The sequence below is a fragment of the Lolium perenne genome, chromosome 7 (assembly GCF_019359855.2).
Source record: "Lolium perenne isolate Kyuss_39 chromosome 7, Kyuss_2.0, whole genome shotgun sequence".
Taxonomy (NCBI): Eukaryota; Viridiplantae; Streptophyta; class Magnoliopsida; order Poales; family Poaceae; genus Lolium; species Lolium perenne.
Window position 1 is genome coordinate 290358256 of NC_067250.2, and position 144179 is coordinate 290502434.

At 44.0% G+C, this 144179-nt stretch overlaps 2 protein-coding genes across 3 annotated transcripts; both read right to left on the minus strand.

Moving 5' to 3' along the window:
• Positions 1–26097: 26097 nt before the first annotated feature.
• Positions 26098–87459, minus strand: LOC139833971 (uncharacterized). The gene is made up of 3 exons (XM_071824351.1): positions 87153–87459; positions 26724–26987; positions 26098–26645 (listed from the first exon to the last, which is right to left on the minus strand). The coding sequence occupies exons 1-3, from the start codon at positions 87457–87459 to the stop codon at positions 26200–26202; spliced, it is 1017 nt and encodes a 338-aa protein (XP_071680452.1). The 3' UTR covers positions 26098–26199.
• Positions 87460–96194: 8735 nt separating this feature from the next.
• LOC127312309 (synaptotagmin-3) lies at positions 96195–105713 on the minus strand. 2 transcript variants are annotated; one of them, XM_051342844.2, is made up of 12 exons: positions 105294–105713; positions 101148–101246; positions 101005–101055; positions 100768–100891; positions 100061–100179; positions 99866–99967; positions 99675–99749; positions 99443–99519; positions 98335–98584; positions 97806–98159; positions 96657–96788; positions 96195–96548 (listed from the first exon to the last, which is right to left on the minus strand). In XM_051342844.2, the coding sequence occupies exons 1-12, from the start codon at positions 105399–105401 to the stop codon at positions 96420–96422; spliced, it is 1620 nt and encodes a 539-aa protein (XP_051198804.1). In that variant the 5' UTR covers positions 105402–105713; the 3' UTR covers positions 96195–96419. The 2 variants fall into 2 exon arrangements, with proteins under 2 accessions (XP_051198804.1, XP_051198806.1); XM_051342846.2 differs by lacking the exon at positions 105294–105713 and adding an exon at positions 101674–102129.
• Positions 105714–144179: the final 38466 nt, after the last annotated feature.

Consider the following 144179-nt stretch of genomic DNA (forward strand, 5'->3'; position numbering starts at 1 on the left):
ACCTCTTCGAACCCAAAATGAAGATAGCTATTCCAATTATAGTTCTTAATTAAAACTTCTTCACTAAAGCCACATTGAAATTTAAGATGTTTAGTATCCTGTTGAGAGCAACAGTTTATATCATGGCATTTAAGCAAGATTTTAGCAATTGTATTCAGTTTTTCTATCACAGCACTCATAACTTTTCCTGTTCTTGATTCTCTATAATTATTATATAATTCAATAAGCTCCAAATAGGTTGTAGGTTCTCCCATAGCAACAGTTTTTAATTTTTCAGTTTTTCAAAATTTTATGGATTTTCGGGTATATAGGGAAAATAAAACAAAACAAAAAGAAACTAGACAAAAGTAAACTAAGCAAAACAAAATAAAATAAAACAGAGAGAGATGTAGAGTGTACTCCCCAGGTGAACTTATGAGTAGAGCTATGCCTCCCCGGCAACGGCGCCAGAAAATAGTCTTGATGACCCACAAGTATAGGGGATCGCAACAGTCTTCGAGGGAAGTAAAACCCAAATTTATTGATTCGACACAAGGGGAGGTAAAGAATACTTATAAGCCTTAACAACTGAGTTGTCAATTCAACTGCACCTGGAAAAGCACTAGTAACAGGGGTGATGTGAAAGCAGCAGTAATATGGGAGCAATAGTAACAAAGAATACAAAGCATCGCAATAGTAATATGAGAGCAACGGCACCAGAAAATAGTTGATACTACTTCCAATGTCATGTAGAACGAGTATATGATGATGAGAGATGGACCGGGGTTCCCAGCTATCTACACTAGTGGTAACTCTCCAATAACAAGTGTTGGGTGAACAAATTACAGTTGGGCAATTGATAGGATTGAAATAGCATTAAGACAGAACATCAAGATTATTAATCATGTAGGCATGTTTCCCATATATAGTCATACGTGCTCGCAATGAGAAACTTGTACAACATCTTTTGTCCTACCAGCCTGGCAGCCAGGGCCTCTAGGGAATCTACTGGAAATTAAGGCACTCCTTTTAATAGAGCACCGGAGCAAAGCATTAACACTCCGTGAAAACATGTGATCCTCATATCTAAGCCTTCCCCTCCAGTTGTCCCAATTTCTGTCACTTTGGGGCCTTTGGTTCCGGACATAGACATGTGCATACAACTTATAGATACAATCTAAACAATAAGTATAGAGCTTAAATCTAAGATCATGCCACTCGGGTCCTAGTGACAAGCATTAAACACAACAAGATTGCAGCAACAATAACTTCACAAACTTTATAGATAGACTAATCATAATGTAACAATCCATCGGATCCCAACAAACACAACACCGATTACATCAGATGAATCTCAATCATGTAAGTCAGCTCATGAGATCATTGTATTGAAGTACATGGGGGAGAGAATACCAACTAGCTACAGCTAGAACCCGTAGTCCATGGGGGAACTACTCACGGAGCATGATGGAGGCGGTGGCGTCGATGGAGATGGCTTCCGGGGGCACTTCCCCGCCCCGGCAGGGTGCCGGAACAGAGACTTCTGTCCCCCGAATTGGAGTTTCGCGATGGTGGCGGCGCCCCTGGAGTCTTTTTGGAGTTTCGTCAATCGGTCTCGAGGTTTTAGGTCACCAGGGCTTAAATAGGCGAAGAGTCGGAGTCGGAGGGTGCCTGGGCCCCCCTCACAGTAGGCCGGCGCGGCCAGGCCTGGGGCCGCGCCGCCATGTTGTGTGGTGGCCCCCTGGCCCCTCTCCGACTCTCCTTCGGTGTTCTGGATGCTTCCGGGAAAAATAGGGTTCTGGGCGTTGATTTCGTCGAATTCCGAGAATATTGCCCGAACAGCCTTTCTGGAACCAAAAACAACAGAAAACAGCAACTGGCCCTTCGGCATCTTGTTAATAGGTTAGTTCCAGAAAATGCATAAAAACATTATAAAGTGCAAGCAAAACATGTAAGTATTGTCATAAAACAAGCATGGAACATCAGAAATTATAGGTACGTTGGAGACGTATCAAGCATCTTTGTGGTGTTCTTGCCATTGCATTTGGTGAATCGGTTTGAGTTCTCCACAGTGATTCGTGGTGGTGAAAGCAAGAAGATTGTTACTCTTGGGTTCTTGGAACCCTAGACGGATTCTAGGCCTTTGTGGCGATTTTTTGGGAGCCTCTAATTAAGTTGTGGAAGTGTGCCCCAACCTTTGTGTAAGGCCCGGTTTCCGCCTCGAAGGAAATCCCTTAGTGGAACCGTGACCTAGGCCTTTGTGGCGAGGGTCACCGGAGATTTAGGTGAGGCGCCTTCGTGGCGTTCGGTGTGTGGTGTGAGTACCACATCTTGGGGTGGGGCCTTTGTGGCGTTGGTGTGCATCGAGCAATGATGCGTGTAGTTGACACGTCCGTTGGGAACCCCAAGAGGAAGGTGTGATGCGCACAGTAGCAAGTTTCCCTCAGTAAGAAACCAAGGTTTAATCGGACCAGTAGGAGTCAAGAAGCACGTTGAAGGTTGATGGTGGCGGAATGTAATGCGGCGCAATACCAGGGATTCCGGCGCCAACGTGGAACCTGCACAACACAACCAAAGTACTTTGCCCCAACGTAACAGTGAGGTTGTCAATCTCACCGGCTTGCTGTGAACAAAGGATTAACTGTATTGTGTGGAAGATGATTGTTTGCGAAGAACAGTAAAGAACAAGTATTGCAGTAGATTGTATTTCAGATGTAAAGAATAGACCGGGGACCACAGTTCACTAGAAGTGTCTCTCCCATAAGATAAATAGCATGTTGGGTGAACAAATTACAGTTGGACAATTGACAGATAAAGAAGGCATAACAATGCACATACAAATATCATGATGAGTACTATGAGATTTAATCAGGGCATTACGACAAAGTACATAGACCGCTATCCAGCATGCATCTATGCCTAAAAAGTCCACTTTCAGGTTATCATCCGAACCCCTTCCGGTATTAAGTTGCAAGCAACAGAAAATTGCATTAAGTATGGTGCGTAATGTAATCAATAACTACATCCTCGGACATAGCATCAATATTTTATCCCTAGTGGCAACAGCACATCCACAACCTTAGAACTTTCTGTCACTGTCCCAGATTTAATGGAGGCATGAACCCACTATCGAGCATAAATACTCCCTCTTGGAGTCACAAGTATCAACTTGGCCAGAGCCTCTACTAGCAACGGAGAGCATGCAAGAACATAAACAACATATATGATAGATTGATAATCAACTTGACATAGTATTCAATATTCATCGGATCCCAACAAACACAACATGTAGGATTACAAAGAAACGATCTTGATCATGATAGGTAGCTCACAAGATCGAGCATGATAGCACAATTAGGAGAAGACGACCATTGATACGTCTCCGACGTATCGATAATTTCTTATGTTCCATGCCACATTATTGATGTTATCTACATGTTTTATGCACACTTTATGTCATATTCGTGCATTTTCTGGAACTAACCTATTAACAAGATGCCGAAGTGCCAGTTGCTGTTTTTGGTTTCAGAAATCCTAGTAACGAAATATTCTCGGAATTGGATGAAATCAACGCCCAGGGTCCTATTTTTCCACGAAGCTTCCAGAAGTCCGAAGACGAAACAAAGTGGGGCCACAGGGTGCCCAAACCCTAGGGCGGCGCGGCCCCCCCCTGGCCGCGCCGGCCTATGGTGTGGGGCCCCTGTGCCCCCTCCTGACTTGCCCTTCCGCCTACTTAAAGCCTCCGTGACGAAACCCCCGCACGAGAGCCACGATACGGAAAACCCATCGAGACGCCGCCACCGCCGATCCCATCTCGGGGGATCCAGGAGATCGCCTCCGGCACCCTGCCGGAGAGGGGATTCATCTCCCGGAGGACTCTACACCGCCATGGTCGCCTCCGGTGTGATGTGTGAGTAGTCTACCCCTGGACTATGGGTCCATAGCAGTAGCTAGATGGTTGTCTTCTCCCCATTGTGATATCATTGTCGGATCTTGTGAGCTGCCTAACATGATCAAGATCATCTATCTGTAATTCTATATGTTGCGTTTGTTGGGATCCGATGAATAGAGAATACTTGTTATGTTGATTATCAAAGTTATGTCTATGTGTTGTTTATGATCTTGCATGCTCTCCGTTATTAGTAGATGCTCTGGCCAAGTTGATGCTAGTAACTCCAAGAGGGAGTATTTATGCTCGATAGTGGGTTCATGTCTCCGTGAATCTGGAGGGGTGACAAGAACCTCTAAGGTTATGGATGTGCTGTTGCCACTAGGGATAAAACATTAGTGCTATGTTCAAGGATGTAGTCACTAGTTACATTACGCGCAATACTTAATGCAATTGTCTGTTGTTAGCAACTTAATACTGGAGGGGGTTCGGATGATAACCTGAAGGTGGACTTTAGGCATAGATGCAGTTGGATGGCGGTCTATGTACTTTGTCGTAATGCCCAATTAAATCTCACTATACTCATCATAATATGTATGTGCATGGTCATGCTCTCTTTATTTGTCAATTGCCCAACTGTAATTTGTTCACCCAACATGCTGTTCGTCTTATGGGAGAGACACCTCTAGTGAACTGTGGACCCCGGTCCAATTCTCTTTACTGAAATACAATCTACTGCAATCTTTGTTCTGTTTTCTGCAAACAATCATCTTCCACACAATACGGTTAATCCTTTGTTACAGCAAGCCGGTGAGATTGACAACCTCACTGTTTCGTTGGGGCAAAGTACTTTGGTTGTGTTGTGCAGGTTCCACGTTGGCGCCGGAATCCCTGGTGTTGCGCCGCACTACATCCCGCCGCCATCAACCTTCAACGTGCTTCTTGGCTCCTCCTGGTTCGATAAACCTTGGATTCTTTCTGAGGGAAAACTTGCTGCTGTGCGCATCATACCTTCCTCTTGGGGTTCCCAACGAACGTGTGAGTTACACGCCATCAAGCTCTTTTTCTGGCGCCGTTGCCGGGGAGAACAAGACACGCTGCAAGGGGAGTCTCCACTTCTCAATCTCTTTACTTTGTTTTTGTCTTGCTTAGTTTTATTTACTACTTTGTTTGCTGCACTAAATCAAAATACAAAAAAATTAGTTGCTAGCTTTACTTTATTTACTGCCTTGTTCTCTATATCAAAAACACAAAAAAATTAGTTACTTGCATTTACTTTATCTAGTTTGCTTTAGTTACTACTGCTGAAATGAGTAATCCTGAAGTTGAAGTTCGTTCATTTAAGCAACAAGGGGGAGAATGTTTAAAAGATGCTTGGTATAGAATCAGTGATGCCCATAATAGGTGCACTAAGAAACACTCCACCACTATCCTACTCAGGAATTTTTATGTTGGTATCTCTAGCTGGAATAGATATGTTCTTGATTGTCTCGCGGGAGGTAACTTCCTAGGCGCTCCCGCTTTAGAAGCTAGTTGTATTATTGAGAGTTTATTTGGAACACCACCTGTTAATGAAACTAAAATTGAAACCTCTCTTGAGGATGTTATGAAAAAATTGGAAACCATAGAGCAAAACCTTCCAATTATTGATACTACTTTGAAAGCATTACTTGATAGCACTGATAAACTTGATAAATCTCTAGGTGGAATTAATGAGAGAATCACCATCTTAGAATCTTGTGCTATTTATGATAATCAAACCCAAAGGATTAGTGAACTAGAAGAGGCTATGGGAACATTGGGTTCAACCTTTTCATCTATTAAGTTTAGAGAAAAAGCTTATGTGGGTAAGGAGCAAAAGTTTATGTATGTCTCTAAAGTGCCTAAACCAAAGAAATATTATTATAGGCCTAAAATTGACAAAGCCCTTAGTACCACCATAGATGGGGGAGTTTGTGATAACGATGCTTCGTCTCTTGATAATACTTGATACACACTTTCTGCGCCTAGCTGAAAGGCGTTAAAAAAAGCGCTTATGGGAGACAACCCATGTTTTTACCTACAGTACTTTGTTTTTATTTTGTATCTTGGAAGTTGTTTACTACTGTAGCAACCTCTCCTTATCTTAGTTTTGTGTTTTGTTGTGCCAAGTTAAGCCGTTGATAGAAAAGTAAGTACTAGATTTGGATTACTGCGCAGTTCCAGATTTCTTTGCTGTCACGAATCTGGGTCTACCTCCCTGTAGGTAACTCAGAAAATTAAGCCAATTTACGTGCATGATCCACAGATATGTACGCAACTTTCATTCAATTTGAGCATTTTCATTTGAGCAAGTCTGGTGCCATTTTAAAATTCGTCAATACGAACTGTTCTGTTTTGACAGATTCTGCCTTTTATTTCGCATTGCCTCTTTTGCTATGTTGGATGAATTTCTTTGATCCACTAATGTCCAGTAGCTTTATGCAATGTCCAGAAGTGTTAAGAATGATTGTGTCACCTCTGAATATGTTAATTTTTATTGTGCACTAACCCTCTAATAAGTTGTTTCGAGTTTGATGTGGAGGAAGTTTTCAAGGATCAAGAGAGGAGTATGATGCAACATGATCAAGGAGAGTGAAAGCTCTAAGCTTGGGGATGCCCCGGTGGTTCACCCCTGCATATATTAAGAAGACTCAAGCGTCTAAGCTTGGGGATGCCCAAGGCATCCCCTTCTTCATCGACAACATTATCAGGTTCCTCCCCTGAAACTATATTTTTATTCCATCACATCTTATGTGCTTTTTCTTGGAGCGTCGGTTTGTTTTTGTTTTTGTTTTTGTTTGAATAAAATGGATCCTAGCATTCACTTTATGGGAGAGAGACACGCTCCGCTGTAGCATATGGACAAGTATGTCCTTGGTTTCTACTCATAGTATTCATGGCGAAGTTTCTCCTTCGTTAAATTGTTATATGGTTGGAATTGGAAAATGATACATGTAGTAATTGCTATTAATGTCTTGGGTAATGTGATACTTGGCAATTGTTGTGCTCATGATTAAGCTCTTGCATCATATGCTTTGCACCCATTAATGAAGAAATACATAGAGCATGCTAAAATTTGGTTTGCATATTTGGTTTCTCTAAGGTCTAGATAATTTCTAGTATTGAGTTTGAACAACAAGGAAGACGGTGTAGAGTCTTATAAATGTTTTCAATATGTCTTTTATGTGAGTTTTGCTGCACCGGTTCATCCTTGTGTTTGTTTCAAATAAGCCTTGCTAGCCTAAACCTTGTATCGAGAGGGAATACTTCTCATGCATCCAAAATACTTGAGCCAACCACTATGCCATTTGTGTCCACCATACCTACCTACTACATGGTATTTTCCGCCATTCCAAAGTAAATTGCTTGAGTGCTACCTTTAAAATTCCATCATTCACCTTTACAATATATAGCTCATGGGACAAATAGCTTAAAAACTATTGTGGTATTGAATATGTAATTATGCACTTTATCTCTTATTAAGTTGCTTGTTGAGCGATAACCATGTTCACTGGGGACGCCATCAACTATTCATTGTTGAATTTCATGTGAGTTGCTATGCATGTCCATCTTGTCTGAAGTAAGAGAGATCTACCACCTTATGGTTAAGCATGCATATTGTTAGAGAAGAACATTGGGCCGCTAACTAAAGCCATGATCCGTGGTGGAAGTTTCAGTTTTGGACAAATATCCTCAATCTCAAATGAGAAAATTATTAATTGTTGTTACATGCTTATGCATAAAAGAGGAGTCCATTATCTGTTGTCTATGTTGTCCCGGTATGGATGTCTAAGTTGAAGAATAATCAATAGCGAGAAATCCAATGCGAGCTTTCTCCTTAGACCTTTGTACAGGCGGCATAGAGGTACCCCTTTGTGACACTTGGTCAAAACATGTGCATTGTGATGATCCGGTAGTCCAAGCTAATTAGGACAAGGTGCGGGCACTATTAGTACACTATGCATGAGGCTTGCAACTTGTAAGATATAATTTACATGATACATATGCTTTATTACTACCGTTGACAAAATTGTTTCATGTTTTCAAAATCAAAGCTCTAGCACAAATATAGCAATCGATGCTTTTCCTCTATGGAGGACCATTCTTTTACTTTCAATGTTGAGTCAGTTCACCTATTTCTCTCCACCTCAAGAAGCAAACACTTGTGTGAACTGTGCATTGATTCCTACATACTCGCTTATTGCACTTATTATATTACTCTATGTTGACAATATCCATGAGATATACATGTTACAAGTTGAAAGCAACCGCTGAAACTTAATCTTCTTTTGTGTTGCTTCAATGCTTTTACTATGAATTATTGCTTTATGAGTTAATTCTTATGCAAGACTTATTGATGCTTGTCTTGAAGTGCTATTCATGAAAAGTCTTTGCTATATGATTCACTTGTTTACTCATGTCATATACATTGTTTTGATCGCTGCATTCACTACATATGCTTTACAAATAGTATGATCAAGATTATGATGGCATGTCACTCCGTAAATTATCTCGTGTTATCGTTTTACCTGCTCGGGACTAGCAGAACTAAGCTTGGGGATGCGGATACGTCTCCGACGTATCGATAATTTCTTATGTTCCATGCCACATTCTTGATGTTATCTACATGTTTTATGCACACTTTATGTCATATTCGTGCATTTTTTACGGAACTAACCTATTAACAAGATGCCGAAGTGCCGATTCTTTGTTTCTGCTGTTTTTGGTTTCAGAAATCCTAGTAACGAAATATTCTCGGAATTGGACGAAATCAACGCCCAGGGTCCTATTTTTCCACGAAGCTTCCAGAAGTCCGAAGACGAAACGAAGTGGGGCCACAGGGTGCCCAAACCCTAGGGCGGCGCGGCCCCCCCTGGCCGCGCCGGCCTATGGTGTGGGGCCCCTGTGCCCCCTCCTGACTTGCCCTTCCGCCTACTTAAAGCCTCCGTGACGAAACCCCCAGTACCGAGAGCCACGATACGAAAAACCTTACTGAGACGCCGCCACCGCCGATCCCATCTCGGGGGATCCAGGAGATCGCCTCCGGCACCCTGCCGGAGAGGGGATTCATCTCCCGGAGGACTCTACACCGCCATGGTCGCCTTCGGTGTGATGTGTGAGTAGTCTACCCCTGGACTATGGGTCCATAGCAGTAGCTAGATGGTTGTCTTCTCCCCATTGTGCTATCATTGTCGGATCTTGTGAGTTGCCTAACATGATCAAGATCATCTATCTGTAATTCTATATGTTGCGTTTGTTGGGATCCGATGAATAGAGAATACTTGTTATGTTGATTATCAAAGTTATGTCTATGTGTTGTTTATGATCTTGCATGCTCTCCGTTATTAGTAGATGCTCTGGCCAAGTTGATGCTAGTAACTCCAAGAGGGAGTATTTATGCTCGATAGTGGGTTCATGTCTCCGTGAATCTGGAGGGGTGACAAGAACCTCTAAGGTTATGGATGTGCTGTTGCCACTAGGGATAAAACATTAGTGCTATGTTCAAGGATGTAGTCACTAGTTACATTACGCGCAATACTTAATGCAATTGTCTGTTGTTAGCAACTTAATACTGGAGGGGGTTCGGATGATAACCTGAAGGTGGACTTTTTAGGCAAAGATGCAGTTGGATGGCGGTCTATGTACTTTGTCGTAATGCCCAATTAAATCTCACTATACTCATCATAATATGTATGTGCATGGTCATGCTCTCTTTATTTGTCAATTGCCCAACTGTAATTTGTTCACCCAACATGCTGTTTGTCTTATGGGAGAGACACCTCTAGTGAACTGTGGACCCCGGTCCAATTCTCTTTACTGAAATACAATCTATCGCAATCGTTTCTACTGTTTTCTGCAAACAATCATCTTCCACACAATACGGTTAATCCTTTGTTACAGCAAGCCGGTGAGATTGACAACCTCACTGTTTCGTTGGGGCAAAGTACTTTGGTTGTGTTGTGCAGGTTACACGTTGGCGCCGGAATCCCTGGTGTTGCGCCGCACTACATCCCGCCGCCATCAACCTTCAACGTGCTTCTTGGCTCCTCCTGGTTCGATAAACCTTGGTTTCTTTCTGAGGGAAAACTTGCTGCTGTGCGCATCATACCTTCCTCTTGGGGTTCCCAACGAACGTGTGAGTTACACGCCATCAACCATCTAGCTACTGCTATGGACCCATGGTCCAGGGGTGAACTACTCACACATCAATCCGGAGGCGATCATGGCGATGAAGAGACCTCCGGGAGATGATTCCCCTCTCCGGCAGGGTGCCGGAGGCGATCTCCTGAATCCCCCGAGATGGGATTGGCGGCGGCGGCGGCGTCTCTGTAAGGTTTTCCGTATCGTGGCTCTCGGTACTGGGGGTTTCGCGACGGAGGCTTTAAGTAGGCGGAAGGGCAGGTCAGGGGGCCACACGAGGGCCCCACACGCTAGGGCCGCGCGGCCAGGGGCCAGGCCGCGCCGCCCTGTTGTGTGGCCACCTTGTGGCCCCACTTCGTTTCCTCTTCGGTCTTCTGGAAGCTTCGTGCAAAAATAGGACCCTGGGCGTTGATTTCGTCCAATTCCGAGAATATTTCCTTACTAGGATTTCTGAAACCAAAAACAGCAGAAAACAACAACTGGCTCTTCAGCATCTCGTCAATAGGTTAGTGCCGGAAAATGCATAATAACGACATATAATGTGTATAAAACATGTGAGTATCATCATAAAAGTAGCATGGAACATAAGAAATTATAGATACGTTTGGGACGTATCAAGCATCCCCAAGCTTAGTTCCTACTCGCCCTCGAGTAGGTAAACGATAACAAAGATAATTTCTGAAGTGACATGCTATCATAATCTTGATCATACTATTGTAAAGCACATGAGATGAATGCAGCGATTCGAAGCAATGATGAAGATAATGAGTAAACAAATGAATCATATAGCAAAGACTTTTCATGAATAGTACTTTCAAGACAAGCATCAATAAGTCTTGCATAACAGTTAACTCATAAGCAATAAGTTCTTAGTAAAGGCATTGAAACAACACAAAGGAAGATATAAGTTTTAGCGGTTGCTTTCAACTTCAACATGTATATCTCATGGATAATTGTCAACACAAAGTAATATAACAAGTGCAATAGGTAAACATGTAAGAATCAATGCACACAGTTGATACAAGTGTTTGCTTCTAAGATAGAAAGAATAGGTAGACTGACTCAACAATAAAGTAAAAGATAGGCCCTTCGCAGAGGGAAGCATTGATTACTATTTTTGTGCTATAGCTTTTATTTTGAAAACAAGAAACAATTTTGTCAACGGTAGTAATAAAGCATATGAGTTATGTATAAGACATCTTATAAGTTGCAAGCCTCATGCATAGTATACTAATAGTGCTCGCACCTTGTCCTAATTAGCTTGGGTTAACACGGATTATCATTGCATAACATATGTTTCAACCAAGTGTCACAAAGGGGTACCTCTATGCCGCCTGTACAAGGGTCTGAGGAGAAGGTTCGCATTGGATTTCTCGCTTTTGATCATTCTCAACTTAGACACCCATACCGGGACAACATAGACAACAGATAATGGACTCCTCTTTTAATGCTTAAGCATTCAACAACAGATAATATTCTCATAAGAGATTGAGGTTTTATGTCCAAACTGAAACTTCCACCATGATTCATGGCTTTAGTTAGCGGCCCAATGTTCTTCTCTAACAATATGCATACTCAAACCATTTGATTGTGAAAACCGCCCTTACTTCAGACAAGACGAACATGCATAGAAACTCACATGATATTCAACAAAGGTAAAAAGTTGATGGCGTCCCCAGAAAACATGGTTACCGCTCAACAAGAAACTTACTAAGAAATAAGACACATAAGTACATATTCTTCACCACAATAGTTTTTAAGGCTATTTTGTCCCATGAGCTATATATTGCAAAGGTAAAGAATAGAAATTTTAAAGGTAGCACTCAAGTAATGTACTTTGGAATGGCGGAGAAATACCATGTGGTAGGTAGGTATGGTGGACACAAATGGCATAGTGGTTGGCTCAAGGATTTTGGATGCATAAGAAGTATTCCCTCTCGATACAAGGTTTAGGCTAGCAAAGTTATTTGAAGCAAACTCAAGTATAAAATGGTGCAGCAAGACTCACATATAAACATATTGTAAGCATTATAAGACTTTACATCATCTCCTTGTTGCTCAAACACCTCAACCAAAAAATATCTAGACTTAGAGAGACCAATCATGCAAACCAAATTTTAACAAGCTCTATGTAGTTATTCATTAATGGGTACAAGGTACATGATGCAAGAGCTTAAACAAGATCTATATGAGCACAACAATTGCCAAGTATCACATTATTCAAGACATTATACCATTTACCACATGCGGCATTTTCCGTTTCCAACCATATATCGATGAATGAGGTAGTTCAACTTTCGCAATGAACATTAAAGATAAAGCTAAGAACATATGTGTTCATACGAAACAGCGGAGCGTATTATTTCCAATATAAAGGATTGTGGGATCCGACTTTATTCAAACAAAACAAAAACTAAAGCAAACAGACGCTCCAAGCAAAGCACATAAGATGTGACTGAATAAAAATATAGTTTCATTAGAGGAACCTGATAATGTTGTCGATGAAGAAGGGGATGCCTTGGGCATCCCCAAGCTTAGACGCTTGGGTCTTCTTAAAATATGCAGGGATGAACCACGGGGGCATCCCCAAGCTTTGACTTTTCACTCTTCTTAATTATATTGTATCATCCTCCTCTCTTGACCCTTGAAAACTTCCTCCACACCAAACTCGAAACAACTCATTAGAGGGTTAGTGCACAATAAAAAAATTACATGTTAAGAGGTGACATAATCATTCTTAACACTTCTGGAAATTGCACAAAGCTACTGGACATTAATGGAACAAAGAAATTCATCCAACATAGCAAAAGAGGCAATGCGAAATAAAAGGCAGAATCTGTCAAAACAGAACAGTTCGTAAAGACGAATTTTAAAGTGGCACAAGACTTGCTCAGATGAAAATGCCCAAATTTAATGAAAATTGCGTACATATCTGAGGATCACTCACGTAAATTGGAATAATTTTCTGAGTTACCTACAGAGAATTAGGCCCAGATTCGTGACAGCAAAGAAATCTGTTTCTGCGCAGTAATCCAAATCTAGTATGAACCTTACTATCAACGACTTTACTTGGCACAACAATGCAATAAAATAAAGATAAGGAGAGGTTGCTACAGTATTAAACAACTTCCAAGACTCAAATATAAAATAAAGTACTGTAGTAAAAACATGGGTTGTCTCCCATAAGCGCTTTTCTTTAACGCCTTTCAGCTAGGCGCAGAAAGTGTGAATCAAGTATTATCAAGAGATGAAGCATCAACATAGGTGTTGGGAGTTTTCTCAACTATGCATTTTATCTTATCTATGTGAGTTTCAGAGGCTCCCTTTTCATTATTCTTAGGCTTGCTATCCTCGTCAAACAAATTTTCAGGAACTAGCCAACCATAGTTATTTTCTAGAGCGTCATTCATTCCCAGGAGCTTACAAGGTATTGTTGTCTTAATCTCCCCACCATCATTACTATTATTAGTGTACCTTACTCTCTCCATATCCATTTTTTCAAGGATACTAACAAAATTGGTATAAGAGCCAAGCATATTGTATTTGATAAAGACCTTTCTAGCCTCTCTTGCTACACCACCAAATTCTTTAAGAAGGGTTTCTAAAACAAAATCTTTCTTTTCTCCTTCTTCCATATCACCAAGTGTGAGAAACATGTGTTGGATTATAGGATTAAGATTAACAAATTTAGTTTCCAACATGTGAACTAAAGAAGCAGCAGCAATTTCATAAGTAGGAGCAAGTTCTACCAAGTGTCTATCTTTAAAATCTTCAGTGGTACTAACATGAGTGAAAAAATCTTCTATATTATCTCTCCCAATTATAGACCCTCGGCCTACCGGTATGTCTTTTAGAGTGTACTTAGGAGGAAACATGATGAAATAAACAAAAAGTAAATAAAGTAAATGCAAGTAACTAATTTTTTTGTGTGTTTTTGATATGGAGAACAAGACAGTAAATAAAGTAAAGCTAGCAACTAATTTTTTTGTGTTTTGTTTTAGTGCAGCAAACAAAGTAGTAAATAAAATAAAGCAAGACAAAAACAAAGTAAAGAGATTGGAAGTGGAGACTCCCCTTGCACCGTGTCTTGATCTCCCCGGCAACGGCGCCAGAAATTTGCTTGATGCGTGTAGTTGACACGTCCGTTGGGAACCCCAAGAGGAAGGTGTGATGCGCACAGTAGCAAGTTTCCCTCAGTAAGAAACCAAGGTTTAATCGGACCAGTAGGAGTCAAGAAGCACGTTGAAGGTTGATGGTGGCGGAATGTAATGCGGCGCAACACCAGGGATTCCGGCGCCAACGTGGAACCTGCACAACACAACCAAAGTACTTTGCCCCAACGTAATAGTGAGGTTGTCAATCTCACCGGCTTGCTATGAACAAAGGATTAACCGTATTGTGTGGAAGATGATTGTTTGCGAAGAACAGTAACGAACAAGTATTGCAGTAGATTGTATTTCAGATGTAAAGAATAGACCGGGGTCCACAGTTCACTAGAGGTGTCTCTCCCATAAGATAAATAGCATGTTGGGTGAACAAATTACAGTTGGGCAATTGACAAATAAAGAAGGCATAACAATGCACATACAAATATCATGATGAGTACTATGAGATTTAATCAGGGCATTACGACAAAGTACATAGACCGCTATCCAGCATGCATCTATGCCTAGAAAGTCCACTTTCAGGTTATCATCTGAACCCCTTCCGGTATTAAGTTGCAAGCAACAGACAAGCATTAAGTATGGTGCGTAATGTAATCAATAACTACATCCTCGGACATAGCATCAATGTTTTATCCCTAGTGGCAACAGCACATCCACAACCTTAGAACTTTCTGTCACTGTCCCAGATTTAATGGAGGCATGAACCCACTATCGAGCATAAATACTCCCTCTTGGAGTCACAAGTATCAACTTGGCCAGAGCCTCTACTAGCAACGGAGAGCATGCAAGAACATAAACAACATATATGATAGATTGATAATCAACTTGACATAGTATTCAATATTCATCGGATCCCAACAAACACAACATGTAGGATTACAAAGAAACGATCTTGATCATGATAAGCAGCTCACAAGATCGAGCATGATAGCACAATTAGGAGAAGACGACCATCTAGCTACTGCTATGGACCCATGGTCCAGGGGTGAACTACTCACACATCAATCCGGAGGCGATCATGGCGATGAAGAGACCTCCGGGAGATGATTCCCCTCTCCGACAGGGTGCTGGAGGCGATCTCCTGAATCCCCCGAGATGGGATTGGCGGCGGCGGCGTCTCTGTAAGGTTTTCCGTATCGTGGCTCTCGGTACTGGGGGTTTCGCGACGGAGGCTTTAAGTAGGCGGAAGGGCAGGTCAGGGGGCCACACGAGGGCCCCACACGCTAGGGCCGCGCGGCCAGGGGCCAGGCCGCGCCGCCCTGTTGTGTGGCCACCTCGTGGCCCCACTTCGTTTCCTCTTCGGTCTTCTGGAAGCTTCGTGCAAAAATAGGACCCTGGGCGTTGATTTCGTCCAATTCCGAGAATATTTCCTTACTAGGATTTCTGAAACCAAAAACAGCAGAAAACATCAACTGGCTCTTCGGCATCTCGTCAATAGGTTAGTGCCGGAAAATGCATAATAACGACATATAATGTGTATAAAACATGTGAGTATCATCATAAAAGTAACATGGAACATAAGAAATTATAGATACGTTTGGGACGTATCAAGCAACCACACCTCAAGGTGAGCTTCTTGTGGCGTTCGGGAGCACTAAGCCACCGCACCTCTCCACCGGAGATTAGCACTCGCAAGAGTGTGAACTTTGGGATAAATCATCGTCTCCCGCGTGCCTCAGTTATCTCTATACCCGAGCTCTTTACTTATGCACTTTACCTTGTGATAGCCATCGTACTTGAAGTTATATATATCTTGCTATCACATACTTGCTTGTATTGCTTAGCATAAGTTGTTGGTGCACATAGGTGAACCATTGCTTAGAATAAGTTGTTGGTGCACATAGGTGAACCATAGTATATAGGCTTTGGGCTTGACAAAGTAAACACTAGTTTTATCCCGCATTTGTTAAGCCCATCTCGTAAAAGTTTTAAACCGCCTATTCACCCCCCCTCTAGGCGACATCCGTGTCCTTTCAATAGTGCACCGAACACGGGATGTCACTTCCCGCCATGTACACTACCGAACTTCCGATGGTAGTTCCCTCCTATGTCCGTCAGGCAAATATTACATGGTCGACACCATGCAACATCACAAGAGATAACTAACATAAAATCATAGTGCAAAGATATAAATCATCTTAATTCATATAATAATACTACTAGGGTTTCTCCATCTGCCCCAAGAACGGGATGAACTACTCACACATGGAGACAATCAAGAACATCATCATAAACTTGCGTATGGAAAAGGGATAACGGTATGAATCCAAGTATGAACCCACAATGATAATGGAGATTACAATCTAATGGGATGGAGAGAATGGAGATGGTGATTTGTTGTGGATGATGATGAAGGTGATGATGCCTTGTCCTCCTATGATCTGGGTAGCAGCATAGATGAGGTCCCTTCTTGATCGCTCTTCAGATCTCTTCCGGGGCGGTGTTTTGGTGTTTCTGGTCGCGTATGAACTCCGATCCATCCGTCTACGGGAGGTGAAAGTATTTGACGAGGCCCTGCTCGTACCGATGCCTGTTAAAGTCCCTGGAAGCTGTCCCCGCGTTGTCCTTTTGCCAAGGCGCATTATTAAGTGCAAAAGTGATTTCTATCACGCCAGAATACCAGAAAATGACAGTTTTCATTGATATTTCATTATTGACTTATTATTTAAGATCATGCGTAGACTAGCGTAAAAGGACGTAGCAACGCGGTGAAATACAAAATCCCTACCACTACTTAATGAAATAATGGTAAAAAACATGCTAAAAATGCACTCATCAAGCCGGCTGACATACTGTGATTCGCAGATCACATATAGTTTACATATATCAGATGCACATAAGCCATACCATTCCCAACACCCTGGTATCCATACATAGAATCACATTCTATCCGGTGGTGTGAACCTCTCAACAACATCTAAGGCGCTACGACTGGGTGCGGACATCGCCCGATGATTTTGAAAACCGCAGATCTAATCTGCAATATCCGTTCATAGATTACTCCATCGCATGAAACATTTTCATTGATTTGCAACCTCGGCTCTGATTTGACCAATCTCATTCATCATTCGAACCAGAACATCCACATACCCCAATTACGATTGATCCAATCAAACCGCACTAAACCGATCCATCTCATAGATCTACCACCGATTCTTAGCACACAAATCCAATCTGCAGCTACACACATATCACATATGCGAGATCCATGGCCTAAAACCAGAAGCTAGAGCTTTGATACCATTGTTGGGTCACGTAGCATAAAACAAAACCTTTTTCCTACGCGGTACACCCAGAATCTATCTGAGGAAGAAGGCCACGAAGATTACCACTAGACACGCAAGTTCGAAACGATGAAGCTCGTAGGGGCAGTGTAGTCCTCATTCCATTCCAAGTCAATCCCACAAATAGCTCTCAGATCCGCGAACTCCTTCGCCTTGAAGCATCACACGTGCAACACCTTTGCTGGTATCCACACGTCTGAGGACGAACACCGATGGTGGACTGCTAGATTCAGTACGGCGGCTGGAATGAGTGGGGCTAGGTGACATAGGCATCCCAAATGGGCCTACCGAATATAGTACCCGGGGTTTACTGAAGGCCCACTACCCGAAGAATAAGAAGATTCGAGAGCCCAAGATGTATTTGAGGAAAAGATAGAGTTGTAATAGGAAGTGTTATTTGTAATCTGGCGGGATGAGTTAGAAACCATCCCGGACTCTGTAAACTTGTATAGTACGAATCCCTCGGCTCCACCTCCTATATAAAGGGGGAGTCGAGGGACGAAGAATCAATCGAATCATTGTCTGCAAACCCTAGTTTTCATAATCGTCGAGTACTTTTCGGCTGAAACCTTCGAGATCTACTTACCCTCTACTTCCAACTAAACCCTAGCCTACAATCCATAGGCATTGACAAGTTGATACCTTGTCAATTGGCGCCGTCTGTGGGAACTAGAGGCGTAAGGAGCTGATCTCGATGGCACGCTCAAGATCTTCGACATCGTCAACCGCAAGCAACACAATGGATCGAGGTAAACAGATCGCTGCTGGTCTTGTCGATTTTGTTCCTCACCCACCCTCCCGTTTGGATGCATATGCATATCTGGCGGAGCCCATGGAGATGACGTTCGGAAGGTTTCACTTTCACGTCGAGAAGGAAGGATCGTATCGTATCGAGATTCCAATTTCGTCGGGATCGTCGGTGGTCGATTCCGATTTTTCAAACTATGCATCGTCAACCGAGTCAGGAGAAGAAGAAACCTCGGCGACACGCTACGTCAGCACCAGAGCAAGAGAGAAACTCGCCAAGATCTTCAACGACATGTCGTTTGAGTCATCTGCGGACTCATATATAAGCGATGGCTCAAGCGATGTCGACAGTTACGACTTCATCGACAAATCTCTCACAGTGGGCAAGGTCTTCATCAATCTCAACGATGATGTCACCAAACCCAACGTAGATCTGAGTACAAAGTATCATCAGATTTACGCCATTGAAGATCAAGAGGAGACATCTGAGGCTTTCGACAGTCTGGGAAATCCATACGTCGATCCCTCCAATCTGCGACAAGGCCTGGGAAACAAATACGTCGGGCCAGAGCCGCGAGATAGAGTTCAACTTTCACAAGCAGCGTGGGACAGAGCCGCGAGAGCTATGAACAGCACAGAACCAATGGCTACCACAGCCACACCAGAGGAATTGCAAGCATATCAATATAGGCTCGCACGAGCTGCCAGGGAATTGGAAAAACAGACAGCTGAGTTGAACAGGAGAAAGGAGGTAGCTTCTGCATCCAGCAGGAGAAGGGCAGATCTAAGTCGACAATCTAGAACTACGGGTGATAGCCACAGGGAGGCGCAGAACAGAGCAAGATCAAGGTTGCAACACATACCCGAAGCAGAAAGAGAGCACTTGGTCCAAAACCTCGACATGTCTTTTATGTCGATAGATACAGGAGGAAACATCATCCCTAAGACACCAGAGGCTGGGTATATGGCGACACATGCTTTTATCCTTGCATCTAAACCACCTCCAGGTGATCCAAGGGAAACACTGTACAATATGGCGGTAGCAGGAGTTGGAGCTATGGGGACAGTGTTTGTATCAACGCCTCCCGAAGGAGCGGCAAGGCAAAATAGTCCACGACCTGCAGCAGCAACAGCGGCAGCACCTGAAGGGCCAAGTGGAGCAAGAGACACAGCAGCACAAGCAAGAGTCGACAGAGCGCGGCAGAGCAGAAGGAATCATCGGCAATCTCCGGAGCTGACCGACGAGGATATGTGTGGCTTGCCATGCTTTACAAGGAGAGTCCGGAAAACTCGAGTCCCCTCAGGATTCAAGTTACCCGATAATTTCAAGAAGTTCGACGGCCTTCAAGATCCAGAGGATTGGCTAATCGACTATCTGGAGACGGTAAAGCTCACAGGAGGAACCAGAGCAACAGCCATGCAAAGCATCCAGGTACATTTGAGTGGAGCCGCACGATCTTGGATAAAGAAACTCGCTCCAGGATCCATCGACAGCTGGGAAAGTTTCGAGGATGTGTTCGTCAAGAACTTCAGATCCACGTGCAAAAAACCCGCGTCGTTAGAGGAGTTGAGAGCGTGTCGACAAAAGCCAGATGAGCCAATGAGAAAGTACATCCAGAGGTGGAATATCATCAAAAACTCGGCAGAAAATATATCTGACGAGAGAGCAATAGATGCGTTTGTCGCAGAGTCGAGGCGTGGAGATTTTGTCGAGGACTTGGGAAGGACCAATCCAAAGACAAGATCCGCGTTAATGGAGATAGCAAATAAATGGGCAGATGGAGAAGACGCTGTCCATAACAAACGGCACAGTCGCGCAGGAGGACCGTGGTCGAAACTATCAACCGAGGCGAAGATTTCCTGACGTACTCGTAACTACGACGCTCCAGGACAAATTTCGGCAGGTTTTCGGACAAACACAGGAGGAAGCAACAGAGATGATTACCAGAGAAGCAATGAACAGCGAGGTGATAACAGGGATGATTCACGCAACAGGCAAAATAGTGGGCCTAGGTTCCCAAGACCTTTCGTGTCCCCTGAAGAGATGATGAATGGACCGTGCCAGATGCATTTTTTCCTCGACAGCAACGGTAAAAGACAGTCAGGGCACTTGCAGAAAGACTGTCGAAATTTTCAAGCAATGTTGCGGTATGCAGAGAATGCTAATGCGCGGGCAGCACAGAGAAATCCTAGAGAACCCAGAAGCGAGATTCACTTACCGCCTCCTCCAAATGGCGATTACAGTAAGACAATCGGCATCAGCTGAGAATAGCGGCGGCACCTGCACCACCACCTTATGTTGATCCTAACTCCAATGGAGCAGTGTCGATGATTCAGAAGGGAAGGCCGTCCAATAGAGCTCAGAAAGTAATCTCACGACAGGTGTTTATGGCAGAAAAAATGCCTCCACCAACAGTTGAGTACCTTAATTGGTCAGGACAAGATATCGGCTTCACAATAGCAGATCATCCGCAGCAAGTTCCTCGACCAGGGCGATCAGCACTTATTCTCGCCAAAGAAGCTATCGCGGGATTTGATGTCTCTCGAGTGTTCATAGACGGCGGCAGCAGCTTAAACCTTATGTATGCGGATACATTGAGGAAGATGAACATATCCTTAGCAAACTTGAAACCAATACACAAGGTTCCACGGCATCACACCAGAGAAACCAAGTTATCCATTGGGAAAGATCAATCTCGACGTTCGCTTTGGGACCCGAGAAAATTATAGAATCGAGAGGCTCGAGTTTGAAGTCGTGGATTTTCCGTCGCAATATCACGCTCTGTTGGGACGACCAGCATATGCTAGATTTATGGCGGTACCACACTATACATACCTGTTGTGGAGGATGCCTGGACCAAAGGGACCAATCACAGTCAAAGGAAGCTTTGCCTTAGCCGATAAGTGCGACAAGGATTTCCACCGGTTGTCGTAAACTTTCGGGATGCAAGCTGAGTACTTGGCGTCAAAAAGCATGACCGACTACGACGTCTTGCCCAGACGTTGGAAGGCCAAACAAAGAATCAACTTTCGCATCGAGAAAAATTCAAAAGAGGTGCAGATTCACCCGACAGACCCAAAAAGACGACATCTAACGAAAACGACATGGATATCGCATAGGAAAGCGCGCTCGTCGAGTTCCTCCGTGAGCACTGGAAAATCTTCGCATGGTGTCCAGCTGACATGCCAGGAGTACCCAGGGAACTTGCCGAGCACCACCTAAACTTGGATCCACTAGCGAGACCAATCAAACAACCTTTGCGGCGTTTTTCGGAACCAAACCGCAAAGCCATGCTGTCGAGAAATCAATCGACTACAAGAAGCTGGATTTATCAAAGAGATATTCACGTAAGCCACATGGGTAGCAAATCCCGTGCTGGTGCCGAAGAAAAACACTAAGGTCCTTCGCATGTGCGTCGACTTTACGTGTCTCAATAAACATTGTCCAAAGGATCACTTTCCTCCCAAGGATCGATCAAATTATCGACTCCACGGCTGGATGTGAACGTCTTTCCTTCCTGGATGCATACTCTGGTTACAACCAGATCAGATTGAAAGAAGAAGATGAAGTAAAGACTGCGTTTATTACACCTTACGGCGTGTTTTGCTACGTAACAATGCCCTTTGGTCTAAAAAATGCGGAGCAACATATCGCAGGATGATGCGAAGTGTTTGGCGACACAGATTGGGAAGAACGTGCAAGTATACATTGATGATGTCGTCATAACATCAAAAAAGGGGGCAACGCTGATCGAGGATCTCAAGGAAACCTTCGACAACCTTGATAAGTTCTCGCCTCAAACTGAACCCGACGAAGTGTTCTTTCGGCGTCCCAGCAGGAGAACTTCGGGGTTCCTAGTCTCAAAGCAAGAGGGATTGAAGCAAATCCCGATAAAATACAAGCTATCGTAACAATGAGGAAGCCAACAAAGTTGAAAGAAATACAACAGCTAATCAAGCGAGTTGCTGCTTTGAGCAGATTCGTCGCGAGGTTGGGAGAAAAAGCGCTGCCGTTCTACGCTTTGATAAAACAAGGAGATAAATTCCAGTGGAACGAAGAAGCCGACAGAGCTTTCGAGGATTTGAAGCGTACAATCTCGACACCACCAATCTTGGTGGCGCCAAAAGAAAGGGAACCTCTCCTGCGGTATATCGCAGCCACGCCCCAAGTGGTGAGCACGGGGCTAGGTGTCGAAAGGGAAGAAGAAGGAAAGCTCCACGGCGTGCAGAGGCCGGTATACTTCGTTAGCGAAGTTTTATCGCCTCAAAACAAAGGTATCCGCAGTACCAAAAGATAGCATATGGAGTGTTCACGACAAAGACGAAAATTGCGCCACTATTTTTCGGCACATCCGATCATAGTGGTCAATGAAGCTCCTTTGTCAAATATATTGAACAACCCAGAAGCTACGGGTCGTGTCTCCCTTTGGGGAATAGAACTTTCCCCTCGGGACATCACGTATGAAAAAAGAAAAGCAATAAAGTCGCAAGTTCTGCCGGACTTCATCGCAGAGTGGATGGAATTGCAAAACACAGGACCCCCAGACTTATCGAGAACCTGGACCATGAACTTTGATGGGTCCAAGAGACTAGAAGGGGCTGGCGCAGGAGTAGTACTCATATCACCTGAAGGCGACAAGTTGAAGTACATCCTTCGGATGACGTTCCCTAACGCATCTAACAATGAAGCAGAATATGAGGCTCTCATACACGGGATGAAGATGGCGAAAGCCTGTGGTGCAACTCGACTAAAAATCTTTGGCGACTCACAGTTGGTGGCACAGCAAGTTATGAACCAATGTGACGCAGTCAATGATAGCATGATGGCATACAAGGAGGTGTACAACGAGCTCGAGAAGTTGTTCGATGGATGCGAAGTAAATCATATTAGTAGATTGAGCAACGACGAAGCCGACGTTCTTGCAAACATCGGGTCGCAATGCCTTGCAGTTCCGCCAGGTGTATTTTGGGAAGAGATAACAGAGAGATCCACTAAGTCGACAAAATCAAAAAAGATGGAGAAGAAACCCTCGGGGGCTACCAAGGAAAAGCAAGAGGACGAAGAAGAAGATCAGGACCTGGTCATGGTGATACAGATACCGTGGATGCAGCCGTACATATCATACATCCTAAGGAAAGAAATACCCGACGATCCAGTTGAGGCAAGGCGAGTAATTCGACGCTCCAAAGCTTTCACGGTGGTCAAGGGAGAATTGTATAAGCGAAGTATTTCAGGCGTCTTGCAAAGGTGCGTCACACCCGAAGAAGGAAGAATAATTCTGAAGGATGTACACGAAGGAATATGTGGCCACCACGCAAGTAGTCGAGCTATCGCAGCCAAGGTTTTTCGGGCAGGATTCTACTGGTTGACAGCAATCGAGGACGCCAAGGACATAGTAAGAACTTGCGACGCGTGTCAAAGGTTTGCCGCAAAACCTCACTCTCCAGCAGCAGAGCTAGCACCAATACCATTGTCATGGCCCTTTGCTCAATGGGGACTTGATATGGTGGGTAAGTTACACAAATCCTGGCCAGGAGGAAAGGAGTACATGCTAGTAGTCACGATAAGTTTACAAAGTGGATAGAAGCAAAGCCGATAAATTCACCGTATGGAGCATCCGCAGATAAAATTCGTAAAGGCCTCGTCTTCAGATTTGGAGTGCCCCACAAAGATCGTCACGTACAACGGCAGTAACTTCACATCCCATGAATTCAAAGATTATTGCGAAGAGGTGGGTATCAAGCTGAACTTTGCGTCAGTTGCACATCCTCAAACCAATGGGCAAGTCGAGAAAGCCAATGGCATCATCTGCAATGGCATCAAGAAACGCTTGTTAGGACCACTGGAAAAAGCTCGACATACCTGGCCAGAAGAACTACCAAGCGTGTTGTGGAGCATCCGAACAACACCAAACACAAAGAACGCAGAAACTCCGTTTTTCCTGGTTCACGGAGCAGAGGCAGTACTACCAATCGAGATAGAGCACAACTCTCCACGTGTCGCTGAATATGATGAAGAAACGTCGAGAAGAGCGCTAGAAGATGACGTTGACGCACTTGATGAAGCTCGAGATGAAGTATTATCTCGGGTAACCAAATATCAACAGGACTTGAAGAATTAGCACAGTCGACGTTTGCGGCCAAGATCTTTTCAGGTGGGAGACCTAGTTCTTCGGCTCACGCAAAAAAGTCATGAAAAACTCGAGTCACCATGGCTTGGCCCTTACATTGTTACGGAAGTAATCGGAGGAGGAGCATACAGGATAAAGGACAAGAAGACAGGGGTGGAGGAGCCAAACCCCTGGAACGTGGCGCAACTTAGGCGGTTCTACGCCTAGAGTCGAAATATAGTCCTTGTAAAACTTCAATGTACTGAAACGCCCGCGAGTTTTCAGACGCACTCTTTTCCTTTTTCGGGGCACCGAGTGGGGCCGGAGAAGGTTTTTAATGAGGCGGGCTCGCGGTGCTGCAATATAATAAAGATAGTGACAATATAACTTTTCTTCTTTATCGACATGATCAAAGTCTTTGCTCCGACGAATTTCAATATAGTTCATCGACAAATGTAAAAGCCTTGCCTTGGTATTCAAATACCTCGTGAGTCAATAAAAATACAAAATAGTACTCAATAAAAAGCTCGGGGGCTCATATTCGCCATAAATATATAAATGCCTTGGTTCAAAACCTCGCAAATATACAAATACAGTAAAGAGTCACCGAAACACTCGGGGGCTAGACAAACAGAAAAATATAATGATTGATTTACAATATAGTCATGGATTACAAAGAAGAAATATCTACAAGAAGAAAATAACTAGTTTTGATTCAATATGTCATCAAGAGTAACTCTGTTTTCTTCAGGAGCAGCACCAAGAAAATCGGCATAATGGCCATCGGCAAAAAAGTCGGCGTCCATTCGAAGAAGGTCCTCAATCATTTCTTCGGCTATAGGCGTAACCTTCGTGTTAATCCTGTCAACACCAACTCTCCGACGTTTTACCTTTTGGTGAACCTTCGCGACAACTTGGGTAAGGTCAAGATTCGAGTGGCGGATCCGGGAGCATGATAAGAGCAAATGCCGCGCCAGCTACTAGTTGAGCTTTGACAAAATCATGGATACTACGAGCATCCTTGAACCTTTCCATCAATTCAGGAAGAGTTTTTGGTTGGACGTTCCGAGGAAACATGGAGTTGTAAACCATGGACAAGGTCTTGGTACAGAAGTCAAGGAAGTCGCGAGTTTGAGAGGTGCGATCTTGAAATCTGACAATTTGGCGGGTCCTCTCTGGGGTAGCCCAAAACAAAGAACCATGGTCCAGGGAAAGATTAACAAGGAGGTTTGTCCTAGCATTTACCCTCTCTTCCTCGGCAGCAGCATCAGTAAAGGCACCTATCAAAACAAAGAAGTGGAAACCTTTAAGAGACAATAGCATGAAGATGAAAGATATCAGAGGATGAAACAGCATACCCGACATATCTCGCACCGGCTTCATTCATTAATTCGAGCATGAAATTTTCTCGAGTAGTCGCCTTTTCAGCCTCGGAAGCAGCAATTTCCTTAGCAGCCACGGCCTCGCGAGCTTGCTGGAGAGCAACTTTTTCGGCTTCAGATAACTTACGAGATTGCTCCATCATCACAAGTGTTTGCTTCTTCGCATACTGAAGTTGTTGTCGAAGTTCGTCCAGTTCTTGCGACAAGGTATCGTCGACAGGTGCAGTATCAGCAAAAGCTCTCCTCGCGCGAGAAGAAGAAGGCGAAACATTGGAAGGAGCGGAAGTTGGAGTATAGTTATCAAATATCAACTGAAATTTAAACAGGACAACATCAAACGACAAGCAAAGATAGAGTTTTTCATTAATCTCTCGGAATAATTACAAGGGCATTACAGTGGAGCTAAGGAAATACGTGTCGCCAAATGATTACTTTGGCGACAAGAGCAAAAGAAACAGAAAGAAAAACAGAGGCATGCAACTAGACCTCCGGCCTTGACGAGCTAGGAGTCGACGCTGGCTTAATCCCGAGATAGGCCAAGATCTTCTTCGTGTTGGGCTTGGCTGCCTTGATCAGCGACTTCCACCTTGATTGCTCTATTTGCTCGGTGTCGCCAACTTTCATCCAGTCAATAGTCTGTCGACTTTCAGCAACCAAAGCGACAGTGTTTTCAACGGCAACCTTCATATTCTCTTGGCGCATCTTCAGTCCAAGGTCTTCCGGCGTATTGAACATCTTGGCAAGGTTGAGAAAAGTCGCGGGCTCCTCTTTCTTCGGGAAGAAGTAGGGGAACAACGCCGACAATACTGCGTTAGCATTCGACACACCTTCACGAATCTCGGACCCATGAAGCTCCAGATAGGAAAGCGCGTCAAGGAGCGGGTCATCGACAGGATTCGTCAGATCAAACTCCTGGTTTGTTTGGACTGTCAAGGAAACAAAGCATTAGTGAAAAGACAAGAAACAACGATTCTCATAAAGATAGAAGGGATCAGCAACATTACCGAAAGTGCGGCGACTCTGAGTTTTCAGGCGCTTGAGGATTCCTTCTTCACGAGAAGCTTGCGCAGCTTTGTGCTCATCTAAGGCAACTGTAGCATCTTCAAGTTTTTTCTGCAGTTCCTCGACACCAGCAGCTTTCGCCTTGGCTTCATCAGCTTCGGCCTTGGCTTTGCTAGCAGCGAGTTCGGCTTTCTTGCGAGCCGCCTCACTTTGCTCAAGTTTTCGAGCAAGTGCGTCGGCGCGTTCGTTGGCCTCTGCAAGTTTCTCTGTCGAGATATGGAAAAAAGAGAGAAGAAAGATCAAAAATCGCGACAAGCAACAGGAGTAAAAAATCAAGGAAAAACAGCAAGTGTAAAAGTCGTTACCTTCGGCTCTATTAGCATATTCACGGTACCCAATAAATTGGGAACCAATGCGGAGAAGATCTTTGATCATAGGCTGTTCAAGGTGAACACAGCAAGAGAAACATCGGCATGAAAAAGAGAAAAGGTGTGAAAAAACAAAATAAGGAAAATATAGATGTCGACAAGCTTACATCATCTAAGAGCGAACTGCCCAACTGAGGGGCAGGTTCAACAATCTTTTCAACCCTTGTCCTTTTTGGTGAAGGAGCAAGGGGGCTTGATGGTGGAGTAGTGGTGACGACGTTTTGTTGAGGAGGCGAGGTTTCTTCTCCCTCAACTAGCGTGTCTGAGGCAAGTACAGTACGTGACGTGCTTGTCCGAGGAGCCACGTCAGTAATTGGTACTTCTTCCTCGTCATCACTGTTGGTCAAAAAATCGGCAGCATAAAAAGCAAGACAGGATAAATATTTCGAGTACAAAAATAGGGAGAAATAAAGACGACTTACGAGCTGACGAGGGATTCAACATAAGGATCGGAAGCTACCTTCGGATGAGAAGGAACAACTTCTTCAGCCTTAGAGGTGCCAGAATCCTCGGCATCAGTCCTTTTCCTTTTGTTCTTTGGAGAAACAGCAGGAGGAAGGGATTGCGTCGACTCACTGGCTTCAAACTCAACTTCTTTTTCGTGAGAAGCCGCAGATTTGTGAGAACCCGCGACTTCACTTTCAGGAATAGAAGAACCTTGAGTATCTTCGGCAACGATGGCCTGTTCTTCGACTTCTCCACCCTCCGGAAGAGGAGGAAGGGAAGTCATAGTAGGATGGTTCTGTAAAAAATAGTGACCAAAGGAAAATCAAAGAGATGACAATACAATGAGATGCAGAGAAAGTGCGGAACAAGATAAAAACTCGGGAAGACAAAATACCTCGGGGAGTGGATTGGCGGAGCTGTACGGTTCCACGCGACAAGAGGAAGGAACTGGGTCCTTGCCCAGGCGAGAAAGTCTTCGAACCAACTTCTCCAAGTCCTTGGTGGAAAGATCACCGGAGATTCTGTTGGCGTCATTTTTACCAGAATACGTCCAAAGGGGATTTTTGCGAGCCTGAAGAGGCTGCACTCTAATCCTAAGGAAGTAGGCAGTGATTTGAACACCAGACAGCTCTTTGCCTCGAGTGTTTTGAAGCTGGCGAATACGAGACATCAGTGCCTCTGTCGCCTTTTTCTCTTCCTCGGAAGCTTCGGCATCCCAGGAGCGGCGGCGTTGAATTCTGGCACTTCCGTCGAAAGGAATTATGTTGTGCTCAACGGAGTTGGCGCTTTCTTCGTGAATGTAGAGCCACTTTTTGCGCCATCCTTGGACAGAATCAGGAAATTTGACGTCGAAATAGTCGACATCAGTACGAACACAGATAACAACGCCACCTATGTTATAAGTGACGTTGTGGGAGCCATTGCGGCGGAGGCAGAAAATGCGCTTCCACGTAGCCCAATTGGGAGGGATTCCGAGGAAGCATTCGCAAAGTGTGATGAAAATAGAAATGTGAAGGATGGAATTGGGGTCAACCGGTGCGCTTGAATCCCATAAACGAAAAGAAGGCCGCGGAGGAAATCGTGAATTGGGGTCGAAAGGCCGCGGATTAGGTGATCAACAAAACTAACCCGGTACTCCATTGGAGGCTTGGGGTAGCTTTCTTCGCTGGGAAAGCGGATGGCGTCCTCCTTCTTCATGAGGCCAAGCCTCTTCAGCATGTTGGTATCTTGGTTGGAGATTTTGGATCTCTCCCACTCAAGATCCTCGGCGGCCATCTTGGATTCCGGAGTGCTGTGGCGAGTCAGACGCGCGCGGTGGCATCAACAGCAATGGGCAAAGCAATGTATGAGCGTGCGGAAGATCAGAGAAAGTTGGGCGCAGGGGAAGTTTTGCGAAGAGGAACAGGTGAGCGGCGCAAGCGAGGGGATGAACGGAGGTTGAAGAAAGGTTTATATAAGAATCGGGTGAAGCAGTGTGCCGTTGGATGAAGAAATCGTGTGGTGAGAATAGATCTTCTAGATACAAGGGCAAAAAGGTATTTTTACTGAGATAGGCGTTACCGTACGAGCGCCAGAAAAAGCGGAGGACGTGTGTCCCCCACTTGCATGACGTGTCAACGTGGTGGAAGCAATGGACCCACAGGGCAGAAAAAATCACGACTATTCGAGAAGGATAAAGTAAATTTGATTAAGGGAAGCATGTCGACAAGAAAAATAAAAGAAGATTGGCGACAGGAAGAATTATTCAATACTTCGGGAGCCTTTGATCAAAAACAAGTTTTTGCCCAAATGCTCGGGGGCTACTTCGACAGAAAGTAAAATTTCGAGTATGGCAATATAGAAATTGCGGGAGCCTACAACCAAGCACAAGTCCTTGGCTGTAGCCTCGGGGGCTACTCCCATCGGGAGCGCTGTTCGCGCACCCGAGAGATAAAAAAAAAGAGAAGAGAAGAAAGAAAGAGATCATATTGGGAAATATTGACAATATAGCGACAAGATGGACTACAACGTTGAGCCTACAACCAAGCACAAGTTCTTGGTTGTAGCCTCGAAGCTACTCCCATCGGGAACGCGGTTCGCGTGCCCGATGAAATTATCAAATGAAAAATAGAAAAGTAAGAGAGTATATTTCGAGTTATAATTAACTCTACATATACTCCCATCGGGAGAGCAATATAAGTCATATTTGACTCGATAAAATGTGCCATTCCAACAGCCGGAAAAGCACTCGACAATATATTCTCAGAACGCCGAAGTTGCGATCAATTTCTGAACGCCGCAAATTTGTGAAGGTAAGACCCCATATCCGTTCTGCTGGGCGTGGCATCGCCAAAGACTGCGCTCTGCTACTTTTATCCGTATCAACAGATACGAAGAAAAATCCTAACGGACGCGTTAGGTACCCGATAAATTTGACTGGGACTCGACAGAATGGTCAGACCTTAAGCGGCACCTGTCGAAGTTTACACCAGTATCCCGAGATCATGTCCAGGGACGTGATTTTGAAGTAGGTTTTTGCGGATTGCCACTAGAGCAGTTAACTAGTACCTGATCCGTCAGATGAACTAGCCCCAACTACCAGTATCCCTGTACAATATAGAATTTTATGTGAAGAAATATAAAAAAGTTAAAGCTTTCGAGTAAAAATAAACAGTGGAGATTTTCCCTGACTCTACGATTCAAGCAAAATCTCAGGGGCTACTGACATAGGCATCCCAAATGGGCCTGCCGAATATAGTACCCGGGGTTTACTGAAGGCCCACTACCCGAAGAATAAGAAGATTCGAGAGCCCAAGATGTATTTGAGGAAAAGATAGAGTTGTAATAGGAAGTGTTATTTGTAATCTGGCGGGATGAGTTAGAAACCGTCCCGGACTCTGTAAACTTGTATAGTACGAATCCCTCGGCTCCACCTCCTATATAAAGGGGGAGTCGAGGGACGAAGAATCAATCGAATCATTGTCTGCAAACCCTAGTTTTCATAATCGTCGAGTACTTTTCGGCTGAAACCTTCGAGATCTACTTACCCTCTACTTCCAACTAAACCCTAGCCTACAATCCATAGGCATTGACAAGTTGATACCTTGTCACTAGGGTTTCCAACTCATGGAATGCTCTAAGTGTGCCCTTGGGAAGCATCCGCCCCACTTTATATAGAGAGTGAGTGTGGGATTCACAACCCTTGCAGCCCACTCACTTGGGCCCTATATAGTCACTTGTGAGTCCAACTCACTTACTCAGTCTTGGTCTGGTTCGAGTCCAACTCAAACTGACTCCATTTCAGTCGGATCATATCCAACTAGCTCATGGCTCTTATGTTTGTGATCCTGCAGGTTTATGACCACTTAGACACGACTAGAGTTACCCATCCAAGTATCCCGTCATGGCTCCGAGTCTCACTCGCTTCCATCAATACTTGGTCTTAGGTCGATAATTGGTAGCGGCTCCTAGCAGAACGTGTCAGCTTCCAAGTGACGTAAAGTCATGACGACTAACCTTTCAATGTGACTTATGTCTAAGTCGTTTTTGCCTCACGATGTACCTTGTTAAGCTATAGGTGATTTGTCATCATCGTTTTAATTAATAGCTCAACTCTCTTCTCGATCCGTGATATGTGATTCACCCGACTAACCCTTAGTCGACCGCCTCGATTAACACTTAACCGAGACATGCATGGCCATGCTTTATGAATTATATCATCCAAGAGGAACCAGAGAATATCTCTCCAAGTGTAGGGGCAAAATCTCGTCTTGATTATCTATGTCACGCAGTTTATTTCTCAGTCGACCTAAACTCTGCCTTTATAACCGACTTCTTACAGAATAGGGTTTGATAGAACCTCGACCGATCCACAACTCGGATCATGCAATAGCCTCAGGTCTAAAGCTTAAATTGATTGAGACATGCAAATGGCGACTTTGCTCGTTGCGTCTCACTGTGGATTAGTCCGACTCGCTGAACACTTTAGCCGAGTCTGTGTAAGTCAAATTAGCATCACCATGTCTACGACAAGTGGAACAACGTCATCAGCTAACTTGCACATTAGTCTAAGTCGTATGTCCAACACAACCTCGATGACTAAGGACAAATTAGCATGAACAACATAAGCATATAGTTCCACAAACGAATCATGTATTCGATGAAATATATAAGAGTTCATACAAGGACAACCTTACTTTACGAATATATTAGGAAATATATCATGCATGATTATTTATAGGGCATATTTCCAACACCTCCTGCCTCGAGTAAAGAAAAGGAGATGATCCCTATGCAGATTGCTCTCTCACCAATCTAGACACTGACTTTTTTTAAGAAAATCAAACTACTTGTTAGCCTAATTAATCAATTGATTGATTACCCGATGATAATAACCAAGAGCGTCCGAGTTTTGGAGATGACCATCCCGGATTTTTGGACACTTTCTTTTCCAAACTATGATGGATAATAAAGCGACTACATTACATGTTCAAAACTAGCCATCGAGCTAGCTACAAGTTTAATTAAAGATAACTGATGCAACTAGAGATTAGATAAGAAACTACTACACAAATTGCAGGTTCTGGAATTCAATTGAATATTACGAGCCTAGATGAAAACACTCCTACTACGTTAAGATAGCAGCTGTTGACAAACACAAGAAGACCAAAGCAGCAACCAGTCACGAAGTCACATGCTGGAGTCCGCGAGCCTGGGCGTCAGTTGTCACCCTCCCATACCTACACATACAACACACCATCAATTAAGTTCTTGGCGAAAATTTGTACAACTCTTCAACACAAGAAGCTCTGCAGATATATAAAAGGGTTAAACCATAAGAACACAATAGGACATACATTGCATTTGCCATATACAAATGCAAATGATTAGTAGAAAGCACATAACTACATAGTTGAATGATCACTAGGACCGCATACTATCAGATTCAGTGGAGGCGAGCATGATACATCACAGCCAAATTGCATAGCTACAAAACCATCATGTGAGCCTGCCGAACCTAAGCATGCCAGCCTAATCAAATTTCCTAACTTACACAGTACTAGTTGCTCCTTTATCGAAAAAAAAAACCTACACAGTACTAGGGCTAGCATTTCCATTGGAGGTCATCACAAAATACTAAACCCAAGCACTGCTAACAAAAAATGGTAAATCACTACGGGGAAAAAGGCACTGCCGTCCGGCGCGTCGTTGCCATGCGCCTGCGCATGGCAAAGGAGTCTTTGCCGTGTGATGACACGAAACTTCACGGCAAAGAATGGCGGCATGGCAAAGAATGAAGAAAACTCACGGCAAAGACCTCTGGACGGCAAAGACCACTCAGGGCGCACGGTAAACAAAATGTCGACGGAAAGCCGTATCAAGGCGCACGGCAAAGCCGCCGAACACGGCAAAGCACAAATGGCATCGCCGTGCATGCCTTTGCCTAGTGTTTTTAACAAACGCACGGCAAAGAAGCCTTTGCCTAGTGTAAACGCACGGCAAAGATGTAAAAACTGGATTTCTTCTCAGCTCAAAAGGCGTGGTGGTATAGTTATCAACAAATGAACACTTAGCCCAGTGGTAACGTTGCACGCTTTTCCTACTCTATGTCCTATGTTCGGATCCCAAACCGACCAGTTCAGGGCCTTTTTTAGATAAAATCTTTATCGTGCAACGTTGGCGAGTCGCACGGCAAAGTAGACTTTACCGTCAATGGCATTGCCGTGCAACCTTTGCCATGCGGCGTCGCACGGCAAAACCTTTTTCGTGCATAAAGGGCCCTTTGCCGTGCAAATAGTTGCATGACAAAGTCTTGTTTTCCGTAGTGAATCAAATCAAACAAGCTATGCTGACACACACGTCCATAACAACATCACGTGCCATCTTGCAACAAACAACCAGATTATGCCACTCAATACATTTCAATACGTGGTCACCTTTCCATACCAGAAAATGGGTACACTTCACTCAAATACAACAACGTAACCTGATGCACGGCATATGCCATTGAACAGTTCAAATATATAGTCAGTTCAGATCGGCGGCTCGATACCTGAAACCATAAACTTACGTAAACCCACAAAGAAGAAGGCCACAGCTGCAATCGTACGGCAGCAAGGGCCAAGGAGAAAGAAATCAAAACCTAGGACCAGCCAGGCTACATGGTAAAGCTACCTTGGCTGCCGTTTAGTCCTCCATATTATCCTTGAACAAGAAGAACAAAGCATGGTAAGCAAAGCAAACACTGTTATTTAGCAAACACTTCAAATAGACGTCGCCGAGCCAAATTTGAACTGATCAAAACATAATGGTTGTTGTCAAGGGCTCTTAGTTTGGCAGCAAAATAAAGGAGAGTTTCAACTGTAAAACATGGCAGCAATTTTTTTCCTAGAAACGATAAGTGATGAAGATTCCATACGAGTATTTGCTAACTATGAAAGCGGTAGAAGACAGCTAGGGAGACGCGTGAAAAACAGTCCAAATCTGAATATAGTAGTGCTTTTGGCATCTTGCTGCACGCAGGGAAGAACATCTGTCCCCGCGCCGTGTTTGGCCGCATCCGTGACGTCGGTCTCGTGTTGGATGGAACAGCTACGTCCACGTACAAAACAATAATATGTGCAAGTAGTAGAGACAACGCACAAGCATACGTACGTGTAAAATATCCACGTGTGCGTCTCCGTCGACCGGCTCCTCGTGAACGGCCATTTGCAGCGCATGATGGGTGCGTGACCCAACTAACAGTGGTGCATGTGGCCTTGACACGAGAGAGACAAGGCTACTTGGCCACTGCTACAGCTACAAGCCATGGAGATAGCACGCGGACAAACCTTTGCCAAGGGTCCCCCGTGTCGGGATCGATGAAATAGGCATGGCAACAACCTACATTATACATCGTGTATGTTCATGTCGGGAACAGCAACTCTAATGCATGTAAGATCCAACTGAGCATGACACTCCAATGATGCGTTTTTTCAATTACTATGTTTTGAGATTCCCGCGAGACAAATAGGCCTTTGGGGTGTGCTAATTTTTAGTCCGGTGACGCCACAAATGATTTTGGACTACCTCAACATTTTATTAGAGCACTATCCACCGCCGCCTCCCATAGCGCCTCTAATAGCTCTATTGAAATTGACGTTGTTAATGAACCACACCGGCGCGTTCGAAAAGTAGCTAGCCGGTTTTAGAACCCAGTAGGAGCGTCAGCAACCTCGTACCGGCCCTTACGCACAGGGTGTCGAAAGGGCATGTTGGTGCCCCCGCGCCACGTTGGATTTCAGGGGTTGGGTCGACATGGCAGCGACTCCGTTGACGGGATCCCTCTTTTAATGTGATGCCTCGGATGCTCGCCGGTGGGTCGCCATCTTTAATGAATTTGCCAGTTTTCCATGCGAGAGACACCTCGGATACAGCCGTCGTAAATGCTCACACCTGCCATGTCCTCCTATTTAGCATGCCCACTTCGCTCAACTCCGCCGCACTCGCCTTCGGACCACCGCCGTAATATCTTCCACAATACCACGTCGGCTTCCCACCACCTACTCGATGCTAGACCAGAATGGTTGCACGCTAGCCGCCGCATCCAGAGCCGCCACTACCAGAGCCTGTGACCCTGCCGCAACCCGACGTCGAGCTCGAGCTGCCGAACTTCTACTTCGACAGATCCTCCGATGACTCAGAGTTCGACGGGTGGAACGAGGCGTTCATAGCTGACGCGGAGGCCGGCGGAGGAGGCAGCGCAGTGGGGCGCCGAGGAACAGTTCCACGGTGACCTAGAGCAGGCGGCGATCATGGCATCTTTCAACGCACCACGCTTGCAGAGGATCCATGAACAAGCACTCGAGGAGATCAACACCGCGAACTTCGAGCACACCGTTGAAATCTCGTGCGAACGGACAACCACGAAGGAGGCATGTCACCTCCTCATGGCGGCCGAGCAATAGAGGTTGTTTCAGCTCGACACTCAGCGACAGGTTAACGTGGCCGCTGGAGTGGAAGCGAGGCTCGCCCAGAACAAGGAATACCGCTAGTGGCGGGCGGCACTAAGGCCCAGTGCCGCTGGCAAGCTCCGGTGATGCATGCGACAATGCTACACCGCTAGATGCGTGAAGTAAGGGCGGAGAGGCAGGCGCAGGAGACGGCGGCGAAGGGGAAGAACGATGACGAGGTAGGCCCGTCACGCGCCCCAACCGACGACCACTAGACTAGGGTTTGGTTTTTTTAGTTTCATTTAAATATCATTCAAACTTTTGTATGTAAACCTAAATTTGAATTAAATTTTAAAGTCATTTGAAAAATTGTTCAAAAAAATGGGGGTTTCCTATCTGGAGTGCTAGTGTGGAGCAGCCCTCTCCAACTGGAGGGAGCAGGTGTCAACGCTCCAATAGAGCATTGTCGGTACACATGCATGTGCCTATTTGAGGTGAACCAGTGGACATGATTTTAGTGCTCCTTCTGTTCCGTATCAAGATTTCTAATCTTTCGCCAACTATTCATGATAAAAATATGAATAAATACATAATCAAATTTAAGTGATATGCCAATATATTACATTGCGACACTGATAGTATAATTTTTGTTTTATACCTAATAAAATAATTTATATATAATTTGGAAAATTTGCCAAAAAATTACTCTTACCAAAACTAGTATGTGGTGCAATATGAAATAGAGAGTATTATCTAAACTTTTTTTATTTCATTTACAACCCACTTGTAGCCGCAAGAATCTCAGTGCCAACCCATTTTTAACACTTTTTCCTCGGTTACAAATTACAACCCACTTGAAACTGAAAAAATTTAGTTGCAATTCATATGCAATCCAACTAGCATGAATCATAATGCAAATCCGATGGTTGAGGACATAGCTGAGCTCTAACTTGATTCTCAAATTAGCAAAATCAAAGGGAAACTCACCTTTACATACATGACTCACATGGTTTGAATATATGTGGCTATGGGGACATACGACGATGCACTCGACATACCGGAATGGTAAGCCCCCAAACTGTATAAGCCAGTGATCATTAGGGCCTCAGATATCGAATGTTGAGAATGAGATCTTGAAGGCTCCTTTCTCTAAGGAAGAGGTCTATGAGGCACTTTTTCAGATGGAACGTAATAAAGCTCCTGGGCCTGATGGTTTCCCGGCGGAGTTTTATCAAAAAATTTGGGTGGTAATAAAGGATGATTTGATGGCGCTATTTAGTCAGTTCAGTAATGGGACTTCCCTCTTTACAAATTGAACTTTGCCGTCATAACATTACTACCAAAGAAAGAGGATGCGGTGCAAATACAACAATATAGACCAATTTATCTACCGAATGTGTGTTTTAAGATATTTACTAAACATGGTACAAATCGTATAACGGGGATTGCCCCACGTGTTATGAAACCAACACAATCAGCCTTTATGCCGAGGAGGAATATCTTAGAAGGTGTGGTCATTCTTCATGAAACTATTCGTGAGTTACATACTAAGAAAATGGATGGGATTCTATTTAAGATTGATTTTGAAAAGGCATATGATAAGGTGAAATGGCCTTTTCTACAACAAACTTTGAGAATGAAGGGGTTTGCTCCAGAATGGTGTAGGATGATTCAACAATATGTCCAAGGAGGAAGTGTCGGGGTAAAGGTAAATGATGATATTGGTCATTATTTCCAGACAAAAAAAGATTTGAGGCTAGGTGATCCATATTCTCCTATTATTTTTAATTGTGGTGGATATGTTAGCCATCATAATTGAACGGGAAAAAAATGATGATCAAGTAAGGGGGCTAGCTTATTCCTCATCTTGTTGAGAGAGGTATCTCTATATTACAATATGCTGATGATACTATCCTTTTCTTGGAACATGATCTCCTGAAAGCGGTGAATATGAAGCTAATTTTATGTCTATCCGAAGAACTATCAGGGCTTAAAATTAATTTTCATAAGAGTGAGATTTTTTGTTTTGGTAAGGCAAAGGAGGAGGTTGACCAGTATAAACAGATATTTGGATGTGATGCTGGTTCCTTACCCTTTAAATAGTTAGGTATTCCTATCCATTACAGGAAGCTTAGAAATTCTGATTGGTACATAGTAGAGACCCGGTTTGAAAGCAAGTTGAGATGTTGGAAAGGCAAATTATTATCCTATGGGAATAGACTTGTCCTTATAAATTCAGTTTTAACAAGCTTACCTATGTTCATGCTATCTTTTCTAGAGATACCTGTTGGGGTAAGGAAAGGATTGGATTTTTATAAGTCTAGATTCTTTTGGCAGTGTGAGGAAAACAAAAGAAAATATCGACTTTCCAACTGGAATATTGTATGCCGATCCAAAGATCAAGGGGGTCTAGGTATTGAGGTTCTTGAACTCAAAAATAGATGTCTATTGAGTAAGTGGCTTTAGAGCATCTCCAGTCGCGTCCCCCAAAGCGTCCCCAAAAGCGATTTTGAGCGCGCCGGACAAAAAAAACGCTTCCATCTGCGTCCCCAAAGCCCTTTTTTATCCGGCGCGCCCCGATACGGTGTCCGACGCCCCGAGCCCGTCCCCGCCCCACAGGGGACGCTCCGGGCACGCCGGACCCAACGAAAAGCGAGGCGGGCTCCCACATGTCGGCGACTATTTGCATAAACCGTTGATTCGCGCCTTTTATTCTCGTCGCTCCTTCCTTCCCGCGCCTCCCACCCCTTCGCCGCCGCTGGATTTGCCGGTTGTTTTGGTGTCTGATCTCTTCTAGGAGTCAGCACCGTCGTCGCAGCTGGCGCTCCCGCCGGTCGTTCCGCCGCTTCGCCATCACGCCCCAGAATGCGGCGTCAAATCCGCCCACCTCCGCGCACACAAGGTGCTCGACGACTTGCCAGGTAGGCGCGATTGGCCGCTGTTCGTTGCGTCGTCTACCTCGGCCGAATTTTAACCATTGATTTTGCTTCAGACATGGATAGCGATGACGAGATGCTTGCCCTGCTGCTGTACGACGAGCAAGCCTTCGACGACGACTGATGACGCGTAAAGCACACGCTCGTTGGGAACCCCAAGTGGAAGGTGTGATGCGTACAGCAGCAAGTTTCCCTCAGTAAGAAACCAAGGTTTATCGAACCAGTAGGAGTCAAGAAGCACGTTGAAGGTTGATGGCGGCGGGATGTAGTGCGGCGCAACACCAGGGATTCCGGCGCCAACGTGGAACCTGCACAACACAACCAAAGTACTTTGCCCCAACGAAACAGTGAGGTTGTCAATCTCACCGGCTTGCTGTAACAAAGGATTAGATGTATAGTGTGGATGATGATTGTTTGCAGAAAACAGTAGAACAAGTATTGCAGTAGAATGTATTTCAGTATAGAGAATTGGACCGGGGTCCACAGTTCACTAGAGGTGTCTCTCCCATAAGACAAACAGCATGTTGGGTGAACAAATTACAGTTGGGCAATTGACAAATAAAGAGAGCATGACCATGCACATACATATCATGATGAGTATAGTGAGATTTAATTGGGCATTACGACAAAGTACATAGACCGCCATCCAACTGCATCTATGCCTAAAAAGTCCACCTTCAGGTTATCATCCGAACCCCCTCCAGTATTAAGTTGCTAACAACAGACAATTGCATTAAGTATTGCGCGTAATGTAACTAGTGACTACATCCTTGAACATAGCACTAATGTTTTATCCCTAGTGGCAACAGCACATCCGTAATCTTAGTGGTTCTTGTCACTCCTCCAGATTCACGGAGACATGAACCCACTATCGAGCATAATTACTCCCTCTTGGAGTTACTAGCATCAACTTGGCCAGAGCATCTACTAATAACGGAGAGCATGCAAGATCATAAACAACACGTAGATATAACTTTGATAATCAACATAACAAGTATTCTCTATTCATCGGATCCCAACAAACGCAACATATAGAATTACAGATAGATGATCTTGATCATGTTAGGCAGCTCACAAGATCCGACAATGATAGCACAATGGGGAGAAGACAACCATCTAGCTACAGCTATGGACCCATAGTCCAGGGGTAGACTACTCACACATCACTCCGGAGGCGACCATGGCGGTGTAGAGTCCTCCGGGAGATGAATCCCCTCTCCGGCAGGGTGCCGGAGGCGATCTCCTGGATCCCCCGAGATGGGATCGGCGGTGGCGGCGTCTCAGTAAGGTTTTCCGTATCGTGGCTCTCGGTACTGGGGGTTTCGTCACGGAGGCTTTAAGTAGGCGGAAGGGTAAGTCAAGAGGCGGCACGGGGGGCCCAAACCATAGGCCGGCGCGGCCAGGGGTGGGGCCGCGCCGCCCTAGGGTTTGGCCACCCCGTGGCCCCTCTTCGGTTCGTGTTCGGACTTCTGGAAGCTTCGTGGAAAAATAGGCCCCTGGGCTTTGATTTCGTCCAATTCTGAGAATATTTCCTTACTAGGATTTCTGAAACCAAAAACAGCAGAAAACAGCAACCGGCACTTCGGCATCTTGTTAATAGGTTAGTTCCAGAAAATGCACGAATATGACATAAAGTGTGCATAAAACATGTAGATAACATCAATAATGTGGCATAGAACATAAGAAATTATCGATACGTCGGAGACGTATCAGCATCCCTGCTTAGTTCTGCTCGTCCCGAGCAGTAAAACGATAACACGTATAATTTCTGAGTGACATGCCATCATAATCTTGATCATACTATTTGTAAAGCATATGTAGTGAATGCAGCGATCAAAACAATGTATATGACATGAGTAAACAAGTGAATCATAAAGCAAAGACTTTTCATGAATAGCACTTCAAGACAAGCATCAATTAAGTCTTGCATAAGAGTTAACTCATAAAGCAATAATTCAAAGTAAAGGCATTGAAGCAACACAAAAGAAGATTAAGTTTCAGCGGTTGCTTTCAACTTGTAACATGTATATCTCATGAATATTGTCAACATAGAGTAATATAATAAGTGCAATAAGCAAGTATGTAGGAATCAATGCACAGTTCACAAGTGTTTGGTTCTTGAGGTGGAGAGAAATAGGTGAACTGACTCAACATTGAAAGTAAAAGAATGGTCCTCCATAGAGGAAAAGCATCGATTGCTATATTTGTGCTAGAGCTTTGATTTTGAAAACATGAAATAATTTTGTCAACGGTAGTAATAAAGCATATGTATCATGTAAATTATATCTTACAAGTTGCAAGCCTCATGCATAGTGTACTAATAGTGCCCGCACCTTGTCCTAATTAGCTTGGACTACCGAATCATCACAATGCACATGTTTTTACCAAGTGTCACAAAGGGGTACCTCTATGCCGCCTGTACAAAGGTCTAATGAGAAAGCTCGCATTGGATTTCTCGCTATTGATTATTCTTCAACTTAGACATCCATACCGGGACAACATAGACAACAGATAATGGACTCCTCTTTTATGCATAAGCATGTAACAACAATTAATAATTTTCTCATTTGAGATTTGAGGATATATGTCCAAAACTGAAACTTCCACCATGGATCATGGCTTTAGTTAGCGGCCCAATGTTCTTCTCTAACAATATGCATGCTTAACCATAAGGTGGTAGATCTCTCTTACTTCAGACAAGACGGACATGCATAGCAACTCACATGAAATTCAACAATGAATAATTGATGGCGTCCCCAGTGAACATGGTTATCGCACAACAAGCAACTTAATAAGAGATAAAGTGCATAATTACATATTCAATACCACAATAGTTTTTAAGTTATTTGTCCCATGAGCTATATATTGCAAAGGTGAATGATGGAATTTTAAAGGTAGCACTCAAGCAATTTACTTTGGAATGGCGGAGAAATACCATGTAGTAGGTAGGTATGGTGGACACAAATGGCATAGTGGTTGGCTCAAGTATTTTGGATGCATGAGAAGTATTCCCTCTCGATACAAGGTTTAGGCTAGCAAGGCTTATTTGAAACAAACACAAGGATGAACCGGTGCAGCAAAACTCACATAAAAGACATATTGAAAACATTATAAGACTCTACCCCGTCTTCCTTGTTGTTCAAACTCAATACTAGAAATTATCTAGACCTTAGAGAAACCAAATATGCAAACCAAATTTAAGCATGCTCTATGTATTTCTTCATTAATGGGTGCAAAGCATATGAGGCAAGAGCTTAATCATGAGCACAACAATTGCCAAGTATCACATTACCCAAGACATTTATAGCAATTACTACATGTATCATTTTCCAATTCCAACCATATAACAATTTAACGAAGGAGAAACTTCGCTATGAATACTATGAGTAGAAACTAAGGACATACTTGTCCATATGCTACAGCGGAGCGTGTCTCTCTCCCATAAAGTGAATGCTAGGATCCATTTTATTCAAACAAAATAAAAACAAAAACAAACCGACGCTCCAAGAAAAAGCACATAAGATGTGATGGAATAAAAATATAGTTTCAGGGGAGGAACCTGATAATGTTGTCGATGAAGAAGGGGATGCCTTGGGCATCATCAAGCTTAGACGCTTGAGTCTTCTTGATATATGCTGGGGTGAACCACCGGGGCATCCCCAAGCTTAGAGCTTTCACTCTCCTTGATCATGTTGCATCATACTCCTCTCTTGATCCTTGAAAACTTCCTCCACACCAAACTCGAAACAACTTATTAGAGGGTTAGTGCACAATAAAAATTAACATATTCAGAGGTGACACAATCATTCTTAACACTTCTGGACATTGCATAATGCTACTGGACATTAGTGGATCAAAGAAATTCATCCAACATAGCAAAAGAGGCAATGCGAAATAAAAGGCAGAATCTGTCAAAACAGAACAGTTCGTATTGACGAATTTTAAAATAGCACCAGACTTGCTCAAATGAAAATTCTTAAATTGAATGAAAGTTGCGTACATATCTGAGGATCATGCACGTAAATTGGCTTAATTTTCTGAGTTAGCTACAGGGAGGTAGACCCAGATTCGTGACAGCAAAGAAATCTGGAACTGCGCAGTAATCCAAATCTAGTACTTACTTTTCTATCAACGGCTTAACTTGGCACAACAAAACACAAAACTAAGATAAGGAGAGGTTGCTACAGTAGTAAACAACTTCCAAGACACAAAATAAAAACAAAGTACTGTAGGTAAAAACATGGGTTGTCTCCCATAAGCGCTTTTCTTTAATGCCTTTCAGCTAGGCGCAGAAAGTGTGTATCAAGTATTATCAAGAGATGAAGTGTCAACATCATAATTTGTTCTCATAATAGAATCAAAAGGTACCCTCATTCTCTTTCTAGGGAAGTGTTCCATACCTTTCTTGAGAGGAAATTGATATTTTATATTACCTTCCTTCATATCAATGATAGCACCAACAGTTCGAAGAAAAGGTCTTCCCAATATAATGGGACAAGATGCATTGCATTCAATATCCAAGACAACAAAATCAACGGGAACAAGGTTATTGTTAACGGTAATGCGAACATTATCCACTTTCCCCAAAGGTTTCTTTGTAGAATGATCAGAAAGATTAACATCCAAATAACAATTTTTCAGCGGTGGCAACTCAAGCATATCATAAATTTTCTTAGGCATAACAGAAATACTTGCACCAAGATCACATAAAGCATTACAATCAAAATCTTTAACCTTCATCTTAATGATGGGCTCCCAACCATCCTCTAGCTTTTTAGGAATAGAGGCTTCACGCTCTAGTTTCTCTTCTCTAGCTTTTATGAGAGCATTTGTAATATGATGTGTGAAAGCCAAATTTATAGCACTAGCATTAGGACTTTTAGCAAGTTTTTGTAAGAACTTTATAACTTCAGAGATGTGGCAATCATCAAAATTCAAACCATTATAATCTAAAGCAATGGGATCATCATCCCCAATGTTGGAAAAAAATTCAGCAGCTTTATCACAAGCAGTTTCAAAGCTTTTAGCAGCTTTGCAGCTCGCGCTTTGCATTAGAAGTGGAAACATTGCTAACACCAATTCTTTCATTATTAATAGTAGGAGGTGCAGCAACATGTGTAGCATTAGCATTACTAGTGGTGGTAATAGTCCAAACTTTAGCTACATTCTTCTCTTTAGCTAGTTTTTCATTTTCTTCTCTATCCCACCTAGCACGCAGTTCAGCCATTAATCTTATATTCTCATTAATTCTAACTTGAATGGCATTTGCTGTAGTAACAATTTTATTATGATGATTCTCATTAGGCAAAACTTTTGATTTCAAAAGATCAACATCAGCAGCAAGACTATCGACTTTAGAAGCAAGTATATCAATTTTCCCAAGCTTTTCTTCAACAGATTTGTTAAAAGCAGTTTGCGTACTAATAAATTCTTTAAGCATGGCTTCAAGTCCAGGGGGTGAACTCCTATTATTGTTGTAAGAATTACCATAAGAATTACCATAGCTGTTGCCATTATTATAAGGATATGGCCTATAGTTGTTACTAGAATTGTTCCGGTAAGCATTGTTGTTGAAATTACTATTTTTAATGAAGTTTACATCAACATGTTCTTCTTGTGCAACCAATGAAGCTAATGGAACATTATTAGGATCAATATTAGTCCTATCATTCACAAGCATAGACATAATAGCATCAATCTTATCACTCAAGGAAGAGGTTTCTTCGACAGAATTTACCTTCTTACCTTGTGGAGCTCTTTCCGTGTGCCATTCAGAGTAGTTGATCATCATATTATCAAGAAGCTTTGTTGCTTCACCAAGAGTGATGGACATAAAGGTACCTCCAGCAGCTGAATCCAATAAATTCCGCGAAGAAAAATTTAGTCCTGCATAGAAGGTTTGGATGATCATCCAAGTAGTCAGTCCATGTGTTGGGCAGTTTTTAACCAAAGATTTCATTCTTTCCCAAGCTTGAGCAACATGTTCAGTATCTAATTGTTTAAAATTCATTATGCTACTCCTCAAAGATATAATTTTAGCAGGGGGATAATATCTACCAATAAAAGCATCCTTGCATTTAGTCCATGAATCAATACTATTCTTAGGCAGAGATAGCAACCAATCTTTAGCTCTTCCTCTTAATGAGAAAGGGAACAATTTTAGTTTAATAATATCACCATCTACATCTTTATATTTTTGCATTTCACATAGTTCAACAAAATTATTAAGATGGGCAGCAGCATCATCAGAACTAACACCAGAAAATTGCTCTCGCATAACAAGATTCAGTAAAGCAGGTTTAATTTCAAAGAATTCTGCTGTAGTAGCAGGTGGAGCAATAGGTGTGCATAAGAAATCATTATTATTTGTGGTTGTGAAGTCACACAACTTAGTATTTTCAGCGGTAGCCATTTTAGCAACAATAAATAAAGCAAACTAGATAAAGTAAATGCAAGTAACTAATTTTTTTTGTGTTTTAGATATAGCAAACAAGATAGCAAGTAAAGTAAAACTAGCAACTAATTTTTTTGTATTTTGATTTAGTGCAGCAAACAAAGTAGTAAATAAAACTAAGCAAGACAAAAACAAAGTAAAGAGATTGAGAAGTGGAGACTCCCTTGCAGCGTGTCTTGATCTCCCCGCAACGGCGCCGAAATTTAGCTTGATGACGCGGAAAGCACACGCACGTTGGGACCCCCACGTGGAAGGTGTGATGCGTACAGCAAGCAAGTTTCCTCGAAGAAACCAAGGTTTATCGAACCAGTAGGAGTCAAGAAGCACGTTGAAGGTTGATGGCGGCGGGATGTAGTGCGGCGCAACACCAGGGATTCCGGCGCCAACGTGGAACCTGCACAACACAACCAAAGTACTTTGCCCCAACGAAACAGTGAGGTTGTCAATCTCACCGGCTTGCTGTAACAAAGGATTAGATGTATAGTGTGGATGATGATTGTTTGCAGAAAACAGTAGAACAAGTATTGCAGTAGAATGTATTTCAGTATAGAGAATTGGACCGGGGTCCACAGTTCACTAGAGGTGTCTCTCCCATAAGACAAACAGCATGTTGGGTGAACAAATTACAGTTGGGCAATTGACAAATAAAGAGAGCATGACCATGCACATACATATCATGATGAGTATAGTGAGATTTAATTGGGCATTACGACAAAGTACATAGACCGCCATCCAACTGCATCTATGCCTAAAAAGTCCACCTTCAGGTTATCATCCGAACCCCCTCCAGTATTAAGTTGCTAACAACAGACAATTGCATTAAGTATTGCGCGTAATGTAACTAGTGACTACATCCTTGAACATAGCACTAATGTTTTATCCCTAGTGGCAATAGCACATCCGTAATCTTAGTGGTTCTTGTCACTCCTCCAGATTCACGGAGACATGAACCCACTATCGAGCATAATTACTCCCTCTTGGAGTTACTAGCATCAACTTGGCCAGAGCATCTACTAATAACGGAGAGCATGCAAGATCATAAACAACACGTAGATATAACTTTGATAATCAACATAACAAGTATTCTCTATTCATCGGATCCCAACAAACGCAACATATAGAATTACAGATAGATGATCTTGATCATGTTAGGCAGCTCACAAGATCCGACAATGATAGCACAATGGGGAGAAGACAACCATCTAGCTACAACTATGGACCCATAGTCCAGGGGTAGACTACTCACACATCACTCCGGAGGCGACCATGGCGGTGTAGAGTCCTCCGGGAGATGAATCCCCTCTCCGGCAGGGTGCCGGAGGCGATCTCCTGGATCCCCCGAGATGGGATCGGCGGTGGCGGCGTCTCAGTAAGGTTTTCCGTATCGTGGCTCTCGGTACTGGGGGTTTCGTCACGGAGGCTTTAAGTAGGCGGAAGGGTAAGTCAAGAGGCGGCACGGGGGGCCCAAACCATAGGCCGGCGCGGCCAGGGGTGGGGCCGCGCCGCCCTAGGGTTTGGCCACCCCGTGGCCCCTCTTCGTTTCGTCTTCGGACTTCTGGAAGCTTCGTGGAAAAATAGGCCCCTGGGCTTTGATTTCGTCCAATTCCGAGAATATTTCCTTACTAGGATTTCTGAAACCAAAAACAGCAGAAAACAAAGAATCGGCACTTCGGCATCTTGTTAATAGGTTAGTTCCAGAAAATGCACGAATATGATATAAAGTGTGCATAAAACATGTAGATAACATCAATAATGTGGCATAGAACATAAGAAATTATCGATACGTCGGAGACGTATCAACGACCTCCGGGAGCATTTGATGATCATCGCGTCCCTCCAGGACATGCTTGACGCTGAGGTGGAGAAGAGGAAGAGGCCGCTCCGCGGCGGATCAAGGCCGGGGAGAAAGAAGTCCAAGCCCCAGCAGTGGATGGAGGGGCATACCATGCTGCACAACGACTACTTCGCAGATGGTGCAACACATGAAGACAATTTTTGGCGCCGGTATAGGATGAGCAAGGGTCTGTTCATGAATATCCTCCACGGCGTTCGAGAGTTCGACCCCTACTTCAAGCTCAAGCTCGACACTGTAGGCGTTGTCGGGTTCTCGTCAATTCAGAAGTGCACCGCCGCCATGAGGATGCTTGCATACGGAGGACCTGCCGATACACAGGTCGACTACCTTCGCATGAGTGAGTCTACTGCCATTGAGTGCATGTACAAGTTTTGCCGAGCTGTGGTGGGAACTTTGGTAAACACTACTTGAGAGGACCAACTGAGGAAGAGACTGCCCGGATCATGGCACAAAATGCTGCCAGAGGATTTCCTGGAATGCTTGGAAGCATCGATTGCACGCACTGGTCATGGAAGAACTGCATGTTTGCTTGACAAGGTATATACAAAGGACGTCATGGATATTGCAGTGTGGTGTTTGAAGCTGTGGCAAATTATGACATGTGGATTTGGTATTCTTTCTTTGGCATGGCGGGATCACACAATGACATCAACGTGTTGTAGCAATCTCCGGTGTCCAGCAGACTAGTGGAAGAGCATGCTCCACCATGCAACTATGAGATCAATGGCCACCAATATACCAAAGGCTATTATCTAGCCGATGGTATATACCCAAAAGGGCCACTTTTGTCAAAACAATCTCGAATCCATCAGGTCTGAAGAATTCTCACTTTGCTACGCGACAGGAAGCTTGTGATGCGTGTGGTTGGCACGTCCGTTGGGAACCCCAAGAGGAAGGTGTGATGCGCACAGTGGCAAGTTTCCCTCAGTAAGAAACCAAGGTTTAATCGAACCAGTAGGAGTCAAGAAGCACGTTGAAGGTTGATGGCGGCGGGATGTAGTGCGGCGCAACACCAGAGATTCCGGCGCCAACGTGGAACCTGCACAACACAACCAAAGTACTTTGCCCCAACGAAACAGTGAGGTTGTCAATCTCACCGGCTTGCTGTAACAAAGGATTAACCGTATTGTGTGGAAGATGATTGTTTGCAGAAAACAATAGAACAAATATTGCAGTAGATTGTATTTCAGTATAGAGAATTGGACCGGGGTCCACAGTTCACTAGAGGTGTCTCTCCCATAAGATAAACAGCATTTTGGGTGAACAAATTACAGTTGGGCAATTGACAAATAAAGAGGGCATGACCATGCACATACATATCATGATGAGTATAGTGAGATTTAATTGGGCATTACGACAAAGTACATAGACCGCCATCCAACTGCATCTATGCCTAAAAAGTCCACCTTCAGGTTATCATCCGAACCCCCTCCAGTATTAAGTTGCAAAGCAACAGAAAATTGCATTAAGTATGGTGCATAATGTAATCAACAACTACATCCTTAGATATAGCATCAATGTTTTATTCCTAGTGGCAACAGCACAACACAACCTTAGAACTTTCTGTCACTGTCCCAGGTGTCAATGCAGGCATGAACCCACTATCGAGCATAAATACTCCCTCTTGGAGTTACAAGCATCTACTTGGCCAGAGCATCTACTAGTAACGGAGAGCATGCAAGATCATAAACAACACATAGACATAACTTTGATAATCAACATAACAAGTATTCTCTATTCATCGGATCCCAACAAACGCAACATATAGAATTACAGATAGATGATCTTGATCATGTTAGGCAGCTCACAAGATCCGACAATGATAGCACAATGGGGAGAAGACAACCATCTAGCTACTGCTATGGACCCATAGTCCAGGGGTAGACTACTCACACATCACTCCGGAGGCGACCATGGCGGCGTAGAGTCCTCCGGGAGATGATTCCCCTCTCCGGCAGGGTGCCGGAGGCGATCTCCTGGATCCCCCGAGATGGGATCGGCGGCGGCGGCGTCTCAGTAAGGTTTTCCGTATCGTGGCTCTCGGTACAGGGGGTTTCGTGACGGAGGCTTTAAGTAGGCGGAAGGGCAGGTCAGGAGGCGGCACGAGGGCCCCACACCACAGGGCCGCGCGGCCAAGGGGGGGCCGCGCCACCCTATCATCTGGGGGCCCTGTGGCCCCCCTCTGGCCTCTCTCGTGTGTTCTGGATGCTTCCGGGGATTCTAAGATCTTCGGCGTTGATTTCGTCCGATTCCGAGAATATTTCTTTACTAGGATTTCTGAAACCAAAAACAGCAGAAAACAGCAACTGGCACTTCGGCATCTTGTTAATAGGTTAGTTCCAGAAAATGCACGAATATGACATAAAGTGTGCATAAAACATGTAGATAACATCAATAATGTGGCATGGAACATAAGAAATTATCGATACGTCTGAGACGTATCAGCATCCCCAAGCTTAGTTCTGCTCGTCCCGAGCAGGTAAAACGATAACACAGATAATTTCTGGAGTGACATGCCATCATAACCTTGATCATACTATTTGTAAAGCATATGTAATGAATGCAGCGATCAAAACAATGTATATGACATGAGTAAACAAGTGAATCATAAAGCAAAGACTTTTCATGAATAGCACTTCAAGACAAGCATCAATAAGTCTTGCATAAGAGTTAACTCATAAAGCAATAATTCAAAGTAAAGGCATTGAAGCAACACAAAGGAAGATTAAGTTTCAGCGGTTGCTTTCAACTTGTAACATGTATATCTCATGGATATTGTCAACATAGAGTAATATAATAAGTGCAATAAGCAAATATGTAGGAATCAATGCACAGTTCACACAAGTGTTTGCTTCTTGAGGTGGAGAGAAATAGGTGAACTGACTCAACATTGAAAGTAAAAGAATGGTCCTCCATAGAGGAAAAGCATCGATTGCTATATTTGTGCTAGAGCTTTGATTTTGAAAACATGAAACAATTTTGTCAACGGTAGTAATAAAGCATATGTATCATGTAAATTATATCTTACAAGTTGCAAGCCTCATGCATAGTGTACTAATAGTGCCCGCACCTTGTCCTAATTAGCTTGGACTACCGGATCATCGCAATGCACATGTTTTAACCAAGTGTCACAATGGGGTACCTCTATGCCTTTGTACAAAGGTCTAAGGAGAAAGCTCGCATTGGATTTCTCGCTATTGATTATTCTCAACTTAGACATCCATACCGGGACAACATAGACAACAGATAATGGACTCCTCTTTTATGCATAAGCATGTAACAACAATTAATAATTTTCTCATATGAGATTGAGGATGTATGTCAAAAACTGAAACTTCCACCATGGATCATGGCTTTAGTTAGCGGCCCAATGTTCTTCTCTAACAATATGCATGCTTAACCATAAGGTGGTAGATCTCTCTTACTTCAGACAAGACGAACATGCATAGCAACTCACATGAAATTCAACAAAGAGTAGTTGATGGCGTCCCCAGTGAACATGGTTATCGCACAACAAGCAACTTACTAAGAGATAAAGTACATAATTACATATTCAATACCACAATAGTTTTTAAGCTATTTGTCCCATGAGCTATATATTGCAAAGGTGAATGATGGAATTTTAAAGGTAGCACTCAAGCAATTTACTTTGGAATGGCGGAAAATACCATGTAGTAGGTAGGTATGGTGGACACAAATGGCATAGTGGTTGGCTCAAGTATTTTGGATGCATGAGAAGTATTCCCTCTCGATACAAGGTTTAGGCTAGCAAGGCTTATTTGAAACAAACACAAGGATGAACCGGTGCAGCAAAACTCACATAAAAGACATATTGTAAACATTATAAGACTCTACACCTTCTTCCTTGTTGTTCAAACTCAATACTAGAAATTATCTAGACCTTAGAGAAACCAAATATGCAAACCAAATTTTAGCATGCTCTATGTATTTCTTCATTAATGGGTGCAAAGCATATGATGCAAGAGCTTAAACATGAGCACAACAATTGCCAAGTATCACATTACCCAAGACATTTATAGCAATTACTACATGTATCATTTTCCAATTCCAACCATATAACAATTTAACGAAGGAGAAACTTCGCCATGAATACTATGAGTAGAAACCAAGGACATACTTGTCCATATGCTACAGCGGAGCATGTCTCTCTCCCATAAAGTGAATGCTAGGATCCATTTTATTCAAACAAAACAAAAAACAAAAACAAACCGACGCTCCAAGAAAAGCACATAAGATGTGATGGAATAAAAATATAGTTTCAGGGGAGGAACCTGATAATGTTGTCGATGAAGAAGGGGATGCCTTGGGCATCCCCAAGCTTAGACGCTTGAGTCTTCTTGATATATGCAGGGGTGAACCACCGGGGCATCCCCAAGCTTAGAGCTTTCACTCTCCTTGATCATATTGCATCATACTCCTCTCTTGATCCTTGAAAACTTCCTCCACACCAAACTCGAAACAACTCATTAGAGGGTTAGTGCACAATAAAAATTAACATGTTCAGAGGTGACACAATCATTCTGAACACTTCTGGACATTGCATAAAACTACTGGACATTAATGGATCAAAGAAATTTATCCAACATAGCAAAAGAGGCAATGCGAAATAAAAGGCAGAATCTGTCAAAACAGAACAGTTCGTATTGACGAATTTTATTAGGCCACCAGACTTGCTCAAATGAAAATGCTCAAATTGAATGAAAGTTGCGTACATATCTGAGGATCATGCACGTAAATTGGCTTAATTTTCTGAGCTACCTACGGGGAGGTAGACCCAGATTCGTGACAGCAAAGAAATCTGGAACTGTGCAGTAATCCAAATCTAGTATGAACTTTTCTATCAACGACTTTACTTGGCACAATAAAACACTAAACTAAGATAAGGAGAGGTTGCTACAGTAGTAAACAACTTCCAAGACACAAAATAAAAACAAAAATACTGTAGTAAAATAAACACATGGGTTATCTCCCAAGAAGTGCTTTCTTTATAGCCATTAAGATGGGCTCAGTAATTTTAATGATGCACTCGCAAGAAATAGTATTTGAAGCAAAAGAGAGCATCAAAAAGCAAATTCAAAACACATTTAAGTCTAACATGCTTCCTATGCATAGGAATCTTGTACATAAACAAGTTCATGAAGTGCAAAGTAACAAGCATAGGAAGATAAAACCAGTGTAACTTCAAAAAATTTAGCATATAGAGAGGTGTTTTAGTAACATGAAAATTTCTACAACCATATTTTCCTCTCTCATAATAACATTCAGAGGCATCATGAACAAACTCAACAATATAAGTATCACATAAAGCATTCTTATTCACATGCATAAAAGTATCATTACTCTCCACATAAGCATAATCAATTTTATTAGTTGTAGTGGGAGCAAATTCAACAAAGTAGCTATCATTATTATTCTCATCATCAAATATAGGAGGCATATTGTAATCATAATTAAACTTATCCTCCATAGTAGGCGGCACCAGAAGACCAATATCATTATAATCATCATAAATAGGAGGCAAAGTATCATCAAAGTAAATTTTCTCCTCAATGCTTGGGGGACTAAAAATATCATGCTCATCAAAGCCAGCTTCCCCAAGCTTAGAATTTTCCATAGCATTAGCAACAATAGTGTTCAAAGCATTTATATCAATAACATTCCCACTAGCATGCATATAAAGTTCCATGGGTTTTTTAATTTTCTCTTCAAACACATCATGTCCTAATTCAAGATAAAGTTCATAAAGATCTCTCATATTTTTGTTGTTTTCCATTATGCTTAACTAGTGAAATAAAAACATGCATGATATTAAGTAAAGTAAATGCAAGTAACTAATTTTTTGTGTTTTTGATATAGAGTGCAAACAAGATAGTAAATAAAGTAAAGCTAGCAACTAATTTTTTTTTTGATTTAGTGCAGCAAACAAAGTAGTAAATAAAATAAAGCAAGACAAAAACAAAGTAAAGAGATTGGGAAGTGGAGACTCCCCTTGCAGCGTGTCTTGATCTCCCCGGCAACGGCGCCAGAAATTTGCTTGATGCGTGTGGTTGGCACGTCCGTTGGGAACCCCAAGAGGAAGGTGTGATGCGCACAGCGGCAAGTTTCCCTCAGTAAGAAACCAAGGTTTAATCGAACCAGTAGGAGTCAAGAAGCACGTTGAAGGTTGATGGCGGCGGGATGTAGTGCGGCGCAACACCAGAGATTCCGGCGCCAACGTGGAACCTGCACAACACAACCAAAGTACTTTGCCCCAACGAAACAGTGAGGTTGTCAATCTCACCGGCTTGCTGTAACAAAGGATTAACCGTATTGTGTGGAAGATGATTGTTTGCAGAAAACAATAGAACAAGTATTGCAGTAGATTGTATTTAAGTATAGAGAATTGGACTGGGGTCTACAGTTCACTAGAGGTGTCTCTCCCATAAGATAAACAGCATGTTGGGTGAACAAATTACAGTTGGGCAATTGACAAATAAAGAGGGCATGACCATGCACATACATATCATGATGAGTATAGTGAGATTTAATTGGGCATTACGACAAAGTACATAGACCGCCATCCAACTGCATCTATGCCTAAAAAGTCCACCTTCAGGTTATCATCCGAACCCTCCAAACATTAAGTTGCAAAGCAACAGACAATTGCATTAAGTATGGTGCGTAATGTAATCAACAACTACATCTTTAGACATAGCATCAATGTTTTATCCCTAGTGGCAACAGCACAACACAACCTTAGAACTTTCTGTCACACACGTCCCTGTGTCAATGCAGGCATGAACCCACTATCGAGCATAAATACTCCCTCTTGGAGTTACAAGCATCTACTTGGCCAGAGCATCTACTAGTAACGGAGAGCATGCAAGATCATAAACAACACATAGACATAACTTTGATAATCAACATAACAAGTATTCTCTATTCATCGGATCCCAACAAACGCAACATATAGAATTACAGATAGATGATCTTGATCATGTTAGGCAGCTCACAAGATCCGACAATGATAGCACAATGGGGAGAAGACAACCATCTAGCTACTGCTGTGGACCCATAGTACAGGGGTAGACTACTCACACATCACTCCGGAGGCGACCATGGCAGCGTAGAGTCCTCCGGGAGATGATTCCCCTCTCCGGCAGGGTGCCAGAGGCGATCTCCTGGATCCCCGAGATGGGATCGGCGGCGGCGGCGTCTCAGTAAGGTTTTCCGTATCGTGGCTCTCGGTACAGGGGGTTTCGCGACGGAGGCTTTAAGTAGGCGGAAGGGCAGGTCAGGAGGCGGCACGAGGGCCCCACACCACAGGGCCGCGCGGCCAAGGGGGGGGGGCCGCGCCACCCTATCATCTGGGGGCCCTGTGGCCCCCCTCTGGCCTCTCTCGTGTGTTCTGGATGCTTCCGGGGATTCTAAGATCTTCGGCGTTGATTTCGTCCGATTCCGAGAATATTTCTTTACTAGGATTTCTGAAACCAAAAACAGCAGAAAATAGCAACTGGCACTTCGGCATCTTGTTAATAGGTTAGTTCCAGAAAATGCACGAATATGACATAAAGTGTGCATAAAACATGTAGATAACATCAATAATGTGGCATGGAACATAAGAAATTATCGATACGTCGGAGACGTATCAGCTTGCAGGAAGGATGTCGAGCGAGCATTTGGTGTGCTTCAAGCACAATTTTCCATTGTCCGGTACTGAAAGATCGAGATGTCGCCTAGAGGAGGGGTGAATAGGCAATTACAAACTCTTGCGGATTTGTCTTGTAAGAATGCGGAATTAAACTAACGTTTAGTTTACAAGCACAAACCCTAAATATGTTAAGCTCAACTAAGTGTAACAATGGCAACTAGATCTATGCAAGATAGGCACAAGATATATGTAGCACAAGTGATAGCAAGATATATGTACTTCAAGCACGATGGCTATCACAAGGAAAGAGAGCTCGAGTATAGAAATAATCGAGGCACGCGGAGACGAGGATGTATTCCCGTGTTCCCTTCCTTTGCAAGAAGGTACGTCACGTTGGGAGGAGTGGAGGTCCACGAAGGATTCCCCGCGCCACGAAGGCTCACCCTATTCTCCGAACCACACCCACGAAGGATAATGTCCCTTTCCTAATGGTTAGCTTTTCCTCCACTCCGGAGATGGCAAGCTCCACAACCACTTCACAAGCTCCACGAAGGAGAAGCCCGGGCCTCTTCACAATCTTTTTGAAGAGATCACCGGAGCACCAACCGCCAAGCCAACTAGGAGGTCTCCCTCCAAGAGTAACAAGCCCACGGTCTCTCACTCGAACTAATCGTGGTGGAGAACTCAACACTATGCAATGATGCAAAGCAAGAACACTAGAGGTGTTCAAGTCCTTCACTCTCAAATCCCACCCAAGCAACAAATGATAAGATGAGATTGGACAGCAAGAACAATGGGGAAAGTCAACAAAAGACTCCAAGATCCAGATCCAAAGGGTTCCCCTCACTTAGAGAAGAAATTGATTAGTGGGGATTGTAGATCTAGATCTCCTCTCTCAAATCCTCAAGAATGGGCAAGAATCATGGGAGGAATCAAGGGGGGAAGCAAGTTCTTCAAATAGCAACAATGGAGGTGAAGAAGAGGAAGAACTTACTTGCTCAAGGTGGAAGAAGGGCTATTTATAGCTAGGGAGCAAATAAAACCGTTGGGGGAAAAAGACAAGTCAAGACGCACAGGAAAAACGATCCAGTCGGCGAACAGGCCGGCCGACCGGACCTGGAGCCGGCCAGGCCGGTCACCAGTCCGGCCGGACCGGGCCACAGGCCGGTCGGGGCGGGAGCGAGCCGGGGGAGGCGGCAGATAGCGCGGGGGCGCTCAGGGTGCGCGGGCCGGCGGGGCGTCCGACCGGGCCGGGGTTGGCGCCGGGTGGGCCGGTCAGCGATCGGCACCTGGGCCGGACCAGGTCGGGGGCGCCACAGTATGTCGCCCGGTCGGCGTCAGCGCCCGGGCCGGTTTCGGCCGGGTGGGCCGGCATGTGGGCCGGTCAGGCCGGTCGGGAGCCCCTTTTCTTTTTCCTAGATGCTAAAAAGTGCTCGGGTGCTGTTTGGTCTCGCCGGGCACTCTCTTGGTGTCCGTTCGATTAACTGGTTCACGCGCTGCCTGCCTTCGGGCGCCGGCCCGGCCTCTCGCGCTTACCGCCGCCGGCCCGGCCTCCCACGCGCCTCCCGCCGCCTGCTGGTTCTCCCGCGTGCTTCCCGTCGCCTGCCCAATCTCCCACACACCACAGGACCAAGTCCCCGGTGCGCCGCCGCTCCACGCCCCGCGCCCGCCGGTCCAGGCCCCAATCGTCGCCGCTCCACGCCCCGCGCCCGCCGGTCCAGGCCCCAATCTCCGCCGCCAGGGCCCCAACCACTGCGCTGCACCAGCATCTCACCCCATGGCAAAGCTCCGGCCCTGACGGTGAGGCCCCGACGCGGAGGACGCGCCGCCGTTGCTCCTTCCCGTGTCGGAGGACGCTCAGATGGCCTGTGGCGGAGGCAGGTGCCGTCCCGCGTGCTCCTCTCCCGTAAGGCGATGACGGCACACGACCAGGCTCATTGCAGGCTTGCAGCGAAGCTCGGATAGAGGCAGGGGAGGTAACGCACGGCCAGGCTCACTGGAACCGTTCGAGAGCGAGAAACCAGAGATAGGCGGACAGGCACCTTATCTCTTCGTTTTGCTACATAGTACTCCAACTTAAGCAAATTTACGCACAAGTATAACAAAGTGACAACAGCTTATTTCAAAGAATGGTCGTAAACTCCTAGTACCTATAACTACATGCGTTTTACCTTCTAAATTGTCTACCGCTAGTGTTAAGTTACATGTGTTGCCTATCGTGATGTCGCAACCTCTTTTCATCTTGATTAATTTGTTCATATCGCCGAGCTAGACAGTTCGCCCACTATCTCGCCCTCTCCATCTTTCTAGACCTTTGACCCACCACCATTCGGACTAGCTCCGTGGAGGGTTAAGCACCATCGGTATCAATGCGATATTCCTATTGGATTCTTGCAACTTGTGTAGCGTCACGTGTGTTGGCTCGTGGGATCGGCCACATTGGCGTTGAACGAGATGGAGTTGTACCTTGCGGCGGCGGCACCAACGAAGATAACAAATTTTTTTTTCACACATGTGTTAAGTTGCATTTTTATAAGCGGTATTATTGATTCCACATATGAGCTAAATTGTATTTTGCACACAATAAATTTTTCACTCACAATCTGCTAAGTAGTGTTTGTAGACGGTAAAATATTAATTCACACATGTGTTAAGTTGCATACCCACTATTTCTAAGTTGTATACCTACTAATATTAAGTTGTATACTCAGTGTTGTTGAGTTTTATACCTACTAATATTAAGCTATATATCCATTGTTGTTAAGTTGTATACCTACTAATATTAGGTTGTATACCCATTATTGTTAAGTTGTATGCCCACTATGATTAAGTTGCATTCACTGCCCAATATATTTCACCACATCTAAGTTGTATATCACCCCCACTAAGTTGGCTAGAACAATTATGGTAAAGTTGCACACCAGTGTAATGAGCTTGAATGTCCCTGCGTCTAAGTTGCCTACAGTTAGTACTAAGTTGGCTACCACGATTTGTTGTGAAGTAGCGCACCATTGTTGTGAAATTGCCTACCGTTGCATCTAAGTTGCACGTTATTTGGCATATGGGTTGGTAGTAAGTTGGCTACCTCGAAAATCAAATTGCCAACAATAACATTGGTGCAGTGAAATTGTAAATAGTGAACTTGCCTATCACTATGCCTAAGTTGCATACTAGTAGCACTAAGTCGGCTAGCATCATTATCGTGAGGTTGTGTATCTTTGTCGGGAAGTTGCATGTCAATGTGCCTAAGTTGTGTAGTGATTTGTTATGAAGTTGTATTTTTGTTGCTATTAAATTATCTAGTTACTCACGGCGCTAGAAACTATGATGGACAACTAGTAGTGCAATGTTACAAGTCTCATTACTATGAAGTTGTTGGCTATTGTTGCTAAGTAAGTACCTTAGAAAATAAATTGGCTATAAAGTATAAAAAAATAGTGTAAGCAACTTTTGTACAAAGTTGTTTTTCTACAACAGTAAAGTTGATTTATCACGGCAACATAGTTGCTTTTCAAAAAAAAAAATGTCGGAACATGTACAAATGAGATCTAGTTTCGAAGATCTCATCACGAGAGGCCTAACAGTGAAATTGGATTGCAATTCCGATACACGGTTTACGAGTTATGACTTTTTGAATTTTCTTCTTATAAAATTAAATGCACACATGGACTATTTTTGGGTGATTCAACTAGCTGTCCTCAACTCTCGATTTTTAGATATTGAAGACTTTCCTTTTATGGGTGAGTGCTTAGATGAGCAAACTGGCACCCGAATGCTGCCTAGTCACGTCCTTTCTTTTTCTTTTCTTTTTATTCTTTTCTCCTTTTTCCCTTTTTCTTTATTAACTAATGCTCCCAAACTCCGATTCGAATGAAACCAATTTTTTTGGAAAGATAACGACGAATAGAACCCCAACAAATATGGAGACTCCTCACAGAACATTTTAGATGATTTTAGAGAGGGAGTCTCCCACCGTCAAGAAACGGTGAAGACGTCCAAACTCGAAAACGCAATAGAAGATGCATGCGGATTCCGTTTTCGATGAACTTGGGCTTGTTGTAAATCTAGCAACAAGCTCAAGAACCTCACATAGAGAAACACCAAGAAGCAATAAGGATATGCAAAGTATGCAAAGGATTGAGCTCCCTAAGACGATGTGATCAAGTTATTCAACCGAAAGCCCCTCTTGATAGTGCGGCTATCTATCCTATAATCCGGTCTCCCAACAACCACCTTGATACCGGTAAAAGGAAAACCTATCAAGGTCATACCTTTGCCTTGCGCATCCCGCTTGATCTTGATGATAACACTTCAAGCTCTACACAAGCCGGAATGCCTCACTTGATCAATGTTGCTTCGTGAAGACTCACAAATGCTCCCCCATACACTATGATGGGAAAGCTTCACTGATGCACATCTTCACATGTACATTATCACCAAATGGACAGCAAGCTTCAAGCATGTGATCCACTCAAGATACTCATCTTGAACTTGCCCAACTCAACCTTGTATCTTCTCATACTCACTTAAGATAGAGCATGGCTAGTATTGAGTTCCATCTAAGAACTCCATCTTCATTTCTTCTTCTTGATCATGTCACATATGTATCTTTAAATCGATGATCTTGATGCCTATACACAAGGTGTATATTTATCTTCATGGCATCCATACTTGAATCCAACATATGGAATACAAGTAGTACCTATGGAATATTCCTTCATATAAACTCAATGAAAACATTAGTCCATAGAGGTTGTCATTAATTACCAAAACCACACATAGGGGCAATGAAAACATTAGTCCATAGAGGTTGTCATTAATTACCAAAACCACACATAGGGGCAATGTACCCTTACAGGTACCCTGCTCTAAGCTGGTCTCACGACCAAATGTGGGAGGTGATGCAGGCTTGTGTGATCATGCACAACATGATCATCGAGGATGACCGCAAGAATCATGCCAGGACACATGTTGGTCCCTATGAGTGTGAGGGCCCTCTTGCAGAGGTTGATCATGAGTTGCCTGCAGATTTTGCTGATTTTCTCGCTATGCACGCAGAGATCCGTGACAGCAATGTTCATGATCAACTTCAAGCTGATCTCGTTGAGCATTTGTGGAGGATCAAAGGAAATGCCGCGACACCTTGATATAGCCCTATTTATTACATTTGTTTAGTTGTTTTATTGTTTGTTGTATTTTAATTTGAAAACAATCTCCGCAAACATATTTATTCCTATGCTATATTTGATAAATGGTTGTGTGTTAAAAAATCTTTAAAAAATGTTTGGGGGCGGCGTTTGGGGGACGCGGATGGGGAGCAACGTCCCCCAAACGCGGCACGAACAAAACACGTCCCCCAAACGCTCAATTCGGCGCGCTTTGGGGGACGCTTTCGGGGACGCGACTGGAGATGCTCTTATAAACTTCTAAACGAGGAAGGGGTGTGGCAGGACTTGCTGCAGAATAAATACATAAGACAAAGGACCTTATCTGAGGTAAAAGCTAAACCTACAGACTCTCCCTTTTGTAAGGGATTGATGGGGGTTAAGGACGACTTTTTTAGTAGAGGATTTTTCAAAATAGGTAATGAAGCAAATACTCGATTTTGGGAGGATACCTGGTTAGGAAAAACATCATTAGCCCAACAATATCCAACTTTATATAATATTGTGCATCACAAGAATGTAATGGTAGCTCATGTGCTAGCTCAAACACCTCTGAATATCAGTTTCAGAAGGTTGTTGGTGGGAAACAAATGGACTTTATGGTTACAGTTATGCCGAAAACTTATGAGGATTAATTTATCCGATGAGAATGATCAATTTGTTTGGTATTTGACAACAAATGGTTTGTTTACAGTAAAATCTATGTATGAGGATCTTATGAATGATCATACACCTTTTCTACGAAAATACCTTTGGAAAGTTAAAATTCCTCTAAAGATAAAAATATTTATGTGGTTTCTGAGTAATAAGGTGTTGCTTACTAAAGATAATTTAGCCAAAAGATGATAGAATGGGTGTACAAAATGTGTTTTTTTTGCGGAGAGCATGAGACTATTGAACATTTGTTCATCACTTGTCCCTTAGCTAAAATACTTTAGCGTACGATTAATTTTACTTTTATTCTTCCACCTCCAACAAGTATTACGAATATGTTTGGTAATTGGTTAAATAGAGTTGATAGACAATCTAAGGTTTTCATCCGTATTGGGGTCTCTGCCTTATGTTGGTCTATATGGAGGGTGAGGAATGATATTATTTTTAACAAAAAAACATTCTTTTCACTTTTTACATGTTATCCATATGGTGTCACACTGTGTTCAGTTGTGGGATCTTCTGTCACCGGAGGATCAGCGGGATGCTATGGCTACTGGATGCACACGGCTCCAGATGATCGCTCAGTATATCTTGTGCCAGGCTGGCTGGAGGCACAATAGACGGCTACGATGATGATATGTAGTCCAGTTTCACTTTGTTTCTTTCGCTGGTTGGTTCTTGTATCAACTTTGGGCAAGGACTGAGATGTCATAAACTTTGTAATCATAATTTTTTTAATAAAAGACCGTGTGCATCATTATGATGCAAAAGCCGAGGTTTCATTTTCCATTTCGAAAAAAAAGCTACATAGGAGACCTCTCCAGAGAAAGAAAGAGATAAGAGTGCGACACCGTACCAATACTGCATGTACCGTTCGCGTGGTATTACACGCCACCTAGCTTAGCTAACTAGCTTCTGGCTCTACGACGACTACTATTCATCGATCAGTACCAGTAAAGCAACTCGCAGCTGGGCGTAGATCTATACATGCGTTGTGTCGTCTGTCGTACGCACGCAGGAGTCGCACGCGCGAGCTAGTGTATTTTAAGTTTCAGAGACGTACTAGATTGGGGACAAATTGTACACCATCGTGCTCACTAGTGCTCCGTGTGTAGTGTGTACTCATCGCCGGAGCATATTGCAGACTATTCCTTTTGAGTATGTTATCACGAGCTAGCCCTACTGCGCGTTCACTGTTCAGATATCAGTGCTAGCTAGCAAGGCCACCTCTGAAATTAAGCATGACAGTAATAGTATCTCTCTCTAAAGATAGGTGTCTTAGTTTTAACTAGATACATAGTATGTATCTAGACATATTTTAGTTATACATACTACCTCCGTTTCAAGGAATAAGGCGCACGCGTATTCCAAGACGAACTTTGACCATAAAAATTAAGCAACAAAATCTTGATTATATTATATGTATTTAGTATCGTTGGATTCGTATTGAAAAGCACTTTTTAATGATATTAATTTCATACAAATAATCTTTATCTATTTGAAGTAATTTTTGGTCAAACAAAAAGCTCGTAAAACGAGGACGCCTTATTCCTTGAAACGGAGGTAGTACATCCATATTTAGAAAAAGTTAAGACACCTATCTAGCTTCAGCATAAGGGAGTTACGAACCGGTACGGAAAAGACACAGGCATCAGGAGGCGGCTCAAAACCCATCTAGGGTTTCGTCCCTCTCGTCGGCGACGCTGCCGGTCCGCTCCGCCTCCGGTGGCCTTGGGGTCTTGGAGGTGTGGCGGACCGCAGCCTCTCGCCGGCGGGAAGATTTCAGTTCTTCGTTTAGTTTGTTCTCGGTGTCTTCTTCGGGATGGTGAGGCGACGGCTACTTCCTGAAGTCAGAATAAGGTCCTCCCCGTCCTATCCTCGCTCCGGTGGTGCATCTAGCGTCGGCGGAGGGCGTGTGGAGTTGTGTGTCCGGCGGATCTCCCGAGATCTGGTCATCTCTCGTGTTCGATTGTGTGGTTTCAGGTCAGTCTCTTCCGATCTACGGTTGTCATCATTGACGATGGTTGCTGCTCTGGTGCGCTGGTCCTTTGGGGCCTTAGCACGACGACTTCCCGTCTGTCTACTACAACAAGCTCTACTACGACAAGCTTTGCCTGACTCCGGTGATGGAGGGGCGCGCCTTCGGCTCGTGCTAGTGTCTGTAGTCGTCGCTAGGTGGTCCAATGACCTTTTTGTAAATTTTATTACTTTTAGGCATTTTTGTACTACTGTTGATGATTATTAATAGATCGGTGAAATTTTCGCAAAAAAAAAAGATGGAGAGAGTATTGCCTTCGTTCTAAAATAAAATCATTTTTTAAAGCTAGATTAGTTTTTTAGCTAGAAAGGGTTTATATTTCGAAACGAAAGTTAGTACGTTGTACTGGTACCACATTGTGCACTATTTGCTTTTCAGTATGTTATCACGAGCTAGCGTATCCTTTTGAGCACTAAATTTATACAATTATAATACAAGGTCGTACTAGTACGTGTTCAGAGATAAGAGCAAGCCAGACCTCTCAAATCCTCACAAGATCTCGCTTCTGCTAGCTGCTAGAGTACGTAGTAGTATTACTTTAGCATTTGGAGAATTTGAGATCCGAATGCTAGGACAGCCGCTAATAAAATGCGTACTCCTGCTCCCTCCTTAACATGTTGAGCACAATTTTTTGTGTAAGTTAAATTTTACAAAATTTAATTGAGAATATAGAAAATGATATAAATATCCATGATATCAAGACATATATAATATGGAAACAAGTCCGTCTATCTCATGCTTGTTTTCTCCTCTAGTTTAGAGTGTAGTTCATTTCACATACAACATCCCCCTCCATCTAAATATCTGATGTGACTAATATGTTTGAGAAGTGGCTAAATTTGATTGACAAGAAAACAAATGCTCAAATTCACGTGGGAGTTCATGCTTTAGTTTGGGTAATTTAGAATTATCAAAAAGATTTAGTTTATAACAAGGTCACCGCTCAAATTTTCTTGCAAGCTATCCACATGGCATCTTTTTGATACACATGTGGTCCTACCACCTTCCTGCAGAGCAACGAAAATCTAGTAGATACTAGGTGCAATAGGCTGATAGTGGTTATACCGGCTATACTCAATCAGTGTGTCTGACTTCATTCTAAACGATTACAAAATGCATAGGGCACCGTTTGGATGTTTGTATTCGAGCCTAGTATTGGGCATTGGCATTGTGCTAGACCGAATATCTCAATTTCACGTGTTTGGTTGGCTTAAGTATTCAGGCTGTGCATTCGGGCTCAATATTGAGATTGAGTTTATTGGCCTACGCAGCCCACTCCCGAATGAACCAGTCTCGAGCTCGACATCCTGAGGTATTCGGCCCGAAGCGTTTTCCTCTCGCCCCTGCTTTATCTCGTTGGTACGCTCGAACGTCGACCCTAGCGATGTTCCTGCCACCGCCCAGGCCCTCCTTCTCCGCCTCCGGCGAGGGTGGGCGCCGCCGCCTCCATACTCCTCTCTAGCTGCCGCCGCCCCCTGCTTCTCCGCCTCCGGCGAGGTAGGCCACCGCCACCCTTCCCTGCCCCCTCTTTTCTGGCCTGCGGCAGCCCCCTCCTTCTCCGCCTCCGGCGAGGGTGGGTGCCGCCGCCTCCATACTCCTCTCTGGTCGTCACCGCCTTTCTACCTCCCCGCCTCCATGCTCCTCTCTGGCCCCCGCCCCCGCGCCCTGCTTCTCCGCCCCCGGCGAGGTAGGCCACCGCCGCCCGCCCATGTCCCCACTCTCCTGGCCCGCCCCGCCCTCCCCTCTTCCCTCTCTTGCTGGTCATCGGAGACCTCACACTGATCTACTCTAGCCTCCCCTCTTCGCTCTCTTGCTTGCTCATCGGCGACCAGAAGCAAAACGGGGACAAATGAGATGCACAAATTGTAATTTGATGTTCAGTTGTACTCGTGTGATTGGCAAGTTCAGATTTAAGTAATGCTTTAAATAATGATTTGATGTTCACAGAATAGATGTTTGCTGTATGTCACAAAATGCTTGATCATCCAAACGCAATACATCACTTTGACCATCCAAACATGATTTGGCATTCAATTAGGATATCAATTCTAGGTACCAAATATCTAAACATCCAAACAAAAACATTGGTATTGACCTCAATGCAAATATCCCATGACATTGATATTACACCCAATGCAATGCCAAGCCTGTCAATACAAACATCCAAACAGTATCTAAACATCCAAACAAAAACATTGGTATTGACCTCAATGCAAATATCCCATGACATTGATATTACACCCAATGCAATGCCAAGCCTGTCAATACAAACATCCAAACATAGCCTAGAGGTTTTTTGTGTGTTCTTTGTTCTTATGGCTGATGCATGTTGCCATATGTGTTCTTTGAGCAACTTGTGATATCTACACCTTGATAATATCAACTTTTCAAATGGTTGTGTGCATCGGTTCGATGCAGATGCCGGGCATAACTCCCATTTTAAAAAGTATTTTATGCTAATTCTAATAATATTAGTTTTGCATTGTGTGTATTTATATTTTTATCAATATAAAATGTTGACATTTATACAGTTTGACTTTGACCAAAACTTATATGCAACCAGTTTTGGGCTAGAGGTAGTATACCTTCCTGTTTTAAAATGTGTTGCATATAATTTTTAATTAAAGTAAAACTTCATAAAATGTCACTATGCAAGGACAAACATATTAATCCTTGCAATATCTACTGCATACTACCTTCATCCCAAAGTTTAAACGCTTATAATTTTTTGAAAAGTCAAACCAAGTAAAGTTTAATTAAATTCTGAAAGAATCTATCAATAAATATGATATTTTTTAGATACCATATGAAAATATATTTCATTATCTATCTAATGATATTGAATTTGCACTTTGAATTTTAATGATTTTTGGTAAAAAGTTAGTCAAACTTGACATACTTTGACTTTCCAAAAATAATATAAACCTTAAACTTTGGAATGGAGGTAGTACATTATAAATATAGTAAATTTATGGTGGTTGTTCTAATATAAGTTTGCTATTGTAAATATTGATATTTTCCATGTATATTTTTCAAACTTTAATTTTTAAAAATTAAAAATTAAAAATACATGCAACCTAGTTTAGGATGGAGGGAGTACTAATAGTACATTGCTACGATGTGGTACAAGTACAGGTAAACATATCGGATTTCCCAAAGGCGACATCGCTGAGTACTTGATTTCACGTGATGGGGTCATCAGGATCTTGTGTACAAGCATGGGCGGCTTGCCTGCTTCCATTGATCGACAACTAGGAAGATGTACACAGTGCACGTTCTGACAGGCACTCTACTGCACGTCTGCACTGATCCCGGTTCATGCGTGCGTACATGTACAGCTCTAGGTTGTGCGTTTTGTCCCCTGGAAATTTGCACGCACGCACGCGTTTCCCAGTGAAAGTAACCGAGTACACGGCTCGGCAACTACGTACGGTAGCTTAGGGCCACTTCTTTTGGGCTTATGCTTATAGAGAAGCTAGCTTATAGATTTCGGTGGAGAGAAACTCCGGTGGGGAGAAACTCCTAGAAACTATTATTTCCCTTCTTTTGGGCTTCTTGAAATTGGCATGTTTATTGCGCAAAGTCTACAACACCCCTAGGCATGAATTGTGTAATGTTTAACTGATAAAATCCCATCATTACTAGCATACAAACATGCACTCTTCCAACTGAATCCTCGCAAAACCACTCTTTGTACTGTCTATCATGGACATGTCAGAAATAAGAAAGAGGTACGAGTAAGAAACTCTGTCTCATTAACAGTGTCTGTCATACATGGTCTGTAACATCGATGGGAACGGCAAGGTGGACTTGGTCGGGGATGAGGTTGAGCTCCACGGCGGCGAGATGAACGTTCCGGTGATGAGGTGGAGCTCCATGGCGAGGGTGCGAGGGCGGTGCTCCTGGATCGAACAGCGGAGCTGTCAACCGGCGGCGGTAGATCGAAGATCTTCCCTCGCAGCGTCGCCGGTTCGTGTCCAGTCGCGGGGGCGGTAGCGGCGAGGGCGGATGCGAGGCGCCGGCGGGCTAGGCGCTGCGGTGCCGGCGAGATAGGAGCTGGCGGCGCTGGGCGCTGGGCGATCTGCTCGCTCGATCTGGTGTGATGCGGCAGTTCTTTTCTTTTCTTTTTCTATTCTTTGGTTGAAACGTTTCCTCTGGACTGGTGGAGTGGCATGCTGCGGTAAATAGAAGTGATCTAGAGGGGTGGGTTCACGTACCGGTTCGGTTTCATGGCGCAGAAGCTCGGGAAACTGCTCGCTCCCAGTTTCTGAAATTGCACTATGAGTTGGCTTCTCGGTGGAAATAAGCCTAGATTAAGCTGGACAGTTCTTTTGAGCTTCACCGATTTGGCACCTAGAAGCAACTCTAGAAGCCCAAAAGAAGTGGCCCTTAGTCGCTCCAAGAAGCTACGCTAAGTTACGTACGCACTGTTCGTCCTTGTTTCCAAAGTAAAAGGGTACGACCTTAACAGGAGTCGTTTCCGGAGAAAAATTAAATAACGGGCGTACATGAGTCTCACGAGGAGATCACAGAATTGATTGGATTAATTATCGCCCAAGGTACCGTTTCAGAAGATTTTTTTGGCTACAGGCACCACAAAGCCCGGTATTGAGAAATTAAAAAAAAAAATCATATTTAGATTTCTTTGAAGTCCAATAGATACGTATATATGTGTTGTAAATATTTGTAAAAATTAAGAAAATAAGTTACATACGCAAAAAAGGCAATTGCAGTCAATGGTGCCCGGTATTAAGAAATGCAAAAGAAAACATATTTAGAGTCCATGTCGACTACATCAAGCATGGCACCATCGACCGCGACTACAACGGCCTCAGTCTCGGCTACATCATCATCCTACACCTCGCATCTGGCTCCTTGTCTGTTCAGGTCTTCGGCTTATGCCAGACTAACCGTACGCTACGCTCTAGCTGTTTGCGCCCCCATTCACTATACGAGGAAAGTGTCGGTATTTTGGTCATGTTTCCCTTCATTTATGATTGAGTCAATAAGAAACACCGCACTATTGAGGGGTGGTCTCGATGAGCATGATGGAGATGTTGCCATACCAATATACACATTTTTTACCACCAAATACATCCATCACACGAAGTTGGAGAGTTTAGTTCTTAAAAAAGACCGTTTAATGGTTTCTGTGAAACCGGCGCCCCAACCGTTGTCAGCGGTCTCACCGCCAAAACGCCCGGTCTGCACCGGGTTGTGCGCCAGTGGCAGCCGGAACACATATAGTGTCGGGCCGGTGTGTGACCAGTGCCTGGCCCGGCAACCGCCAGGTGCTTCGGTGTAGGTTCCAGTTTGGAACCAATCCACCGAGCTGACATTGGCTGGCCAATTCGCCCAGTTAGCCAAATCGGCGTGTGAGCCGACGCCACCGACTAGTGCACCGAAATGACCGGCATGTAGGTCGGTCCGCCGACTTGCTATCTGAGTGGCTTAGCAGAATCCCTCCAAACAACTAGTATTGTTCTTATACTGTATACCTTTGTCCGATCTTCTCAGTAAACGACGGTGGTGGTAATGAACACACGATGAACGCAACGGAGATACACGATGATGAAGTGGATGATAACTTGTATACGTTGTCGAGTCTCTCGATCGATCCCTGTCGCCAATGCAACAGCTCTCAACCCTGCAATATATTCGCAACTCCACATACTTGCGCACGTAGCCGCTGACCACGAAGCGGTAATTTGCAATCGTCTAATTCCCAATGGAACAGCAGATCACACAAGACTTTCAGTAGCAAAACACCAAATCGGTGCGAATTGGTGTAGAGATTCAATAGAGTTGCAAAGCAATCAACTATGAACTAGGGTTTATCTTAAGGGATTTCTATTTTCGTGCCCCTGGTTCGTTAGTTGTACTCAGTTTTCCCCAGTCCCTTAGTTTTTTCTCAGTTTTCCCCTCCTCTAGTTTGAAACACGCACAAGTGCTGGAACGGCCGGTAGCCGTCAGGTCAGAGGCCTTGACCGTTAGTCTGACCGGGTGGGGCCGCACAGGGGCAGCACCTCCCTGACCGTCTCGTGCTGACGGGTAGGGTCAGGAGACACGTCGGAGCAGCCATCCATCTATCGCTGACGTGTGGGCCATTTTATTTCATGATTTTATACGCGGTGCTGCCAATGACAAATGGGGCCGCTCTATAGGGCTGCCGCAGCCAATGACCAGTGGGGTCGTCTATTTTTCAGGAAAAGACATATATTGCCGTTCTGTCGGGCTGCCGCAGCCAATGACCAGCGGGGTCGTCTATTTATTTAGAGAAACTCATATATTGCCGCTCTGTGGGGCCTCCGCAGCCAATGACCAGTGGGGTCGTCTATTTTTCAGGAAAAGACATATATTGCCGTTCTGTGGGGCTGCCGCAGCCAATGACCAGTGGGGTCGTCTATTTATTTAGACAAAATCATATATTGCCGCTCTGTGGGGCCTCCGCAGCCAATGACCAGTGAGGTCGTCTATTTTTCAGGAAAAGACACATATTGTCGCTCTGTGTGGCTGCCGCAGCCAATGACCAGTGGGATCGTCTACTTATTTAGAGAGAAAAAATCATATATTGCCGCTCTGTGGGGCCTGCGCAGCCAATGACCAGTGGGTCGTCTATTTTTCAGGAAAACTCACATATTGCCGCTCTGATATATGTCTTTAGAGAATATCATAGAGAGAAGCAACAAGTTCGCTAATTAATTATTCTTAAGCTAGACCGGAGAACCGCTGGCAGCTCGTTCCCCACCGTCGGACGGAGCAGCCATCGCCGGCGCCTCGTCGCGCCGCCGGCTCTGTCCCCCGGCGGCGTCGGACGAACTGCGGCGCTGCACGTCAACCACGGCTCCAGCACTTGTTTCGTCCGCACGCATTGTACCCACCGCAGGAAAGTCCGCCGCATAGCGCATCCGCCGCCCACGACGATAGGGATTTGTTCCGCGCACCAATTGGTATAGCTTTGTAAGACCTCCGTTTCTGCCTCCCCCGCCCCCTAATCGATTCGGTTCCCGTAATTTATTGGAGTTTGCAGGTACGAAATAGTCCTCAATGTCTGGTCGTAGCGGGTACACCGGCGAGGGTGGGGATTCGATCATGTCGTGGCCACGTTCTACTTCTCCTACCTCGTCGGAAGTGCAGGTATCTAGCTTCAGCTCTCTGTACTACCGTTGAATTTGAAGTTCCGCCATGGCCTGTTGGGGTGATTTCAGTTGTTCTTTTTTCCATTATTGTTACAGTTAGCCAGGCAAGCCGATGATCCATGGTACATTGCATACCAAGATGAATCAACCCAGTGGTGTAGCCAGAGGATGGATTTGGAGGAGAAGGTGGCCAATTTAGGTGATGAATTGGCCCGTAAAAACCTGATGATATTCGAGCTGAAGCGTATTGTGGAGGAAGAAAAGAAGAATTCAGAGCTTATTCGCAAGGAGAAGTTGAGAGTTGAGACAGATCTTGCCGTATTTGATCAAGTGGTAGAAAATCTAGAACATGAACTTAAAGTGATGGGAGAGGAGAAAAGTAGATTCATCTCGTGCAGTTTTATTAGGTGTCATCCCTGTCCTAGCGCTTATGTGGTTCGTAGACGATTTAGTATAGAATTGTTATTCAATAGATGGCTCTAACCACTGTATTTTGTTGTGGCTCTAAGCACTGTATTTTGGTGTACAATTTCCTACTTGTGCTAAGTAATGCGCACGATAATTTTAGAATGCATGAACATTTTATAAAAGTGAAGGGATCCCAAAAGTGAAAGCATGTACCAGCCTCCGGATCAAATACATATCAATATCTTCCCAATCAAGTTGGGATAGAATTCAAATCATACATACGGATGTACATGGACACATCAAGAACGTGGAGAAACTTTTTTTGAGACGGAGGTAGTAGTTCGAACAATTTTATCCCATTTGGAAATTGAAAAATACAAATTTATCATAATTTATCCCAATTTGCGGCGTCGAACACGGTCATCTGCGCCATCAAACGTTGAAGCGATGTTATCGGCGATGGCTTCAATGTTCGTGGCATCGATGACCAGTGTCGGAACCGCCGCTGTCTTGGTGTACTTCATCAGCGACGGATCTGCGGAGGGCTGGATCGGCGGCTTTGCAGCGCGGTTGTAGATGATGGCTTCAATCGTCTTGGCATCGATGCGCACTCTCGGCACCGGAAGTGAGACATCAACAGGCTCTGACATTGAAGGCTGGGTCTCAAGGCTGTCGAAGCGATGTTGTAGGCGATGGCTTCAATGTTCGTGGCATCGATGACCACTGTCGGCACGGCCGCCGTCTTGGTGTTCTTCATCATTCAACAGATCTGAGAATAGAATCCTCACCGGTTAGAGACAGAGAGAGATAGAGAGAGACATTTCAACTATTTCTGACGGTTAGATCCTCACCGGCACTCTTAGATCTACGGCGCACGCACGGTTAGATCCGCGCCGCCGCACGCCGCCGCTCGCACGGTTAGATCCGCGCCGCCGCACGCCGCCGCACGCACGGTTAGATCCGCGCCGCCGCACGCCGCCGCACGCACGCACGGTTAGATCCGCGCCGCCGCACGCCACCGCACGCACGGTTAGATCCGCGCCGCCGCACGCCGCCGCACGCACGGTTAGATCCGCGCCGCCGCGACCGCCGTAGTAAGAGAGGAAATACGAGAGAGGAGGATGCGACTGCCAGGGTTGGTAGGTATGTGCTCTGCTCTTGTCTCCGTATGCGTCCATCGTGGTAGAGAGAGAGATACAGGCCGTCCGATCATAAATGATCGAATGGTGCAAGCGTTCGTTGAGCTTTCAACTAACCAATATCCGTGTGACATACATCTCGACCAATCAGAGATCAGCCAGTGAGTACAAGTTAGGAAAACTGAGTAGAACTAAGAGGGGGAAAAGTGAGGAAATGTTTATCGGAAGGGCAAAACTGAGTATGACTGAGTAAAACAAGTGGGCCCGGAGGGGGAAAACTGAGTAACACTAAGTAAAACAGGGGCACCCAAATAATAAACGGACTAAGGGAAATTGAAGCTTTTGGCATAAAAATTGTAAAATTATGTTATTTGAACAATATATTACATTTTGGCCGACTAGATATTGTTTGCAACTCAAAGATACACAAGTGTGACGAATTTGGACTCATTTGGACAAAGTTTGTAAGCATAGTGGGTATTTGGGAGGTGTATTGAGCAGAAAGCCCTGCATCTTCATATCTAGTAGCTCATGGACTAGGAAGTGGTTTTGAAGCTTTTGGCATAAAAACTTCATATCTCTATATTTCCTTTTCCATTATTATTTCTCTAGGTTGTAGGTAACATAACAAGGCTCCATGGGAAGGTTCCACCATGTTTTGAATTATTTTGAATTGAACCCTAAAACCCTAAAACCCTAAAATCCTAAAACCCTAAAATGATAAATGTGGCTTAAATGTGGCATACAAATTGTTCATACAAATTCAAATTGTTCAACACAAAGGGATCCCCAATACAAAGGGAACCACAATACAAATTGTTCATACAAATTCAAATTGTTCAACACAAAGGCATCCCCAATACAAATTGTTCAACACAAAGGGATCCCCAATACAAAGGGAACCACAATACAAATTGTTCATACAAATTCAAATTAGTTATTCAGAATAAAATCTTTCTCTTGCTCCTGTTGAGACTCGGGGCCACCACCTTACTCCGGTAACCCTACCAGGGATATTACCGATGTCTACCTTCCTTTTGCCCTCTTTCTTGTTCTTCTTCTTCTCGCAAAGCTTGTGCTTTTTCTTCTGCCATGTACTCTTCGAAGTTAGCTTCTATCATGGCCTTACTACTTTCGAGGCATTCTCGACTATACCGTTCCCTCTCCTCTAGACTCATCGGTTGAAGCCATTCTACATCCATCTGTTCCCTCGCTCTCGATCCATCGGTTCAATCTCCTCATGTTCAATTGCTGCTTCAATCTCCTCTCGCATTTGCTGCTTCAATCTCCTCATGTTGAATCGTCGCTTCAATCTCCTCTCGCATTTGCCGCTTCAATCTCCTCATGTTGAACCGTCGCTTCAATCTCCTCTCGCATTTGCCGCTTCAATCTCCTCATGTTGAACTCGCTTCAATCTCCTCTCGCATTTGTCGCTTCAATCACCTCATGTTGAACTGCTGCTTCAATCTCAAGTTGAATTGCTGCTTCATTCTCCTCTGCATTTTCTGCTCCCGCCTGATCTTCCATTCCAAAAGCTGGGTCAACTCCATTTTTACAAAGCCTAGCAATGTGTCCAGGGATTCCACAACGTTTGCACTTACGTTTTTGAATCGGTGCACCACCCTCTGCACTAGCTCTGATCCTATTCTTCCTCGGCCTACCTGCCGGTCTAGTCAATACTGGAGAGTACAGTTTGAAGCCTGGATCGACTTTCATCCATTGGTATTTTCCCAACAAGGTAGGAACATTCATAGCATATGCAGCCCTAAATTTGGCAACAGGGAAATACTCTGACACATACTGATCAACTTCACCATCTTCACCCCTATAACACTCATGAAAAACAATGCGTGTATGCAGGTATCCCACGGATCCGCCATCCCCTACAATAGCATGTCCTATCAACCAAACTCATCGGATACCTCCACCGCCTGTTTTTTTGTCGGTGTAGGTTACCTCAGCCTCCATTCCTTTTCTGACGCATTGCATCCTCAATTGTTTTGCCCTCTCATGCAAAGACTTAATCAAAGATGGGAGCATGAGATGGCCAACATAATTTGTGGATGCAATTCTTTGACGCAGATCGATCTTTATCATGATCATCTGCCTAATCTTATCAAATATTTGCCACAGCATAAGCCCTTTCAATGACTTGACCTTTGAATTGAAACTCTCCGCAAGGTTACTTGTTACATAATCTACCTTGCAAATTTCATTGAATTGGCTTCTTGACCACACCCTACCATGATGTTCATCCAAGTACTCCTTCACCCCAGGTTTTTGTTTATACAACACATCCAAATGAAACAGATGCTTCCTAGAGCTGCATGTGTATGAAGCTGGCCATAGGTTGTCAGTAAAAACTTTACCCTTGAATTTCTTTGTAAAATTCTGTACCAAGTGTCGCATACATTCCCTATGCTCCACTCCAGGGAATATCGCTTCTACCGCAGCCTCCAAACCTTTGCAAGCGTCTGTGTGGATAACAAGTCCTGGTGGATGACCTATAAGATCGCGCAAATTCTGCAGAAACCAAGTCCAACTTTCCGTGACTCAACCTCCAAAACCCCATAAGCAACAGGAACATCCAATTATGTCCATCAACTCAGTAGCAGCAACTAGCTGTCCTTTAAACCCTGCCATGAAGAGCTGATGCATCCACGGCCAAATAAGGCCTGCAACCGTCCAAAAAGCCTTTCCAGCAAGCTTTGAAACAAACAAAAGCCCTTCTGAAACATTCCTTGTGCATTACCTTCCCGCTTTTCAATTTGTAGGGAACTATATGCTTGTCTATCGCTACAACACTGCCTGGACTAGCCATCTCCACTTCAGCTTTGAAAGTGTAAAGCAACTGAAAGCTTTCATTCCATGGACCATTGATCTTGTCAAGAGCCATTTCCTTTGCATAGAACATCCTCATGTAAGGTACTTCCATTTTATACTTCTCAACCACCTTTTTTACGAGTGCTGTTGGACCAAGTGAAGGATCTTCTCTCAGCCAATCTAGGATTATATCTGCCAACCACCTAGTCTTCGCTAGCTTTGTTTTCAGCTCTGGCTCTCCCCCTAGAGGTGGACACCTATGGATCTCCTTATTCTTCTTTATCTGAAACATAATGATAAGGGATGTCAGTAATAGATAACAAATTTTACACCGTGATCTAAATACACAACTGGTTGGCATAGTACCTGAACCAAGCCGCTTCGCGCATTGTGGATGCATGCAGCCTAAACCTACACCTTGGGTATGGGCATTTAATTGTGAACCTACCTGGCTCACTTTTAACAACCTCAAAATTATTCTTAGTGAGAATGTGATATGTAGTAATTGCATTACGGCAGTCCATCATCGTTTGAAACACGGTGCCTTCTACAAGCTGGGGATCCTCCCTATTCCACTCAATTGTTGGCAAGTCTTCACCTTCGTAATCGGCTAAAACGAGGCTGTCATCATTCTCATTCTTCTCTTCATCATCAGTGTCATCAAATCTGGCACCAAAAGCAATATCTTCCATGTATTGATCCTCCATTGCACCTTCGCATCGATCTACCAATTCAGGAAACATCAACTCATCCTCGTCATCTTGAGGAGATCGATCCTCAATGTCCGCATCGTCCTCCACATCGACCGTACGAACGATCGGCTACCACTAGCAGGGACGAGATGGTGCTGCTGTGGACCTACAAGGAGGCCATGCGCACACCGTTAGAAGAGGCAGCAGCAGAGAGAGACATGATGCCCGACCACCCGATGATGCCCCAGCACCAGAGAGAGATGATGCCTGGCCCCTGTCCACATGGATACGAATTTTACCGAACCGGCAAGAAGCATTCAAAGCAAAAAGAATTCCCAGATCGTCGTCGGAAATTAGTGGAACAAATCTTCCCTCCTTGTTGTGCAAATATTCGAAATGAACTGCGTCGTCAGAGCTCCAGCTGTACTGAGCGCAGATGTTAGCTTTCAAATTCCTCAACGAGATGGTGGTTGCAACCACCGCAGGGAAGAAAAACCCATTCTTATAGCGTTTAGAATCACGCGTAAAGCTAGAATCCAGCCTAACCACCAGCCGAAAAGCCAGCGCTGGATCAATCCTATTCGAAAAGCAACGCAGTTAGTTGAGCAACAACGATTGGCGCTCAAAAACTGCCTACTGTTAATTCACATAGGCAGACGATGCTTACCCAGATGGAATCCATGCGTTAGATCCCTCCGATTCCCAATCTTCTCCGCGGCTGACGCGAACATTTGGCACACCAGATGGACATACAAACTCCGCGAAAGGGGTAGATCTAGATCTGGTGGAGGCAGAGCCCTCTCCGCCTCCCGGTGGTGGTGGTGGGGGCGGGGGCGGCTCGGCGGCGGACGACGCCATAATGTAGGAGGGCAGGACGGCGTGGCGGCGGAGGGGTGGTGTGTGAGCTCCTCCAGTATCGGGCGGAGTGGAAAGCTTTGGGTGAGCTCCTCCAGTCAACAGTCAACACAGTTCGAAAGAAACGGTCAATTCAACACCAACGCGGCTCCCTAGCCGTCACCGGTAATGGTGAAGGCCTCTGACCAGACGGCAACCCTCCCGTCTGAGCGTCTGCGACGGGTTTCAAACTAGAGGGAGGGGAAAACTGAGGAAAAACTAAGGGGCTGGGGAAAACTGAGTACAACTAATGAACCAGGGGCACGAAAATAGAAATCCCTTATCTTAAACGTGCTCTAAACCTAATTTGGGGGCGTCCTGGACACTTATATTGGGGTTCAGGATGACCAAGGGTCGAGAAAATACATTAAAAACTGACCTAGATCGGGATCTGATCGAGACTGACTCGGACTCGGCCGGTCAGGGGGCCGGTCGACCGGGCCAGGGACCGGGTGGTCCGGTTTGAACTGGGCCAGCGACCGGGTGGTGACCGGGCGTGGGACGGGTGGCTCAGTACACCCGCCCGGATGGCACCGGCGCTGGATCCGGCGGGGGCCGGGCGCTCCCGGCGTGGGGTCCGGTTAGACCGGGAATGGGACCGAGCAGGTCGGCCTGGCGGCCGGTCTGACTGGGCTGTGCACCGGCCTGGACTTGATCTTCCTCCCTCGCGCATGCCTCCCTCTCCTCTCTCTCACGCGTCCATGGGATGTCTTCATGTCTAGCTTCATGTCCAGCTCCATGTCCAGCTTCACGTCCAGCTGCTCCTCTTCTTCTTGTGCGATGCTAGCTCCCTCTTCGTACCTGATCATATGACGGAGGTAGTGGTTCGGTAGGGATGTCCTCATCATCCCCCCCCCCCTTCAAAATACTTCGACCTCGACGCTGCAAGGTCTTCTCCGTCATATGGTGTCAAATCAGCCACATTGAAAAGAATTACTGACACCAAACTCATCAGTTGGAAGATCTATAGAGTAGGCATTATCATTGATCTTGGCAAGCACTTTGTAAGGACCAGCACCACGAGGAAGTAACTTGGACTTTCGTAGCTTCGGGAACCTGTCCTTGAGAAAATCAACCCAGACCATATCAACAGGCTTGAACAACATCTCCTTACGCTTCTTGTTCACCCTTGCAGCATTGCTCTTGCCTTTCTTCTCAATCAACTCTTTAGTCTTCACATGTATCTTCCGTATAAATTTGCCCTCTTTGATGCCTCCATATTGACTCTCTCATGTATAGGTAAAGGCAACAAGTCAAGTGGAGTAATGGGTTTGAAACCATACACAACCTCAAAGGGACACAGCTCTGTGGTAGAATGTACCGCCCTGTTGTAAGCAAACTTCACATGCGGCAAACAATTTTCCCACTCCTTCAAGTTCTTCTTGATCATGGATCTCAACAGTTGTGACAATGTTCTATTCACCATCTCAGTTTGACCATCAGTTTGGGGATGACAAGTAGTGCTGAAAAGTAGCTTTGTCCCCAGCTTTCCCCAAAGTGTCTTCTGATGGCGCGTGATGCACACGTCCGTTGGGAACCCCAAGAGGAAGGTGTGATGCGCACAGCAATAAGTTTTCCCTCAGAAAGAAACCAAGGTTATCGAACCAGTAGGAGATGAAGGCCACGTGAAGGTTGTTGGTGAAGGAGTGTAGTGCGGCGCAACACCAGGGATTCCGACGCCAACGTGGAACCTGCACAACACAATCACAATACTTTGCCCCAACTTAACAGTGAGGTTGTCAATCTCACCGGCTTGCTGTAAACAAAGGATTAAACGTATGGTGCGGAGAATGATGTTTGTTTGCAAAGAACAACAGAGAACAGAGATTGCAGTAGATTGTATTTCAGATGTAAAAGAATGGACCGGGGTTCACAGTTCACTAGTGGTGTCTCTCCAATAAGATATAGCATGTTGGGTGAACAAATTACAGTTGGGTAATTGACAAATAGAGAGGGCATAACAATGCACATACATATCATGATGACTACTATGAGATTTACTTAGGGCATTACGACAAAGAACATAGACCACTATCCAGCATGCATCTATGCCTAAAAAGTCCACCTTCGGGTTAGCATCCGCACCCCTTCCAGTATTAAGTTGCAAACAACAGACAATTGCATTAAGTACTGTGCGTAATGTAATCAACACAAATATCCTTAGACAAAGCATCGATGTTTTATCCCTAGGGGGAACAGCACATCCATAACCTTAGAACTTTCTGTCACTGTCCCAGATTCAATGGAGGCATGAACCCACTATCGAGCATAAATACTCCCTCTTGGAGTTACAAGTATCAACTTGGCCAGAGCCTCTACTAGCAACGGAGAGCATGCAAGAACATAAACAACACATATATGATAGATCAATTAATCAACTTGACATAGTATTCCATATTCATCAGATCCCAACAAACACAACATGTAGCATTACAAATAGATGATCTTGATCATGATAGGCAGCTCACAAGATCTAAACATGATAGCACAAGAGGAGAAGACAACCATCTAGCTACTGCTATGGACCCATAGTCCAAGGATGAACTACTCACGCATCAATCCGGAGGCGGGCATGATGATGTAGAGTCCTCTGGTGATGATTCCCCTCTCCGGCAGGGTGCCAGAGGCGATATCCTGAATCCCCCGAGATGGGATTGGCGGCGGCGTCACAGTAACTTTTCTCGTATCGTGGCTCTCGGTACTAGGGTTTTCGCGACGGAGAGAATAAATAGGCGAAGGGGCAGAGTCGGGGGACGCTCGAGGGGCCCACCCCATAGGGCGGCGCGGCCAGGGGTGGGGCCGCGCCCCCCTAGGGTGTGGCCGCCTCGTCGCCCCTCTTCGTCTCCTCTTCGGACTTCTGGAAGGCTCCGTGCAAAATAAGACCGTGGGCTTTTGTTTCGTCCAATTCCGAGAATATTTCCTGTGTAGGATTTCTGAAACCAAAAACAGCAGAAAACAGGAACTGGCGCTTCGGCATCTTGTTAATAGGTTAGTGCCGGAAAATGCATCAAAATGATGTAAAGTGTATATAAAACATGTGAGTATTGTCATATAACTAGCATGGAATATAAGAAATTATAGATACGATTGAGACGTATCAAGCATCCCCAAGCTTACCCTCGAGTAGGTAAACGATAACAAGGATAATTTCTGAAGTGACATGCTACTATCATAATCTTGATCAATACTATTGTAAAGCATATGAGATGAATGAAGTGATTCAAAGCAATGGTAAAGATAATGACTAAACAACTGAATCATATAGCAAAGACTTTTCATGAATAGTACTTTCAAGACAAGCATCAATAAGTCTTGCATAAGAGTTAACTCATAAAGCAATAGATTCTTAATAGAAGGTTTTTAAGCAACACAAAGGAAGATATAAGTTTCAGCAGTTGCTTTCAACTTCAACATGTATATCTCATGGATAATTGTCAACACAAAGTAATATAACAAGTGCAATAGGTAAACATGTAGGAATCAATGCACACAGTTGACACAAGCGTTTGCTTCTAAGATAGAAAGAAGTAGGTAAACTGACCCAACATAAAGTAAAAGAAAGGCCATTCGCAGAGGGAAGCATGGATTACTCATGTGCTAGAGCTTTTTATTTTGAAAACATGGAAACAATTTTGTCAACGGTAGTTATAATTCATATGTGTTATGCATAAAACCTCTTATAAGTTGCAAGCCTCATGCATCGAATACCAATAGTGCCCGCACCTTGTCCTAATTAGCTCGGATTTCCATGGATTATCATTGCATTAGTGTCACAAAGGGGTACCTCTATGCCACCTGTACAAAGGTCCAAGGAGATAGATCGCATTTGATTTCTCAGTTTTGATAGATCTCAACTTGAGGACATCCATACCGGGATAACATAGAAAACAGATAATGGACTCCTCTTTACTGCTTAAGCATTCAACAACAGATAATATTCTCATAAGAGATTGCGGATTAATGTCCAAGCTGAAACTTCCACCATGATACATGGTTTTGGTTGGCGGCCCAATGTTCTTCTCTAACAATATGCATACTCAAACCATTTAATCATGATAAATCACCCTTACTTCAGACAAGACGAACATGCATAGCAACTCACATGATATTCAACAAAGGTGTAACAGTTGATGGCGTCCCCAGAAACATGGTTACCGCTCAACAAACAACTTATAAGAAATAAGATACATAAGCAACATATTCAATACCACAATAGTTTTTAAGCTATTTTCCCATGAGCTATGTATTGCAAAGACAAGGAATGAAATTTTAAAGGTAGCACGCAACAATTTACTTTGGAATGGCAGAGAAATACCACATATAGGTAGTTATGGTGGACACAAATGGCATGAGTTTTGGCTCAAGGTTTTTGGATGCACGAGAAGCATTCCCTCTCAGTACAAGGCTTTGGCTAGCAAGGTTGTTTGAAGCAAACACAAGTATGAACCGGTACAGCACAACTTACATAAGAACATATTGCAAGCATTATAAGACTCTACACTGTCTCCTTGTTGCTCAAACACTTTTACCAGAAAATATCTAGACTTTTAGAGAGACCAATCATGCAAACCAAATTTCAACAAGCTCTACAGCAATTCTCCACTAATAGGTTCAACACCACATGATGCAAGAGCTTAAACATGATCTATGAGAGCTCAAAACAATTGCCAAGTATCAAATTATTCAAGACAATATACCATTTACCACATGAAGCATTTTCTGTTTCCAACCAAATAGCAATCAACGAAACGGCTTTCAACTCCTCCATGAACATTAAAGTAAAGCTAAGAACACCAGTGTTCATATGAAACAGCGGAGCGTGTCTTTCTCCCACACAATGAATGCTAGGATCCAATTTTATTCAAACAAAAACAAAAACAAACAGACACTCCAAGTAAAGCACATAAGATGTGACAGAATAAAAATATAGTTTCACTAGAGGTGACCTGATAAGTTGTCGATGAAGAAGGGGATGCCTTGGGCATCCCCAAGCTTAGATGTTTGAGTCTTCTTGAAATATGCAGGGATGAACCACGGGGGCATCCCCAAGCTTAGACTTTTCACTCTTCTTGATCATATTATATCATCCTCCTCTCTTGACCCTTGAAAACTTCCTCCACACCAAACTCAAAACAATCTCATTAGAGGGTTAGTGCATAATCAAAAATTCACATGTTCAGAGAGGACACAATCATTCTTAACACTTCTGGACATTACCCAAAGCTACTGAAAGTTAATGGAACAAAGAAATCCACTCAACACAGTAAAAGAGGCAATGCGTAATAAAAGGCAGAATCTGTCAAAACAGAACAGTCCGTAAAGACGAATTTTTTAGAGGCACTTAACAGGCTAAGATGAAAAATCTCAAATTGAATGAAAGTTGCGTACATATCTGAGGACCATGCATGAATTTTTTCAGCATTTTACGAATTTCCTACAGAGAGATCTACTCAAATTCGTGACAGGTAGAAATCTGTTTCTGCGCAGAAATCCAAATCTAGTATCAACTTTACTATCAAAGACTTTACTTGGCACAACAACATGATAACGAGAGGTTGCTACAGTAGTAACAACTTCCAAGACACAACAAAACAGTAGTAAAATAAAAACATCATGGGTTATCTCCCAAGAAGTGCTTTTCTTTAACGCCTTTCAGCTAGGCGCAGAAAGTGCAAATCAAGTAACATCAAGAGAAGAAGCATTAAAATTATAATTTTCCTTAAAGACACAACTTGTCGCAGAGGGTACCTTAGCTGCTCAATCATCTAAATTTCCCATAGTGGTACTAAGGGTTTTATCAATTTTAGGCTTATAATAATTCTTTGGCTTAGGCACCGTAGAGACATACATGAATTTTTGCTCCTTACCCACATAAGATTTCTACTTAAACTTAAGAGAAGAAAAAGTTGAACCCAAGGTTCCCATAGCTTGTTCAAGTTCACCAATCCTACGGGTTTGATTATCATGGATAGCACAAGTTTCTAAGATAGCAATTCTTTCATTAATTCCTCCTAGGGATTTATCAAGTTTATCAGTATTATCAAGTAATATTCCCAATTTAGTCTCAACACTTGGAAGATTTTTCTCTATGGCTTCCAACTTTTTTATGACATCCTCGAGAGAGATTTCAATTTTAGCTTCATTAACAGGTGGTATTCCAACTAGACTTTCAATGATGCAACTAGCTTCTAAAGCAGGAGTACCTAGGAAATTACCCCCTGAAAGAGTATCAAGAACATACCTATTCCAGCTAGATATACCAACATAAAAGTTCCTAAGGAGGATAATAGTGGAGTGTTTCTTAGTGCACCTATGATGAGCATCACTAATTCTATACCAAGCATCTTTAAAACTTTCTCCCCCTTTTTGCTTAAAAGAACGAACTTCAACTTCAGGATTACTCATTTTAGCAATAGTAAAAATAAACAAAGCAAAACCGAATTAAATAAAGTAAAACAAGTAACTATTTTTTGTGTGTTTTTGATATAAAGAAAGCAAACAAAATAGAAAATAAAATAAAGTAAAGCAAGACAATAAACAAAGTAAAGAGATTGGATGTGAGAGACTCCCCTTGCAGCGTGTCTTGATCTCCCCGGCAACGGCGCCAGAAAACAGTCTTGATGGCGCGTGATGCACACGTCCGTTGGGAACCCCAAGAGGAAGGTGTGATGCGCACAGCAGTAAGTTTTCCCTCAGAAAGAACCCAAGGTTATCGAACCAGTAGGAGATGAAGGCCACGTGAAGGTTGTTGGTGAAGGAGTGTAGTGCGGCGCAACACCAGGGATTCCGGCGCCAACGTGGAACCTGCACAACACAATCACAATACTTTGCCCCAAGTTAACAGTGAGGTAGTCAATCTCACCGGCTTGCTGTAAACAAAGGATTAAACGTATGGTGTGGAGAATGATGTTTGTTTGCAAAGAACAACAGAACGAGATTGCAAAGATGATTGTATTTCAGATGTAAAAGAATGGACCGGGGTCCACAGTTCACTAGTGGTGTCTCTCCAATAAGATATAACATGTTGGGTGAACAAATTACAGTTGGGCAATTGACAAATAGAGAGGGCATAACAATGCACATACATATCATGATGACTACTATGAGATTTACTTAGGGTATTACGACAAAGAACATAGACCGCTATCTAGCATGCATCTATGTATAAAAAGTCCACCTTCGGGTCAGCATCCGCACCCCTTCCAATATTAAGTTGCAAACAACAGACAATTGCATTAAGTACTGTGCGTAATGTAATCAACACAAATATCCTTAGACAAAGCATCGATGTTTTATCCCTAGTGGCAACAGCACATCCATAACCTTAGAACTTTCTGTCACTGTCCCAGATTCAATGGAGGTATGAACCCACTATCGAGCATAAATACTCCCTCTTGGAGTTACAAGTATCAACTTGGCCAGAGCCTCTACTAGCAACGGAGAGCATGCAAGAACATAAACAACACATATATGATAGATAAATTAATCAACTTGACATAGTATTCCATATTCATCGGATCCCAACAAACACAACATGTAGCATTACAAATAGATGATCTTGATCATGATAGGCAGCTCACAAGATCTAAACATGATAGCACAAGAGGAGAAGACAACCATCTAGCTACTGCTATGGACCCATAGTCCAAGGATGAACTACTCACGCATCAATCCGGAGGCGGGCATGATGATGTAGAGTCCTCCGGTGATGATTCCCCTCTCCGGCAGGGTGTCGGAGGCGATCTCCTGAATCCCCCGAGATGGGATTGGCGGCGGCGGCGTCACAGTAACTTTTCTCGTATCGTGGCTCTCGGTACTAGGGTTTTCGCGACGGAGAGAATAAATAGGCGAAGGGGCAGAGTCGGGGGACGCTCGAGGGGCCCACCCCATAGGGCGGCGCGGCCAGGGGTGGGGCCGCGCCCCCCTAGGGTGTGGCCGCCTCGTCGCCCCTCTTCGTCTCCTCTTCGGACTTCTGGAAGGCTCCGTGCAAAATAAGACCGTGGGCTTTTGTTTCGTCCAATTCCGAGAATATTTCCTGTGTAGGATTTCTGAAACCAAAAACAGCAGAAAACAGGAACTGGCGCTTCGGCATATTGTTAATAGGTTAGTGCCGGAAAATGCATCAAAATGATGTAAAGTGTATATAAAACATGTGAGTATTGTCATATAACTAGCATGGAACATAAGAAATTATAGATACGTTTGAGACGTATCATCTTCCAGAAATAGCTCATAAACTTCACGTCACGGTCAGAAACAATAGTCTTCGGGACTCCATGTAGACGTACAATTTCCCTGAAAAACAAGTTAGCAATATGCGACGCATCGTCGCTCTTGTGGCAGTCAATAAAATGTGACATCTTAGAGCATCTATCCACTACCACAAATATAGAATCATGGCCTCTTTTAGTACGCGGCAAACCCAACACAAAATCCATACTAATGTCTTTCCATGGTGTAGTAGGTGCCGGTAAATGAGTATACAAACCGTGAGGTTTCAGCTTGGACTTCTTGTTGCAAGTAATGCATCTCTTCACATACCTGTCCACATCCCGCCTCATCTTTGACCAATAAAAGTGATCAACGAGCATGAGTAGCGTCTTCTTACGCCCAAAGTGACCCATCAAACCACCAACATGTGATTCATGTAATAAGAGCAAACACACAGACGATTCTGGAACACATAGTTTGTTAGCTCTAAACAAGAACCCATCATGTATGTGATATTTTTCCCATGCTTTACCAATAGCACACAAGCGATATGGTTCAGCAAAATCATGATCAGCGGCATACAAATCACATAGTACTTCTAATCCAGGAATTTTAACATCAAGTTTCGTTAATAGCATATTTTTTCTAGACGGAGCATCAGCAACAATGTTACCTTTTCCCTTCTTATGCTTAACAATGTATGGAAAAAACTCAATGAACTCAACCCACTTACCAAGACGCCGATGCAAAGTAGATTGAGCTTTCAGATATTTCAAAGCTTCATGATCAGAATGTATGATAAATTCTTTTGTCCACAAATAATATTGCCAAACCTCAAGAACTCTAATTAAAGCATACAATTCTTTATCATATATAGGATAGTTTAACTTAGCACCAGAAAGTTTCTCAGAAAAATATGCAATTTGGCGACCCTCTTTCATCAACACACCACCAAATCCAAGACCACTAGCATCACATTCAATCTCAAATTGCTTATTGAAATCGGAAAGTGCAAACAACGGTGCAGAAGTTAACAATTTTTTCAGTTCATCAAAAGCATGATCTTGGGCGACGCCCCACTCAAATGCAACACCCTTTTTAGTCAATTCATTCAAAGGTGCAGCAATAGTACTAAAATTGGGGACACAACGTCTATAAAACCTAGCTAGATCATGAAAACTTCGTACTTGACTCACATTCATGGGAGTAGGCCAATTTGCTTCAATTTTAGACACATCTACTTCTACTCCATGCTTAGAGACAACATAAACCAGAAATATGACCTTATCTTTGCAAAATGTGTGCACTTCTCGAGATTACTATAGAGTTTATTATCACGCAACACTTGCAAAACATGTCGAATATGTATAGTATGATCAGATTCATTGCGGCTATAAATTAATATGTCATCAAAGTACACAACCACAAACTTGCCAATAAAATCTTGCAAAACATGGTTCATTAGTCTCATGAAAGTGCTGGGTGCATTAGTCAGACCAAAAGGCATTACTAACCACTCATATAAACCAAATTTTGTTTTAAAGGTTGTTTTCCATTCATCCCCCTCTTGCATCCTAATTTGATGATAACCACTACGCAAATCAATTTTAGAGAAAACAGCAACACCACTCAATTCATCTAGCATATCCTCTAAGCGGGGAATAGGATGACGATATCGAATAGTAATGTTGTTTATCGCTCTACAATCTGCACACATGCGCCAAGTACCATCTTTCTTAGGAACTAAAATAATAGGAACATCACAAGGACTATAAGGCTTATGCGGATATAATATTTGTCGAGTTGCGTTCTGAATTTCCTTCGTCTCTTCAGGGTTCGTCCTATATATGGCGCCCTGTTGGGAAGCGAGGCGCCGGGGATCAAGTCAATTTGATGCTCAATACCACGCAATGTTGGCAATCCTGCGGGTACCTCCTCCGGAAACACATCGCTGAATTCCTGCAAAACATTAGAAACACCAAGAGAAATAGGGGTCATGTCGTTAGAAACCAAAACCTCACCCTTCTACATCAGCACAAGAGGCATGGCTGTAGGATCCTCACTAAATTCTCTCATATCTTCTTTGGTGGCTAGTATAACCAAGGAATTCACTCCCTCACTTTTCGTTATATCACTCACGACATTACAATTCTCTCTCCTATCTATGGGTGCATCCTCCAAGTGTACTTCAGTTTTCGGACGAGACTCATTGAAAATTTGATGTGGTGACATAGGCTGCAAGTTAATTTTCTTGCCCTTGAACTCCAAGTGATATGTATTGGTGTGGCCATTGTATTGCACAGAACAGTCATAGAGCCATGACCGACCCAATAGTAGGTGACACACCGTCATAGGAACCACATCAAAATCAATGGAATCCTTATACGGTCCAATCTCAAAATCAACACGCATCATGTGGTTTACCTTCATCTCACCATTGTCACTTAACCACTAGATATAGTATGGATGCGGGTGCGGTAGATACTTCAGTTTCAGCTTGGCACACAACTACTTGCTTGCTAGATTGCGACAACTCCCGCCATCAATAATGACCTTGCAACCTTTATCAGGACCAACTAGTGCCTTTGTTTGGAATAAATTGCAGCGTTGAGTAGATGCAATCGGCTGCACATTAAGAGCACACTGTGACACAACAATAGTGCGAGCTTCAGACGGATAAGCATCTACACCATCACTCTCATAATCATCATCTTCTGGAGCATACAGATCAACATCATCTCCAGTTTCATAATCATCATGGTCATTAATGATCATCACTTTACGATTTGGACAATCTCTCTTGAAATGACCCTTGCCCCCACAAGTATGTCAATTGATATCGCGGTTGCGCGCTGTAGACATGCTAGAACCACTTGTACTTACAGCAAGTTCGGACTTCTTTGTGTTGAACACATTAGTGACCGGCTTGCTTGACGAAGTAGGAAAAGGTGCGGGGCATGAAGATGGCGCCGTTGATGGGGGCGCCCGAGGCGTGTAGCGACCAGCTCCCGTAGCACGGCCTTTGATTTGCGCCTCATCAGCTAACTGTGCTTCAGCTTCTCTTGCATGATGTAGCAGTTGATTCATAGTAGTGTAACTGTGATGACGAACAATGCCTTTGATATTATACTTCAGACCATGTAGAAAACGTTGCATTGTCATCTCAAGTGACTCACGGACACGGCCACGCTGCATAAGCATCTCCATCTCCATGTAATAAGCATCAACTGTCATAACACCTTGTCTCAAGAGGGTCAACTTATCATATATAGATTGCAAATAATTAGTGGGAACGAAATGAGCTTGCATGATTGCCTTCATCTCGCGCGAGGTAAGAACTGTCAATTCTTCATCTTCTTGACGAGCACGTGTAATTCCATCCCACCAAAGCAATGCATATCCATCAAATTCTGAGGAAGCAAGATTAATCTTCCTATCTTCAGTATAGTCATGTAGGCGCCATAAATTCTCAATTTTCATCTCCCAAGTGAGGTATTCTTCAACATCAGGACCTCCTTCAAATTTGGGTATTGAGAACTTGGGCTTACCCAAACCATCGTCTTGTTGTTGTGGAGGGACACGGTGACCTCCAAGTTCAACAAAACCACGACCACTGTTACCACGTCCAATACCACGAGCAGTAGGTTGTTCTTCAAGATCAGCATCTTCATCTTCATGTTGTTGTTGTTGTTGGGTCAGGTTCTCAACAGCTAACTGCAACACCTGAATAGAACGCTGAATATCCATCACTTGTACTTGAATTGTATTGACGGTCTCATTAATGGTATCAAGCGTCTTGGTAACGTTCCCAATGTCATCATTAAGTTTTTGGCCCTGCTCGCCAAATTCACGTCGCATCTCATTACGAAGGGCTTCATACTCCCTCCAAGTCATGACATCGACTGCATCCTTCTGTTTCTGGTTAACAATTTTAGCATCACTAGAAGACATGGTTAGTAGATTAGTGCACTAAAACAAAATATATGGTGGTACTCTCACAACTCACTCAAAAACTGATAAGAAAAGGAAATATTACCGCTCCAAAGTGAATTAGTATTGCTTACCACTTGTACTGATGACTAGTGCACGGATGTAGCGAAGCGAATATCAAGGGTATAAGAACAATCACACGGCAAAGCAGGATATATGTGGGGTTGTAGGTAGGCTACCTATTTGCACCAATAACAAGCTCTAGCGCTGACCGTAGCAACCAATGATACCCACACAAGGCGATAAATGTGGCAATGCAACTATATGGATGAAAAGGTTGCAATGCACTCGAGAGACGCTAGCAAAGCTCAACGGAACAGGCAGAAGATTGCTCAACTACAGGTGCAAAAAAGTAAACTAGGCCTTCACTTGATCTTACTAGCACTTCACTTTCTTTTTTTGTTGATTTTTTATTTTATAACACGCAGCTATGTAGCTCTTTTTGCTTCTTTTTACTTTTCTATTTTTATTTATTTTATGACTCAACTCCTTGATAACACGGCCAACAGAAATTGCAAAGCACCAAAACCCTAATGAGCAGCTTGTCGAGCAGTAAAACTAGTCTCTTCTGGGGATGTTCCTAGTCACTTATATCGAAAGGCTGTGTCTATGGTTGGGACAAGCACAATGTACGCTATGTGGAATCGGAGTAACAAAAACTGAGAACTAGATGATAGCGAAAAACAAACCCTAACAATCTACTAGATGGAAGAAAAAGATACGCAAAAACAACTACGAAAAGCAACTAAAACACAAAATTAGTGCAATCTAAGGCTATGGCAAACCCTAACCCTAACTCTTTTTGGCTTTTTCTAGATAGGAAACACTCACAACTCAACTATGGGGTGCATTGTGGATGGCTTACCGAGAAAACGCTAAAATCTGATACCAAGATGATAAGGGGTTGCCCGATCTTCTTAGTAAGCGACGGTGGTGGTGATGAACACACGATGAACACGGTGGATATACATGATGATGAAGTGGATGATAACTTGTATGACGTTGTCGAGTCTCTCGATCGATCCCTGTCGCTAATGCAACAACTCTCAACCCTGCAAGATATTCGCAACTCCACACAGTTACGCACGTAGCCACCGACCACGAAGCGGTAAGTTGAAACCGTCTAATTCTCAATGAAACAGCAAATCACACAAGACTTTCAGTAGCAAAACACCAAATCGATGCAGATTGGTGTAGAGATTCAATAGAGTTGCAAAGCAATCAACTATGAACTAGGGTTTATCTTAAACGTTGTCTAAACCTAATTTGGGGGCGTCCTAGGCACTTATATAGGGGTTCAAGACGACCAGGGGTCGAGAAAATACATGAAAAACCAACCCAGATCGGGATCTGGTCGAGACTGACTTGGACTCGGCCGGTCAGGGTGCCGGTCGACCGGGCCAGGTACCGGGTGGTCCGGTTTGAACCAGGCCAGGGACCGGGTGGTGACCGGGCGTGGGACGGGTGGCTCAGTACACCCGCCCGGATGACACCGGCGCTGGATCCGGCGGGCACCGGGCGCTCCCATCGTGGGGTCCGGTTGGACCGGACTGGGACCGGGCAGGCCGGCCTGGCGGCCGGTCTGACCAGGCTGTGCACCGGCCTAGACTTGATCTTCCTACCTCGTGCATGCCTCCCTCTCCTCCCTCGCGCGTCCATGGGATGTCTTCATGTCCAACTTCATGTCCAGCTCCATGTCCAGCTTCACGTCCAGCTGCTCCTCTTCTCCTCGTGCGATGCTAGCTCCCTCTTCGTACCTGATCATACATAAGTAAAAGTACATATGCAGTATAAAGTTTTCATCGATCAAAGTATCATTTAGGAACAAGTTTACCTGTTGTTTAAGTAGCTTCGCACAAGCTCTTGCCATAGGTCCAATCCTAACTTCTTTGGACTTCAGCTTCACAACAGCATCGTCTTCATGTTGTAATGACGGAGGTAGTGGTTCAGTAGGGATGTCCTCATCAATACCCCTTTGTTCCTCCTTCGGGAGGTTAAGATCAACAATTGATTTCATATCATTCAGCTCTCTCTCTCTCACACTCCATTGTTGAAACACCAATTATTGAGGATCTCTTATTGTACCCAAACAAAGCTAAACTCCTTTGGTAGAAAGACGAGGTCCCGATCTACAATCCCACCTAGTCAAACATCATTCCCCCTGAGTTTATCTAGCAAACTTGTTACTCTTGGATTTGTGGGAAACCCTAGGCGGCTAAGGTCACCTTGAAGCATCCGGTATGTGGATTTGCTTCGAGGAAGAAATTTCTGAGGGTTTGGAGACTACCTCAATACCTACCACGGGTGAGTGAGCTATTCCATCGTGTGATGGGCTCTAGAGAAGAAGGTGAGCCTTTGTGGTGTTGAGAAGTTCTTTGTGAGATCGCACACCTCTCTAACGTGATGTACCTTCCTCCCAAGGAAGCGAACATAGGAATACATCTTCAACTATGCATGTTTTGGTTATCTCTAATTGAACTCTTTACTTGTACTTTAACATCTGTGATAGCTTTCGTGCTTGAAATACCTTGTATATCATCTAGCTTGCATTAGACTCACCTGCATAGCTTAAATTGCAATATACATTGAAAACAATTGTAGAACCTAATCACTGCCAACCTTATTCTAGATTACCATCACTATCCTTTTAGCCACAACTGAAGACGGTCGAGCCGTTTCTTTCTTCACAGAACCTACCAAACATGTTCTATACGTGCGGATGGGCTATAAGGACGATGCAGTCGAGAAACCTGAACGATTACCCAAATTACATTTGCCCGTGATCACTAGGACGGTACGAGCTACACACTACATTGGAGACTTTTGTGGAGGTAAGACTACTCGTAGTGAGAGTAACTAAGATAGTAACATAGAACTACATGCATTGCCACCTAGGCATTTGATGACATGACATGATATTCAACGAAGAGAGAAGCTTGTGGTAACTACTAGCTACGTTAACATCACACTTTTCATGGTACCATGAATCTATAAGGTAATTAATACACTCATCATGATACTAGACTACATCTAATTTACTATGCACTATGAAGGTACTAATATAAACTAATGTCATATGCACAAACAGTACTCCCTCCGTCCCAGTTCACAGGGCTTACGTGTATCCATAGGTCGCAAATTTGACGATGGTAATGTAGCATATGTATTACAAAATATATATTATTAGAAAGCTTAGATATTCTACTTTCTAATGATATAACTTTTATATTATACAAATGATATTATGTTGGCTAAATTGACAACCTAGAAATACGTGCAAGCCCTATGAACTGAAACGGAGGGAGTACCTTATGTTACTCTCCACTATAACTAGTCTAATACCAATAGATGCTTACATTCTTTTTGCGGTCTCGAGCTGGCACGATCGCCGTGGTAATACTAGGCCGGCCACCTAGCTAGCTTGAGTATCACTGCGACCACTATTCATCGGTCAGTAGAAGTAATTCAACTCGCAGATGCGCGTGTATCCCATACGCATATGCGTTCTGTCGTGTGTTGTTGTACACACCGGTATATACGCACGCGCACATGTAGATTTGTTTCGTTGCAGAGACGTACGTTGCTATTGTCTACGGGGTATAATTAAAAATCGTACTACTACTAAGCTAGTGCGTTTACTACCATTTGCACCGGTACTACTCATTTGTTCTCCTTTTGAGTTTTGAGTACTCAAAATGTGTACATTATCACGAGCTAGCGTATCTTCTCCAGCGTTTAATTTGGCATTATAATATGATCGTACCTGCTCAGCAGCTCAGGGATCAGAGCTAGCTAGGCCTGTATCTGGCCTCTCAAATCCCAAGAAGATCAGGGAACACTTGTTTAGGATCTCTCCCTTAGTTGAGATGGTAGGATCAACTCAGAAGTATCATATTTGAAAGCTGTGAGAAAATCTGAAATTTTTACTATGAGGTGTTTATTTCAACTCCAAGAGATCCGATCTACAGCTAGCGAGAGAAAAAAAAGTACTCACTTAAGTTCATATTAACTGACTCAACTATATCTACATACAAATGTATCTAATTAACAAACACATCTAAATACATTTGAATCTATATAAAGTAACAGTGTTAGCTCTGGGTGTGGATATCATTTCACACAATTCACATGGAAGTTTATCTTTTCTCTGAGCAAGTGTAGCAAGCAACAAATTCTTGGAGTTGCATATATATAACATAGATGGTGTCTTATCAAAAAAGAATTGAGAATATTTAACATATTTTGTCTTTTATAAAAATACTGATCTTATAGATCCTTTCTAAAATTAGATCCTACTAGCAAGAGAGTTTCAGATCGCTATGTTAGGACATCACATCATATATTAAGGTGTCATGCGGGATTCCGCCAAGGTCTTACTTCTAATTTATTTTGTCATTTTTAATTCGAATTTTGAACAAAAATACAAATTAAACTATATATAAGTGTGATTTTGGTGGGATTCCACTTGCATTTGTCGCATATATACTTTGAGTACTACTAATCCACTCTTACAATGTGGTCCTAGTACGTATGTATTTATTGTATTTCCTTAATTAGAAGGCATTATATTTGTGGTATCAGGAGTAAGGGTGATCGAATCATGAGGCTAGGATATTTTTACAATAATATGTGTTATAGATTTTAAAAAATATATGCTAAAATATATCTAGATTAGATTCATTAAACATGCGAAAATTATTTAGAACCACAACCTTAATTTCTCGTGGAGGGGTCACCAAGATCCTGTGTACATGCATGAGCTGCTTCTTCCATTGATCGAGAGGAACATGTACACGGCACGCTCGTTGACGCGCACTGCGCTGCATTAATCCGGACATACGGTACAGGCATGTGTACATGTACAGCTCAAGGGCATTACAGTACGTAATTAGGCGGACTGGACCAGAGCAGCACGTACGTACTTATGTACGTTGTGCGCTTTGTCATTGCAAATGCACGCACGCACGTTTTCTCCAGTGAAAGCAACTGAGTACACGGCCACAGCTACGTACGACGTGTGATTTACTGTTTGCCCTCTGTTTAGAAAGTAAAAGGGGTACGACCTTACAGGAGTCTTTTCCAGAAATAACTTAAATACCGATCGTACACGTATGTACGCGAGCCTCATGGGTAGATCACTGCATCTTTTTATTTGTTGCCCACTCGCCAAGATTAATTATATATGGTGTATTGTGCGCATTGCCTTAATATTCCTCCACCCACAAGTACCATTAGAATTTTTAGAAATTGGCTGATGGGTGTTTCTAAGAAATTTAAAGTACATATGCAAGTTGGAACGTGCGCTTTACTTTGGGCTAGGTGGAATATGGGCAATAACATTATTTGTAATAATGCAAAAGCTATTTCTTTTATACATGTTATCAAGCTGGCTACTTATTGGATTCGCATGTGGACTTACCTATAATCAATGGAGAAGCAACACATTATGGATATTGGATGCAACCGGCTAGAATCGGTAGCACGAACTTTATATAGGCAATTCAATTGGCGTTTTGATCATTTGTTAGCATGTTGATGCAAAGGCAGCTCATGTTTTCCCTTTTATTTAGATGGTTGATATATATCTCAACCTTGTGTGATCCATGAGTAGTACGGGATGATTAAACCTTAACAAGTTAATAGAAGGTCATATGCATCAATTGATGCAGAAGCTGGGATATCCCTATTTTGAAAAAAAACACTGGAGTGTCTTGATTCGCATAGTTGAATGAATGTACCACAAATCAGTACCGGAGGGGGGTTATTTTTTTCTTACTTTACACAATTGTTCATAGGGAACAAAAAGTAACGAGCACACGTGGTGTTTGGCTAATAGCTACAGCTAAGTATGGGTAGCCCGGCCAGGGCGGCTCGACCCGACCTGGCCCAGGCTAGCATGCCGGGATAGGCTCCGGCCTGGTTTTTGCCCGAACATCGTGTCAGGCTGAGCTCGGGTTTACACATTGCGCAATTTAGGCAGAGATTAGGCATGGACACTACCCGGCCTAGGCTGGGGTTTTGCTGTTCGGGCTAGGCTCGATCCTGATTTGTAGGCCCAAGGCGTGGAGGGTGTCGGTCCCGTAGGTGCCACGAGAGGGGAGGGAACGGGGGAGTGGCGCGCTGAGATTCCACAACATCGGGCGCTCCTACCACATGATTTGCTCCAATACATCACCTACGTCCTCAACTCGTTGGTGTGGGACACATTCGAGGCGATGTGAATGGGACCCACGACACTGCACGACCTTCCTCGGCGACGACGAGTGGGACTACAACAAGGCTCCCACGCCGATGAAGGAGGATGAGGAAGAGCTCGTGGGTGACGACGACATCCAAGGCAAAGAGCCATGTGATAAAAACAGTCATGGATGCATGGAAACTCTATGAAAGGATAGCAGGCAAAAAAATTCAAATGAAAATATGACCATTTGTGCCCAGTGCAAAAAATGAAGAAAAAATCATACATACGTCGTGTTGTTATAAACACATATGATTGTAGTAGTTTATAAAAATTTCCAACTATCACATATATTATTATGTCGCCATTACATATCGAAATATACAAGTAATACTTTTACTTGTGAATGACAAATTAACTTGTAGCATAGTTGTTACCTCAAAGTTTTCTCACATTAAAAAATCCTGTAATACAAAATCCATGTGCATAATAATTCTAGAATTTAAGATATCACTGTAGGGGCTTCCTCTACCGTATTCTTTTCAAAAACAAGGTCAAAATTTCATATGAACATTTCCTAGTTTAAGGATCAAACTGGACCTAGCAACAATGTTCATGGTTGAAAGCAATTGTGTATTCATTTTTTTTTAACCAAGCCGAGCTATTTTAACCTGACTACACAAAAACAATTTTCCACTCAAAGTTGGGCGCAAACAGAATCGGCGACGGAGAATGGACCAAACTGCAGTTCGTCGGATCTGGACAAGCGTGTGGCCGGCCGGCTAGCTGTCGTCCAAAGAACAGAGATTCCGGCCGGAGGCAGGGCGCACGCATGTGCGCATGTTTCATCGTCCGCGCGCGTGCACGTGAGACCCGACGTGAAGATCACGGCGCGCGGCCGCCGCCTCCGCCGCCGCGGCCGGCCACTCGTGGCAGCGCCGACCACCGCCTCCTCCCAGGGACCAGCTTGCAGAGTTGCAGGTGGCAGCTCACCTCGGGATCCAAACAAAAATATACACTGTACTACCTTCATTTTCCTCGACCCTGGGGCTACGTCAATGACTAAACTAAACGGCTGTCTCTGGCTTACCATCATCTCGTTTTACCGTTGACTCTAGAGTGGGATTTGAGTGGCAGCATCACTGCTTGGAGATGGTGATGTCCAGCACCATTTGTGGCGCCAAACTAGTTAGGCCCCGTTGAGTAACTAGTCGTCCATCATGTTTACGTTGCCAGCAACAGAACATTTTGGATCACGGACCAATTAAGCGGAGGCGTAATTACTTGCGTTTACTCCCTGACATTGACCAACATAAAGAAGCAGATCAAGTGGACAATGTTAAAAGTAGTGGTCCATGTGATTTTCTGTTGGTAAGCACGAGACTAGTTCATGACTCCCTCACTTGAGTGATCAGTTAAGTTAACCCTGTGGTTTTCACTGCATCTAGTCCTGCAGAGTTAAGCTCCGGCACGTACGCAGAGGTTATTGTATGATCTGTAGAGATAAGAGTAGACCGTGGTTAGATGCCTGTTTTGGGAACAGGTTTGGTGATAAAAGAAAGTGTTTGGTGATGGATCCCATGCTCACTTGCATCGTGTGCGGTTCTTTAGTGTTTTGTTTTGCGTGTGCTTTGGGGTTGGGGATCATGGGGATCCGATCACTCTTTTATGTCGTTGACTCTATGCACTATGATCAGTTTTTCTGGGTGGATGAGCTAGCACACGTGAGAGGTTCTCCAGTCGAGTGAGCTCGAATCAAGGTCCAATGGCGTCAGTGTGGAGCTCAAATAATTTCCTACATTTTTTCCTTCTGTTGTGTCTGTAATGACCGAACCTTAACGAATTGACTGAAACCGGAGCTGTTCCGCAACAACAACAAAAACCTTGCTGGAAACCATGGCCTGCAAAATGGATGGGCCTTGGATTGCATGTGCAGAAAGCAGAGAAAGGAACTTCGTTGCCAAAAGACATTTCTATCCACTTTCTGCTAATGATGTTATCACTGCCAAATGGATCTGGTGCCGGCGTCAGTTGCATCGCGGTAGCTCAATGACGAACTTGAGGCGGCGGTCAAGGGACTTTACTTTCCCGCCCTGCGATAATGATATGATTGCGTGCTGCGACACCAAAAGCATTATAGCGGGTTCTATCAACTTGGGTTTGGTTGTTCAGGAATGTCAGGTCGAAATTCAGTAAGGTGGTCAGGGTAGAGCCTCAAAAAAATAAAATTGTAGCACATTTTACTAAAATTATCAACACTGAAAGAAAACCCGGCGGCATAGAACCAAATGAGTGCCAATTTACGGGTACCAATACTTTCTGCAAAATATAGCTTGCCATGAACTGGCAATGAACAAACCAAAACAGCCCAAGCCGACAGGCTCCACTTCTGCAATTTACATTCGTGGTACTAAAGAGACTTGACAAGATGCCGCGTGAAAAAAGCATGCGACCCAGGCAGTGGAGCAAAACGCAGCACCTTTTATCATGCTCCAAATAGTTCTCAGGGGGGCACAAAGGCCCTACTGTATGTTACACCGCACGCCAAAAGCGCCCAAAGTAGCAAAGGCAAAATACCTGGACGCAAAAGCAGAAAAGCTACAGCAACATCCACATACAGGGTCCGCAAGCAAAATACCTCGACGATGAGCATGGTTCAGCTTAATAATGTACAGGAGCAAAGTCGTCACACGGTGTTCCACTTGATCTCGACGTGCAACTTCCCGTTCCTGGAGTTGATGAGGTGGTACTTCTCGTTGATCCGCCCGTTGTTCACCACGTCCACCAGGTTGATGTTCACGTGCCCCAGCGACTCCTGAAACAAAACCAAAAAAAAAAACAGCCGTTGGCGTCAGGGAGGGAACGATGGATGGCCGCCGAGCGCAGAACCTTCGCGAAACCTGACGGTGGCCAAGCGTTTGACCTTGTTGTGGAAGGGGAGGAGCCCCCGGCGTCTACTCCGGACTTGGATGTGAATCTTTTCGTCCACGGGGGCCTCGTCCACCACAAACTGGAACTCCTCGTTCCATCTTGGGTCCCTCGCCTTCCTGATCACCTGCAGGGGGTACACACATAGACGTGGATCGGTAGCTGGTCATGATCTGTGGGTTTCGGTAGATGCACCGCGAAACGATTAGGTTGCCGTGTCAAAATATCAGAAGAAGCAAAATTTTCTGTTCAGGTTTGTGGACAGACAAGTTGCCACTAGCACTGCGGTGCATTTTCTCACTTAACTGTCAAATGTCAACAGTTGGCAGCAGTAGCAGGGCGAGTTCCTGGACTTTTTATTTTCCATGACAGTGAACTTATCCTACAACCTGCTGTCGAGTCTGAACGCGAATACTTCTGAATTCAGACCTGGTTGACATATCTGTGGTCTTATCTGCGACTTGACAGTTCAGCGATTCAGAACTGTCAGCACTCAGCAGCCTAGGACTTGTCAGCCAAGTTTTCGCTTGCAGAATTCATCAAGACAGAGATCTGGCTAAGAAATTTGGCAGCCTCCATCTCTAAAAAAATGACAATACAGCTTCTGCAAGTTAATATGCAGACATGCTAGCAGTCCCAAGAATTGGCGTACTACTTACTTTCAGCTGTTACTATATTCTGGCTAGATGAGTTAAGCTGTCACTACATTCTGGCTATATGAACTAAGTTGTCACTATTTTCTGGCTATATGAATTAAGCTGTCACTTTCTGTTTAAGAGCTGCAACTATTACCATCCTTGGTAAAAAAAAATACTACTAATCATAATGGTACATAGTTGCTCTAGGAAGAAAATGATATAATAAATCACCTAACTAATAAAATAGCAAGTATCGCGTGGTACACGTGATAAGTTACTTTCAAACAAACAAAAAAAAATAGCAAGTAACTAATATGATGGCAAGTACGACAGATAAAACACAATTGATATTTTAAGAGGATAAAATTGTCATCGTAAGATAGCATTTTGTCTAAATTGGAACAACAATATCACTATGTAAAATATGGTCAAACTTAAGAAGCAGCTTTGCTAGGTTTGGTAATGGAGATTAAAAAGATCATGGGAGTAACGGGATTAAAACTAACCTTAGTTTCCTTCTTCTCTCCCCTAAAAAGAACCACGGCATATGGATTAGTGTGACGCTTCCCTTCAACATCTTCTGCATTTTCTACTGAAACTAACAGCACCCCACCACCAGGTGGGACATCCCTTTTTATACTGATATTGCCTTCACCATCTGAATTCACAGCACTCATGCTGTTGTCATCTCTAAAAGGATCAAATGTCAATTCCACGACTAGCTTTCCTCTATTCTTCTTGTTTTGCTGATCATTTGGGTTCATGCTTTTGAGAAGGTCCAGTGTGAACAACTTGCTCTCATAAGGAGTAAGCGAGCGGAGGGGAATTAGTTGCACGCCCATTTTATCATGCATTTTGAGCTGCACATAGAGCACAACTGGTTGGTCTCTGATGTATCCAGCAAATTTCGGAAGCAGGAAAAACACATTTTTTTCAAAAATGACAAGATACCTTGTCTTTAGCTTATAGTATGAGTGTTTAAGAAATAGTAAAAAAATGACAGAAGGTAATTAAGTTGCGTACAGCATGCTAAACCTTTTCCCAATCAAACATCTGGAGCTCAAGGACTTGCGTTTCGGGATCCTTGACAACAAGCCTGAAATGTTCATTCCATTCAGGATTCAGGTTGCTCATCTTAATAGAGGTTTTCTTTGAGGGCAGTCTCTCTCCACTCAGCCGGAGTTTGACATAGGGGTCAGATTTTCCAAGCAAGTCCATCTTGGGAAGATTCATGGCACGAATTACCTTCACGTGTAATATCCCAACTGGTTTCTTTGTAGCTCCACTGCAGCATGATTCATAATTTTGTATCAATAACTATTTCTCAAGTCTAAATTAAACCAGATTAAATCAATAATAAAGAATAAGTATTTGCTTCAGCTGTGAGAAACCGTGCATGTCGCATTTTAGCAAAATAATTTTCTTTCATCAAGCCATACACCAATCTATCTTATAATTAGTTAATAACCCCACTATTTCTTTCCATGAATAAAGGTAAGTGATCTATCTATTTACACCAGAGCGTATATAGTTACCGCATCATTTCTTTCCATGAGTAAAGGTAAGTACTATCTGTTTGCCTCCAATGCGGTTACACCAGACCGTATATAGTTACCGCATCATTTCTTTCCATGAGTAAAGGTAAGTACTATCTGTTTGCCTCCAATGCGGAGCACCCTCTTCTTCACTAACAGCGCTGGGCAAATGAGCTGGTGAAAGGTTGAATGAATGGTTCCTGCCGTAATTCCTACATTATTTTGTCACTCTCAAAGATCTAACGCCCACAACTCATATCGAGCGAACTGTCTCAAGACGTTCTGAACAAAGCTCATTACCTAAGACCCCTTCGGCATTTCTTTCGAAAACCTTTTCTTTTCAAGCCAAGACCCAAGAATCCCCTCTGGATATTATCTTATTTCCAAATTGCTGATGTGGGTGGTACATATTGACATCATATATGATTGTAACTGAAGATAACAAACTACTCAAGGGGGCCTAAATTCATGTTTATCTTGTCATGGAAACAAAATACTGGTATATTGCACATTTTCTTTGACTTCATATTAGCGGAAGGATATTCAACTTGATATATATAACTTAAGTGATGGCAGATACTTGTTTGGATAACGTTAGAGAATATTACCTTGCCCCATCTAAAATAGGAATTTCTATGACCTTAGGCCAATGATAGAGAATTGCAATTTGCTTTGCTATTTGATCCTGCAAAATAGAAGAAAAAAAAAGTAGCTAAGTCCAGAAAGAGCCAGGTATATGGATTACCAACAGTTATCAGGCGGTAATTACAAAATCATCCGAGTACATTTATATTCAATTTACAACCAAGTATGATTATATAGGAGGGCACAAAGAACTACCTGGACAAACCGATACAAACCAGGAATCGCCATGACATCTCCACCCAGCAATTTGAACCCAAAGTCAACATGCGGCTTCATAATTAGGGAACTCGGGTCAGTTATTTAGTGAATATATACCTAGTTTGTTGCGATTGCAAACATGATAGAAGTTATGTGCGCATCTGCACATTAAAGAAACAGATTTATACCTTCTCCACCAGTGAAACACACAAGTTGGAAAAGCAGGGAAAGCTTGGCACAAGTGGCTTCAGAGTCACACGTGGTGTCAGCATTGTATGCAAGTCTAAAAGCTGAAAATAGCAATATGATCACGTCAGAGGTCTGCATAATGCGGAAGTATGTAAACATGTTGTCTGTATAATGCAGCCCGAGCCAAAACTAACCTGGGCAGACAATTCAAATGAATGCACCTTCACATTCATTGTGACATTTGCTATGCTAGCCCACCGAATCACAGGTTCAATTACCAGCTCTTTTTCTCGCATTTCATAAACTTTAATTCCTGTTTGTTCAAAGGAGGAAATATAAAGGGAGGGAAAATATCTTGAAAAACCGAACATCCTAAATATCTACATGACAATCAGAAAACTTCGATAATACAAAGGTTGGAACCGAAGTAAAATAATTAATTTTTGACAGCGATTAAAAATAGGTTAAAACAATGCATAGCGACAGAAGTATCAAATACATATCGCAGACTTGAATTGTAGGAACGATTGGGCTTAACAGAACACCTCCTAACAGTCTCATATTATGACTAAATGAAGGTTGTTAAGTCCAATCTCGCCACTGAAATTAGACTGCAGTGAGCGATGAGTGTACATTACAGATTTTGAATTGGCATGTCAATATTAGCTATTCATATTGTATAGTTGAAGTTTATGAGATCAAAAAACATTGTACTCCCTCCGGTCTCTTTTAATTGACTCGGATTTAGTACAACTTTGTACTAAATTTGAGTCAATTAAAAAGGACTAGAGGCGGAGTATCCTTTTTGTAGTGATGATAAGCCTCATTTGAGGAGATAACATAGTTGTCCCACTGAAAAAATTGCATCAGAATAGGAAGTGTTTTAAGAAAAATTACACACCTTGAAGTGTAGGTGGAAGACTGCCAAGTGTTAAGTTTCCAAATTCAATTGATTCAATACCATATTTTCCAACATATTGATCACATATTGGCTTTGCTACACTTCTTATTATTTTGCATATTGCCTGTTATGAAGGGAGGAAGAACTGTTAGCCTGATCATGTTCCGAACCAAACGTATACATCACACAAATTGATGAAGCAGGGAGTAACACACTGAAAACATTAGTTATAAGAACCTTGTCCAGGAAAGGCCACATATCAAAAATAAACTTGTTCATCCAGTCAACCTGCAAAAATAAGTGAAATGCCATAAATAAATCAATTAATCCTGAAACAACAAAGGGTAAATAATTGAAACAGTAGTGTACTGGGTACCAACCCTTTCATAGTCTGGACACTTGACCCATAATGGAACGTCTGGCATCATCTTCTGTAATGTCTCAGAGTCTAAATCTCGTAGAGGTCTAATGATAGGATCCTGCAAAGTCAATCATCAACAATCTCATTTGAACATAATGTTGATCAACTTTAATAGTCTATCCATAGGAGAAACTGCCATTAAGTATCTCATCTTGCATAGTTTCAAAATAAGTGCCAATAACTGTAACATTTTTCATGTGAAGCCACGCAGATAATTTGCTTTGATCCGATCTACTACCATGTGAAGCCTCCGAAACCCTCCATGTACACAAGTTATATGAGGCCTAATTGGTAGGTTTTGAAATAGTCTAGTATCTGATTCACCCTGGAACCTTCCATTATAGTTTCTGAAGATCAAATGTTCTCCAAATGTGTCAGGACAGGTCACGATACTGTCATACTGAAGAGAATTTCATTCACCAATAATATCATGGAAAATACCCTAAATCCCCTGAACCCATCCAAAGAACTCCCAAATTGCGTACCAGCAGAAAGAACGAGCGCAAAATCGAGCAAGTCCCAGCTAGAATCCAAATCGCATCCGTGGTCGGACTCCCCAGGCTCCACCGGCGGCGGCGCGGTCACGAGTTGCTGGTGCCTAGGCCGATGCCATCTACCGGCGCAGGGGAGGTTGCGCGCGCTGGGGGCTTGAGATGATCCTCTCTTGTAGCCGTCATCGCCGGATTATAGGGGATGGGCGGAGGGGCGGCCGTCTAGGTTGGGGCGCCGCGGTCGGGACCGGGAGTGACGGCCGCCTGTGAGTGTTGGGGAAGTGGTAGAGGTGGATGGGTGGTGCGTGGGCTATGCCTACTGCTCGGGTCCTTGTGGATTTTCTTCCATTGCTGCTCATGGCTTACGCCGCCGGAGAAGAGAGTCGTCGGAGAAGCCGCCGCCGAGGAAGGTTGGAGGAGAGAGAGCGGTGAGGAGGTGGGGTTGAGCCGGAGCTGAGGTGGCAAATCTGAGAGACTTGTCTGTCCACGTGGAGGATTTGCTGTCCATGTCAGCAAAACCAAGGTAAAAAAAACCGTTTGCAGGTGAAAAAACCGGTACAAAAGAGGTTTAATGTTTTAAAAAACGAATACTATGACACATTCATCAATTAAATCAAGGGTGAAATTGGACAGTGAGGAAGGTGAGTTGGATGCCTCATGACAAATGGTACTTCTCCTCACCAAACTGAAACATCAGCTTAGCATCTTTCAAATCGATAAGAACCTCTACATTTGCTAGAAAAGGTCTCCCCAAAACAATAGCATCTTTCAAATCGATAAAAAACATATGCATTCACTATCCTGGAAACAACAAAATTATGGAAATGCATAACAACTAAAGAGACACCAACCAAAATGCATATCGGGTGGCAATAAATACCAAATTATTGACTGTGTACATAATTGACATATGTTATATCGGAATAGTCTAAAATAAATCTTTTTTACTCGGTATTGTTTCAATCGTTTAATGTGAAGTTTTGGTCACTTGTGTGAAGTTCTAGTCAATTTTTTGTTATCTGTTTTTTCTAGTTTGATATTTGTTACAATTGCACTGTTCATTTAATTATATTTTTCATTTATGAAAATTGCACATTTTTGGACTTTCACGTTTTTGATCTACTTTATGTTAATTTTTATTTATCTTATATGTGTTGCAATTTATGTTCTTTTTCATGTACTAGTTGTTTGTGCAACTAAGTAACATAGTCTTTCAAAATTTCCGGTAAAAACTTTCGCAAAAAAAAAATTCCGGTAAAAGAAGACAATCTTATATTATATTTGATAGCGCTTATTCTTTTTTTGTGTTTTGGATTGAAGGATTCGCTACTCTCTCCGGCCCAAGTCAATCGACGCAAACATATATTATGCTGAGTGCAAGTGTACTCCTAAGTTGCATCAATTAATTTGGTCCAGATGTAGTACAAGTTTTTTCTAGAGTTTAAATTGATATGCCAATTATGTGTATGGAAACCATTAGAATCAAGGCAAATATAACACAAAATTCTATGGATTGCCTTTTGACACCATAGCTTGAAAAGGATTCATAGCAATAGGTTGGACCTTGTTGATCATGATCATTTTAGAGCATCCTCCTCCTTTCTCTTAGAAATTACATAGTTTTTGTTTGGATTATCCAAAGCACCATGCAAACAAAATTTGATTTTTTTGTATTTTACTAAATCATGAGATCTCAATTGTGCATTTTGTTTGAAAAATCCTGCATCTTTTTGATTCCATCTTTTGCATACACTATAAGGTCCTTTTTCATTCAAAAGAATTTGATAGATATTCTGGAATATTTGGATTGGAAATGTAGGAATATTTCCTGAGTAGGTGGTTTGATTCACATGAAACAGAAATCCTTAGGAACGTTTTCTATGAATAATTTCCACACTATTTTAGATGAAAAGTTATATACATTCAAACCTTCTTGCTAAAAATACCTTTTCCTTGTTTGTTCTTCTACGTCAGGGATGGAGTCGGGAATGAAGTATAAGGGGGGCAATCCTAGTATGAGGGGGGGCAGAACTAGCTAAAATCACACAAATAAGGAGTTGCCATGACTTGTGTTTAAAGGAAAATCATGAGCATAGGGGGGCGCCCCCCCCCCCCCCCCCCCCGCCCCCTCGCCTCCCCTTGTCTCCGTCCCTGTTCTGCGGTGTCAAACACCGTTTCATCCAAATTCTTGTAGCTTTTCTATGTATAATGCCATAGGGTTTAAGAGGGCATTTCATTTCGATGGTGGTTTTTTGAGAATTATGCGTATCAAATACAACGTCGCAACCTGTTAATTAAGGAGTCTTTTCTTTTTCTTTCCGATCATCCTTTCAAGGAGTCGTAACCTGCCCTTGATTTTATTCATAAGATGACGCACCACATCCACCCTTTTGAAGAGTCTTGTTCAGCACACCTCCAATGCCACATAAATGGTCTCGAAAAATCAAACCTCGATGGGTGTAGGTATGCATGGGCTTTCTTCCCCGTGCTACTTTTGACCCGAATTTGTGTGGACTCTGGAACATGCTAGCTACTCCACCATAGGGGTTAGCGTGGTTACGAATCAGATTACCTCCAGTAACATAAACTCACTGTGGTGGTTCAGACTTTTCTTTTCTCAATAACTTAACGCCGCAGATATGATTCTTTCCTTTTCTTACGAAGTAAGCAACCCTATTTTTATCCGGGACGCAAAAAAGGTTTCAACAAAGTACGCCGGATATAGCATCGATGTCAAGAACTAAAGGCAGGACGCTAGGCAGATAGATTGTCTGGCACTGGCAATTGGCAAGCTTCCAAATTGGATTTTTGCTCTGTCGCGTTCAGCCAGCCATGTAGCACGTCCTTCTCGGCGATTAATACAGTGTAATCGTCGCGGTGATCTGGTTCCCAGATCTCGATCGCCAGGTCGCCGTCCCTCCGGCCGGAGCCCAACACGTACGCGCGACCCTTTCTCTGTATTAATCGGTGAGGAACTGAACGCATCGTCCAGTGCAGCAGCAGCTCCATCAGATAAAGTGGCATGTCTAGTCTAGCTGTCCGGTACGATCGATGCGATCGATCAATCGGGAAGCAGCAAGCAAGCAAGCAAATGTACAATTGGCAGCTGGGGAATATGTCGAAGTGTGGAATCGGATACGCAACAGCAAGCTGCTGAAAGCTGGAAGTGCCGACGAAAAGGGGGCCGATGGACGACGTGCCTGATCAGTCGTCAGAACTAGCAGCTCGGCTAAGTCATGGACTTGTTCGAGTTGGAGCACCGCACGGCACGCGCGGCGCCACGGCTGCACTGGACAGGATGGTGATCGTCTCCCCACGTAGTACGTCACACGATATGGCAACTACTCTTGTGGAAGTCTAGCGATCGAGACAATTCCCGTCAAATCAAATCCATGGGTGGCGCACACGCACGGGCGGCCTCCACCGGTAGCTGGCACGGGTGTGACTCCGTGCTCACGGAGATCGAAGCCAACTAACCGTGTGGTGTGATACGATTGCGGCACGACGACCGGTGCGTCGGAGTTGCTCACAGATTTAATGCGCGCGGCAACGAGGAAGAAGAAAGCACGGAGAGACGAATGGTATGCATGGATGGTTAATGGATCAGTGGTCACCTGGAGCCGGCGGCGAGGCGCGAAGAAGCGGAGGTAGACGAGGTAGGCGGCGGCGAGGCCGATGGGGAGGCCGACGACGAAGCCGAGGATGCCGCCCACGAGCCCCATGATGGTCCTCGTGAATGCAGCAGCACCCACGTGGAAATCACGGCCGGACGGCCGATCACGAGGCGCCTGCAGGCCTCACTTGCCGGTAACGGACGCGGCCCGGCGGGGAGGCTAGCACGCGGCGCGCGTCGCCGCCGACGGCACCGCACGCGCGCTTGTCCTCGGAGACGAAGGCAAAGCCGAGCCGAGAGGAGATCACGAGGAGGAGGGCCAGTTCAAGCTAAGAAACTGGGTAGCGCCAAACGAGCGAGGTTTGCTATGTGGCGGAGCGGGAGCGGGCAATTGGGCGGAGCGTGGGATGATGCGCGCCGCGCGCGTAGGGTGGAAAGGGGTATGATGGCGGCCGGACGTACGTGTGGGTTTTGTATGGCTTGCGGGCGCGCGCCGGCCGGCTTGGCCCAATGCGCGGGGGGATACCAAGTAGGAACCGCCCAATTGCCCAAAGCAAGATGCCGTACTAGTGTGCACTGTGCAGTAATGTTTTTTTTAAAAAAAAAATCTCCATAACATTTTAGCAACGTTGTTATACCTGTTTGGTTTATTTTTATTTTTGTTAGATTTCATATCTAGCCTACCCTAACTTCCTTTGCTAGGTCGGATGCCCTCCAGGGAGCTCATAGGACAGATTTTTTTTCAAGAATACTTTGCAGAGACGTATCTGTTTCATAGAAGAAGAAGCCAGAAGGCCAGCGTCACAACTGACAATACACTCTAGGCATAGACGCCATAGAGTGTAATCCCACGCTGCATCTAGACATCACACACGCTACGGGACTACTCGCGGCATCTCCACTTATCCACTGCTGTGAGGGCGTCCTTGAACAACCCAGCAGCTCTCCAGAGCTCGGCCTCATCAGAAAACCACGTCGTTCCGGTGGCGCCATAGACACCAGCATATAAGTGTGATACTTGTCCAGAAATCGTGGCCTTTCCCCGGTCCGCCCCGCTTCTCTTGTATCCAGCGAACTAAGCATGTGTTTGCTTGTGGCATCCACTCAAGCTTTTCTCACCATCGCAGGCATGTGCCCCAAACCTCTCGTGCTAAAACACAACCCATCAGCAAATGGTCCATCGACTCCTCTTCCTGGTCACAGAATGGGCATGCCGTCGGGTGCGGGAGACCCGTCTGCTCGACATGTCCGCCGTCCAGCATCGGTTTCTTGTCGCTAACCAGAGGAAGACCCTGCAGTTTGGTGGGGCCTATCGTGCCGAGAATACGTGTAGCTCTTGTCCCAGCCCCAACGAAAACTGTCATCCACACCCTCCGAGAGGGCAACATCTACCAGCCGATCTGCCACTTGGAACAGCTCCTTGATCGCCGGTGCACCTAGATCCAGAGAAATGTCGTCCAACCATCCTCCCGCCAACCCGTCATGGACCCTACGCAGCCTGAGGGCGCGCTTTGGCACTGCCACAAACAGATTTGGTGCAATATCACGCATTCGTCCATCTGGTAGCCACTTATCAGTCCAGAAGAATGTGGACTTTCTATCCCCAATCACGGAGTAGGTTGCCCCTTCGAAAAGGTGTCGCACCATAGTGGGGACCTGATTTTTGAACTCACTCCACGGCCTGGAGTCATCAACTCGTTGGAGCCACAACCACCTAGCTCCAGGGCCAAGTTCATTATCCTGAGATTGGGGACTCCAAGACCGCCCCACTCCTTGGGGGCGCATAATTTTCTCCACTCCACTAAGCAGTGACCACCCTTGACGCCCTTCCTTCCCTTCCAAAGGAAACCTCTGATAATCTTCTCGATTACTACCAACGTCTTAACCGGGAGGTCAAGGAACATCACAGCGAAGATTCGCATTGCGGAGAGAGTTTCCTGGACCAGCTCAAGTCTTCCACCTCTGTCTAGCAGCGAGGCCCTCCACCTGGTAACTTATTGGCCACATTATCCACAAGGTACTGAAGCTGCGCTACATTCGGTTTTCTCAAGGTGAGGGAAGCCCTAAGTACCGCAGAGGGAATGGTACCACATGGCATTGCAACTCCTGGTCTATGATGATCCTGTCAGCATCAGCGCATCATATGAGGTTCGCTGAGCATTTGTCCATGTTGGTGCGGAGGCCTGACTCTCCCAGGAGAGATTGGATGCCGGGCTGGTCTTCGTGTTGTGGCCTAGCATGAAGCACCTCTTTGTGAGACCCGTTAGGAACCATCAGATTGCAGTTTTCGTGGAGCCAACCCCGAAAGAGCACAAAACTATCCCAGGCACACGGAGCCGAGCCCGAGAGACAGATGAATAGTTCCGATGGCTCCTCGTGCCGTCCTAGGGTTGTCATAGGATGAAGCTCTGCTTTCGGAGAGACATGTTTAGACGAAATCACCTAAACATTCGACAAAACTTTTATTTACTCAAATATATTTATACCTAATAGTAAATACATAATATTTACTGCCCGTCGTATGTTTAATGATTTAGCCCCTCAAACAACGGCAACTCTACCCGCGTCCCTTGCATCATCACCTTTTGGCACTTTAGTGTCTCAATAGTTGGTCACTGTCAAGTGGATGTCGACCGCAAAGACAGCGGCGACCCTAGATTGGAGCGCGATGTGACGTGCATTAGTGGGAAAAGGGCTAACTGTGGCGCACGAAAATCACTTTCTGTGGCGCACGAGCCCGTCGCCACAGTTACCACGCGACTAGTATTAGAATTCTGTGGCGCATATGTACGTGCGCCACATAATTTTGAAACTTCTGTGGCGCACCATGCCAATATGCGCCACAGAATTCTCTTAAAACTTCTGTGGCGCACCATGCCAATATGCGCCACAGAATTTTTTTTCGAAACTCAAAAAAAAGTGGCGGCCAGATCTAGATCTAGATCTAGATCTGGGGCCGCCGGAATTTCGCCTTTTTTTTGGTGGTGGTGGTGGTGGTGGTGGAGGAGGAGGTGGTGGTCATGTTGGCCGGAGGAGGAGGAGGAGGAGGTGGTGGTGGTGGTGGTGGCCGGAGGAGGAGGAGGTGGTGGTGGTGTTGGTGGTGGTGGTGGCCGGAGGTGGTGGTGGTGGTGGTGGCCGGAGGTGCTCGCCGGAGGAGGTGGTGGTGGTCGGCGGAGGTGCTCGCCGGAAGAGGTAGTGGTGGTCGCCGGAGGTGCTCACCGGAAGAGGTAGTGGTGGTCGCCGGAGGTGCTCGCCGGAGAATGTGGTGGTGGTCGCCGGAGAAGGGAGGTGGTGGTGGTGGTGGTGGTGGTGGTGGTGGTGGGAGGAGAAGTGAGGAGATGGAGAAATGAGAGGATAAGTGAGAGGAGAAGTGGTGGAGGAGAAGTGGTGGAGGAGAAGAGGAGTAGGAGATTGGCGCCGGAAAAATTCAAAAAATTTCGGCCAAACTTCTGTGGCGCACGGACACTTGGTGCGCCACAGAATTTTTTTTTCTTTTTTTTGTATTTTGCAGGAAAAACTCTTTAAATGGCCGTAACTTTTTTGTAACATTTTGATATATTGTGCGGGTTTTTTTTCGAGTTCGTATGCAACCAGAAAACCAGTTTGATGATTTTCCCACGCAATTTTGCAAAAAAAAGCCAAAATTCATGTTTGTTAATTTTTAATGGTGCTAGATGACATATTATATGGGAATCTCGAATGATTTTATTTTTTGAAATTTCTATCTATTTATTTTTTATTTTACAGTGCTAAAAAAGGCGATCCACGGGGGGGGGGGGGGGTGTGGAGTTGCGTGGGGAGAAAAAATCCTGCAGAATTCTGTGGCGCATATTTTTGGTGCGCCACAGAAATATGAACTTCTGTGGCGCATGCGCCACAGAATTTTGAGCTTCTGTGGCGCACATGACACCATGCGCCACAGAATTCTCTTCGCCCATGTGCAGTGTTGGACCCCGCGTGGGCCCCATGGAAATTCTGTGGCGCATCCGTCCACATGCGCCACAGAAAGTCGACATTCTGTGGCGCACCAGAACGTCCATGCGCCACAGAAATTAAAATTTATGTGGCGCATATTTTTGGTGCGCCAATAATTTTTGTGGAGCACATTATTTAGGTGCGCCACAGATACCATTTCTACCTATAATGGTTTTCCTACTAGTGGTGAGGTCTCCACAGCAATGCACATTGTTGGACTTGGGTTTTAGGGAAAGAGATGCGCTGGCGAGTTCGTTGGCTAACAAACAAGAGAAGGCGAGGTTTACCCAGGTTCGACCCCTCTTGATGAGGTAAAGACCTATTCATTCTTGTATGTTCTTGATTATCGATGAAGATGATATCAATGTTGTCGTGATGGTTATGAATGTCTAGGGTTTGTCTACAAGGTGTCTATGTATGCTCTCTCTCTCCGTTCGGCGACCCCTCCTAGCCTTTGTATAGGAGGCTAGGTCTTAGGTACCGTGTATGTGTCGGTTACAAGTTGAAGATGAACCCGAGGGTTCTCTATCTTGGGCCTATCCTTGTTCCAAACGCCAGGAACAAGGGCCTTGAATGCTTTAGAGTTGCCAGATCATCTTGGGCTTCGTGGTCCTTAGCAGATCATTAGGTGGTCCCTCCTATTATGTCGCACTAGGAATGTTAATAGTGAGCACCCGAAGGGTCATTCCCACATCAGTAGCCCCCGAGTGACTAGTCGAGTCGTATATTCGAGTAGGGACTCCAAGTCGTAGGTCACGTAGCGTGCAATTTTAGTTGACAATTATACAAGGAGAATCTATTGACCCAGAAGTGCATCAGGTCAACATTTTTCATGTTTTGAGATGTTTTAACGGTCATAGGGATGATGGTTTCACCCATCTGGTGCTCTTGGCGGATCGGGACCAGTTAATTGCTCCCGAGCAAAAAATATAAAGCGCGAGTCGAACTACCCCAACATATACCGTGTTTGAGTCCGGAGACTCGTGCTTGAAGTAATTATCCGCTAGAGCGCAGCGGATGACAAGTAGATTTTATCTACGAGTCCTATCTTCACGTCGTAGACGTGGCAGCCAAATATGTTTTTGCAGCAGATGCTATCTAGGAAGTCGAGGAGATATCGTCTCATGCACTCGACGTTATATTGGTTGTGATGTGAAACGGATATAAGGAGACAGGAGTCGACGTTTGCGGACGGAGTAAACACAACTAACAAGATTGTCGGGTGCGCGATCAACGCTCCTGATGGGAGTAGCCCCCAGGCTCTATTTTGCTACTTATAACCATGCATAGCCTCATTTTGTTATGGCGTCAAGTGAGGTAGTCATCCAAGGAGGTGCTCGACTTGGGCCGTGACTCCGTTGGAGAACCTGGTACATGGCTGCCGCAATCATCATCATGGATGACGTCACATCGTGCCCTAGTGCTACTCTAAGAAGCTGATGGGACGCGTCACGGTGCCCTATAGCAAATCTTGACCACATTGTGCAGTAATTTAGGTTGATTTGACGCTTGACTTGCGAGAATCGGAGCATGAAAACAGTCTCCTTGATCCTTGCTTGAGCGGAGTAAATGGGGGCGCGACGGTTCGCTCCCTGTGTCACAACGTGTCTCTATGCATGCGAACCACATGATGATGGAGTAGATTGGATGGCTCTAGATGGCCATAGTGACGAAATAAAGGACAAAGAAGGGGACCGAGTGGCCTCCCCTTCCATTACCCTTCCACTATTCTCCTTCTTCCACAGCTCATTGCCATTGTTGCGAGAGACCCAAAGTTTGCGCGCCCGCTTAGTTCTAGAAAGAACTCTACATCGTTATTTCAGTTGGTACACGGTTCTCTATTCGTGGCCAGAGTGGCCCTAGTTTACTTTCCAGGGTCGGATGAGTGACATGTCGATGTCTCCCAAAATCCATCGGGTGCTACCGACATCTAGCTATAACCCAGCCTGGGTGTCGTAGCCGGTGCGTGGTAAAAACTTCCTCTTATGGTGATGACTTTTCCAGGCAGGTGGAGCTGGTGCCATCCATGATCGGGAACGGCTTCGAATCGGGCTAGAGCGGACCTCCCAAGTATAGCATTGTAAGGGCTTGGGAGGTTTATGACCACGAAATTGAGAATCTCCACCTTGTAATTCTACAGACCGCCAAGGAGGACCGACAGCTTGACCTGGCCGACCGGGTAGATGAAGGTGCCCTTCATGATCCCGAATACAAGCATGGAGCTTTTGGTAGTGGATTGGTGAGTGGAAATGTTAATTTGGTGTGTTCTTGGATTGGGTTGAGCTTCAGATTAGGTTAAATGGGGTGGTGGATTGGTGAATGGAAATGTTAATTTGGTGTGTTCCTGGATTGGGTTGAGCTTCAGATTAGGTTAAATGGGGCATGTCTAACGAGGTGTTAACTCGTCAATACCTATGGATTTTAGACTTAGGGTTTCGTAGAAAGTAGAGGGCAAGTAGATCTCGAAAGTTATCAGTCGAACAAAGGTGTCCAACTTAACAATATTACGGTAGCTAGGGTTTGCAATGATTCGATCTTTATTTCGTCCTCGGCTTCCCCTTTATATAGGAGGTGAAGCCGAGGCTTTTCCGTGTCACACAAGTACAAGTTATCGGGCATCACCGGGCCTTTTCATATATTGATTACAAGTTTCCTATAATAACTCTACTTTCCTAATCCGAACATCTTCATTCTTCTGGGCTTCCGAAACTTCGAGTCCATGGGCCTTTTGCTCCAATAATACACCAGTGGTATGTATGCGACATGCTCCTTAAGCATACCAATGTCAGTAGCCCCCGAGATTTTACCCGAGTCATAGAGTCGGGCAAAATCTCCATCTTTCATATGTTTGATAATATTTTCGAGTTATGTTCAATTCTTACTTAATGTCTATATTGTACAGGGATAATGGTAAACGAGGCTGGTTCATCTGACGGATCAGGTACCAGTTAATTGCTCTTGTGGAAAATCCGCATAAACCTACTTCAAGTTCGAGTCCCTGGACTCGAACCTGGGATACTGGTGTAACTCAGTACGTGTCGCTTCAGGACTTACCGACAACTGAATTCCAGCTATTTTATCGAGTACCCAACGTGTCCGCTGAGATTTTTCTTCACATCTGTTGATGTGGATAAAGTGGGAGAGCGCATTCGGGTGCGCTGCCACGTCACACATGACGGATCATGGGGTCTTACCTTCGTAACCCTTTTTCGAGTTACGACATTTAGAGTTTTTTTATCTCGATGGACGCGCTCTGAGAATATATTGTCGAGTTCCTTTGTTCGGCTGATGGAATACTTCATTTCTCCGAGTTGATGTATTTCATCAAATAATATCTTGACTCCCGATGGGAGTACATGACGAGTTTCCTGAAACTCGAAGATGTATGCCACAACCAAAATTCTTGGGTTTCATTCTGTATTGTTTTGCTATCTTGCTTTCTTTTATTATCAAGTTTCATCGGGTGCACGACCACAGCTCCCGATGGGAGTAGCCCCCGAGGCTACAGCCGAGTGTTTGCACTTGGGTGTAGGCTCAACCAACTCTATATTTTTCATCAGTCACCTTGTCTTATCAACAGTATAATCTATACTGCTAATAAGAGTAGCCCCCAAGCATATGGTCGGGTGCTTGCAGCTGGACATAAGCTCCAGATTTTATATTTCTCGCCATATATTGTCCTGGTAACTCGAATATTTTCTCAAATGTGACGTCGATGCTGACGAAGACCATGTGTTTTTGCCTCGGGAAGACACGACTGCTGGTGGACCACTGTATTGTGGGTCCAAAATTCCTGCTCTTCTCCCACGTCGCATAAGTGGGGCTCGCACGTTCTCCGACATTTCCCGCACGTGCGTAGTAACTTCTTCATTTCCAGAATAAACTGTAAAAATAACTTTACCACACTGCCACATGTAAGGCCAGGATTATTCCGCGTATATCCACCACTTCATCTTCCAGGTTATAAAGGTTAACCCTGGATCTCATTTTCCCCTTTAGTCCGCCGCATGAATCCTTTGCCTCTGGCATTGCCCTAGCTCTCACTAACATTCACGCTCGCTGCTCCATACTCCTCCTCTTTCCCTCCGTGCTCCTGCTTCGCCGCCATGTCTCCGCGGACCAAGCGCACCAAGAACTTTGTCGCCGGTGCCTCCGCTCGAGCGCAGAAGGAGAAACTCTCTGGATGGGAGATATCAAAATTCACCTCGCAAGACCACCGCAAGCTCAAGAAGATGGGCTTGCTCACGAACGATGAGTCAATGCAGATCCCAGGGATGAAGCCATTCCCGATCCTCCCGAAGGTTTCCGGGTAATTTTCACTGATTTCCTTGTTCGTGGCATGTCCGTTCCAGTCCACGAATTCCTTCGTGGACTTCTTTTTGTCTATGGGATTCAGCTGTATCAGCTGACTCCAGTCCACGAATTCCTTCGTGGACTTCTTTTTGTCTATGGGATTCAGCTGTATCAGCTGACTCCAGTCCACGAATTCCTTCGTGGACTTCTTTTTGTCTATGGGATTCAGCTGTATCAGCTGACTCCTAATTCTATTCTCCATATTTTTATCTTCATCATACTTTGCGAGTGCTTCCTTGGTGTCCATCCCCACTGGGCCCTATGAAAACACATTTTCTACCTCCTCCGAAACAACTCGAGAAATGCCATCTACAACGTAGGTGGTGTTTGTATCTGCGTGCGGCCGGAAGCCGGGTATTTTGACTTGAAATTCACCGACTCAGTCCAAGGCTGGCGCAAGAAGTGGCTGTACATCAAGGATGAATCAACTGGCACCCAACAATATGGCCTTGCTACCTTTGCTGGCGCAAGAAGTGGTTGTACATCAAGGATGAATCAACTGGCACCCAACAATATGTCGCAAGAAATATTGAGGCCTTAAATCTTGGGATGCTGAAGCTACACCCGAAGAAACGGGGGCTACCGAGTCTTTATTGCTCGAATCAAAGCTTTGCAAATACACAAGATCAAGAATTGTCGGGTGTAGAAATCATAGCGCATTTTCTACGGATGTGTGTGCAACCCATCCAGGCTTGTGCGAGTCCTCTCTAGCTTTATTTTGGTGCCGGCGATGCTGCTAGGATTTCCAAAGATCTTTCTGTGAAGGACTTAGAGAAACTGGTGCGCCGCTACTTCGCTTAGCAAAAAGAGTGAAGTTCCTGCCTCCTGCCGCGTGGAGCCATTCAGTGGTGACCACGCCCTTGTTGTTAGTGTTCTTCTCGATTTTTTTTGCCTTTACCTTTCCTGCCTATTTTGTACCTTCATTATGTTAACTCGCACTGTTATTGTATAGAACCGTCAAATATTTTCTTCCCTTCCTCCTACTCCCGAAGGTGGGGACGTGCCTGAGCGAGCAATCATCACCGATGACTCGCAAGAAACTTCAGTTCGCGATAGTGAACCCGCTGAATCTGAAAAGAGTGCGGGTTCATCTGATAAAACCTCGGAGTCAGTACACACCTCTGACTCCTCCCAAACAAATTTTGTTCCTCCTGCGGCTTCTTCAGAGAAGCGCAAGAGAAAGAGAACACATGATGAAGAGGATTCCGGTGCGTCCAAGCTATCTCAGCCAACTGCCGAAGAATATTCTCACGAAGAACAAGCGGAATTTGACCCCTTTGCTTCTGCCGCCGTCGTAAGCTCGTAAGTCTAGTTTTCTTCGTCCCAACTATTTTGACTTGATTTCTTTTTTCGTATGCTGAAATATTTTTATATGGATAGGGATGATGAAGAGCATCCAGACCTCGACGCTTCCAGACCAGCAAACACGAGTACATCCCATACGCTGGTCATCTCCGAGGACCCGAAAACTGCCCTGGAAACCTCATTCCCACAGACGGCACCAATTGATGAGGTGTTAACTCATCAATGCCTACGGATTGTAGACTTAGGGTTTCGTAGAAAGTAGAGGGCAAGTAGATCTCGAAAGTTATCAGCCGAACAAAGGTGACCAACTTAACAATATTACAGTGGCTTAGGGTTTGCAATGATTCGATCTTTATTTCGTCATCGGCTTCCCCTTTATATAGGAGGTGAAGCCGAGGCTTCTCCTTGTCGCACAAGTAAAAGTTATAGGGCCGCACTGGGCCTTTTCCTATATTGATTACAAGTTTCCTATAATAACTCTACTTTCCTAATCCGAACATCTTCATCCTTCTGGGCTTCCGAAACTTCGAGTCCATGGGTCTTTTTCTCCAATAATAGACCAGGGATATGTATGCGACATGCTTCTTAAGCATTCCTATGTCAATGACCTTCTTCCTTTGTGGGCATATCCTTTTATGCCCTCAGCCATGGACATTGGGGCATGGCCGAGGAGTTACCATCGTTGCCGAAGGGACATGGCGGTGTTAGGACTCTTGGCCGCCACACTTGTCTTTCTATCACCCGGCCATCGACAAGCAACCTCATGTAAATGATGTCATAGTTGACTTTGAGCCCCAGGGGATGGCCTCATCGGAGTGTCAGGATGTGTGGCATACTCCATAGCATGGATGCCGACTACCGCGATGTGGTCCCCGTCCTATCCTTAGCCAGATCGCTCCGCTAGCAGGCTACTCTGGAAGGTGGCCAGCCGGTGCACCCGGCGTGTGTCGGCTTGGCATTTTTCTCCTAAGGCTAGGTCGCCCTTAGCTGGCATCCTTATGTTCACCTGTCTCTGGGTATGCTGTTACCCATGACCTCGTCATGACCGTGGTGGTGAGTAGGTGCTTCTCATCTCTCTATGCACTAGTAGTTGTTCTGTTCCCATATCTTTTCTGTTCCCATATCTATGAGATGTGCTTTACTTGTCTTCACGTGGTTTAGATTCGCTAGTGCATATATGTAATGTCGATTTTGGTGATTAAACTCACACCGAAGTTGCTTTGCAACCTTAACCTTTAACAAACATAAAATTCGTGCGTTGCTACGGAGTGACTAAATATGCTGAGCATGAAGTACCACATCCCATGCATGCATGGACAACTCACGTACGGTTGGTGGTTCAGACTTTTTGTTTGGTTAACCAAACGCCGCAGATATGATTCTTTTCTTCTACTGTACTTTTTTTTTTCTTTTCTTGCGAAGTACTAGGCTACTTTTATTTGGGATGCAAAAACGTTTCAACAAAGTAGGTACGTGCGCACGCTAGAAATCAATGTGAGAGACAACATCTAAAAAAAAAAAGAGACAAGAGTAGCCTAGGATACGATCGATAGACGTCTATGGCAAACTCCCCCAGTTGGATGTTTGCTCTGCCACATTCAGCGAACCATGTGTAAGTCTTTCTCGCTGATTAATTATAATACAGTGTTCCAAAGTCATCCTCCCTCCGGCCACCAACCCGCCGGAACTCAGCACATACGTACAACAACAGTGTTCGGAAGTCTACCGCTACCCTGCAGTTAAGACCGATTCGCCGGGGTGATCGAGGGAAGCAAGCATGTTACAGCCGGGGGAATATATCGACATGCGGAAGCGGACATGCCAACTGAAATTCCAAGTAGAATTATATGACTTAATGCGGCCTCTCTAATAGAAATATATGACGATCGACGTGCCTGGTCGGTCAGAGGTAGTAGGAGAAAACACCTCGGCTAAGGCATGGACTTGCTCGAGTTCGTCTCCCCGCGTACGTCACACATTTACACGAGATGGCATATTCTACTGGTCTACTGGAAGACTGGGGATCAGGACAATTCCTGTCAAATCAAATCCATGGGTGACCGACTGACCGGCATGCATGGCCTCGACCGGTGACGGTGCGCGTCGGTAGCTGGGACCGGTCACCGGTGTGACTCCGTGCTCGCGTGGACCGAAGCGAACTGGTTAATTAAGGCGTAGTGTATGACTTCAGCGACGAGGAAGAAAGCACTGAGATGATCACGCGCGCGCGCGGGAGAGACGATCGAATGGTGTGCATGGATTGATGGAGCATGGTTAAGTGTGGTCACCTGGAGCCGGCGGCGAGGCGCGAAGAAGCGGATGTAGACGAGGTAGGCGGCGGCCAGGCCGATGGGGAGGCCGAGGGCGAAGCCGAGGATGCCGCCCACGAGCCCCATGATGGTCATCACGAATGCAGCAGCGCCCGCGTGAAGATCACCGCCGGTTACGAGGTGCCGGCCGGCACGTAGGCCGCGCGTGCCGGCAACGGAAGGCCGCCGGCCGGGGAGGCTAGCACGCGGCGCCCCGTCACCGGCGCCTTCGCACGTGCGCTTCTCCTCGGAGACGTCGAAGAAGACCGCGCGACAAAGGCGAAGCCGAGCCGAGAGGAGATCACGATGGCCAGTCCAAGCTAGGAAGCTGGGTGGCGCCAAATTAATGAGCGAGGTTTGCTATGTGGCGGAGCGACAGCGGGCAATCGCGCGGGGCATCGGAGGCTGGAGAAGCCCCGGACGGCCGGACGTGGGTTTTGTATGGCTTGCGGACGCGCGCCGGCCGGCCGGCCAGTTACGCGCAATTTGTAGCACTAGTACGTTTTGAAAAAGAAAAAATATCGACAACTTTATATGAACACTGATACAGTATCCATGCACCATGTGGCAAAATTTCAGATTGAATTTAGCATTACACGTGGGATGTTCCGACACACATTCACTTTTGTGGAAGCTTTACATATACGTCCGTCCGGGTCACGTATCTTGACTGCCAACATTTCATCATATTGACCCATAATTTTTAGAAAGAAAATAGCGCACTCCCACTCGAAGAGGTTTCATAAATGTTTGCGTTGAGGTTTCACACATATTCAATTGAAATTTCACACATGTCCTCTGAACTGGAGCCACGCTGGTTGATTTTGGTCAAACCCAAGGTTGTGAATGTGAATCTTCTAGTAAATTGTTGGCTGGACAAGAATGAAGAATCTAGCAGCACATATGTACTCCCTCCATCCACAAATAAATGTGCGTTTAGTTTTCATTTTAAGTAAAATTTTATTAAATTTGACCAACTTTACCAAAAAAAATTGCAGCATTTATGAAACTAAATTATTGTCAATAGATTCATGTTGAATTGTAGTTTCATAATATAATGATTTGATGTTATATATGTTGCTACTTTCTTTTAGGTATAAAGCTAGTGTGGTGGCCTTCGCAAATGCAAGGTTAACATCTTTAGTGTGTTGAAAGTTTTCGAGAAATATGTTACATTTCCATGGAGATCACGTTATTATGTTGCAAGAAGTAATAGGTTTCACAACCACAACTGAAGTTATTCTATTATATATTGAAAGCCTAATACGGGGTATTGATTTCGAAACACCACATTAATCCATATCATGTTAATCATCTTAATCGTTAGATCTAAAGTCTATCGTTAGGATTGATCTAAATAATGTTACGCAATCACGGGCCATACATATAAATTATGTAACAACCATGTCACATCACCATACCAGGAAAAAATAATCTACTTCTCTCTTTGAGAACACAATTGTTTTCATCTATCTCCGTTGAAAAGTAACATGCAAGGTACAAACTCTAAAAAAAGTTCACACACATCAGCGTTTGCTTTTTTATTTTCACAGGATGGCATCAGCTATTGGATCCAGTAATACAGCCTGGAGTAAAAGATGGTCTGACAAAACATGTTTCACAATTTGATGCTTACATCTCTTTTCACTACTTCTTACGTTTCAAATTTATTGAATCAGTTTTATATAGATATGCATATATATCTAGACAAGTTTTAGTGTAATACATGTGTACATATTTAGAAAAAACCAAGTTGACCGAGCCAATTAATGTAGGATGGAGATAATATTTCCTTTGCACTTACTAGCCTTGCATAATAAAAATAAAAAGGTTATAATGCGACCAACCTATTCGGCAAAAAGTGCTGCCAACCTACCATGTTAGTCCATACATGGATATCTAGACAATTTGAGTCGACTGAGTCAATTAATTTAGGTTGGGTTCCTTCGCAATTACAAGCCTTGCATAAATATAAAAAGGTTAAATGCGACCAACCTATTCCGCAAAAATAATTGTGTCAATCTACCATGTTAGTATACATTATTTATATTATATAGCACAATACCCGTGCGTTGCTACGGATATAACACAGAACATCTATGTACCGCCTACACTGCTCCTTCACGGTCTTTAGTAAATTAATTATACCAATATATTTTTCACTTCTCCAACGTATCAAACAAAAATTTGCATGCACCCACAATCAAATAATGTGGAACTTTGTTCGAGTGACAAATGAGCCAGTTTCCACATTTAAGGCCCAAGTCCTTGAGTTGCTTCGACGCAATAGTGAAGATAGACTAAATATGTAACTTTTTTATAGGACTAAATCAATAACAGATATAATTCACAAAAGCATAATGTTTAACAAGTCAGATCGGTGAAACTTAGAAGCAAACCATCGGAGGCCAAAACAAAAAAAATGATGAAAAAATTCTTCGACTAATAGAAATTCATCATTGAGATCAAACAGTACATCAGGTCGTAGCTGATAGACAATATGCCCTGCTTGGACGGAGTATTGTCTGGAATAAATCAATGTTTTCATAGTATAGAGCAGTACTGTGGTGAACTGATGATGATACTGAGTGTTACTACTCCCTCCGCTTCAATTTGAAGTTTTGAACCGGCCTTTTGTAAAATAAAAAATTTCCTCAAGATGAGTGGAACGGAGTACCTTGCAGTTATCTACCTCCATCTTTGTGTTGTTCCAGGGATTTTATTGATTGACGTGAACAGTACCAGGAATTGACGTTATCATGGATCTTTGTTGCTTCTAGTAGAACATGAGCACAGGGTCACGTGCGATCAGCGCTGGCTCTTAAATTGACTCTCAGTTTGAGGAAAACACATCAGCCATGCAAAGCTCGTTGATGAAAAAATTGCACATGAAGCAGAGGAAAATAAAATATCTGAGTTTGCATCCAGAAAAAAACATCTACGCCAGACTTTCCGCGGGCAGCAGCTGCAGTCAAAATAGTAGTCCAGAGAAGGCAAGTAGGCAACTGATTTCACGAGGTTTGCCATTGCCACATCCAAGGGTATCGGCGAGTAGGGCAGGCTGACACGCCTCTCCAAGCTGTTCGATTGATGCAGGTTCCTCGACAAGCTCCGCCTTTGTTGCGTCTCTTTCTACGTTGCTACGCCTCACTCCGCTTCTTCCCCCTCTCTGCTCTCAATCGGGAACGGCAGCGTGGTAGCAAGGATTATAGCGGCGACCCGCAGATCGCTTTGTACAGGCTTTTGCGCAGGGAAACAGTTCAGGATTTATGGACGGCGAGGTCGAAAAGCAGCAGCAACAGCGCCCACCGGAGATCGAGCGGCGCCTGGAATTTTCATCTTCTAAGTCCGGCGGCGAAGAGTGGCCTCCATGTGATGGCGAGCATGGCCAGGATGTCTACAGGGCGTTCTCGGCGGAGACGATGTCGACCGTCAGACTATCCATTGCAGAGGCGTTGTCGTCGCCGTGGTGGTGACATGGAGACGCGTGTGCCGACAGATTCATCGGGGGAACCAACGCGGACAGACTGAAGAATCCTGGAGAACATCTGACGAGCGTTCCGCATCCTGTTTTCTGCACAGCTCACCGGCGGCCGTCGCCTGGACGAAAATCTCGGCTCGCGAGACCCTGACCCGAGATCTCGGCTTCCACTCCGTCTCCCGGCCTGCAAGATCCTGCCCCGGCTAACTCCACCTGATGGGGTCCCCTCTGTGAATCAGCGCTCAGCAATCTAATTCTCCACCGCGAAACAACGCGCAATCCGGCGAATTTATGCGGTTGAATTGGTGGGGAATTTTCTAGGTTTTCGTGGGAAGCGCACGCGGAATAGAGGAGCTATATATAGGTGGATTTTCGTGAAGAGAAAGTAAGAGATTGGACGGAAATCTATCGTGATCGATAGCAATCGTGTTGGGTACGAACTCATGGAAAGGAATTCCAAGTTTAGACGATGGACGGGAGAAGAAGCCAAGAAGGGGAGGAGCGAACCGGTACATGGCATCTGCCCGTATTATGTATTTTGGTGGGAGGGCAAAACAGTCCTAAAAAAAGCGTTGACGAAACTTTTTGGCAGAAACCTTAGCTCCTTTATTATTAGGTATAGACTAGCTGAAGTGCCCGTGCGTTGCACCGGGACTCCGGGAGAGAGGAAATCTGACATTTACGTGTACAATGTACATCCTTGTTGGAACAACACGGCATACAAATTAAAATTATCCCAGTTAGTAGGCACTTCATGTACTTCAAAATAAGAAATTTGGTTTGTTGTGAACCAACACCCAAGAAATCTAAGACAACTTTTATCTCTTCTATGCATAAAAACATATCAGATAACCAACCCGAGTGGGAGAAGAAATAAACTAAGGATATGGTTCAAAATAAGTTAATATAAACGTGAGAAGCAAAGAATCTCAAAATTACAAAAAATGCAACAATGAGAACGTAAATTTCCTGTGGGTCCTCTTTAATTGAGGTGCCTTCTTGTGTGGACGGACTTTTCTTACCCAAATACTGCAAACACTCACGGGCTGTGCCAGCCATTGGAATTGGGGCCGTGCGGATGATCAGCAGCGCGCACACACTCATTATTAACGTCGATCTTTTCCCAAATTCATCTGACACCATCCTCTCCCTATATCTCCTCTCTCGAGGGCGGGCCTCCACCCTCCGCCTCCCACATCAATGGTCTTCCAACTCCCTCTTTGCCCAAATTCGTCTTCACAACTCTAGTAACTTTTTCCAGAGGGTGCTTCTTCATCAGCCAGCCGTGCAGTTTCTCTTTCAATTCCATCTGACCCAAATCTTTTTCCAACTTTCGCCACTTTCCCTTTCTCACCGTGCAATTTAATTTCGCTCTCAACCCTACATAATATAGGGAGGTGTGGGTCGCTGCTTGTTCTTTTCCAAGGTGGCTTGTTGATTTCCAGGAATCTTTGGTATATAAACCGGTAGGTATCAGTATAATTGGTCGATGTGGGACTATTGATAGTATATATCAACGATGGCACGATCCATGATATGTCGTCCAACCATTGGCTTTATTTTCCCCTGACTCACTCTAGAAAGCTTCTGGCCCATGAAACAAATTTCATTAGTGAAACGTGGCTCGTGGCCCAGCATGCATCAGCCCAAGAACGGAGCTTGTGTGAAATATGAGAAAGCTGTAGAAGTAAGATGAGAAAGTGTTGAATGGATGAGATTCCTCAAATTCTTCTACAGTGCGCACTTCAGAGTTTCAGGTCGTGGCTCCCTATGAAAAATTCAGATCGTGGTTTGTCAATCAGCAGAGCTGGTGGTTGCTCGCGGGAATGCAGGCGCGGAGGCTACTCGTGTTCTCCGTGGGGGTTCGGACGCCTCTACCCCTGGAGATGCACCGCGTCGCGCCGTCGTGCTCTATTGCCGGGCGGGAAGAAGGTGACCGCGCCTCTAGCCATGGCCTCCCAGAGCCCGGCCTCGCCGACGTGCCGGACGGACGGCGCCTGCAAGGGCCGTGGTGGTCTAGGCGCCGGCGTAGCCATGGCCTTCCCGAGCTCGGCCTCGCCGACGTGCCGGACGGACGGCGCCTGCAAGGGCCGTGATGGTCTAGGCGCCGGCGTAAGGTTGGGGATTCGGCTAATGGTGTTGGTAGATGGCGTAGCTCACGGCCGGACGGCGGCGGCGACCGAGTGCTGGCGGATTGGGCGCAGCCTCAGCTGGCCGTGCTTGAGTCTTGGTGTTGGGGAGAGAAAAATAAACAAACCGGGGGTAATAGCAGGTGCGGATTTATGTATTTTGGTGGGAGGGCAAAACGGTCAAGAAAAAGCGTTGACGAAACTTTTTGGCAGAAACCTTAGCTCCTTTATTATTAGGTATAGACTAGCACAAAAACACATGCGTTGCTACGGGTTAACTACACACAGAAAGAAAACAACATTGACCAATTCCCTTCATCCTCCCACCACCGTGAGCATTTATATTTTTCTGCTCAGTGGCACCATCCGACACTCACTGCATAAATATTGGAAACATAATTAAACTTAAGAGTAATCTCATAACAGTTTCATCGATTTTATAATTATCACGTCATAGTGGTTTGGTGTATGCCATGCCCGCCCAGCTATGCTCCGCTCCGGTCCCGGCTGGAGGCTCGCCACGCCGAGGCCTCTGGCCATGGAAACCCGCGGTCAAAGCAACCGGCCCGCCGCCGCCGCCCGTGAATCTACTCTGGCTTCTCGCACCCAAGCCCTCCCTCTGGCACAGTCCTAGCCGATATCTGGCTTTCGCCGGGTGAGTCTCTCAGAGATCAGTTTCCCATCCTCTTCTCCTTTCACAATCCATCTCCTGTCGGGTCAGTTTCGCACATTCCTTTCCATTTCACGATCCTTCAGTTGATGCAGCCAACAGATTTCAGCTCAATCCATCATTGATGCTACTTTTTCTTGATTCACCTTGCTGGTATTTCCGGCAAATTCGAACGTCTATAAACAGGTTAGAATCATTGTGAGGGAACGATGTGGGACTATTCAACCCCGATCGATGGTTGCCTGCAAATACTTTTATTATGAATTTCTGTTAGCGACGGTGCTGGTGATTGGGCCGTTTGATCCGTTCTTGGCCCAGAGCGATCACTCAGGATGAAGCCCACACCAGCGATCGATTGCCCAGCTCGGCGAGCGTTCGGGATCGTTCGGGAGCGGGAGGAAATAAATATAGCCAACCGGTACAATGGTAAAGTGCACTATTATGCGTTTTGGTGGGAGGGCAAAATCGTCCCAAAAAAAGTTGGACGAAAATTTTGGCAGAAACCTTAGCTCCTTTATTATTATACTAGGACATTTGCCCGTGCTTCGCTACGGGTAATTTTTTTGTATGTCATGAAAAGATTCATGTGCCAAAGTCAATTGTCATGCTGATTTTTTGCGCCATGACACGCGGGATACCAGTTTTTAAGATTTTTTTAACTATTTACATGAAAGACTTCAAATTATATTCATTTATCATTGCTCATGGATTCATTAATTTTCAAATATGTTTATAATCTATTGAGAATTTCACTATTAAAAGCTAGATTTATCTTGATGGAAAGAATATACATAGCAAGACAAACCAATTCATCTTTGTCCACCTCTCCTGTGGATGGCTATGTTGTCTAGCCATCTTGTTGATATGGGTGTCCACTTCCTGCTCCAAAAGCTCCATTGACGATCTATGGCCCGTCGCCATTCCACACATCTTCTACACTTGGTTGGTATAAGTTCCATGGATGACCTTATGCGGGCGATGTCGCAGAGACCATGACAAATAAATAGTTGTCCGTATATTTTATTGTTTTTGAGAACTTTGTATGTAATCGTACATAGATACCCCTTTTTTGAGTCGATACGTACATGTACCTAGTACATAGATTTATGCAGTTTTTTTGTTCACGTTGCTAGGCGCATGGCCAGTGGAGCACTCTATCGTCAGCACCAGATCGAGCAGGGGAAAGAAATATCCCCCAAATCCCATCGTCTTGCTGTCCCACGCCCGGCACGCCTACGGGAAGCCTCCTCCGTCGCTGCATCCCTTCCCCTCCCCTCCCCTGGCATAGTGATGTGGATGCGGGAACCCGATGACAAGACGACCACAGATCCCCTCCCCTGCCTCTCTTTCGATCGGCGGATCAGGGAGCGATGTGCAAGACGCCGCTCGTGCGAGGCAGGTCAAGCTTGGCGGCAGTAGTAGCCGACATCTGGGGCGGCAAGGTGGGAGGTGCTGGACGACCCCCTGCTTTGGGGATTTTCTCCGACGCCCCCTTGTTCTGGCTCGTTCACCAATCACACGCGCCCGCCGCCGGTGTATACTCCTCCAACCTCCGCCGTCCATCAAAGTCCCAGACCCGCTGAGCTCCATTCGTCTTTCATTCACCGATTTGGAAAGAAGCTCTCTTCTCCGGCGGCCTCACTGCCCAGCCTGTATATCCCATATTCATCCATACATACATGGACCAACTCGTGTCATGCTTGCTCAGGTCGGCTTTGGCAGTTAATTAGCGAACCTGCTTGTTAATTTGGACACCTTGCTGGTAATCCAGCCAATTGACGGGTATATGAATCGGTAATAGTTCTTATAAGAAACCGAGGTGGGACTAATTTTAACCGACGTTACCTGTCCAGTTTGATTCCTCACCGTCGCAATTTCGTTTGTTTGATGGGGAGCAGGCCCAACAGAGCAGTTGGCCCAGTACGGTGACGGATAAGGGAACACCCAACGAGCGAAGAAGGTTTTTTTTCAACGTACAACCGAAACGGTACGCAGGGTGGCATCTGTGCGTATTATGGGATTTGGTGGGAGGGCAAAACCGTCCAAAAAAAACGTTGACGAAACTTTTTGGCAGAAACCTTAGCTCCTTTATTATTAGGACGAAAATTATGACGGACCAAACCGCGGAAACGTTTCTCCCTTTATTATTATAGGTAGGTATAGATACTAGCAAAAGTGACCGTGCTTTGCATCGGGATAAATAAATATTTAAACCCGAATGCTAAAAAGTGCTTGGAGGCTAATTAGCTCATCTCAGCCTCCGTTTCGTGATCGTCCGATCGTGTTGATCGCACGCACGTCTGTTCCACGTTCCGACAACAACCAACCTGGAGACCCAACCTGACACGCAGCGACCACTTTCGCCCTTCTTCTTCCCTTCGTCGCCCCTATCCTCCTCCGCGAGATTCTCGCCGTCGGACCGGAGCCCGCCGCCTCAGTATACTTTCTGGGCGCCGCACCGCACCCATCCTCCGCGAGATTCGTGCCGCCGCGCCGGTCGGACCAGTGCCCCTCCCCTCGGTGGGCATGCGCCTCACCGCTCCCTTCATCCGCGAGATACCCGCCGCCGGGGCCGTCAGACTGGAGCGCGCTGCCTCAGTGGGTATGCGCCTCGCCGCCACTTCCTCTGCGATATCCCCGCTTATGGGCCAGTCGGACCAGAGCCGCCCGATGCACGCCCTGCAACCTCAGAATCCACGACGCCTGGCCTGCAGGCCTGCGCGCGCCCCGCGGAGGCTGGCGACGAGTCGGAGCTGACCGCCAGCGCCGGCGCCTAGTCCCTCTTGCTCCTGCAGCACAAGTGGCCCTGCATCCTGCTTCCAACCCTCTCTCCTTCTCGCCAGCGCGGTCCACAGCACCCCTGTTCTGTTCGCCGACGCCACCGTCGAGACACCGGCCACCATCCGCAGCGGGGCCGGAGGGCGAGACAAGCCAGCGGGCTGTCGCGACAACACCTTCGTCACCGACAACCTCCATTCAGGATGGCAAATCAAACGTGCTTGCATCGGTCTGAAGACATTCTGACTTGGCTCCAAAGAGTAAGCTGCCCGTGTCTTGCCGTGCATCAGGTGTTCAATGAATTGCCTTTACGGAACTGATAGTCTAGATGCATAGCGGCTCGTTTGATGTGCCGGAGGGCGGACAAGCCAGCGGCCTGCCGGCCTCATTCAGTTTTTGTGCTAGTGTTCTTTATATGACACTGCATACTTATTTAGATGATTCGGTACTGCGTACATTTAGTGTTATTCTGTTCTAGGCAACATGTTAGACGAGAAATGGCCATGGTTTTCTTTTCATATGCCTAAGAAAACCTGTATGTTGGAGGCCAAGTACTGATTGTCATTGAGTACATATTTATGGGGCTATGAGAACATTAAAAGGATGCACCATTGAGATTCATGTTGCAGAGATCGATGAGCTTTGCACCTGAAGCATTTTAGGTTACTCACCTGGTTTCATATTATGTTGCTTTGTGCATTAGAGAATCACTCATTTGCGCATATGCTAGTGTTTTTTTTTGTCAGGGACAATGCATACACTTTTCTGTATAAATGCCTTGCAATACTTACTACTACAGAGATATTTTTTGAAGAGCAAGATTAATTGTGGCAATTGTGGCCTTCAGTTTATTCCTCATATATCATGTGCATACTACTAAATATTGGAATTGTGAGAAATTTTCTTGTTTTCGTAGATCCCTGTGTTTGTATGATTCTAGGTTTTGGAGGCACTTGCACTGATTCGTTTTCATCATGATGTTTTCTCATATATGCTTTTGTGAAGTCAATTAGGGGGTTTCATATTGCTTTATATGATCCAGATTTTTAGGAAGAAATTATCAAGTTGTTTATATCATGGTTAAGCACCAATTTGGTTGATCTATCATGTGCCTAAAATGTTCATCACCACTGCTAGTAGTCCTTGTTCTAATAGGTAAGGATATGTAATCAGTAAGTTACATTTTTCTTCATGCCTTGAATTACTTATGTTCGTTTATCGATAACATTGTTACGCATTGATTAGTTCTTTTTTTATCTACATGTATCATCTAACTCAGTGGAAACTCGGTCTTTTAGCAACATGATTTAAGATGGCTATTGATTTTAATTATGTTTCTCTGACATCATATCTATGTTGTCTTCTCAATCTAACCAAATCGTTTTATCTCAACATGCTTACCTTAGATTTTTTGCATTTTTATCAACCTCTTTGCTTATTAGTTGGTTTCTGATTTTGATTAATTTACTCTGTCATTATAACTAAGTTGTTTTCTCAATCTAACCAAGTTGGTTTTTTTCTGCTATTTTTTGTCAACCTCTTTTGCTTATTAGTTGGTTTCTGATTTTTATTAAGTTGCTCCGTGATCATAACTAAGTTGTCTTTTCAATCTAGGCAGGTTGTTTTTTTGTGTAATCATGCTTTACCTTAGACTTTCAGCTATTTTTCAACCTCTTATGTTGATAAGTTGGTTTATGATTTTGATTGAGTTGATCTTTCATAATAACTAAGCTGTATTATCAATCTAACTAAGTTGTGTTTTACCACCTAACCAAGTTGTTTTAAAAGCCACACAATGTCCCGAATTTTCATTATGATTTAATTAAGTTGCTTATATCAACATGCCTAAGTTGTTTCTACCATCTAAATAAGTTGTTTTTATCACCTAACCAAGTTGTTGCACAAGCAATGTCCTAAGTTTCATGATATAATTAAGTTGCTTATATCAATATGCTTAAGTTATTTTCACCATGTAACTAAATTGTTCCCATCATCCAACGAAGTTGTTTTACAAAGAAATGTTCTAACTAAGTTGTTGGGAGCTAGTCGATCGTGGGGTATCGCAGAAAGCTCTGCGGCGGAGACCAAGAGGCGCGCCGGCGTGGGTGTTTTAGCGGCCAAGATCTAGCGGTGTGATGGCCGGGTGCTCGGAGATTGAGGATCGGTGACATGATTTGACTACATCTTCTACAGAGGTGATTCCCTAGGAATCCCATATGCTCCAACCCTTCAAGTACACGTGATTTGTTCCGTTAAAAAAGCAATTCATACTTCCTTCCTACTTCAGCATGTAGAGGAGGCATACACACTAGTGCTAAGTTGCATACACACTATTTCAAAGTTGTATACACACTGTTTCTAAGTTGTATACTCTGCTAAGTTGCATACTCCATCCATGAAGTTGCGTACCTCTACATGAGAGAAACAACAACTTATTTTAAGAACCTCCATAAAATATAGGTATAGCCTACACCAAATCCAACTCAGTTTCATCCCGCCATCCTTCGCCCTCCATAGTTTTAGAGCCCTGACCTGCCACGGTTCGGCCAGGCTCCGCGTAGAGTTGGGCACCGTGGATATCAAAGCGACGTCCCTTTTGGCTTCTTACAGCTGATGTTGCGCCTCGTGTAGTGGCTCGCGACATCGACGACATCCGTGTTCATCGAGATGGAGTTGTACCTCGCGGCGGCCGACTGCCACAAAGATAACAAATTATTTCTTCACGCATGTGCTAAGTTATATTTTTGTCGGAGGTATTATTGGTTCCATAGATGAGCTAAGTTGTATTTTGGTAAGTCATGCTTGTAGATAGTAAATTGTTAATTCATGTGTGCTAAGTTGCATAAACATTATTGCTAAGTTGTATACCCATAGTGCTAAGTTTCATACTTCATCCGTGAAGTTGTGTACCTCTACATGAAAGTGACAACAACTTATTTTAACCGTCGGGAACTATAGCCTACACTAAATCTAACTTTGTTTCGTGCTGCCATTGTTTGCCCTCAATACTGTTCTACAGCGTCAACCTACCACCGTCAACTTGCCACCATTCGGCCTGGCTCTGCGGAGGGTTGGGCACCGTGGATATCAAAGCGACATCCCTTTTGGCTTCTTACAGCTCACATTGCACTTCGTGTAGTGGCTCGCGGCGCTGGCCACATCCATATTAGTCGAGATGGAGTTGTACGTCTCAGACAATGAACTCCACCAAGATAACCAAATTGTTTCTTCACACATGTGCTAATTAGTTGTATTTTTACCGGCGGTATTATTTGTTCCACATATGAGCTAAGTTGTATTTTTCACACAATAGATTATCCTCTCACACATTGGCTAAGTAATGTTTGTATACACTTAATTGTTGCTAAAGATCGCGTCCTAAGTTGCATGCCTATTATTACCAAGTTGCATACCCTTAGTGCTAAGTTGTATACTCCTAGTGCTAAGCTGTGTACCTTATATATGTAAAGTTGCATATCTTTGTACGAGAGTGTAACAACTTTTTTCAAGAAGTGACAACAATTATAGCCCGAACCTAATGCAACTTAGTAAGGATATGGCTGAAATTTAAGAAACCACATGCATCAAGTTTTTTTATTAAGTTGCATCCATTTACAAACAAGGTTGAAAGCTGGATCAAGCAAAGTTGCATGTTAGCGATGATATATTGCATTTGCCGACATTAATTTTTTTCTTCACACACATATGCAAAGTTGCGCACTATTTATTATAAAGTTGTATCTTAGTTGCTACTAAGTTGTCTACCTAGGAAGCCAAGGTACCAACGATACTAGAAATTAGAAATTATGGTAGGCGACTAGTAGTCCAAAGATTTGGTTCTAGTGCTATGAAGTTGATGGTTGTTATTTCTAAGTGCCTATCTAGAAAGCTAAGTTGGCTACAAACTATATGAAAATAATGTAAGCAACTCTGTGTACTAAGTTGTTTTTTCACAACACTAAGTTGCTTCTCAAAAAAAAAGTTATTGAAACATATACAAATGGGATCTAGTTTCGAAGATATTAACGCGAGAGACACAACGGTGAAAACGGATCATCATTCCGACATACGGTTTAATAGTTATGACTTTTCTAAAAAGAAGTTGCATGTAATTAAACGTGCATGTTTTTATTTTGAGGGGATTTAAATGTGCATGTGATGTCCCGTTTGCTACACTTTCTATTTTTAGGGTGAGGGCTAGATTGGACAAACCAGCCTCCGGAGGCTCTCTAGTCGCGTCCATATTTAAATGCCTTCTGTAAACTATTTGTGTTGACACTTGTCCTCTTAGTCACCATCCTAATCAATTTTGAAAGTCCATCACTGATATGCCACTGTGGCACATTGTGTATTCTTTTCTCGGTATAAGAGCATCTCCAGCCGCGTCCTCCAAAGTGTTCCCTAAACAACACCGGATTTAGTGTTTGAGGACCCAAACAGAAATTGAGATTTTTAAAATTTAATTGAAAATAGTCAAATTCATTCAAACTTGCTATATATTACATATATTTGAACGAAATTCGATGAAATTTAAACCTATACCCTAATCTAGTAGTACTTGCGGTTCCCAGAGGCGTTATAGTACTGGTGGAAGTTGTACAAGGCATCGTCGACGACGTCCTGCTTGTCGCGCTCGTCGGGCTTGTCAACGGGCTCGTCCATCACCGCGCCGCTGGGCCCATTCGTCGTCGTCGTCGGTGAGGTCGACGAGTGGAATCCCAATGTCGCGGATGGACATGGCGATCGCCTCGTCGATGTGGCCCCTCCAGACGTCCTTGTCGTTCAAGGACGCCATGAATGCCGGGTGCAACCTGGGCAACCCTGTTGGCGATGAGGCACTGCCGCAACTCGTACTCTGCCATCTGCGCGGCCTTCGCCGCTTCCTCGTCGTTATGTTCCTCCTTCACCTCCGGTTTCGGAATGAGGAGGGCGCCGCCGGTGCGCCTCTGCTGCTGCCGTGCTGGCTTGCTGATAGTGATGTCGTTGTTGCCGTGCCTCCGAATCGCCGGCGGCGTCGCGTAGTCGGGCTCCTCCTTCACCTCGCGCTTCGGCATGGCGTACGGCGTGGCACGGTGGGATGAAGGCGCCAACCGAGCCAGACCCAAAGAAGAAGAGTTCGAGGAGAACGAGTACGTTATTCTCGGTTGCCAGCGTACCGAAGCCGGAGGAGATGGCGGCGGAGAAGGTGCATCTCCAGCCGCGGGGCGCCGTTGTTGATGCCGTCGACGATGGCCGAGAGGGTGCGCCCAGGAACGCCCCAGAAAAGGGCGCGCCCCTCCTTGTTCCATGTGTTCCTATGGCCGACGAGGTCGTTGGTGTTGTTTAGGTCGGCGTCGTACTGCGCCTGGAAGAAGTCCGCCCACCAGACGGGCTCGGGACGCCAGACACCATATTAACTGCGTTGGTGGTTAGATTAATTCAGTTTAATTGTATTACAAAAGTTCTCCCCAAATATACTCTAATTTACATGCTACCAAGATATAAAACTGCATCCATTATCACCCTATGCCACTCATTTTCTTCTTATCCTTTTACCTAAGGTGGCCGTACAGCGCAGGGCGCTCGAAGCGTGCATACTAATGGCTGACATGAGTAATAAAGAGGAAGCCCCTTTCTTTGGTTTGCCACGGCTTGCACAGTCCGCCGCCAATCGATTTAGCTGTCGCTGGTTGCCCGAACTCCACCACTCCTCCATCCGATTTAGGGTAGCTGGAGGTCGCAGCGAACGATTCGCTTTGCCACGGCTTGCACAGTCCGCCGCCAATCGCTGTTTGCTCGGGTGCCGTTGAATCTCTCCCAGGTGGTCGCCCCGTATCCAGATCGGGTGGAATTCCCCATTGGTGCTGTGGCCGGTCTCTGCCTCTCGATGCTCTCCGCTCGCCCCACCCGGCCATCATCCTCTCTCTCATTCAACCCACACACCTTTCTTTCCGGCGGCAGTCGCCACACCGCCAAATCCTCTCCCGTCTCTCTGTTTGGCCGCCCCCCACCCGGCCGTCCTCCTCTCTCTCATTCCGGCGGCAGTCGCCTAATCCTCTCGCTTCTGAATTCGAATCAATTTTGGGGCAATTCCAGATTGTGCTCTGTCGTTCGCTTGAATTCTCTCCCAATATGGGGAAGTTAATTAACTTCATCGCTATGTTCATTCATCGAGATCCTTCCTTTGCCAACCAGCTCTTTGTTATCGTGGAGACACCTTGCTGATACTTCAGCCAATTTGCGTGGTATATAAACCTGTGATAGTTTGTGTAAAGGATCGAGGTGGGACTAACAAATACATGAAGCAGAGATGAACGGGTTTCCTATACACCGACCAGGTCGGCGAGTACCGCGCGCCGCACACCCCCGCGCGCGGTACGGGCCGGCCCAGTTCGGGTGTTGGGCCACTTGGCCGTTTTCTTTTTTTTGAGATCATTTTCTGTTCTTTTCTTTTTCTTTTTCTGTTCTTTTCTTTTTCATTTCTGTTTTCTTTTTCATTCCTGTTTTTTCTTTTTTGTTTCTTTTTCTTTTTTGTTTATTTTTCTTTTCTGTTTTTGTCGTTCTTAAGATTTAATTTTTTAAATTTAAATATATATTTAAATGTAAAATGTTTTATCTCAAATATTCGAGAAAATTCAAATTCGAAAATTGTTCAAATAAAAAATTGTTCAAATACGAAAATTGTTCAAATAAAAAATTGTTCAAATACGAAAATTGTTCAAATAAAAAATTGTTCAAATTCGAAATTTGTTCATATATAAAAAATGATAAATTTTGAGTTTTTTTGTTCAATTTTAAAATTTGTTCCAATTTAAAAATTGTTCCAATCTAAAAAATGTTCAAATTATAAAAATATTTAAATTTCAGAAAAACTAAAATAATTTTAAAATCAGGTCTAAAAAAATCAGCTTTTTAAAAACGTAAAAAGAAAATTGAACAGAAAAAACAAAAAGCAAAAGAAACAAAAAAAAGAAAGAGTGGGAACGTTGGGCCGGCCCAATAACCCGCCTGGGGGGTGTGCGGCGCCTGGTCCGCACCGACCAGGTCGGCGTACAGCACCCCCCAGAGATGAAAGCCAATCGATATATTCTGTGCGTCTGGTGGTAGTGAATCTGGCCCAAATTCGGCCGGCCCAGATAAAGCAGCAATCGACCGCTGGTGGGAATAAACAAAACATGAACCGGTACAATGGTATCTAGTAGTAGTATTATGGGATTTTGTGGGAGGGCAAAACGGACCAAAAAAAAGTTGGACGAAAATTTTGGCCGAAACCTTAGCTCCTTTATTATTAGGTATATAGATAGGTATAGATTTGGACGGCCAGATCTAAAAGTTGTGATTTTGACTAATTGGATACAATCCAGAAGTCACATTTTTTACCATTTGATTTGCATGGAGTGTGTCAGATATATGTTAGAATAAGTGTATGTATGTTTGTTAGATAATTACATAGAAATATCTCCAAATTTTGATCGAGAACTTCCGCAAAAGAAACAAACCGATAATTCATGTCGGATACATGTTAGATGTGTGCCAGCGATTGACAAGAAAAATATCTTCAAATTTTAATCGATAGTACCCTCATAAAAATAATTTTAATCAGTGGTATATGGTTGTTTTGGTAACGAAATTATGGGCTTGAGCAGATACACAGTCACACATGGACGTCCAAGGACAATCACATGGTAGCCTACATACACAAGTTCAAATGGGTCAACAAAAAAAAAAGTGAAACATAAAGATCATTTGCAAAAATAATTTTTAAAGCGCTCTCTTTAGGGTTCCATAACTCTTATTTTTTTAACAATAATCCATCTTTATTAATCTATCGTAAATATTTGATAAATAAACAATAGAACAAAGGCAAACAAAAAAGATACTTGATAAAAACAAAAGCCCTTCGAGGTCTCTCAAAGTCAACACCTATATTCACTGCATTATAAGTTCTTCTATGTCTTTGGTGATGAATATACATGAAATAATATCTGCAAAAAATACACTAACATAATAAGTTTTGGAAGTTGTACAGGCGCCCACCTTAAATGTGGATCCCAAGATCTTTGATCACACTCTCACAATGGACACATCTTGGCAAATGCAATCTTAGAAGTTGACCCTAAGATCTTTGAGATCACTTAGTCCAGGGACATATTTCCCGCCAAGCATGCGGCGAAAATGTTGTCAATTTATGAACTAAGGAGGAAAAAAATAGAAGGATGAAACAACGAGCCATTTTATCCATTCTTATAGCATATTTAGTCGATGAAAGCTACAAAAGGCCAACAAAAATATTCCCGATAAAACAAAAGCTACATCAAGGTTCGTTGAAGTCAACAAATTCCTCACATCTTTATCTCCTCCATGTATCCTGTGAGGAGTATGAAGAAGATACAATCTGCATCAGGCCATAGTTGTTGCCGTGATTATTGTTTGAACCAAATAATATATAAAAATTGGATGTTGAGAGTGCATATTGATATAAGGTCACATAAGAACTATCGTCCAACTCATAGTTTCTAAATTTTAATTTAGCATATTGTGGTAATGCTATATGAAAAAGACACACATGGTCAAATATATTGTGTCTTCTTGGATAACATAATCATCAAAACACTCCGTAAACAAAATACTATTAACATCTACATTAAATATCATTGTGCTAAGGAAGTCCCCTACAGTGAGATGATTAAAATGTTCCACTCGATCACATTTATTATCATAGAACTTAAAATGCTTTTTACAGTATTTGAAATCACATAATGTAGACTATAAAAAAATTCTAGTTATTTTGGATACTACAAAGATGATGCCCTTGCCTTTGCGAGGAACACCAAGCTAGTTCTAGAAAATATATCATTGCTAAAAAAGACACCCATTGTGTTGTTTGAATGTGATATTAGTTCAGAAAATAGAAAGAAAACATTTACACAACGTAAGATCGATGTGTGGGATTAATTAAACTTAAGTTCTACTTGTTGGTATTTGATTTACTTTTATGGAACTATACATATTGTGGTTTAGATAATAATGAGGACCCACCATATAATGTAGGGATGATATTAAGGAGACCTTTCGAATAAAATACCCAACTACACCTCCATAACCTGACGACATGCCATCTCATTGCACTACCGCAGGGGATAGAGCCCACCTTCTAATCCTATCTCCACTAACACTGCCATGTGGTAGATAATACTGCCTTCTAATTTGCGGCATATCCGACATTGGAGAGGAGGTTGGACGGGGTGGAAGAGGCGACGATGTTGAGGCTTTCCGTGGTTGGGGAGGATAGTGAGGAGCAGTGGTGTGGATCTGGTGGGAAAGAGATAGTGTCATACATGGTATGAGGTGAGTCTGGCGTAGATGGTGACGAAAAGTGGCTTGTAAAAGTGTTAACTTAGACGTGGTGTGAAAATACCTATAAGGTTTAATTATCTGACGGTGCGTATATAGGCACCTAGGTAGATGACTATTTTGCATTTCAATATCAAATACATAAAATGCATAAGTTGTCGGGTTATTATTGCATGCACTATAACATGTAACATACATTTGAGTAGAAAAATAGTAGAGTTAACCTAGCTATTTATTTTGTACTCTAGACGTTTCTATAAACTTTCTTACATAATGATACACTTTGTAGGCTCTATTAAGATACTTGTAAGAATATATCATAGATATGTATACCAAAATATTAAGGATTTTAATATTAATATATATATATATATATCCAAAAAAATAAGTAGGCTGCAATTTTGTCAAAAAATTTATCAACATGTATACCATAGAAACGTAACACTGTTTTATTACAAAATACATTGTATAACACACGGCTAAGTTTATATGAATATACATTACAATAAAAAGAATGGACAATTGATATTAGTAGCATTTACAATGTATTTAATTGTTCTAACTTCGTAATGGGAAATCTATAGACTCATTAAGACTTGAGTAAAATTAAAATTAAGTTATAAGGAGTATACCAGTTTAGTGTAAATTAAGTTATAATTTGCTTCTCAGCCAATCAAGATTCAGCCTCCCATATGATAAGAATTACATCGTGAATCTGGGAGGTTGAAACGTTTCTAAAACAAAATCTAAAGGTCAGAAAAAGCCTCCCAAAAGAAACCACCTTCTTACTGACCCAATCAGAACCAAAAATAACTCGCACCCATCTGATACGAATTACATCGTGAATCTGGGAGGTTGAAACGTTTCTAAACCAAAATTTGAAGGTCGAAAACAGCCTCCCAAAAGAAACCACCTTCTTACTGACCCAATCAGAACCAAAAATAACTCGCAAGAGGACCAGCTACTCCTCTCCTTCTCCACCCTAACCGCTCGCGCTGCTATACAGAAAGGTAGTAGAAAGTGGAATGTAGCCTTGCTCTGCTATAGATAAGGGGGTACCTTTGAGACCGCGAGGAGGAAGGAGATGATCGACCAGAGAGGTAGGTCACCGAGAGCTCGCCGCCTCCTGCCAGTGGTTGGCTCCGCCGTCCGCCCCTTCTCCGCTCGCTTTTTTCCATAGACTCTGGACTGTATGGGCCGGCCAGAAGCGCTTGTGGGCTGGCTAGGAAACCAAAAGTTGGTCAATTTACAGTCTGTCTGAGACGTGAATCCTTTTGCTTGGCCAATTTAATTATACCGCTGTTTTTGTCCATGTCTTTATCATCTCCGCGAGCCCATTGCTCTCTTCCTATAACCTCTCAGCAATATTCCAGTGACACAACATCGGCTATTCTTGATGATCGGTTGTTCATGTTAATTTCAATGGTTAGTTAATCTTTACCTAAAAATATTAATCTTCACCTAGAGATAAAAAAGAACATATTACATCCGTCCGGAATTAACTGCTCACATTTGTCTGATTTGTATGTATCAACACACTGAAACACGTTAAGATAAATGTGAATCTAGATAAATATGAATCATTTAATTCTGGACGGAGGGGGTAATATTCGTTGCATAGTCAACTCAATGTGCTAGAAAATGGAATAGTGTAACATATTTCCGATATATCTAAATCCCCTTAAAGACATTTATACATTCTGCACATAGAATATGTTTCTATTGCACAATCGGACTCCACTAATAAATACATAGTTAATCTGATTCATGAGTTTAAGAGTACTCCCTCCATTCCAGTTTACAAGGCAGTTTAGAAAAAAATAGTTGACCATTAATTTGATCGATAAAATATGAATTAAATATGACAAAAAACATGACATTTGATACTCCCTCCATACCGGATTACTGGGCAAATTTCTCCTTAAAAAGCAAACCGAATCATTAGGCAATTAGCCGAATTAACTCTCCTCAATAACTGTACCGCGTGGGGTGGTTTCCTACCTTTACTCCGCTCCTTTCCTTTTCTCTGCATGTTGTTTGAAAGGATCCAAGTTTGCCTCGCTGCATACAATGTGAAAGGATCCGAGTTTGCCAATGCATGCGCGAAATCTTAGAATGCATGGAACGGTCGTGGGCCTAAAACGATTCGCCTCCTCTAATTACTCATCGGAACGTTTCACAGAGCAAATTAGGAGCCAATCACGAATTACCTAGGTCCCGCTGCGTCAGGTTATTTGCCTATTAATCCGGTATGGAGGGAGTACTTATTTCGGATATGAAATCCAATGGTGTACCTTTTGTGGTATTATATCTCATATTTTGTTGATTAAATTGATGATCAAAGTATTTATTAAACCTAATGGGGTGGGGGGTTACATACATAAATCTTCTATTTTCTTGTATTTGTCTTATTAAACATAGACATGGTCAAAAAATGAAAATTCCATAACACCTTGCATACCAGATATCACCCTACCCGACACTTCAATTATCATCAATATCGAGAAACCCATTTTTTTATTAATACGAATATGAATTGACCATAAAATGTGAAGTTATATGGTTTGAAGTTTTAATAAAGTTGTAGGTGTGCTATGCCTTTGTCGACAATGTATGTGAATTACTCACTACATGAATATTGGATAGAATTCAAGATAAACATAGAAATACTGAAAAAGGTCAATATAAAACCATAAGAAAAATCGAAAATGATAGATGATAAAATCCAAGTAGCACAAACTCGCTCCTCCTCAGACAAATACTTCCGGTGAGCACAATTGATTTTCTTAATTATGACCTTAGGATGGAAATTATTCATTGTCCGGGGTCAAGCGCAATGACTTCGTTACTCCCTCCATTCCTGAAAAGAGGGCGTATAGATTCTGGTAAAATTCAAACAATGTAAAAAATGACCAGATTTATAAAAAATATTAACACCTACAATGTAAAATTATTATCATTAAATACATAATGAAATTTATTCCGTATTGTCTCTATGGAGTATTATAGTTTTCAATAGTTCTTTTTACAAGCTTAGTCAAATTTTAGATTGATTCACCTTAAAAATAGTACTATGTACTTGTTTGGAGGAACTGAGGTAGTACATGATAACTTAATCACACTGATAGCTATATATAACTTCGAACCTCTCTTTCCTAAGAAGAAAAAAAACTTCCGAAATGCAAGTCCTAAGTGGAGAATGAATTTTGTACTCACATGATGTAGGTGTTTCCATCACTGTCCGTTTTACTTTGAGATTCGGATGAAAGGATGAAAGAGAGAGCTACTGTTCTATCTACCACGGTGAGCGGGAATCTCGAGGAATAAATCGACGATCCAGAACACCCTCACATCCATGTGTGTACAAAATCCATTCTCAAGTGCAGAAATGATCCCAAATGGACGACAATAGCGACTATACAAGGTAAGGGAATTCACAGGAACTTGCCTTAACCTTGATGATTAGACCAAGAAATAAAATCGGTAGAAACTTAGAAAACAATTTAATAGAACCAGCTTCAGAAATCCACCCCCATGTACCAGCTCCACAAACTTGCCACGTATGCCACGTGCAAATTGCTGGTGTTGGTCCACGGGGTAAATTTGTGCATTAGGTCCCATAAAATCATTTCCCTACTTGTGAATCAAACCTCAATCAGCTATTCGATGAACATCACATAAGCACAAAAAATAGGAGAATTAGAAGGAAATCCAATACATTACTTTTTACTCACTCCGTTCTAAACCGAGTGTCTCAACTTTTTGTAGATACAGATGTATCCACGGCGAGGGGGACGAGCAGGGGCTACACCGTCCCTATGTTGTCCACCTTCCTCACAATATTAGGCATAGCAGCTCTTTTTTCATCGTATTACTCAGCGAGTAGATGTATCTACAACCAAAATACCACTTATGTTAGGATGGAGGTAGTGCAATGGAACATGATTTCTACAGCAAATTATCTACAAATTTGACGAGGTGATCAGAGATGAATTAGGCCATTGCTTTGGCTTTGATGGAAATATGCTAGACAAACTTAGTTGTATAATTAAAACTGCCGGATTAGAGAACTTGCAATGGATGTTCGAGTCTTTGTGATGTAGTGGGACTTGCTTGGTGTTCTGGGTTTCTCAGCAGCAGCATTATGCAAGTGGGGGCGGCAACACGTGTGAAGTTCAGAGTCTTACCTTTCAGGGTGAAAATCCAAGGTCTGGCCTTAATTGGTTGTGCCTGGCAATGGCTATGTTGAACTCATTGTTCTGAGAGCGGGGCTGTCTTCAGGGTGAAAACCTAAAATCTTTTGATCGGGTGACGACAGCGTTTGTGCACTGTTTCCTTCTTGAAGGCGTCGCTTTTGGAGAGCCGGAGTTCAGGTGTTGTCTTGGTGGTGGATGTATTATTGATGCTAGGGTTAGAATACCGTAGCGGGACTTTTTATTTTTTAGTATTCTTTTATTTGGATGTGTGCATCCGTACTACCATTAGGGTATTACGTTGTTGCAGAGGCTGGGTGTAATTGGTATCTCTCGATATTAATATATTCCCTTTATCGAAAAAAAATTAAAACTGCCGGGCAGCATAACGAAGAGTAAAAATTAAGCAATCTTTGTGCCTTTGGAAATATAATTTTGAATAGTAAAAACTTCTTATTTTCGGAACAATTCGTTAATCAATCGATTTATTCCAGATCTAAATTTAACTTCTACTTTCAATTTCGAGCCATATGGATTTCTCTTCACGAGCACTAGCTACTTCAACTATACAATCTAGGACTAATCGAATTATCGAAACTACCTTTCCTGAGAAGAGCTTCAATTCGAGAACGACCTTACCATATTGATGAGGACATCCCTACCTCACTACTACCTCCGTCATTACAAGTTAAAGATGATCCTGCTGTGAAGCTCAAGTCCAATGAAGTTAGGATTGGACTAATGACACGAGCCTGCGAAGCTACTTAAACAACAGGTGAACTTGTTCCTAAGTGATACTTTGATCGATGAGAACTTTATACTGCCTAAGTCGTATTACTTATGTATGATCAGGTATGAAGAAGGAGCAAGCATCGCACGAGGAGGAGAGGAGCAGCTGGACAAGAAGATGGACGTAAAGCTGGACATGGAGCTGGACATGAAGACATCCTATGGACGCGCGAGGGAGGAGCGGGAGGCATGCGCGAGAGGAGGAGAAGTCCAGGCCGGCGCCCAGCCCGGTCAACCGGTCGTGACGCCGGTCGCCCGGCCCCAGGTCCGGTCTGACCGACTTCCACGCCGGGTCAGCCCGGTCCAAACCGGGCCCCACGCCTGTGCCAGCCGAGGCGTATCCAGTAAGCCTGGACGCCCGCCCGGTCGCCATCCGGTCTCTGGCCCAGTCCAGACCGGATCGGACGGTCCCAGGCCCGGTCGACCGCCCCCAGGCCGGCCAAGTCCGAGTCTGTCTCGACCAGATCTATTCTGGGTTGGTTAATATTGTATCTTTTCGACCTGAGGTTGTCCTGAACCCCTATATAAGTGCCCAGGACGCCCCCAAAGTAGCTTTAGACCACGTTTAAGATAAACCCTAGTTCTTAGTTGTTTGCTCTGCAAAACTATTGAATCCCTACACCATATTGCTTGATTTGGTGTAGATCTGAAAGTCTTGTGTGATCTGCTGTTCCATTGGGAATTAGAAGGTTGCAACTTACCGCTTCGTGGTCGGCGGCTACGTGCGCAAGTGCGTGGAGTTATCTTGCAGGGTTGAGAGCTGTTGCATTGGCGACAGGGACCAATCGAGAGATCTCGTTGTGTCATACAAGTTATCAGCTACTTCATCAAATTATCTCTGCTGTGTTCGCCCCGTGATCACCATCACCACCGTTGCTTACTGAGAAGATCGAGCCACCCCTTATCATCTTGGTATCATATTTCAGTGTTTTCTCAGTAAGCCATCCACAATTCACCCCATAGTTGAGTTGTGAGTGTTTCCTATCCAGAAAAAGGCAAAAAAAAATTAGGGTTAGGGTTTGTCATAGCCTTAGATTGCACTAATTTCGAGTTTTAGTTGCTTTTCGTAGTTGTTTTTGCGTATCTTTTTCTTCCATGTAGTATTGTTAGGGTTTGTGTTTCCGTTTTCATCTAGAGTCCATTTTTGTTGCTCCGAGTCCACATAGCATACAGTGTGTTTGTCCAAACCATAGCCACAGCCTTTCAACCTACGTGAGTACGTGACTAGGAACTTTCCCAGAAGAGACTAGTTTTACCGCTCGACAGGCTGCTCATTAGGGTTTTGGTGCTTTGCATAATCTATTGGCCGTGTTATCAAGGAGTTGAGTCATAAAATCAAAAAAAGAGAAAATTTAAAAGAAGCAAAAAGAGCTACATAGCTGCGTGTGACATGGGTATTGTAGGATAACGTTGCATAGAAAACAAAAATTTTCCTACGGCGAACACGCAATCCAAGCCAAGATGCAATCTAGAAGACGGTAGCAACGAGGGGGTATCGAGTCTCACCCTTGAAGAGATTCCAAAGCCTACAAGAGGAGGCTCTTGTTGCTGCGGTAGACGATCACTTGCCGCTTGCAAAAGCGCGTAGAAGATCTTGATCACGATCGGTTCCGGCGCCACGAACGGGCAGCACCTCCGTACTCGGTCACACGTTCGGTTGTTGATGAAGACGACGTCCACCTCCCCGTTCCAGCGGGCAGCGGAAGTAGTAGCTCCTCTTGAATCCGACAGCACGACGGCGTGGTGTCGGTGGCGGTGTAGAAGTCCGGCGGAGCTTCGCTAAGCTACGCGGGCAATATGGAGTGGAGGAGCAAAGCTAGGGTTTGGGAGGGGGTGGCCGGCCACTCAAGGGGGGCGGCCAACTTATGGTCTTGGGGTGGCCGGCCCCCTCCCTTGGCCCCTCATTATATAGGTGGATCCCAAGTGTTGGTGTCCAAGTCTTCGAATAAGACCCGAAACCAAAACCTTCCATAGGAGGGGGAAACCTAGCCCAACTAGGACTCCCACCCAAAGGTGGGATTCCCACCTCCCATGTGGGGGGTGGCCGGCCCCCTATGGTGGAGTCCACTTGGGACTCCACCCCATCTAGGGCTGGCCGGCCATGGTGGTGGAGTCCCATGTGGACTCCACCTTCCTTGGTGATTTCTTCCGGACTTTTCTAGAACCTTCTAGAACCTTCCATAGAACCTTCCGCGACATTTTATTTCACATAAAATGACATCCTATATATGAATCTTATTCTCCGGACCATTCCGGAACTCCTCGTGATGTCCGGGATCTCATCCGGGACTCCGAACAAATATTCGAACTCCATTCCATAATTCAAGTGCTACCATTTCAACATCCAACTTTAAGTGTGTCACCCTACGGTTCGAGAACTATGTGGACATGGTTGAGTACTCACTCCGACCAATAACCAATAGCGGGATCTGGAGATCCATAATGGCTCCCACATATTCAACGATGACTTTAGTGATCGAATGAACCATTCACATACATTACCAATTCCCTTTGTCTCGCGATATTTTACTTGTCCGAGGTTTGATCTTCGGTATCACTCTATACCTTGTTCAACCTCGTCACCCGACAAGTACTCTGTACTCGTACCGTGGTATGTGGTCTCTTATGAACTCATTCATATGCTTGCAAGACATTAGACGACATTCCACCGAGAGGGCCCAGAGTATATCTATCCGTCATCGGGATGGACAAATCCCACTTTGTTGATCCATATGCCTCAACTCATACTTTCCGGATACTTAATCCCACCTTTATAGCCACCCATTTACGCAGTGGTGTTTGGTGTAATCAAAGTACCTTTCCGGTATAAGTGATTTACATGATCTCATGGTCATAAGGACTAGGTAACTATGTATCGAAAGCTTATAGCAAATAACTTAATGACGAGATCTTATGCTACGCTTAATTGGGTGTGTCCATTATATCATTCACACAATGACATAACCTTGTTATTAATAACATCCAATGTTCATGATTATGAAACTAATCATCCATTAATCAACAAGCTAGTTTAAGAGGCATACTAGGGACTTCTTGTTTGTCTACATATCACACATGTACTAATGTTTCGGTTAATACAATTCTAGCATGATATATAAACATTTATCATAAACATAAAGATATAAATAATAACCACTTTATTATTGCCTCTAGGGCATATCTCCTTCGCCTCCCACTTGCACTAGAGTCAATAATCTAGATTACATTGTAATATACCTAACACCCATGGCATTCTGGTGTTGGTCATGCTTTGCCCTAGGGAGAGCTTTAGTCAACGGATCTGCTACATTCGGATCAGTTGTGTACTTTGCAAATCTTTACTTCTCCATCTTCGATGTACTCGCGAATCGAGTGGTAACGCAACTTGATATGCTTCAGCCTCTTGTGTGACCTTGGCTCTTGTGCATTGGCGATGGCACCCATGTTATCACAGTAGATGATTAATGGGTCCAATGCACTAGGAACCACACCGAGCTCTACAATGAACCTCTTCATCCATACCGCTTCAGATGAAGCCTCTGAAGCCGCTATGTACTCTGATTCTGTTGAAG

What these genes read in the sequence shown, in the direction of transcription:
- LOC139833971 (XM_071824351.1), bottom strand. Translation starts at nt 87,459, where the DNA reads ATGACTTGGAGGGAGTATGAAGCCCTTCGTAATGAGATGCGACGTGAA. An exon ending in TGGTTTTGTTGAACTTGGAG is followed by an intron (nt 26,988 to 87,152) that starts GTCACCGTGTCC and finishes ATATCTCGACAG; the next exon opens with AGAAACTTGCAGAGGCCAAC. An exon ending in TCAGAGTCGCCGCACTTTCG is followed by an intron (nt 26,646 to 26,723) that starts GTAATGTTGCTG and finishes TTTCCTTGACAG; the next exon opens with TCCAAACAAACCAGGAGTTT.
- LOC127312309 (XM_051342844.2), bottom strand. Translation starts at nt 105,401, where the DNA reads ATGGGGCTCGTGGGCGGCATCCTCGGCTTCGTCGTCGGCCTCCCCATC. An exon ending in AGATGTTTGATTGGGAAAAG is followed by an intron (nt 98,160 to 98,334) that starts GTTTAGCATGCT and finishes CTCTATGTGCAG; the next exon opens with CTCAAAATGCATGATAAAAT. An exon ending in GAGAGAAGAAGGAAACTAAG is followed by an intron (nt 96,789 to 97,805) that starts GTTAGTTTTAAT and finishes TACCCCCTGCAG; the next exon opens with GTGATCAGGAAGGCGAGGGA.